General features: G+C 48.2%; 3 protein-coding genes across 3 annotated transcripts; 1 reads left to right on the top strand and 2 right to left on the bottom strand.

Moving 5' to 3' along the window:
- Positions 1-4,464: 4,464 nt before the first annotated feature.
- On the bottom strand, positions 4,465-21,227 carry LOC122704832 (pregnancy-associated glycoprotein 2-like). The gene is made up of 9 exons (XM_043919886.1): positions 21,169-21,227; positions 11,810-11,960; positions 10,833-10,950; positions 10,617-10,735; positions 8,819-9,018; positions 7,923-8,039; positions 6,245-6,389; positions 6,059-6,157; positions 4,465-4,617 (listed from the first exon to the last, which is right to left on the bottom strand). The coding sequence occupies exons 1-9, from the start codon at positions 21,219-21,221 to the stop codon at positions 4,465-4,467; spliced, it is 1,155 nt and encodes a 384-aa protein (XP_043775821.1). The 5' UTR covers positions 21,222-21,227.
- Positions 21,228-42,910: 21,683 nt separating this feature from the next.
- Positions 42,911-73,009, top strand: VPS37C (VPS37C subunit of ESCRT-I). Its single transcript, XM_043872695.1, has 5 exons — positions 42,911-43,188; positions 65,271-65,368; positions 68,744-68,915; positions 69,619-69,701; positions 70,671-73,009. Exons 2-5 carry the CDS (start codon positions 65,276-65,278, stop codon positions 71,376-71,378), a joined length of 1,056 nt encoding a protein of 351 aa, XP_043728630.1. The 5' UTR covers positions 42,911-43,188; positions 65,271-65,275; the 3' UTR covers positions 71,379-73,009.
- A 6,509-nt stretch (positions 73,010-79,518) lies between these two features.
- CD5 (CD5 molecule) lies at positions 79,519-100,779 on the bottom strand. The gene is made up of 11 exons (XM_043872707.1): positions 100,634-100,779; positions 89,340-89,378; positions 87,567-87,878; positions 87,066-87,128; positions 86,481-86,813; positions 83,933-84,226; positions 83,139-83,264; positions 82,384-82,437; positions 81,194-81,313; positions 80,569-80,660; positions 79,519-79,697 (listed from the first exon to the last, which is right to left on the bottom strand). Exons 1-10 carry the CDS (start codon positions 100,683-100,685, stop codon positions 80,572-80,574), a joined length of 1,482 nt encoding a protein of 493 aa, XP_043728642.1. The 5' UTR covers positions 100,686-100,779; the 3' UTR covers positions 79,519-79,697; positions 80,569-80,571.
- Positions 100,780-142,737: the final 41,958 nt, after the last annotated feature.

Raw genomic sequence — 142,737 nt, forward strand, 5'->3', positions numbered from 1 at the left:
CATAATACAGAGAATTCTACTGTAATCATTTCTTTGGAGCTTGGCTGAAAGCCAAACTGAACTGTACAGCCTACCTAAGCATAGGGAGACTCTTTCCAACTTGGAGAGAAAAAACAGCTAATAATATGATAAAAGTAGACGGTGGGGGCCATGCTAGACATTCCTAATCTCATGTGGTCTTCCTAGACACGTCACAAGATGTGCATTGCTGTCCTCCATTGGAGAGGAGATGACTAGGAGGAAAAGACAGCAAAAATAAAGTGAAGACTTCAAGAGCAATCTACTGACATTTGAGTGGCTTTAGGTAGTGGAACAGATGGTACAGATCAGAGGCCTCTATGATGTCAACCTGCATCAAAGATCTAGGCTAGAGCAGTATTATAATTGCACACTTTCAATACTGGAAGAAATGTGACGCTGTTAGGGAAGTTAAATTGGGGAGGTAGTCTTGTCTAGGTTTCAGAAGAAGTGGAGCTGCCTCTGACAGACCTAACTTTGCCTGAATCAGGCCTGGATTACATGCATGCCTACTTGCAGGTACACAAATTGCTACCAGTATGTCAAGTAGCACCTGAGCCCCTGGAGGCCCGGCCAGCCTCCCAGAGTCTGGAAAGCCTGAACTCACAAGGTGAAACAGTGTTGTAAAAGTTGAAGGAAAACCAGGGTTGCATTATTCCATACCACCTGATGATAATATCAGTTTGCAGGCTGAAATTATAAGCTGGACCCAAAAAACTGCAGTTTGAAGTCTCACTCATGGGGTGGACCCTTTACCAATTGGGACCCCAGATTGCTGTCCTTTGGGTCTTCCAAGTGCTATTCAGGTCTGGATCAGGTCTTTGGCCCAGTTCAGTGATGTGCATATTATTACTTCTCTCTATTGTTTCTATTTCTTTTCTTTTGAAGACTGTATATCAAAACAAGTCAAATAATTTTCTATAACAAGTTAAAACTGTTTATTTGTGTGTAACAACTGATTTCTTTTGTTGCTAGATTCTATCAACCTAAAATGGAAGAAAACTTTTGGGAAAATAGCAATTGATGCTGTGATCAGGATTCATGAAACCAAATGCCACTCTTTAAACAGAAAGAGGATAAGACTAATCAAGTTGTTATTCCCAGAGAGGAAGTCTTGCTTTAATGCTTGTTAGCTACTGAATGGTGTAGATCCACTGAATTGCCTGAGAATTGGGACCCCAAATTAATGCAGGCTGAACCTTTAGAAGTTATTGAATGTCTAACAAAGTTAGATCCTGCCAAATGAGAAAGAAAAAGAGTGTACCTTATTGGTTTGCAGAGGCTGGATTCTCCACTCTGCCTCCCATAAGGTGCATGAATCCAAATTAAAATTGGTTGAAGAGAAGACAAAATTAGAAAAAGAATTAAACAAGTTGCAAAGACGATTTTTCATGTTACAAAAGTGAAATTATATTTTAGCTAGCCAAGTCTCCACTTTCCAGATGATAACTGAAGTAGACACTGCAAAGTTTGCACAAACTAAATATCAAAAGTGCCTCAGTAAGGTAAACAAAAAGAAAGTTCATCTGTCAATAGCCAAAGTGGAAGTTGAGGGGAGATACCGGGAAGATTGTGATGGGAGATTAATCCATCCAAAAATCAGGGACCTGTCCAAACTGTAAAGTATTTGGGAATACGATGGGCTAAAGGACATAGAGAGATTCTACCTAAGGTTAAACAAAAGATAATGGAATTTCAAAATCCCAGGAAGAAAAGGGAGGCTTAAATATTTTTAGGGCTATTTGGTTTCTGGCAAGAGCATATTATACACTTGAGTCAAATATTGAGTTCACTGCACAAAGTAATTAGGGAAAAAAAGGTATGAATTTCATTGGGCTGACAATCAAGAATAGGCTTTCAATGTTGCTAATAGTGCAATACAGCCTGCTTTAGATTTATGGCCAGTACCACCTGGTGACACTGAATTACATTTGTCTACAAGTGAATTGTATGTTAATTGGAGCTGATGACAATAACTGCAAGGGAAAGAGTGTCTTTGGGCTTCTGAAGTAGAAAATTTCCAGAGGACAGGAAAATTTATTATTATGGTCCAGTGGCAAACACCCTAAAAGATGATGCTGTTAAAGTGCTGCACTCAATATGCCAGCAACTTTGGAAAACTCAGCAGTGGCCACAGGAGCAGGAAAGGTCAGTTTTCATTCCAACCCCAAAGAAGGGCAATGCCAAAGAATGTTCAATCAACCACACAATTGTACTCTTCACGGGCTAGCAAGGTAATGCTCAAAATCCTTCAAACTAGGCTTCAACAGTATGTGAACCGAGAACTTCCAGATGTACAAGCTGGATTTAGAAAAGACAAAGGAACCAGAGATCACATTGCCAACATTCGCTAAATCATTGAAAAAGCAAGGGAATTCCAGAAAAACATCTACTTCTGCTTCATTGACTATGCTAAAGCCTTTGCCTGTGTGGATCACAACTGTGGAAAATTCTTAAAGTGATGGGAATATCAGACCACCTTACCTGCCTCCTAAGAAATCTGTATGCAGGTCAAGAAGCAACAGTTAGAACTGGACATGGGAAAACAGACTGGTTCCAAATTGAGAAAGGAGTATGTTAAGACTATATATTGTCACCCTGCTTATTTAACTTATATTCAGAATACATCAGGTGAAATGTTGGGCTGGATGAATTTCAAGCTGGAATCAAGATTGCCAGGAGAAATATCAGTAACCTCAGATATGCAGATGACATCCTTATGGCAGAAAGTGAAGAGGAACTAAAAAGCCTCTTGATGAGGGTGAAAGAGGAGAATGAAAAAGCTGGCTTAAACTCAACATTCAAAAAAGCTAAAATGATAGCATCCAGTCCCATCTGATGCTGCTACTGCTAAGTCACTTCAGTCGTGTCCAACTCTGTGAGACCCCATAGATGGCAGCCCACCAGGCTCCCCCGTCCCTGGGATTCTCCAGGCAAGAACACTGGAGTGGGTTGCCATTTCCTTCTCCAATGCATGAAAGTGAAAAGCGAAAGTGAAGTCACGCAGTCGTGTCCAGCTCTTGGCGACACCATAGACTGCAGCTTACCAGGCTCCTCTGTCCATGGGATTTTCCAGGCAAGAGTACTGAAGTGGGTTGCCATTGCCTTCTCCTCCAGTCCCATCATTTCATGACAAATAGATGGCGGAAAAAATGGAAGCAGTGAAAGACTTTATTTTCTTGGGCTCCAAAATCGCTGCAGATAGTGACTGTAGCCATGGAATTAAAAGACGTTTGCTCCTTGGAAGAAAAGCCATGACGGAACTAGACAGCATATTAAAAATCAGAGACATCACTTAACTGATAAAAGTCCATATAGTCAAACCTACCGTTTTTCCAGGAGTCATGTATGGGTTTGAGAATTGAACCATAAAGAAGGCTGAGCACTGAACAATTGATGCTTTCAAACTGTGGTGTTGGAGAAGGCTCTTGAGAGTCCCTAGACAGCAAGGAGATCAAACCAGTCAATCCTAAAGGAAATCAACCCTGAATATTCATTGAAAGGACTGATGCTGAGGCTAAAGCTCCAATACAACGGCTCCCTGATGCAAACAGCTGACTCACTGGAAAGACCCTGATGCTGGGAAAGGTTGAAGGCAGGAGGAGAAGGGTATGACAGAGGATGAGATGGTTGGGTGGCATCACCCACTCAATAGACATGAGTTTAAACAAACTCCAGGAGATGGTGAAGGACAGGGAAGCCTGGCATGCTGCAGTCCATAGGGTCACAAAGAGTTGGACATGACTGAGTGACTGAACTACAACAAGCAGTAAAAAAGTCTGCCTTCAACATAGGAGATATATGAGTCGGGCTCCTCTCACTTGTGGTTCAGACTTGATCTTAGGCCCTGTCTGGCTATGGTGCACTGCCACCCCCGACCCAAAGAGAGGCCCCCATTCATACCAGCACCACTGAGACGAAATCTTTATTCTTTTTTTTTAAATAATTTTATTTATTTACTTAGTTTATTTTTTACTGTGCTGGGTATTCTCTGCTGTTCAGGCTTCTGTTTTCTCTAACTGTGGCTAGTAGGAGCTACTCTCTAGTTGCGGTGTGTGGACTTCTCACTGTGGTGGCTTCTCTTGTTGCAGGGCAGGCGCTAGAGCACCTTCGGGCCTCAGTGGCTGTGGTATGTGGGCGCAGTGATTGTGGCTCCCAGACTCAGGCTCCCAGAACAGACTCAGTGTTTGTGGTGCAGGGGCGTGGTTGCCCCACAGCACGTGGGAAATTCTCACATCAGGGATTGAACCCCTGTCTTCCACGCTGGCAAGCGGATTCCCTACCACTGAGCCATCAAGGAAATCCCAAGATCCTTTAATCTTTCCTGAGACTAGGGCTTTGCAGAGCACCAAGCACAGCTCACCAGCATCCCCGGGCCAGAGTGCCCTACGTGTGAGTGAGTGTGCGTGTGGTGTGAGCCTGATTGATTCCTGTAGGAGCCTGGATTTACACTGCAGGAGCCAGGCCAATCCTGTACTTTTCCCGATCATAAACTGAGAAGTACAGCCTCAGGAAGGTGTTACCCAGGACCCAGGTCTCTGCCTCGTTCTCATGCTGTTTGCCATTCCGAAAGGTGCTGTAGCAGAGGCCCTCAGAATTCTGGGGGAGAGGGAAATGCACACCAGTCAGTCTGAGCCCCTACCTGCCTCCCCCAATCAAGATCCAGAGCTGGAAGCTTCTTGGATTCATATCCCTCCATTGATAAGAATCAAGTGGGTCTCTTAGCCACTGCACGAGTTGGGGTTCACCCAAGAACAAGAAAGGCCAAGACCTATGGTTTCTATGAAGCCTGGGGGTGAGGGAGGGGAGAATTGGGCATTTGAGATTATCAAATGCAAACTGATATAGGGAGGATGGATAAACAACCGGGTCCTGCTGTATAGCGCAGGGAACTATATTCAATATCCCATGAGAAACTATAATGGAAAAATATAAAAAATACATAAATGTATATGTGTAACCACGTCTTTGCTGTACAGCAGAATTTAACACATTGTAAATGAACAATACTTCAGTGAATTAAAAAAAAAGAAGAAGAATGGCCCAAAGTTCCCTCACACTCTGCTGTTCCTTTCCTTCTGACCTCTGCTCACTCTTTTCTCTGCAGAGAATGCCTTTTCTTCTCCCTGTTCCCCACAACCCTTGTCTTTAAGACTTCACTCAGGCCCTCTAGGAAGTCTTCTTGGACACACCCTCACCCTCCCTGGCCACTCCAGGCTGGCTTGGGTGTATCACCCCTAATCTGCACCCGGTGCCCCTTTGCACAGACCCCAGGGGTGCCATTTGCATGGAATCCGGTATAGATTTGCCTCAACCCAAGCAGGCTTCCTCATTCCTCCATGAAGCTGAGGGTTTAGAATTACTGGAGCTTGCTTTCTTCCTCAAAGCCACCTTTGAGCCCATCAACCTGCTCTGAACTCCCACAGGGAGATGACATGAAGCCTCCACCCTGTGCCGGAGCTAAGTAGTCACTGTGTAGCCTTTATTCACCTTAACAACCCACCTCCCCACAGAGGGGCTGGTACCCCAACTCACCAAGGGGGCGCTGAGGCTTAGCAAGGGGAAGTTGCTCCTGAGGACTAGGGTTACCATGTAACATATCATCCCAACCTGGACACTTTCAAGATGGGAAGGGAAACTGTTAACCCCTATGGTGGCACAGCACGCTGGGACTGTCCCCAGCCAATCTTCTTGTCACTTGGTATATTTCAGGGATTGCTAGAGCTGACTTTCTGTGTTCATGCACCTGAGGTCTCTGGTTGAACTGAAACTGAGGCCCTTAGTGTTCCCCTCTCCTTGTGACTCCCACCAGGACAGCACGGAGTGGTGTCTCCACATTTATTTCAGGAGGATGGATGTCCCAGACTGCCCTTCACTCTCAAGTGGTTGGTTCTGTGGGAGGCACTGGCCTAGCAGCCGGGGCTCAGCAGCATCTGCAATGGTTTGACTTGGCCTGCAGAGGGCGCCCTCTTCTCAGCCACAGCCCAAGGGTTCCTGCAAGTCCCAGTTTGAGAGCCAGCCCTCAGGATTGACCCCTCACCTTGTGAATGTAGGCTTGAGCGGGCACTGGGTAGTCGATGCCCTTGATGGTGAAGATGAGAGGAGGCAGGGTGCTGGTGGTGTTACATGGAACCGTGTACTGTTAGAGAAAGAGGGAGAGAGGTCAGCTCAGCTGATCCTTGTTGTTTGGGGAGCCCGGGGGCAACCCTGTGGTATGACCCTTCACCTGCAGACTTTCAAAGGGCCTGACGCGGATAAGCCTGTGGATTTTGGCGATGCGTCTACTTGGGCCGAGCAGGAATATAGTCCCAGTATCCAAAATAGCCTGGCAGCCACGTTTACAAGCAATTACCTTCCCGTTCATGGAGATGCTGAGAGAAAGTGGGACAAAGCGGACACCACGGTCACTCTGAAGTCTCCCCCATGACTGCCCCCTCCCTGACCGTCTCCTGAACAGCCCTTCAGCTCTTGCCCTTCGCTGTTTTCCTTTGTATTCATGTCCCCTACTTTGACTTCCTTTCAGTTCTTGAATGCACCAGTCTCTTTCAGGTCTCAGGGCTTTGGCACCTGTTGGTTGCCCTTCCTAGAAGACCCCCAACCCCTTTGTCTAGCTAATTGCTCCACATCTTCCAGGTTCCTGCTTAATTGTCACTCTGTCAGGAAAGTCTTCACCCTAGACTAGATCAGGCCCCTGTCCTGCTCAGTCTCTGTAGACACTTCCTCCTGTCTAGCATGTACCAAAGCGGTAATTCACTATGTGTGTGACTCGTTTCATGTGCATCTGCCTCACTAGATGTGAGGGCAAGTTGTATCCTCAGTGCCTCCCCCAAGTGCCCAGCACACAAGGGATGCAAGTGTGTGTTTGTTGAATGAATGAATGAAGAACACCCAGAGACCTATATCTGGTGTCTGATCAATCAACGATGGGTCAACCCACACGGTGAAGATGGAGGTTCCCTGGGGCTCCAGATTCTTGGAGTGGTGGGGGAGACACAAGCTGCCCTGGGAGAGGTTGTCTCCCAGCACCAGCCCCTCATCCGGCTCAGACATTAAGGCCCCAGCCAGGGGATGCTCAAGCTAACCCAGAGGGCTCCAAAGGACAGGAAAGCTTTTGTCTGGGGGAATCACACAGAATGCCATCAATTACTGCCCCTTGTTCTCAGGCCACTCCCGGATCCCAGCTCCCTGATTCTCTCTGAAACAACCCCTGCCCCACTGTGTGTCCTAGAAAGTACGTAGGTACCTATGGATAGAGGGAGTGTCTCTGTAAGAGATGCTCTCAGGTCTCAAGACTGCAGCCAACCTCTCTCCACTGCTAGGTAGCTTCTCTCTATGGAGACGAGTTTTTCTTGTTTGTCCAGGACTTTCCCTATTTTTAAACTTGCAGTTCTGTGTATTAAGAACCTTCTCGATCCTGGGCAGCCCCGGACAGTTGGTCATCTGAACATAACCCTGTTCAGGCTGGTGAAATTCTCCCTGATTTTTCAACACACAGTCAGGTCCTCTAACCATGCTGCCCACCTCACAGTGAGGTGGGTACAGCCTTTCCCAAACTGCACAGGCCTCTCTGGACCCTTTCAAGACCCTGGCCACAGGGCCGGTCAGGAGGCCTAGGGTGATTATGGTCCCTTGGGTGGTGTGTGTATGTCTTCCTGTGTGTGTGCCTGTGTGTCTCTGTGATTGTGTCTGGCCATGTGTGTGTATATCTGTGTGCCTGTGCATGTTTATATGTGAGTCTGTGAGGGTGTTTCTATGTGTCTTGTGTGTGTGTATATGTGTGTCTTTGTGGGTGGACATGTCTGTGTGTGAGACTGTGTGTCTGTGTTAAATCTGTGTGTGTCTACATGTGTCAGTGCACACGTGTGGGAGCACTGCTAGAGTGGCCCTCGGAGGGTGAGGCTTACCGGCCCATGGTTATCTGCCAGTAGTGGGTTCGGGACACTGGTACCCAGTTGAGCTTTCCCGTGTGGTAAGAGTGGTCCACCCCACCAAACATCACCACACTGCCATTCTCCCTCCGGCTGTTGAGAGAAGTGAGAGAGGGGCTCGTTGGAGGAGAGTAACGCCAGCACGGTCTGCGGGCTGTGCTCCTCCACCCATCAGAGGCACCACAACCGTCCCCATTTTACAGATGTGGAGATTGAGGAACTGAGGGGTTGAGTACCTGACCCAGGTCTGTCACCGTCTAATCAGTGCCACGGAAGTGTGAAGCCTGGCCTGGCTCTGACCACCCAACCTTCTGAAGAGGGCCTGGTCCCCTCCCACAACCTGAGAGCTCAGAGATCCCCTCAGAGGACTCCGTGCTAGAGGAGTCTGGCATCCGCCTTGCCTAGCCTTTCATTTTTCAAAACTTCCAGGCCCAAGGGCACTAAGGGTGTGGATCCAGGGTCACCCAGGGTTGGCGTCACTGGCCTATGACCTGTGCCAACCACGAGGCCCCACACTCCGCAGGCCCCAAGCTCTGTTACCTTCTCTTGAAATTCCTAACACTTGTTGAACAAGGGGTCATGCATTTGCATTTTCAACTGGCTCCAGAAAACTGTGTAGCTGGTCCTGGGCTCCTGGTGCAATGTCAGTGAGAAAGGAAATATTCCCACCATTCCTCTCCTTCTTTCCATATCAAATCCACAGCAAATCCGGATGCCCTTCCTCCAACCCATACCCTGACACCTTCCATTGCTCTCCCCCTTTCCCCTACCCCCTGAACCAAGCCACTGCTCTCAAGAGGTCTATAATTTTTCATGCAAGTTAAAGCATGTTTCAGCTGATTTGAAGAGGGTGTTTGCCATCTCAGACTTACCAGCTCAAGTAGAAGGCAAAGAGAGGGTAAGGAATAAGTCCAAGGTTCTTCAGGTTGTCAAAGAGTGGGGTGGTTCCTTGGATGGCAAGGCTGGGGAAGCCCAGGCCCAAGATGCCATCAAAAGGTGCATTTTGAAAAAAATGTTTGGATTGCTTCTGGCTCAGGGCAAAGGTCTGGTTGAAGTGGAGAAGGTTCCCAATCTGTGAGAGCAGAGAGTAACTTTGATGCTCAGTCGTGTCTGACTCTTTGTGACCCCATGGACTATATGGTCCATGGAATTCTCCAGGCCAGAATCCTGGAGTGGGTAGGCTTTCCCTTCTCTAGGGGATCTTCCCAACCCAGGGATTGAACCCAGGTCTCCCACATTGCAGGCGGATTCTTTACCAGCTGAGTCACAAGGGAAGCCTGGGAGAAGAGAGTGTTCCCACATAAAGGACCTGAGGCCTGGCTGTGCCCTGCATTGGCCTCAAACAGTTAGATCAAGCTGGGAGAGGAATTCAGGTTCCATCTGTGTGGGGCTGTGGCTTTTAACAACACCTGCTTCCCCACAAACACCATCTCAGTGGATCAGGTTGGCCTCATGCCTTCTGTACAGGTGGGGCAACCAAGACTCAGGACAGGACAGAATGGTTCCCCCTTGTGGACAAAATGAGTAGAAAGCAGGGTAGTCTTCTCTTCAATATTACTATGATCTGAGGATAGAAACAGACTGAATTCATTGCAGTGTACTGTGATTCTGCATCTGCCCCGAAGACAGAAGCCCATTATACAATGTCACTGGCAGGGTTCTTATGAAAATTCTGCTGGGAAACTAACTTTTTGGGATATACGTGCATACATGTGTGTTGAGGGGGGGGAGGGTTGGGGAGTGTGGAATACTCAGACATTTTGGGGAAGGCACGCCATAGTTTTTATTAGACTCTCAAAGACCCTCGACTGTGAGAACCCATTTATCAGGCCCCTCCCACATCTGTGGCCTCCTGCTTTCCCTGTCTGGATACCTCAAGCCCTGGGCTGCCCCCAGGGTCCCAAGCAGTTTTATCCTCTCCCCAAATACCCCACACCTGCCTAAGTCCTGACTAGCCAGCCCAGCTCACCTGCTTAGCACGTGTGTGACCTTGGCAAGGCCTTTGTTCTTTGCATCTCAGTTCCCTCATCTATTTCATGAGTTAATCATAGTACCTGCTGTGTAGGGTTATTGCAGGATTAAACAAGTTTCTTATCATTCAGTGGCTAAGTCATATCTGACTCTTTGTGACCCCAGGAACTGCAGCACACAAAGCTTCCATGTCTTTCACTATTGCCCAGAGTTTGCTCAAACTCATGTCCATTGAGTCAGAGATGCCGTCCAACCTCTCATCCTCTATCACACCCTTCTCCTCTTGCCCTCAATCTTTCCCAGCATCAGGGTCTTTTCCAATAAGTGGCTCATTACAGCAGGTGACCAGAGTATGGGACCTTCATTAACACTTTCACTTTAAACAAGTTATTACCATGAAAATGCCTAGCACAGTCTGAGGATATAAAAGTAGGTGTTTTTTCCCCCATCTCTCTCAGCTCATACCAAAAGGAACCTTGGACTCCTCACAGGCAAAGAAGCTGCAAATCCACATGCCAAGCCACTCTCTGGGTTAGCCAAGGGGAATTTGCGTGTCAGCAGGGGCGTTGTCGCCCCAAGAACAAAGTCCTTACAGCCATTAGGGGACTTTCAGAAGGATAGACCCTCCCAGCTGGTCCTGCATCTGTTTTGTAAGCAGGAGTTGCTCCCAGGGCCAGCAGCTGCTGGTTTCCACATTACTTGAATGATGTCTTGGCCAAGGACTCCGTTTATCCTCCCAGAGGCATAGATGAGGTCGACGGGATTGTCCAGGAGCTTGAAGGTGGTAGACTTATGAGGGTTGAAGAGATTGTGCGTCACTGCAGACACAAGAGATGATTGTCCTTCAGGTGCCAAAGACAGAGAGCAGGGTGGGAGGGCAAGCACAGGATGTGGGGGTGGGGCGGGGGTACTCACAGCAGCTCAGACTGTGGCAGTGGGTGGAGGGCACCCACAGGTCAGAGGAGCCGGTGTCAAACATAACGGTGAACTCCTGAGGGGGCATTCCAATGGCGATGGTGCCAACATAGGCGAACTACAGGGGCCGGGAAGGGATGGTTAGGGCAGACCTGGCTGCCTGTTCCCCCCCTTTTCCACTCCCAATTCGAGTACTGCCTCCTGCTGGGTTTCCCAGTCTCCTGAAATCACTTTCCAAGCACCCAACCTCACACCCTCTACTTGGACTGGTGTCTTCATTTGAGAAGCTCTCCAGTCTCCCTTTTATGTCCAACATGAGCCCTTCCTTCTCCTAGATCACCCCAGGCCACTGACTCTAATCTCAGACCATGTCTGATCAACAGCACTCAGGTGGCCCTTTATTTAGACCTGTATTTAGCCTCTCCCCATCTCTCAGGATGGCCTGTGCATTATTGAAGAAGAGACTAAATATATATATAGCATATATATAACTATATATATATATAGCAATAAGTACACTATTAGATTTTTTTTTTTTTTTTCCTCACATGCCATAGAGACTCAGTAACTTTTTACCAGTATCACTCTTGGATCTGCTGAGACTGAACTTGCTCTGCCTGGGGATTCATACGTGATTTGCAGCTGTCTTTATCTTTTGATGAGAGATGGCTCACCCTTCATCTGTAACTGAGTGGTTCACTTAGTTCAGAAAGAACAATCTTCCTTAAACTAATGATACACCTTTGGCACAGAAATGGATGTTTATCTGCCCCCTGGTCATTGCTTGGTCCAGTCACCACAGACCAGGAGCTGAGGATGAGTGCCTTCTCCTCTGGGAATGGGTCCCTGTTCCCCCGTGTTTCTGACTCCTGCAGGAGCCCCAGCCCCAACAATCCCACTGGCATCTCCACTTGAGCCCAGTGCAAAGCCAGAGCACCAGGGGGCACTGTGGAGCACCATCCTCCTAACACACTCACATCCTTGTAGTTCCTCAGGGGATGATAAATTATGTTTTGGTCATTAGTGGCATTCTGGGACAGGCTGTAAGGGTGTTCCTCAGAGAAATCTGTCAGCAAATTTCTTTCCCTTAGGGTTTCTCTCATGGTCTTCATTTGCGTAACAGGAATTCTTTCACCGGCCATGAAAAAAGAAAACAAAGAAGGGGCAGCAATCAGCGGTCTGTGTTATAAAGACTGTCATACCTGACGTTGTAATGGCACTGTGTATTTTCCAAGCATTTTTATGAGTGTCACCTTATTATCAGGATTCCATGCAATGACCATGGCAAAGACCTAGGTCTGGGGGCGGTCCTAAGATGGCAGAGGAATAGGACGGGGAGACCAATTTCTCCCCCACAAATTCATCAAAAGAACATTTGAACGCTGAGCAAATACCACAGAACAACTTCTGAATGCTGGTAGAGGACACCAGGCATCCAGAAAGGCAGCCCATTCACTTCAAAAGGAGGTAGGACAAAATATAAAAGATAAAAAGAGAGACAAAAGAGGTAGGGATGGAGATCAGTCCCAGGAAGGGAGTCTTTAAAAAGAGAGAAGTTTCCAAACACCAGGAAACACTCTCTCCAGTGGGTCTGGGTGAGCCTTGGAATCTCAGAGGGCAAAATAACCGGGAAGAAAAATAAATAAATAATTAAACCCCACAGATTATGTGCTTAACAGCAACTCCCAGTGGAGCAGCAGCCCAGATGCTCGCATCCCCCACTAGCAAGCGGGGCGGGACAGGGAGGAGTGGGCTGCAATGCTTAGGGTAAGGTCCAGGCCTGAATCTGAGGGAGTTAGCTTGAGAAAGCAACCCAGACTGTGGGATAGCTATCCAGCGATCCTGTGAAAAACCCTAACCTAAGACACCGCCAGGCACGCTCACAAAACAAAGGACTGAGCAGAGCTAGCCGGCTTTGGACCAGCTCATCCCCCGCTGGAGACAGGCAGGCGAGGGCAGCCAGAGCCAGAAGGGGGCAATTGTGGCTGCAGAGAAGCATCCTATACCAACCTGCAAGCAGACTTCTTTGCTAACCAAGATTTCTTAGGATTCTGAACATCTGCCGGGAGGGTCACAGCCAGAGATCAGCTCCCCAGAAGAGACATACGGCACACCTGAGAAGGCCCGCCCATTGTATACCCAGAAAACTGAGTGGCTGGGAAGGGGGAAGGGATAAATCGCAGCCTTCACCTGGGGGCAACTTCGTGCGCCAAGCACCTGATCACCTGAGCTGCTGGGACCTGGAACAGGCGCAAAACGCAGGCCCAACCAAGTCTGAGCCTTTGTGAAGTAACCAAGAACCTGAACCTGAGCGGCTTAGACCTGGGAAGTGCATGTAAACCAGGGCCCACATCAGACAGTTCCCGGCAGAGCAACCTAGAGTCTGAGCAGTGTAGACTGGGAAAGCACACACGCCGTGAGCGGGGGCAAACCCAGTGTGACTGAATCACTGTGAGCACACACCAGTGATATTTGTTCGCAGTGTTCCTCCCTCCCCAAAGCCCAACTGGACAGCGAGCCTAAAAAAAAAAGTCACCACCACCGCGCCCCTTGTGTCAAGGTGGAAATTAGACACTGAAGAGACCAGAAAACAGAAGAAGCTAAAATAAACAGAGGAAACCGCTTTGGAAGTGACAGGTGCAATAGATTAAAACTCTGTAGTTAACACTGACTACATTAGAAGGGGCCTATAGACCTTGAGACGTACAAGCCAGACCAAGAAACTATCTGAAAATGAACTGTCCCCACACTGTACACAACAGCTCCAGAAGAAGTCTTAGATATATTTTTACTATTATCATTTTTTAAATTTAGAGAAAAAAATTTTTGTTATTTTTAAGTCCCCATTACTCCTTTAATTTTCATTTTTATAACCTACAATTACCTTGCAAAAAAAAAAATCAAGAAGCTATTTTTAAAGCAAGCTTCATATGTATAAATATATATATTATAATTTTTGTGACTTTTTTTTAATATTGTATTTTTGAGAATGTAAACTCTACTCAAGATTTTTAATCTTTGCTTTTTGGTATTTGTTATCAACTTTGTACTTTTAAGAACCCAATCTTCAGTACCCATTTTTACTTGGGAGTGAGATCACTGGCCTGACTGCTCTCTCCCCCTTTTGACTCTCCTTTTTCTCCACCAGGTCGCCTCTATCTCCTCCTTCCCCTGTTTCTTCTCTACCCAACTCTGTGAATCTCTTTCTGTGTTCCAGACTGTGGAGAACACTTAGGGAGATGATTACTGGCTGGATCTGTCTCTCCCCTTTTGAGTCCCCCTTTTATCCTCCTAGCCACCTCTGTCTCCTTCCTCCCTCTTCTCTTCTTTGTGTAACTCCGTGAACATCTCTGAGGGATCCAGACTGTGGAGGGGACATAAGGAAGTGATTACTGGCTAGCCTGCTCTCTCCCCTTTTGATTCCCCCTCTTCTCCTCCTGGTCACCTCTATCTCCCTCCTTTCTCTTCTCTTCTCCATGTAACTCTGTGTACCTCTCTGGGTGTCCCTCACTGTGGAGAAACTTTTCATCATTAACCTAGATGTTTTATCATTGGTGCTGTATAGATGGAGAAGTCTTGAGGCAACTGTAAGAATAAGGCTGAAAACCAGAGGCAGGAGGCTTAAGTCCAAATCCTGAGAACACCAGAGAACTCCTGACTCCAGGGAACATTAATCGATAGGAGCTCACCAAACACCTCCATACCTACACTGAGACCAAGCACCACCCAAGGGCCAACAAGCTCCAGAGCAAGACATACCATGCAAACTCTCTAGCAACACAGGAAAATAGCCCTGAGCTTCAATATACAGGCTGCCCAAAGTCACACCAAACCCACTGACATCTCAAAACTCATTACTGGACACTTCATTGCACTCCAGAGAGAAGAAATCCAGCTCCACCCACCAGAACACCAACACAAGCTTCCCTAACCAGAAAACCTTGACAAGCCACCCGTCCAACCCCACCCACAGTGAGGAACCTCCACAATAAAGAGGAACCACCAACTGCCAGAATACGGAAAGGCCACCCCAAACACAGCAATATAAACAAGATGAAAAGGTGGATAAATACCCAGCAGGCAGAGGAACAGGATAAATGCCCACCAAACCAAACAAAAGAGGAAGGGACAGGGAATCTACCTGATAAAAAAATTCCCAATAATGACAGTGAAAATGATCCAAAATCTTGAAAACAAATTGGAGTTACAGATAAAAAGCCTGGAGACAAGGATCGAGAAGATGCAAGAAAGGATTAACAAGGACCTAGAAGATATAAAAAAGAGTGAATATATAATGAATAATGCAATAAATGAGATCAAAAACACTCTGGAGGGAAACAACAGTAGAATAATGGAGGCAGAAGATATGATAAGTGAGGTAGAAGATAGAATGGTATAAATAAATGAAACAGTGAGGAAAAAAGAAAAAAGAATTAAAAGAAATGAGGACAACCTCAGAGATCTCTGGGACAATGTTAAATGCCCCAACGTTCAAACCATAGGAGTCCCAGAAGAAGAAGCCAAAAAGAAAGACCATGAGAAAATACTTGAGGAGGTAATAGTTGATAATTTCCCTAAAATGGGGAAGGAAATAATCACCCAAGTCCAAGAAACCCAGAGAGTCCCAAACAGGAAAAACCCAAGGCGAAACACCCCAAGACACATATTAATCAAATTAACAAAGATCAAAACAAAGAACAAGTATTAAAAGCAGCAAGGGAAAAACAACAAATAACACACAAGGGAACTCCCATAAGAATAACAGCTGATCTTTCAATAGAAACTCTTCAGGCCAGAAGGGAATGGCAGGACATACTTAAAGTGATGAAAGAAAATGACCTGCAGCCAGATTACTGTACCCACCAAGGATCTCATTCAAATATGAAGGAGAAATCAAAAGCTTTACAGACAAGCAAAAGCTGAGAGAATTCAGCACCACCAAACCAGCTCTCCAACAAATGCTAAAGGATCTTCTCTTTAGAGAAGAAACACAGAAAGGGTGTATAAACTCGAACCCAAAATAATAAAGTAAATGGCAATGGGATCATACCTATCAATAATTACCTTAAATGTAAATGGGTTGAATGTCCCAACCAAAAGACAAAGACTGACTGAATAGATACAAAAACAAGACCCCTATATATGTTGTCTACAAGAGACCCACCTCGAAGCAAGGGACACATACAGACTGAAAGTGAAGGGCTGGAAAAAGATATTCCATGCAAATAGAGACCAAAGGAAAGCAGGAATAGCAATACTCATATCAGATAAAATAGACTAAAATACAGGCTGTGAAAAGAGACAAAGATGGACACTACATAATAATCAAAGGATCAATCCAAGAAGAAGATATAACAATTATAAATATATATGCACCCAACATAGGAGCACTGCAACAAGTAAGACAAATGCTAACAAGTATGAAAGGGGAAATTAACAATAGCACAATAATAGTGGGAGACTTCAATACCCCACTCACACCTATGGATAGATCAACTAAATGGAAAATTGACAAGGAAACACAAACTTTAAATGATACAATAGACCAGTTAGACCTAATTGATACCTATAGGACATTTCACTACAAAACAATGAATTTCACCTTTTTCTCAAGCACACACGCAACCTTCTTCAGGATAGATCATATCCTGAGCCATAAATCCAGCGTTGGTAAATTCAAAAAAATTGAAATCATTCCAAGCATCTTTTCTGACCACAATACAATAAGACTAGATGTCAATTACAGGAGAAAAACTATTAAAAATTCCAACACATGGAGGCTGAACAACATGCTGCTGAATAATCAACAAATCACAGAAGAAATCAAAAAAGAAATCAAAATATTCATAGAAACGAATGAAAATGAAAACACAACAACCCAAAACCTATGGGAAACTGTAAAAGCAGTGCTAAGGGGAAGGTTCATAGCAATACAGGCTTACCTCAAAAAACAAGAAAAAAGTCAAACAAATAACCTCAGTCTGCACCTAAAGCAACTAGAAAAGGAAGAAATGAAGAACCCCAGGGTTAGTAGAAGGAAGTAAATCTTAAAAATTAGGGCAGAAGTAAATGCAAAAGAAGCAAAAGAGACCACATCAATAATCAACAAAGCCAAAAGCTGGTTCTTTGAGAAGATAAGTAAAATTGACAAACCATTATCCAGACTCATCAAGAAATAAAGGGAGAAAAATCAAATCAACAAAATTAGAAGTGAAAATGGAGAGATCACAACAGACAACACAGAAATACAAAGGATCATAAGAAACTATTATTAGCAACTATATGCCAATAAAATGGACAACTTGGAAGAAATGGACAAATTCTTAGAAAAGTACAACTTTCCAAAATTGGACCAGGAAGAAATAGAAAGTCTTAACAGAACCATCACAAGCATGGAAATTGAAACTGCAATCAGAAATCTTCCAACAAAAGCTCAGGACCAGACGGCTTCACAGCTGAATTCTAATGAAAATTTAGAGAAGAACTAACACTTATCCTACTCAAACTCTTCCAGAAAATTGCAGAAGAAGGTAAACTTCCAAACCCATTCTATGAGGCCACCAGCACCCTAATACCAAAACCTGACAAAGATGCCACAAATAAAGAAAACTACAGGCAGTATCACTGATGAACATAGATACAAAAATCCTTAACAAAATTCTGGCAAACAAAATCCAACAACATATTAAAAAGATCATACATCATGACCAAGTGGGCTTTATCCCAGGGATGCAAGGATTCTTCAATATCTGCAAATCAATCAATGTAACACACCACATTAACAAATTGAAAAATGAAAACCATATGATTATCTCAATAGATGCAGAGAAAGCCTTTGACAAAATTCCACATCCATTTATGATAAAAAAAAAAAAAAAAAAAAAAAAAAAAAAAAAAAAACCTCCGGAAAGCAGGAATAGAGGAAACATACCTCAACATAATAAAAGCTATATATGACAAACCCTCAGCAAACATTATCCTCAATGGTGAAAAATTGAAAGCATTTCCCCTAAAGTCAGGAACAAGACAAGGGTGCCCACTCTCACCACTACTATTCAACATAGTTTTGGAAGTTTTGGCCACAGCAATCAGAGCAGAAAAAGAAATAAAAGGAATCTAGATTGGAAAAGAAGAAGTAAATCTCTCACTGCTTGCAGATGACATGATCCTCTACGTAGAAAACCCCTAAGACTCCACCAGAAAATTATTAGAGCTAATCAATGAATGTAGTAAAGTTGCAGGATATAAAATTAACACACAGAAATCCCTTGCATTCTTATACACTAACAATGAGAAAACAGAAAGAGAAATTAAGGAAACAATTCCATTCATCATTGCAAAGAAAAGAATAAAATACTTAGGAATGTATCTACCTAAAGAAACAAAAGACCTATATATAGAAAACTATAAAACACTGGTGAAAGAAATCAAAGAGAACACAAATAGATGAAGAAATATACCGTGTTCATGGATCAGAAGAATCAATACAGTGAAAATGAGTATACTACCCCAAAGCAATCTATAGATTCAATGCAATCCCTATCAAGCTGCTGCTTCTGCTGCTGCTAAATCGCTTCAGTCATCTCCGACTCTGTGCGACCCCACAGACGGCAGCCCACCAGGCTCCCCGGTCCATGGGATTCTCGAGGCAAGAGTACTGGAGTGGGTTGCCATTGCCTTCTCTGCCCTATCAAGCTACCAACGTTTTTTTCAGAGAACTAGAACAAATAATTTCATAATTTGTATGGAAATACAAAAAACCTCGAAGAGCCAAAGCCATCTTGAGAAAGAAGAATGGAACTGGAGGAATCAACCTGCCTGACTTCAGTCTCTACTACAAAGCCACAGTCATCAAAACAGTATGGTACTGGCACAAAGACAGAAATATAGATCAATGGAACAAAATAGAAAGCCCACAGATAAATCCATGCACCTATGGACACCTTATCTTTGACAAACGAGGCAAGAATATACAATGGAGAAAAGACAATCTCTTTAACAAGTGATGCAGGGAAAACTGGTCAACCACTTGTAAAAGAACGAAACTAGAACACTTTCTAACACCATACACAAAAATAAACTCAAAATGGATTAAAGATCTAAACATAAGACCAGAAACTATAAAACTCCTAGAGGAAAACACAGGCAAAACACTCTCTGACATAAACCACAGCAGGATCCTCTATGACCCACCTCCCAGAATATTGGAAATAAAAGCAAAAATAAACAAATGGGACCTAATTAAAATTAAAAGTTTCTGCACAACAAAGGAAACTATAAGCAAGGTGAAAAGACAGCCTTCAGAATGGGAGAAAACAATAGCAAATAAAGCAATGGACAAAGAATTAACCTCAAAAATATACAAGCAACTCCTTCAGCTCAATTCCAGAAAAATAAAAGACCCTATCAAAAAGTGGGCCAAAGAACTAAACAGACATTTCTCCAAAAAAGACATACAGATGGCTAACAAACACATGAAAAGATGCTCAACATCACTCATTATCAGAAAATGCAAATCAAAACCACAATGAGGTACCATTTCACGCTGGTCAGAATGGCTGCTATCCAAAAGTCTACAAGCAGTAAATGCTGGAGAGGGTGTGGAGAAAAGGGAACCCTCTTACACTGTTGGTGGGAATGCAAACTAGTACAGCCACTATGGAGAACAGCGGGAGATTCCTGAACAAACTGGAACTAGAACTGCCATATGACCCAGCAATCTTGCTGCTGGGCATATACAATGAGGAAACCAGAACTGAAAGAGACACATGTACCCCAATGTTCATCGTAGCACTGTTTATAATAGCCAGGACATGGAATCAACCTAGATGTCTATCAGCATATGAATGGATAAGAAAAATGTTGTACATATACACAATGGAATATTATTTGGCCATTAAAAAGAATATATTTGAATCAGTTCTAATGAGGTGGATGAGGAATAATGAGCCTATTATACAGAGTGAAGTAAGCCAGAAAGAAAAATACCAATACAGTATACTAATGCATACATATGGAATTTAGAAACATGGTAATGATAACCCTGTATGCGAGACAGCAAAAGAGACACTGATGTATTGAACAGTCTTTCGGACTCTGGGAGAGGGCGAGGGCAGGATGATATGGGAGAATGGCATTGAAACATGTAAATTATCATATGTGAAACAAATCACCAGTCCAGGTTGGATGCATGATACAGTGTGCTCGGGTCTGGTGTACTGGGATGACCCAGAGGGATGGGATGGGGAGGGAGGTGGGAGGGGGGTTCAGGATGGGGAACACATGTACACCCATGGCGAATTCAAGTCAATGTATGGCAAAACCAATACAATATTGTAAAGTAAAATAAATAAATAAATAAAAAGACCTAGGTCTGAACACAGGTTCTGTTGCATAATCTTGAGTAAGGCATAGAACCGCTGAAGTCTCAATTTCCCAGTCGATAAACAGGTGGAATAAAACAATCCCCACCAACCCGCGCCCGCACATAGAATGGCTTGGATATTAAGTGAGATGATGGATATAACACACCTAATATATAGGCAGTCTCAGCAATGGCAGCCATTAGATTCGCTGTGGTCATCCCACTGTATCCTTCTCAAGGAAGCTTAGGATGGGAGGTAGAAGGGATTCATCATCCTTTTTAAACAGGGGAGGAATTTGAAATGCAGGGGGTTGGAGACTTGACTGTGGCCACACTGCTTGTTAGAGCTAAAAGAGCAGAGAAATAGTACTACTGATCTTTCTTCTGGGCTCAAGCAGGAGAGAGGAAGCCCGGAGATAGGGAATAAATTAAGGAGGCTAAGAGAAGCCAAGAAAAATGTTTTTAAAAAGGAAAAAAATCTAAGAGAGTTCTGCATGCACAGAGACATCCAAAGAGATAGATAAAATAGAGAGATACAGAGTTGACGACACAGACACATTCACACAGAAATGAAGAGAGACCAGAGAGGAGACCTAGAACCACTAGAGACACATTCACACAGAAATGAAGAGAGACCAGAGAGGAGACCTAGAACCACTAGAGAAATGTTGTTTCTTCAGACCACACCTACAGTTGCACAGGTTGTGCACTGAACAATTTCAAGGAATGCAATTTTACATAGGACATGATATGGCTGGACCCCAAGAGTTGTGCGATCCTACAGGTTTGCCTGGAGAGCCTAAGGCCTCACAGAGTCTGTGGCAAGGTACGTATCAACAAGTGAGAGTTGACTTTAGACTGTCAGGGAGTGATTACATTCCCTTCTAACCCTGACAGGTGGAAGAATAAGAGGATGAGAATAAAAAACAAACAAAAAAAAGGGACGATATCACTTATAGTCCCTGCACTTACATGACCATGCACTCTGAGAGAGCTACCAGACCAAGGAGTCCAAGCCACTTCATGCTTCCGTCCTCGATTGAAGTACTCAGGACAGACTGACTTTTGAGCATGCACTGGTGGTGAAGATTACCTAGCTGTATATGCTCTAACCTGCTCTAACGTTCTCCTTTAAGCCACCATGAGTCTGATGAGAAATATGAACCTTTAGATAAAATCTTTGCCTCCATTGGTATCTGTGAGGAGTGGAATTGGAAAACTCTCATAATACAGAAAATTCCACTGTAATCTCTTCCTTCGTTCTTGGGTGAAAAACCAAACTGAACCGCACAATCTAAGAGTGGGGAGACTCTTTCCAACCTGTAGACAAAACATTGCTAATAAAGTGATAAAAGTAAATGTTAAGGGCCGTGTTAGACATTTGTGATCTCATGTGGCCTTCCTAGCCAGTTCATGAGATGTGCATTGCTGTCCTCAGTTGGAGAGGAGACTGCTAGGAGGAAAAGAGGTCAAATGGCAGAGTCAGACGTGACTGAAACAACTTGCACAACACAACACAGCGCAGTGACATATGAGTGGCTTTAGGTAGTGGGACAGATGGCAGAGATCAGAGACACCATTGACACCAAACTGTATCAAAGTTCTAGGCAGTTTCAATATTGGAAGAAATGTAATGCTCTGTGTCTGACTCTGTGTGTGTGTGTGTGTGTGTGTGTCTGACTCTTTGTGATCCCATGGACCATAACCTGCCAGACTCCTTGGTCCATGGGATTCTCCAAGCAAGAATACTGGAGTGGGTTGCCATTTCCTTCTCCAATGCATGAAAGTAAAAAAGTGAAAGTGAAGTCGCTTAGTCATGTTCAACTCTTAGCAGCCCCATGGACTGTAGCCTACCAAGCTCTTCCATCCATGGGATTCTCCAGGCAAGGGTACTGGAGTGGGTTGCCATTGCCTTCTCTGAAAGCCAAACTAGAGCTGCACTTTTACAGGGAAACTGGTGATGATATCAGTTTGCAGCCTGAGATTATAAGCAAAGGGCCCCAAAACTGCAATCTGTACTCCCACCCATGATGTCCAAGGACCACCTAGGACTCTTTCCCAGTTGGGACTCCAGATTGCCTTCTTCTGGAACTTTCCAGGGCTCTTCCATTCTGGACAGGTTGTCAGCCCAAGTTGGTGGTGTACAAGCTGTTACTTCTCTCTGTTGCTCCTATTTCTTTTCTTTAAGGTCTGCATATTGAAATTAAGTCAAATAATTATCTTTAGAAATTGAAATTTTTTGTAAAGAGTTGTTTATTGTGTTATAAGATTCTTTGAACCTAAAATGAACTTTCAGCAAAACTTTCAGCAAAACATCATTTGCCCCATGAGCCCATTCATGAAAAATGCCACTCTTTAATCAAGCTTTTATTTCTGGATGGGAAGATTTGCCTTACTTCTTATTAGCTACTGAATGGGGCATATCCACTGGATTGTGTGAGAATTGGGACTCTAAATTAAAGCTGGTCAAAACTTTAGAAGTTACTGAGCTTTTATAGGTCATTTCAATTGAGAAAGGACAAGAATAAGTGGTGCTAGTCCCATAAGGTTCATGAAGCCAAATTAAGATTCATTGAAGAGAAATCAAAATTGGAGAAAGAATTAAGCAATTTGCAAGAACTATTGTCTGTGTTACAATGTCAAAATTATATTTTAGCTGGCCAAGTCTCCACTTTCCAATTCATAGCTAAAAATAGCTACAAATCTTCATCTGTTTTGTAAGCAGCAGTTGCTCCCAGGGCCAGCAGCTGCTGGGTTCCACATTACTTGAATGATGTTTTGGCCAAGGACTCCGTTTATCCTCCCAGAGGCATAGATGAGGTCAACGGGGCTGTTGGGGAGCTTGCAGGTGGTGGACTTGTGAGGGTTGAAGAGATTGTGTGTCACTGCAGACACAAGAGATGATTGCCCTTCAGGTGCCAAAGGCAGAGAGCAGGGTGGGAGGGCAAGCACAGGATGCGGGGGTGGGGAGGGGGTACTCACAGCAGCTCAGACTGTGGCAGTGGGTGGAGGGCACCCACAGGTCAGAGGAACCGGTGTCAAACATAACCATGAACTCCTGAGGGGGCGTTCCAATGGCGATGGTGCCAACATAGGCGAACTACAGGGGCCAGGAAGGGATGGTTAGGGCAGACCTGGCTGCCTATCCACCCCCTTTCCACCCCAAATTCGAGCACTGCCTCCTTCTGGGTTTCCCAGGTCTCCTGAAATCACTTTCCAAGCACCCAACCTCACAGACTCTACTCGGACTGGTGTCTTCATTTGAGAAGCTCTCCAGTCTCCCTTTTATGTCCAGCATGAGCCCCTCCTTCTCCTAGATCACCCCAGGCCACTGACTCTAATCTCAGACCATGTCTGATCAACAGCACTCAGGTGGCCCTTTATTTAGACATGTATTTACCCTCTCCCCATCTCTCAGGATGCCCTGTGCATTATTGAAGAAGAGACTAAATATATATATAGCATATATACTATATATATATATATATATAACTATATATATATATATAGCAATAAGTACACTATTAGATTTTTTTTTTTTTTTTTTTTTTGCCTCACATGCCATAGAGACTCAGTAACTTTTTACCAGTATCACTCTTGGATCTGCTGAGACTGAACTTGCTCTGCCTGGGGATTCATACGTGATTTGCAGCTGTCTTTATCTTTTGATGAGAGATGGCTCACCCTTCATCTGTAACTGAGTGGTTCACTTAGTTCAGAAAGAACAATCTCTCTCAAATTAATGACATCTTTGGCAGAGAAATGGATGTTTATCTACCCCCTGGTCATTGCTTGGCCCAGTCACCACAGACCAAGAGCTGAGGATGAGTCTGCCTTCTTCTCTGGGAATGGGGTCCCTGTTCCCCAGTGTTTCCACCTCCTTCAGGAGCCGCAGCTGCAACATCCCACCTGGCACCTCCAAATGAACCCCAGTGCTAGGCCAGAGCACCAGGGGGCGCTGTGGAGCACAATCCTCCCAACACACTCACATCCTTGTAGTTTCTTAGGGGATGAAAAGTCACCCTTGAGTCATGAGCAGAATTCTTGGACAGGCTGTAAGCTTCTTCCTCTGGGAAATTTTTCACCAAGTTTTTTTTTTTTTTTTCGAGGGTTTCTTGCATGGTCTTCATCTTCATTAGAGGGATTCTTTCCGCAAGCATGGGGAAAAGGAAACAATGAAAGGGCAGCAATCAGCCATATGTGTTATAGTACGACTGCCATAGCTGGCATTGTTATGGCACTGTGTATTTTTTTAAGCATTTTAATGAGGGTCATCTTATTATTAGAACGCTGTGCAAAGACCATGGCAAAGACCTAGGTCTGACTACAGGTTCTGTTGTGTAATCTTGGATAAGCCATTGGACCATTTGGAGTCTCCATTTTCCTGTCAATAAAAAGGTGGAATGTAATAATCAGTATCCCTCATATAGAATGTCTTGGGTATTAGGGGAGATGATGGATATAGTGCACCTGATACATAGGAAGTCTCAGCAATGATAGCCACTACCATTGCTGTGGTCATCCCACTGTATCTTTCTCAATGAAGCTCTGGGAGGGAGGTAGAAGGGGATTATCATCCTCTTTAAACAGGGGAGGAATTTGAAATGCAGGGAGTTGGAGACTTGACTGTGGTCACACTGTTAGAGCTAAAAGAGCGGAGAAATAGTACTACTGATCTTTCTTCTGGGCTCAAGCAGAAGAGAGGGTGAGAGAGAATGTCAGGAGACAAGAAATAAACTGGGGAAATTAAGAGGCTAGAGAAGCAAGAGAGAGCACAAATTGAAAAAAAAAAAAAAAAAACTGGGAGAATTTTGCATGCACCGAGATAGCCAAAGAGATGGAGAGATAAAAGAGAGAGATACAGTGATGAAGACACAGACCCATACACACAGAAGTGGAAAGAGAGCTAAGAGAAGATCTAGAAGAGAACGCAGGAGAAATGCAACAGGACCACACCAACAGTTGCACAAGTTGTGCACTGAACAATTCCAAGGAGTGTCATTTTCACTTAGGTCATGATGTGATTGGCACCCCTAGAGATGTGCAACCCTGCAAGCCTATTCCAAAACTTTGGGTCCCAAGGTGGCCATGGCAAGGTACTTATCAATAAGTGAAAGTTGAAGTGTAAGGCTGCCAGGGAATGATTACTTTCTCTTCCAACCCTCACAGATGGTAGAAGAGAGGACAACAAGAAAAATCCCAGAAAGACAGATGATGCCACTTATAGCCCCTGTACTTACATGACTATGCACTCTGAGAGGGCCACCAGGCCGAGGAGCCCAAGTCACTTCATGTTTTTTTCCTGGGTGCAAGTATTCACAGAACAGAGGGTTCTGAGCTTGCCCTGGTGACAAGAGCTCCCAGTTATATATGCTCTTATCTTATCCGCTTGAGGTCACTGATCTGGTTAAGATCTGGTAAGATCTGATAAGAAATGCATACCTATTGATTAAATGTTTACCTCTATCAGTGTCTTTTGGGAGTGGATTTAGAAAATTCTCAGAATACAGAGAATTTTACAGAGATTGTAGTCTTTTCCTTGCTACTGCTAAGTCGCTTCAGTCCTGTCCAACTCTGTGTGACCCCACCAGGCTCTGCCATCCCTGGGATTCTCCAGGCAAGAACACTGGAATGGGTTGCCATTTCCTTCTCCAATGCATGAAAGTGAAAGTGAAGTCACTCAGTCGTGTCCGACTCTTCGTGACCCCATGGACTGCAGCCTACCAGGCTCCTCCATCCACGGGATTCTCCGGGCAAGAATACTGGAGTGGGTTGCCATTGCCTTCTCCAATCTCTTCCAGGGGCTTGGCCAAAAAACAAACTGAAGAGCACAGACTATCTAAGGGTGGGGAGACTCTTTCCAACTTGGAGAAAAAACACTGCTATTAACATGATAAGAGTAGATGCTGGGGGCCATGCTAGACATTCATGACCTCATGAGGTCACAAGATGTGCCTGGCCTTCCAAGCAACTTCACGAGATGTGTATGGCGCTCCTAGTTGGGGAGGAGGTTGCTAGAAGAAAAAGAGCTCAAATGGCAAAGTGAAGAATTTAGGGACAGCCCAGTGACATATGAGTGACTTCAGGTATTGGGACAGATGGCATAGATCAGGGGCACCTTTGATGCCAGTCTGTGTCAAAGGTCTAGACTAGAGCAGTATTACAGTTACAGTTTCAGTATTGGAAGAAGTGTGATGTAGGCATCCACAAGATACTTCATATCAGCCAACAAACGTGAAAAGAGAACCCTGTGTGCTGGAGTATGGGTTCACTTCAGTTCAGTTCAGTTGCTCATTTGTGTCCGACTCTTTGCGACCCCATGAACCACAGCATGCCAGGCCTCCCTGTCCATCACCAACTCCCGGAGTCCGCCCAAATCCATGTCCATCAAGTCAATGATGCTATCCAACCATCTCATCCTCCGTCGTCCCTTTCTCCTCCTGCCCTCAATCTTTCCCAGCATCAGGGTCTTTTCAAATGAGTTAGCTCTTTGCATCAGGTGGCGAAAGTCCTGGAGTTTCAGCTTCAGCATCAGTCCTTCCAATGAACACTTAGGATTGATCTCCTTCAGGATGGACTGGTCGGATTTCCTTGCTGTTCAAGGGACTCTCAAGAGTCTTCTCCAACACCACAGTTCAAAAGCATCAATTCTTCAGCGCTCGGCTTTTTTTATAGTCCAACTCTCACATCCATACATGACCACTGAAAAAACCATAGCTTTGACTAGACGGACCTTTGTTGGCAAAGTAATGTCTCTGCTTTTTAATATGCTCTCTAGGTTGGTCATAACTTTCCTTCCAAGGAGTAAGCGTCTTTTAATTTCATTGCTGCAATCACCATCAGCAATGATTTTAGAGCCCAGAAAAATAAAGTCAGCCACTGTTTCCACTGTTTTCCCATCTATTTGCCATGAAGTGATGGGACTGGATGCCATGATCTTAGTTTTCTGAATGTTGAGCTTTAACCCAACTTTTTCACCGTCCTCTTTCACTTTCATCAAGAGGCTCTTTAATTCTTCTTCACTTCCTGCCATAAGGGTGGTGTCATCTGCATATCTGAGGTTATTGATATTTCTCCCGGCAATCTTGATTCCAGCTTGTGCTTCATCCAGCCCAGCATTTCTCATGATGTACTCTGCATATAAGTTAAATAAGCAGGGTGACAATATACAGCCTTGACTTACTCCTTTTCCTGTTTGGAACCAGTCTGTTGTTCCATGCCCAGTTCTAACTGTTGCTTCCTGACCTACATACATGTTTCTCAAGAGGCAGGTCAAGTGGTCTGGTATGCCCATCTATATCAGAATTTCCCACAGTTTATTGTGATCCACACAGTCAAAGGCTTTGGCATGGTCAAGAAAGCAGAAATAGATGTTTTTCTGGAACTCTCTTGCTTTTTTTATGATCCAGCAGATGTTGGCAATTTGATCCCTGGATCCTCTGCCTTTTCTAAAACCAGCTTGAACACCTGGAAGTTCACTGTTCAAGTATTGCTGAAGCCTGGCTTGGAGAATTTGGAGCATTACTTTACTAGTATGTGAGACGAGTGCAATTGTGCAGTAGTTCGAGCATTCTTTGATATTACCTTTGGGATTGGAATGAAAACTGACCTTTTCCAGCCCTGTGGCCACTGCTGAGTTTTCCAAATTTGCTGCCGTATTGAGTGCAGCACTTTCACAGCATCGTCTTTAAGGATTTGAAATAGCTCAACTGGAATTCCATTACATCCACTAGCTTTGTTCATAGTGATGCTTTCTAAGGCCCACTTGACTTCACATTCCAGGATGTCTGGCTCTAGGTGAATGATCACACCATCGTGATTATCTGGGTCATGAAGATCTTTTTTGTACAGTTCTGTGTATTCTTGCCACCTCTTCCTAATATCTCTGCTTCTGTTAGGTCCATACCATTTCTGTCCTTTATTGAGCCCATCTTTGCATGAAATGTTCCCTTGGTATCTCTAATTTTCTTGAAGAGATCTCTAGTCTTTCCCATTCTATTGTTTTCCTCTATTTCTTTGCATTGATCGCTGAGGAAGGCTCTCTTATCTCTCCTTGCTGTTCTTTGGAACTCTGCATTCAAATGGAAATATCTTTCCTTTTCTCCTTTGCTTTTCACTTCCCTTCTTTTCACAGCTATTTGTAAGGCCTCCTCAGACAGCCATTTTGCTTTTTTGCATTTCTTTTTCTTGGGGATGATCTTGATTCCTGTCTCCTGTACAGTGTCACAAACCTCCCTCCATAGTTCATCAGGCACTGTTTCTATCAGACCTAGTCCTTTAAATCTATTTCTCACTTCCACTTTATAGTCAAAAGGGATTTGATTTAGGTCATACCTGAATGGTCTAGTGGTTTTCCCTATTATCTTCAATTTAAGTCTGAATTTTGCATAAGGAGTTCATGATCCGAGCCACAGTCAGCTCCCGGTCTTGTTTTTGCTGACGGTATAGAGCTTCTCCATCTTTGGCTGCAAAGAATATAATCAATCTGATTTCAGTGTTGACCATCTGGTGATGTCCATGTGTAGAGTTTTCTCTTGTGTTGCTGGAAGAGAATGTTTGCTATGACCAGTGCGTTCTCTTGGCAAAACTCCATTAGCCTTTGCCCTGCTTCATTCTGTACTCCAAGGCCAAATTTGCCTGTTACTCCAGGTGTTTCTTGACTTCCTACTTTTGCATTCCAGTCCCCTATAATGAAAAGAACATCTTTTTGGGGTGTTAGTTCTAGAAGGTCTTGTAGGTCTTCATAGAACTGTTCAACTTCAGCTTCTTCAGCGTTACTGGTTGGGGGGTAGACTTGGATTACCGTGATATTAAATGGTTTGCCTTGGAAATGAACAGGGATCATTCTGTCATTTTTGAGACTGCATCCAAGTACTGCATTTTGGACTCTTTTGTTGACTATGATGGCTACTCCATTTCTTCTAAGGGATTCCTGCCTGCAGTAGTAGATATAATGGCCATCTGAGTTAAATTCACTCATTCCAGTCCATCTTAGTTCACTGACTCCTACAACATCGATGTTCACTCTTGTCATCTCCTGTTTGACCACTTCCAATTTGCCTTGATTGATGGACCTAACATTCCAGGTTCCTATGCAATATTGCTTTTTACAGCATCAAACCTTGCTTCTATCACCAGTCCCATTCACAACTGGGTGTTGTTTTTGCTTTGGCTCCATCCTTTCATTCTTTCTGGAGTTATTTCTCCACTCATCTCCAGTAGCATATTGGGCACCTACCGACGTGGGGAGTTCATCTCTCAGTGTCCTATCTTTTTGCCTTTTTGTACTGTTCATGGCGTTCCCAAGAATACTGAAGTGGTTTGCCATTCCCTTCTCCAGTGGGCCACATTCTGTCAGACCTCTCCACCATGACCCGTCCATCTTGGGTGGCCCCACATGGCATGGCTTAGTTTCACTGAGTTAGACAAGGTTGTGGTCCATGTGATCAGACTGGTTAGTTGTCTGTGATTGTAGTTTCAGTCTGTCTGCCCTCTGAGCCCCTCTCTCAGTGCCTACCATCTTACTTGGGTTTCACTTATCTTGGACATGGGAACTCTCTTCACGACTGCCCCAGCAAAGTGCAGCCGCTGCTCCTTACCTTGGATGTGGGGTAGCTTCTCTCGGCCACCGCCCCTGACCTTTAGTGCGGGGTAGCTCTTCTTGGCCGCCGCCCCTGAAGTCAAGTAACATACAGGTGGTCCTTATCTTCAGGGAGTTAGCAGTGGAGGGCAGTTCTCACAAACTCCCGGCCCAGGAGGCAAGAGAAATGAATGGAAGGGCTGGGCAGACATCCAGGACACTGGGCAGCACATGCCCTACTACTGGGGGCAGCCTCTCAGCTCCAAGCAGAGGCTGCCATGCTGGAAAGTGGGCTGATTGGCCCAGTTTTCAGGAGAAATCAGAATCTCAATATTTACAGAAAATGTCTGATTTTAAATGTTAGCAACTAATTTTCTTTTTTCAAAAAACATAGTGAAATCTAAACCTCCAACAACTGTGTGCTTGATTCAGCCTGCAAATTGTGTGGGTTTTTATGTCTAGCTTAGAGTGGGAGTCATTTCCCTGGTGGTTCAGTGGTGAAGCATCCACCTGCCAATGCAGGAGACATGGGTTCAATCCCTGGGTCAGAAAGATCCCCTGGAGGAAGAAACAGCAACCCACTCCAGTAATCTTGCCTGGGAATTCCCATGGAGAGAGGAGCCTGGCAGCTACAGTCCATGGGGTCTCAAAGAGTTAGACATGACTTAGAACTAAACAACAATAACAACAAAGAGGTAGGTGTAGAGATGAGACAGAGAGAGGATTCAGTTCACGTTAATAGACTGAATAAGAGGCTCAATGCATTTTAACCATGTTAATTTTTCTTCCATTTGTTAAAAAAAAAATTTACAAGGGTCATATAAACCAACAAGTTTATTAATGTCCATTTGCTCAGCAGCTGATGTAATTCCCCAATAGTGGGGTCATGCCTTGAAACACTTTGTCTGCCAAACCAAATATACAATGAACTAATTTTGAAGCTTCTTATCTATCAAAGAAGACAAAAAAGACCAATCAGAACTCCAGCTCAGCCTGAGATGAACAGGGCTACCTGTTAAACTGTTATTCCAGCCAAAATAAAGTCCTGGATTTTTATGTCTCCTTCCAGGACTCCCTGGTCCTGAGTGTTCCTGCCTGGTATCTATCCAGGCCTGTCCCTTTCATAAAACAACAGGAGGGTTTTAGTCACCAGGTCAGTGATAGTTGGGGTGATTTGTCTTAACCCTCAGTTTTTACAAATTGTTAAGTTTCAGTTTTTGTGACTCAATCGCTACAGAAGGAATTTGACAGCACCTAGCAAATGACACACACAAATACCATTTACCTCAGCAATTCTGCTACTAGGAAATTATCCCAAAGATTCACTGGCAAGAATACAAAAAATCCAGATGCACAAGCTACTCACTGCAACATTGTTTGTAAAAGCAGAAGATCAGAAACAGACCTGAAGTCACCATCCACCCGGGAGTGTGGATTAAGGCACAGGGCATCCCAACACCTGGGTGTGATGTGGATGGAGGGAGGCGGGGAATGGGTGAGATCTTCAGGGTGCACTGTTTAGTTTTTAAAACAGAGGGACCAGAAAAGTACTTATAGTTTGTTGCTTTTACATACACATGCATGTCTATATTCAATAAGAAAGAGTGGAAAACTAAACCAAAACCAATAAAAATCGTAATTTATGGAGGAGGGGCAGAGACAGAAGTCAGTTTTTTTTCTTGTTTTATAGTTTGACTTTGCAAACATATAGTATCAAAAATAGAAAAGTATATCTGTCAAAACTGAGAACAAACTAAGACAAATGAACCTAATTGTTTCAAGCTGGTGACACAGTTGCACAGAACAAAACATTATTTAAGAGGATTTTAAATGCAGGATTTTGACTCTGTGTTCAGAGTAGAGTACTTCTAAGGGCAAAGAGAAACAAAGAAAAGCACCCTCCCTCCAAAACAAATTCAAAAATCCAAAGAAATGTGAGGCTGTATCCAATACCTTATGGCTGGTGATAGTTCTACTGTTATTTTGAAAGTATCATGTTTTATGTTACAGGTTAAAGCAAATAAGTAATTAATGTTAATGTTGTTCTGAAGCAAGACTTTCAGTGGATAGGGAAAAGATGTTTAAGTATAAAACAAAAAGGTGTAAGTGGAAGCCTACAGTCTTTAAACTTGGAAAAATAAGTTTGTACCCATTAGTTCTTTTCCTTTTTTTTTTTTTCTTTACAGAATATCTGCACTTCTTCAGGCTGACCACTAAAAAGCCTCGAAGCAATGGCAATGTGCTAACTGTGACTATCCTGAGGCATAGCTTGTGGCCTCTAATTACCATTTCTCACTAGAACATGCAGAAATTTTTGAAGAAATGGTTGACTTCAGGGCTGGACCAAGAAATGCAGAAGATAAGCCTGGGAATCTTGAAGGACCAGAAAGTTGAGGACCTTCAAAGACCATAAGAGGTCAGACAAAGTTTACGAATCCATATGAAAAGATCAAAGGTGGGACAATTTTAGCATCACAGCAAATATATAAAAATCCAGTAGTTCCAAATGGTAATAGACAACAATCTAAATTGTCACTGTGACAGATCACAGTGGTACCAACTCATTATTTTGACCATTGAGAAAGGGAAATAATCATCAATATTTATGCTATTTTTGTTGCTGTGAAGCATATTTCATGTAACTACACATAGTTGAAGGAATACTCTTTTTAATTGAAGAATTCTAGGAATTAAATTCAGAAGGAGTGGTAGAAACAGCAAATCATTGTTTTGCAACATCCTCATGAAAGAGTAGATCTAGGCAAAGGTCATCAATGGACACTAAAACCATAGGATGAAAACTCAAAGGGGAAATTTATAAATGGGTGTACGAGTTTGACATCAGGACCCACAGCATCTCAGCATCTATCAAAGTGGATCAACTAGAAGTTATGAGCCTCTTGAAGTGGTGCCACAAGAAATATATGGAGCTCTGTATGAAATATTCCAATGAAAAATTTTCAACTCATGACTAGATCTAACTACCAGTTTGCGGGGAAATACACAGATAGAGGAACAGAGTGGCAATCCTCTAAATCAGCAGTCCCTAATCTTTTTGGCAACAGGGTCTGGTTTCCTGGAAGACAATTTTTCCAAGGACTGGTTGAGGCTGGGGTAGGGGGGCATGGGGTGGCAGCAGGAGGAGGAGGAGATGTGGGGATGGTTTGGGGATGATTCAAGGGCATTACATTTATTGTGCATTTTATTTCTATTATTATTACATTGTGATATATAATGAAATAATTATACAACTCACCATAATGCAATATCAGTGGGAGCCCTGAGCTTGTTTTCCTGGAACTAGACTGTTCCATCTGGGGGTGATGAGAGAGTGATGGGGAGCAGCTATAAACACAGATGAAGCCTCATTCACTGGCCTGCTGCTCACCTCCTGCTGTGGGTCTGGTTCCTAATAGACCAAGGACTGAAGGACCAGTACTGGTCTACAGCCAGGGGGTTGTGGGCCCCTGCTCTAAAGCCAGTACTTGGGACATTCTATAAGACAAATAACCTCACCTCCTCAAATATTTTAAACAAATAAATGACATAAAAGGAGGGGAGACTGTTACTTATTTAAAGTCTTTAAAGACAACAACCAAATGCAATACGTGTCCATTCTCTAGATTCTGATTTGAATTAACAAACTGAAAAGTCTTTTTTTTTTTTTTTTTTAGAGGATTGGACATGGACAGGATACTAGATGTTACTTTTGTTTGGAACAAAATAGCATTGTGGTTGTTTATACTTTGTGAAACAAAGATCTGTCTAGTCAAGGCTATGGTTTTTCCAGTAGTCATGTATGGATGTGAGAGTTGGACTCTGAAGAAAGCTGAGCACCGAAGAATTGATGCTTTTGAACTGTGGTGTTGGAGAAGACTCTTGAGAGTCCCCTTGGACTGCAAGGAGATCCAACCAGTCCATCCTAAAGGAGATCAGTCCTGGGTGTTCACTGGAAAAACTGATGCTGAAACTGAAACTCTAGTACTTTGGCCACCTCATGCGAAGAGTGGACTCATTGGAAAAGACCCCAATGCTGGGAGAGGTTGGGGGCAGGAGGAGAAGGGGACAACAGAGGATGAGATGGCTGGATGGCATCACCGACTCAATGGACATGAGTTTGAGTAAGCTCCAGGAGTTGGTGATGGACAGGGAGGCCTGGCGTGCTGCGATTCATGGGGTTGCAAAGAGTCGGACACGACTGAGTGACTGAACTGAACTGACTGATACTTTGTGAAATGGTAATCTCTTCCTCAAAATACTTCAGCAAAAATGTGTGCATGCGTACTGAGTCGCTCAGGTATGTCTGACTCTGTAGCCTGCCAGGCTCCTCTGTCCATGGGATTTTTCAGGCAAGAATACAGAAGTGGGTTGACATTTCCTCCTCCCGGGGATCTTCCCACCCAGGGATCAAATGCACATCTCCTGTGTCTCCTGCATTGCGGGCAGATTCTTTATGCACCAAGCCATCAGGAAAAGTTGCTGTAGACCAAGGGAGTTTAGTGACAAACTAAGGACTGGAACTCAGGCAGTTGGAGCCATGAGTCAGCCTCTGGAGAGCTGTGTGAATGCTGTGGAGAGCTGTCCAGCTGTGGAATGAATGGGCTACACTGTGGGCCTCCAGGCCTGAGCAAGGCGAGCAGAAGCTGTCTGACCTGCGGCTGCTCTCGGGGCTGCCTTGGGACTGCTGCCTGGAAGAGAGCTGTTTTTTCCTTCTTACATCCATCTGGCCTGAGTGGCTGGGGAGTTTTCTTTGTCCTTCTGGAGCCTTATCACAGCCAATGCCAAGGTCAATGGGGATGGAAATATGCAGGGCTGCAGTGTAACACCAAAGGGTACCCAAACTAGATACCGAGCCTCGAATGTCTTGGCTGAGCATTTTATCAATAATTACACCAGTTCATGCATCATGCTGTTAAAAAAGGTTTAAGTGTGTGTGTGTGTGTGCGCATGCAAGCTTTATGGGGGACTTAAATGCTAGGGTGAAATGCTTTCCATTGGGGTGAAGTGCACCCTTACTCCAGCTGATATATCATCCTGGTTCATCAGGAATGATTTCTTCAAAACAGAAATAGCCTTCAAAAACAAATTTATGGCAACCAAAGAGGAAAGGTGGAGGGGGTGAGGGATAAATTGAGAGTTTGGGGCTAATATATATAAAGTAATATATATTATATTTATATATTTATATAATATATTTTAATATGTTTATATATTATTATATGCATTATATATAATACATATGTATGAAGTAATATATATATATAAAGCACTAATATATGTAAAGTATGAAATCAAAAAAGAGCTATTCTATAGCACAGGAAAGTCTAGTCTACTCAATATTCTGTAGTAACTTATATGGGAAAAGAATCTTAAAAAGAATGGATATATAAAAATAACCAAATTGCTTTGCTGTATACCTGAAACTAACATAATATTGTAACTCATATATACCCCAATATAAAATAAAAGTTAAATTTTAAAAAGATAGGTTTCTTCTAAAGATTAGAATGGGCTCTTTTTCCTCATGGGATTCCTGATGTGATGCTGGAGCCGGCAGAGCAAATGCAGAGCAATTCAACATTATCTGAAGTTGCCTTTTCCCTGGCTTTGATGTTCTTTGGCTTCTAGTGGGCACCTTTGACTTTGGAGGATCTCATACAAGAGCCCATAGACAGTGGATGGTCATTAGTTGAAGGCTGAGAGATAGGAGCCAGTGGGAGTGTGAAAGCCCAGCTCCCGAGCGTTGGATCAGGGCATGTTTGAGGCACAACTTATGTTCCAGAGCTGCCTGTGGGAGCAGGCTACAGTTCCCCTCTCCAAGACTTCCATGATATCACACAAGGCTCGGTTTCATCCATTTTCCTGTCCTGCTTTCCCTGTGCCCTCACTGGTTTCTCGGGAAGATCTCTGAAATAAATCACTTGTACAGGAAACCTGGCATCATGGGCTACTCTAGGGCAAATGACCTAAGATGACCCCCTTCTTTAGGCAACCCCCCTGAAACCCCAAGTGATATAGGTTCCCCTTCCAAGTCTTCCTACAGCATCTTAATGCTGTCTCGGCTATGTAGCTTTGTCCTTGCTTGAGTTTCTGAAGTCCATGCTAGACCACAGGTTCCAGAATGCAGGGATCTTAGTTGACTCACTTGTAAGTCCATGTGAGATCTTGTCTGTATCCATCAGACTCTAATTGTCAAAGCAAAGTTAACACAGAGATTTGTTAATAGATCATGAGTGTTAGGTTACAGGCTCAACTGTTGTAATCAAAGCCTAAATAACATTGCCTTCAATAGAATACACTTCCATTTCTCTTTCATGCAGTAATAGTCCAGGTCACTCCACAGTGATGGGGACCCAGTTTTTTCTTGCTGCTTTGCCATCTTCCACATGTGATACTCACCTCTGGTCTAACATGGCTGCTCCAGCTCCTGTTATTACATCTGCATTCCAGCTAGGAGGACAGAAGGGAGATATGCCCCTTTCATTAAAGGCCACAACCAAAAGTTATAAACTCACTTCCACTCATTTTTCATTGGCCACAATCAAGTCATAGAGGCTAGGAAATGAACTTTTTAGCTGGGTGGCCCTAGTCTAGGGGTTTAGTTACCAAATGAAGAAGGAGACAATTAGGAGTGCCTGTTATACCCTCCTGTTTAAGTGGAGAGAAACTGAGTTACACTATGAAGACATAAAACCCCCAAACCTCAAAGTCTTGACATAACTGAGGTTTATTTCTCACTCACATCTGACTTTGTGGACAGGGAGCCCTGCTCATCACACTCTCTCAGGGAGGAAAGCGGGTGGAGGCTCCCTCTGGATATAGGGGAAGGGAGTGTGTGGCAAATTGGGCTCTGTTTCTTAAAGGGTTCCACTTGGAAGTGACATATCACTTCTACTCAAACTCCACTGGCTGAAGTAACTTCCATGGTCGTGGCAAACCTGGGGATGGTGGGTACACAGAAGGGCAGAGGCATGTGATCCTACTGCAGAACATTCACAACGAGCAACAAGGGCCGCCACCCTTCATTCATGTCCCTTTGCTTTGTCTGTCTTTGGTTCTCCCCACCCTGCTCTCAGCCTGTTTTGACCTGTAGATTCAGATTTAGATGAGAGGGATTTATATGGCAGGGCATATACAAGGCTCTTAATAAGTGGGGAAACCAAGCCAAAAAAAAGAAAGAAGTCCAAAATCTATTAGAAAACATGCTTGTAATTGCAACTCTGCATTTATATAGGATTAGGTATGTATGCAGTTTATAAATAAATGTAACAAAAAACATAAAGGAAAGAAATTTAAATATAAATTTATTGACCAAATTAGGAAAGGAATACATCAAGGCTGTACATTGTCAACCTGCTTATTTAACTTATATGCAGAGTACATCATGAGAAATGCCAGACTGGATGAAGCACAAGCTGGAATCAAGATTGTTGGGAGTAATATCAATAACCTCATATATGCAGATGACACTACCCTTATGGCAAAAAAAATGAAGAAGAACTAAAGAGCCTCTTAATGAAAGTGCAAGAATAAAATGAAAAAGTTGGCTTAAAACTCAACATTCAAAAAACCAAGATCATGGCATCCAGTCCCATCACTTCATGGCAAAAATGGGAAAACAATGGAAACAGTGAGAAACTTTATTTCTCTGGGCTCCAAAATAACCACAGATGGTGACTACAGCCATGAAATTAAAAGATGCTTGCTCCTTACAAGAAAAGTTATGACAAACCTACACAGCATATTAAAAAGCAGAGACATAACTTTGCCAACAAAGGTCTAGACAAAGCTATTGTTTTTCTAGTAGTTGTGAATGGATGTGAGAGTTGGACTATAAAGTAAGCTGAGTGCCAAAGAATTGATGCTTTTGAACTGTGGTGCTGGAGAAGACTCTTGAGAGTCCCTTGGACTGCAAGGAGATCAAATTAGTCAATCCTAAAGGAAACCAGTCCTGAATATTCTTTGGAAGGACTGATGCTGAACCTGAAGCTCCAATACTTTGGCCAAATGATGAGAAGAACTGATTCATTGGGAAAGCCCCTGATTCTGGGAAAGACTGAAGGCAGGAGGAGAACGGGACGACAGAGAATGAGATGGTTGGATGGCATCACCAACTCGATGGACATGAGTTTGAGCAAGCTCTGGGAGTTGGTGATGGACAGGGAAGCCTGGTGTGCTGCAGTCCATGGGGTTGCAAAGAGTCGGACAAGACTGAGCAACTGAACTGAACTTATTGATCAAATCCAACTAATAAATAATAATAAAGCCTTACAATATTAAGCACATATAGTGTCAGGTTTAAGTTTGGATGCACATTGCAAAAAACCCAAAACATCAGTATCTTTAAGAAGATAAAATTTTATTTTTTTTTCTCCCACAAAAAGAAGTCTGGATGTGGGCCATCCAGAGCTTGCCTAGTTTCCATCTCCAAGGTCACATGATGGGCCAGTACAACTGCAGGAGTTCCAACCATCATATCTGAAGTCCAGACAACAGTTAAGATGAAGGTGGGGAAGGAAAGAGACTCATCTCTCAACTGAATCAGCTCTTTGAAGGCAGTCTTCCAAGAAATCCTTCTTACAGGTCTGCTTATATCACAAAGTCACCAGTCATGACTAAGAGCAAAGGAGGGTGGGAAATGCAATCTTGTAGCTACTGGGCACATGGCTATACAACAGAAGGCATTCTGTTTTTAAAAATAACCTGAGAATGGCAATTTCATAAGTAGCTACACCCCCTGCCTCAAGAGACACAAAAGATCCATCCAAAAAGATGGATCAGGCCGAAATGCAAGGCACAGTGTGGGAGTCACTAGGGAGGAGCAAAATGAGAAACAGCTACGTGGATCTGACCTGAGATATCACGGGACAAATAGAAAAGACCAAGTCTTCACTGGAGATCTCCTGAGCACTGAATTGGGGATTAAATCTACCACACAGTCAAACTTCTTTTGGAAAACTGCTTTTCCAACTCAGGTTGCAAGTCTTTCTCAATATCTCAGCTTCTTAAGTATCTTGTCTTTGTTACCTCACATTCTGACCTGCCTGTCTCACCTTCCTTACTTCTGTTCACATCATATCTTCATCCAGTCCACCAGCATTTGTTGTTTTTCAGTCACTCAGTTATGCCCAACTCTTTGCAATCCCATGGACTGCAGCACGCCAGGCTTCCCTGTCCTTCACCATCTCCCGGAGCTTGCTCAAACTCATGTCCATTGAGATGCCATTCAACCGTCTTGTCCTCTATCATCCCCTTCTCCTCTTGCCTTCAGTCTTTCCCAGTATCAGGGTTCACCAGCATAACAAGATTCAGTATTGAGGAGATTCAGTATTGAGAAGCAGATAGAAACAGAATGACCACTTTAATATGTATTCTGTTCCTGATCAAGGTCATCTGAAGGACTGAGATGGCTAGAATAGGGAGATATCTTGTTTCCTCTAAAGTCCCAACCAAGAAGGTGACTTCCTTGAACCTGGGGATGGTGTGTTCACTTTTGCATCCACAGGTCTAACAGTACAGGTATTCAGTGTATGTATGTGGAGTGAATGAACAAGAGAAGATAGTAAGGAGCTGTCTTCACTTTCTCTTTCTCACTTTTTGCCTGTGTCAGGGTCAGTCTGAATAGGAAAACTAGAAATATTTGAGGACTGGTGTATGGGAACATGGGTGCAAGTGATAGGGGACCTGGGTCATAGAGAGTGGGGAGGCTGAAAAGAGCCAGAAGTGGAAAATAAGAAGAAACAAGCTAGGAAGAGCAGGCTTTTCTAATGCCATCTGCCTCAGATGACCTGAATTTTGTGCCAAGTTTGTCCCCTCCCTCCTTTGCCCTAATTCTCTATCTTTACTTATTCAGCAGGGCCAGCATTACTCTCCCCACCCCACCCTAAGATACTTGGCAGTGACCAAGTTGATTCAGAGAGCAGCCCTTGTCATTTCCTCTCAACACCCTCAGTGGGATCACTGTGTCTGTCACATTCACAGGATATTGCTGTCAGTCTCAGGAGTTCTCGGATCTGTGTGAAAAGATGTATAGAATAGTGTCTTCCTACCACAGAGAAGTTTCCATCTACAGAGAGTGAATGTTCAATTACAGAAAAATGCAGCAAATACTAAAAAGAAAAAAGGGGGGGGGGAGTGTGAAGAAATTGAAGAACATACAAGGGGGCACTTACCAAGTCTTGGGGGTACCAAAGGGGCTTTCCAAAAGTGGAGTATATGAATGACATTCTAAAGAACGTCAGTGATAGGAAAACCTAAAACAACAGTGGCTTACAAAGGTGGTTTACTTCCTTTCGTATAAAAATCCAGAGGTGGGCATCCAGCAGTGTCATGAGGCAAGGCGCTCCATGGTGCCAGGGCTCAGGCTCCCTCTTTTGTTGTGTGGTCAGGCATGGCCTCTAGTCTCACAGTTACCTCATGGTTCAAGATGACTACTCTAGCTCAGGCTACTGTGTCCATATTCATGTCCTACCATTGTACCAGTAAGTGAAAGGATTGCAGAACATAAACTCAAGCCATCAGTAGGATTTTCTAAAACAAATACCAAATGAAAAATTATACTGCAAAAAAATGTTGATAACAAAAGGTTAAGATTCACAGTCTTGACTCTCCCTGCCCCCAGAAACAATTTCAACCCAACCTTCTGGCATCTGCTGTCAATGGGAGCCAGGCTGACATTATGTTCAAAGTGAAATGTTTTCAAAACCAATCACAGCATCCCTCAAAAGTGCTACCTGTGTCCCAGAAGGGGCAGTAGCTGAGATGGCCTTCCTCACTGATCCCATCCCTGGCAGCCTATGAGGGACTCTTCATGAAAGTGAAAGTGTAGTCACTCAGTTGTGTCCAACTCTTTGTGATCCTATCGACTGTATGTAGCTGCCAGGCTCCTCTGTCCATGGGATTTCCCAGGCAAGACTACTGGAGCGGGTTGCCATTTCCTTCTCCAGGGGATCTTCTGGACCCAGGGATGGAACTCACACCTCCCGCATTGCGGGCAGGCTCTTTACCATCTGAGCCATGAGAGAATCTATGAGGCACTCATCATAGAAAGAGTAAACTCAGCTCAATAGCCAACAGTGATTATCTTAGCCAATCAGATCCACTCTCTCAAGAATTTGAAAAAGAAATTTGAGAGTATCCATTGAAAGGAAAGGTGTAACATGAAAAAAGAGTCAAATGAGGAGAATGAGGCCAAAAGTATTGCTGGTGACAGTGCCAGGTCTTAATTCAACATCGAATAAGATTTTCAATTTGGTTGGAAGATTTCCTTGGTCTAAGAAGCTCTCATCCTGGGGCCCCATTTTTACAAAGCTGCAGTTTTGGAGGCTGCTAAGAAGCAAACAGGGAACCGCTTCACCTCCAGGTCAGCTTATTGAGTACAAGCTGCCTAGATAAGGTGGCGCTAGCAGCAGGGCCTTGCTTCATGGGGCACCAGCCTAGAGATTCTGGGCAAGTGAGGATTTATTGTCTAAGGTTGCCTGTTATTTTTTAAGCACTACCCACACAGAATGGACTAAATGTAACCTAGGACCTTGGCAGAGGAAACAGATATCAAATTGCCAACATCTGTTGGATCATCAAAAAAGCAAGAGAATTCCAGAAAAACAACTACTTCTGCTTCACTGACTACACAAAAGCCTTTGACAGTGTAGATCACAACAAACTGTGGATAATTCTTAAAGAGAAGGGAATACCAGACCACCTGATCTGCCTCCTGAGAACTAGGTATGCAGGTCAAGAAGCAACAGTTAGAACCGGACAAGGAACAATGGACAGTTTCCAAATTGAGAAAGAAGTACTTCAAGGCTGTATATTGTTACCCTGCTTATTCAACTTATATGCAGAGCACATCATGCAAAATGCTGGACTGGGTAAGGCACAAGCTAGAATCAAGACTGCCAGGAGAAACATCAATAACCTCAAATATGCAGATGACGCCACCCTTATGGTAGAAAGCGAAGAAGAACTAAAGAGCCTCTTGATGAAAGTGAAAGAGGAGAGTGAAAAAGTTGGGATTAAAGCTCAACACTCAGAAAACTAAGATCATGGCATCTGATCCCATCACTTCATAGCAGATAAATGGGGAAAGAGTGGAAACAGTGACAGACTTTATTTTTGGGGGGGGCTCCAAAATCACTGCAGATGGTGACTGCAGCCATGAAATTAAAAGACGCTTGTTCCTTGGAAGAAAAGTTACGACCAACCTAGAAAGCATATTAAAAAGCAGAGACATTACTTTACCAACAAAGGTCCCTCTAGTCAAAGCTATGGTTTTTCCAGTAGTCATATATGGATGTGAGAGTTGGACTACAAAGAAAGCTGAGTGCTGAAGAATTGATGCTTTGGGGCTGTGGTGTTGGAGAAGACTCTTGAGGGTCCCCTGGACAACAAGTAGATCAAACCAGTCAATCATAAAGGAAATCAACTCTGAATGTTCATTGGAAGGACTGATGCTGAAGCTGAAGTTCCAATACTTTGGCCACCTGATGAGAACTGATTCATTGGAAAAGCCCCTGATGCTGGGAAAGATTGAAGGCAGGAGGAGAAAGGTAAGACAGAGGGTGAGATGGTTGGATGGCATCACCAACTCGATGGATTGAGTTTGAGCAAGGTCCGGGATTTGGTAATGGTCAGGGAAGCCTGGTGTGCTGCAGTCCACAGTGGTCGCAGAGTCAGACATGACTGAAGGACTGAACTGAATGAATGAGGGCCTTGGGAAACAGGTTACTTTTCAGGAAGCTACTCAGTTGTTTTAGGGGCCCGCCAGTCAGTTCCAGTTTGACAGCCACTGCTGTTTGCTTGGGGACATTTAGGACACTGATGACTTCAGTCCTGGCGTGGGGGTTCCCAAGTCTGAGCTCAGACCGTCGACGGAATCCCCTTGGTGCTGGAATCCCATTCGTTTCCTTTCGGGTCTCCTTTGGGCCACTTTGAGCCTCACCCTCAAGGTCAGGCACTGTTTGAAAAAAAAAAAAAACAAAACAAAAGGAGACCATCTCTCTCCTGTCACAGAAGCGTCAGATGCCTGCGCAGGCGCACTCGCCCAGGGCCTCCTGGGTTCCGCCCAATGGGCGGTGTCCCTTCTGGGGCGGGGCAATGGCCTGTGGGGGCGGGGCCAAGTTCCCATCTCACGGGAGGGGTCTCGTGGGCCCTCCCGTGGGTGTGGTCCCCCGGGTGGCGGCGAGTGTTCCCCGGGGTGCTGGGGGCCGGGGGGTACGCTATCGTGGTGACTCAGAGACCTGCGGCGCGCCCAACGTGCTGCGGAAAGAGTGACGTGGACTCGGCTCCCAGCTCCCGGACGTTGAAGGGGTCACTTCCGGCGGGAGGGGGCGGGCCTCGTCGATTCCGGAAATGTGGGTTTAGGCTGCGATTTAACGCCCCGACGGCTGTGGCGGCTGCGGAGGCGGCTTGGGGTACGTGAGTCGGACCTGGGGAGGGGCGAGGATGGGAATGGGGGCGGCGCTGGCCGTCGCTCCCGGCGCGTCCCCCGGCGTGCCCGCCTCACCTAACAGAAGCTGGTGATTGGGCGCGAGGGACTCGTGACTCCCGCCGGGACCGGTGCTCCTGCCCGGTGCCGTGGGACCGCGGGAGGGAGGCAGAGCCCGAGCTCCCCGCGCAGGTCCGGTGTCCAGCCGCGCTTCACCCGTCACTGTCCCCTTTTCACCCTCCACCCCGTACTTGAGCGTCTTGCCGGTCACACTAGAACCAGGTTGCCCATCGTCCAGGTGGGGAGAGAGGTTTAAGAGTGCGGTCTAACTTGCCAGCGGCTGTCTGGCTGCAGAGTGGGGTCCAAGTGACGCTCTGGTCTGTAACCCTTCGGGTTGTGCCCTTTCTCCAGGGCAGTGAGGATGGCCCTTTGCAGCTTGGATCTGTTCTTAGCCTATTCTTGTCCCTGCATCGCTGACCAATCCCTAGCTCTGGGCCGGCTGGGTACAAAGGTCATTGGTGCTTGTGTATCTCCAAGATGTGCCTGGTTCCTCCTGGGTTCCAAGAGGGTGGGTGAGAGAGAGAGTGTGTGTGTGTGAGTGTGTGTGTGTCTGTGTATGTTTGACTCTACACCTCAGGGTTTCAGCAAGTCATTGCTTTCTCAGCTGCCCAATATCTGGGTCACTCACCCTGAGAATGTCCACCCTTAGCTCTGAAAACTTCACAGACTTAACAGACTTTGGCAGTGTCCTAGTAATACTGTTTGTTGGTGACTGAGGCCTTTCGCACCCTCTTCATTGGCTACCTGCCTCTTACCCAGGAGTCCCATCTCCTACTGGTGCACCTAGGATGCTTCCACTTGACTGTCTGGTCTGTGACTGTTGGTCCTAGAGCTGGAGGTGGTGGTGACAGGGGACTTGGGAAGGAAAGACTTTTTATGGTTATTGTCCAAAGCTCTGACCCTGCACAGGCCTGAACTCTGATTCTGGATGGGAGTGAGGACTTGCAGTGAAGTTCTGAACCCTGGAGTGAGAAAGTTAGCATTCTTGGCAGTCATAGTGCCTAGAAAAGCTTTTCCCTCTAGATCATGCCAGAAATCTGGCTTGATGCCTTTGTAGTTTCCATTAGATTGAAAATTTTCTCAGTAGATTTCATTTGGACAGCTTCTATGGCTTTTTTGTTTTATTTCAAGGTAGCAATAGCTCTGATTTCTTACCTTGCTGCCATGTATGTGCTTTTGGCAGTGTTCTAGGGGCTTTGTGAACATATAAGGATTCTGGAAACAGTTCAGGGTAGGTGGTGAGCCCATTTTGCCAATAAAGTGAGAGAGACCCAGAGATGTTAGGTAGAGTGCTGCAGCCATTAAGTGACCACATTGGGATTTTTAACCCGTGAGCCTTACTTCCAAGCTAATGTATTTGCTGGCCGTCAAGAAGCATCTGTAATGCTTGTCAAAGATATAGAGCCCCACCTCCAGATATTCTTGCTTAGGTTCTCTAGGGCATGTGCTGTTCTGTGCTTAGTCGCTCAGTCATGTCCAGCTTTTTGCAATCCCATGGACTGTAGCCCGCCAGGCTCCTCTGTCTGTGGGGATTCTCCAGGCAAGAAGAATGGAGTGGATTGCCATGCCCTCCTCCAGGGGATCTTTCCAACCCAGGGATCAAACCCAGGTCTCCCATATTGCAGGCAGATTGTTTACCGACTGAGCCACCAGGGAAGCCCAGAAGGACATAGGAATTTGTATTTTTAACACTTCAACTCAGTGATTCTTACTGTAAGGCAAGTTTGGAAGCACTGCCTTACAAAAAAGGAGTTTGTAGATTTGTTGAGCTTGGAAGTGAAATTTTTTCTAAGGGTTCTTATTGTCTTTTTGCTTATTGGTATGTAATCTGCTGTGAAAAGGGCATCAGAGTAACCAGCTGTATGAATCATCTCTTGGACACTGTTGTCCAGTCCTGGTAGGGTTTTTCCAGACTGACCTAATCAGATCAGCAAAGACCTTGTTTTAATCTGATTGGATCTTTGTCCGGAAATTGTTTAGTTTCTCTTTAGAGTTTGGAGTTTTCCGAAGGCTCCAGTTTATTTCTGCGTAGTTGCCCCAGACAGAGAGATCTCTGTACAGGCAACAGTGTCTTTGAGGTTTGGGGACTATAAAGGAGGTTTATTTACCAGGTGTTTGCTTCACTGCATTTCTTTTCCTTTTCACTGGTTTATGTGAAATATTTGAGCAAACACCAAACAGCTTTGATTTTTGTGATTTAGCTGTGGCTTACAAGTGCAGTCCTTGGAGTTTAGGGTGGGGAGAAGAGGGAAGACTGAACCAAGAAAATGAAACAAATGACCCAGGTCAGGTATGCCTAGCATTGAAGACATGTAAGCCTTGCTAATTTATCTGCTCCTTCCTGGGCGGAATTACAAGTAGTAAAAGAGGAAAGTCAGCATGATACTATTACTTTATTCTTCTTCCTTCCAGTGAACATTGATTTCTAAGTTAATTTTGTTGTAAACGGAGGATGTACTTTATATGATTAGAATTTTTATAATTCACTGTTCCATATAAACATTTAAGAGTGTTAGGTTCTTTTGATGAATTGACCTCCTTTATCATGAAATGACCCTTTTAATCCCTGGTAATATTCTTTGTCCTGAAATCTACTTTGTGTTGTATTAATATAGCCAATCCAACTTAAAAACAATTAGTGCTAATGGATTGCTATCAGAATATTTGAAGAACTTCTACACTCAACAATGAAAAAACAACCAGGTTAAATTTGACAAAGGTCTTGAATAGACATTTCTCCAAGGATGATATACCAATGGCCAATAAGCACATGAAGATACTCAGTATCACTAGTCATTAGGGAAATGTGAATCAAATGACAAGGAGATACCACTTCTCACTCATTAGAATAAAAATTGTTAAAGAAAAAAGAAAACCATCTGAAGGCTTGGCAAGTGTTAGTGGCTCAGTCGTGTCCAACTCTTTGCGACTCCATGGACTGTAGCCTGCTAGGCTCCTCCATCCATGGAATTTTCCAGGCAAGAATATTGGAATGGGTTGCCATCTCCTTCTCCAGGGGATCTTCGTGACCCAGGGATTGAACCTGGGCCTCCTGCATTGCAGGCAGACTCTTTACCATCTGAGCCACCAGGGAAGCCCAGTGGCTCAGACGGATCCCTTTCTTGTATTGCTGGTGGAAATGTGTAAAGTGTACAGCTGCTGTGGAAAACAGTATGGCAATTCCTCAAAAAATTAAAGATAGAATTACCATGTGATCTAGCAATTTCAATTCTTTGAGTATATACCCTAACGAAGTGTAGACAGACTCAGATATTTGTACACCAGTGTTTCTGACAGCATCATTCACAATAACCAAAAGGTAGAAGCAACCTAAGTGTCCACTGACAGATGAATGCGTAAACTGAATGTGATACCTGCACACAACAGAACATCATTCAGCTTTATGAATGAAGGAAAGTTTTGACAACATGGATGAAAGTTGAAGCAATAATGCTAAGTGAAACAAGTCAGTCACTAAAGGATAAATGATCCTCCTAACAGTGCAGAAGATTCCGGTTCAACCCTGGGTCAGGAAGATCCCCTGGAAAAGGAAATGGCAACCCACTCCAGTATTCTTGCCTGGGAGATCCCATAGATAGAGGACCCTGGCGGTCTGCAGTCCATGGGGTTGCAAAGAGGTGGTCATGACTTAGTGACTGAACAACAACCTCTTACATAAGGTGCCAGGAGTAGTAAATTCATAGAATCAGAAAGAAGAATGATGGCTGGCAAGGGCACAGGAAAGGGAGGAATAGGAGTTAATGTTTCAGAAGTACACGTTTCAGTCTGAGATAATGAAAAAGTCCTGGAGGTAGATGGTGGTGATGCCTGTACAGCAGTGTGAATGTATTTAATAATTACAAAACTGTACACTTTAAATGTTTTAAATGGCAAGTTTTATGTATATTTTACCACAAATAAATGGATAGGTATTTTAAAATTTAGTGTTTGTGTGGTGTTATCTCTTTACATCCTTTTGATTTTGAATTGTTTGTGTCTTTACGTTTCAAGTGAATTTCTTGTGGGCAGCTTATAGATATGTTTTGCATTTTGTAAATTCAGCCTTACCATTTCTGCCTTTTAATTGGGATATTTAGGCCATTTACATTTAAAGTGATTATTAGTGTAGTTATGTTTAACTGTCAAAGTCTTTGTACTGCACCATCTTGCTTCAGATCATGCACTTTAATTTAACCTGAGCATGTCGCCTGGGATGTTTTCATTACAGTTCCCTCTGACAGGTGTGCTCTGAGTCCAGGATGAAGTGTGAGTCTACCCATCTGGAGAACATCCTGTCAGAGTCTCCTCAGTGGGGTGCAGTCACCTGAGGGACAGGCCTTAAGTGTGAGGCACATGGGGTGCTGGGTGCTGGGGCCTGGCGAGTTCTTTCTTCACTGGGTAGTGCTGTGCATGGGGGATCTGCTGGCATCTGGGGCCCAGACAGCTCTGTGCCAGGCTTACCTCTGATGGGTTAACTCTGGTTGGGTTTAACTCTTATCATCTTGCTGTTTGATTTCAATCTGTCCTATGTTTTTTTCTTCTTACATCCCTTTTTTTTTTCCTGAGTTATTTGGGATTGATTAGTTGTTGTTTTTTTTTTAATTCCACTTTATTTCCTTTGTCAGTTTATTAAGTTTTTTTTTTTAAGTGGTTGCTTTAAGATTCATGATACGCGTCATAACTTGTCATAGTCTATAAACAAATGATCTTGTATTATCTTACGTGTAGTATAAAAACCTTATCATAGTATATTCTCATTTCTTCCCTCCTGGCCTTTATACTCTTGTTGTCATACATGTCACTAAGTCAGTTATATTTTTCTCAGCATTTTAAGATGTCGTTTTGATGTCTTTTTGCTTACATTGTTTCACGTGAGTAATCTGCTGTCATTTTTATTTTATGAAGTTCATCTGTTCATATCTCTTTTTTTGTCCTTCTGGCCACTTTTCTTTTATGACTAGTTTTAAATGATTGAATTATTATATGCCTTGGGTAGTTTTGGTCTTCCCTAGTGGCTCAACTGGTAAAGAATCCACCTGCAATGTGGGAGACCTGGGTTTGATCCCTGGATTGGGAAGATCCCCTGGAGAAGGGAAAGGCTACCCACTCCAGTATTCTGGCCTGGAGAATTCCATGGACTGTAGAGTCCTATAGTCCATGGGGTCACAAAAGAGTCGGACACGACTGAGCGACTTTCACTTTCACTTTTGGGGTAGTTTTCATATTTCTTATGCTTGAGTTAATTGAGTTTTTGTATCTGTAATTTCAAAGCTTTGATCAAATTTGGAAAATTTTCAACTAGTCATTCTTTAGGGATTTTCTCTATTCTCTTCTCTCTCCCCATTTTGGAAAATGCAGTCACATGTATTTTAGTATTAAAGTTGTTCCACAGCTGTCTGATGCTCACTTTACTTTTCCCCCGTGTGTGTGTGTGTGTGTGTGTGGTTGTTTTTGCATAGTTTCTGTTTCTGTTTCTTCAAGTTCGTTGACCTTTTCTTCTGGAGTGCCTGATCTGCTATTATTTCCATATGGTTTGGTTTTTATATCAGACATTTGGAGTTTCCATTTCTAGAAGTTTGATTTGGGTCTTTTTTTTATATTTTCTTGTCGCTGCTTAACATGCTTAATCTTCTTTTGCTTTTTGAGTATATAGAAGATGGTTATAAGGAACCATTTTAATGTCCTTGTGTACTAGTTATATTATCTATATTTTTTAATCTGTTTCTACTGATTGGTTTCCCCCTCATTATGGATTATATTTTCTTCTTGGTATGTTTGGAAATTTTTGTTTAGATGTTGAATGTTGGGAATTTTGCCCTGTTGGGTTCTGCTTATTTTTGTATTTTTATAGATAGTCTTGAAATTGTTTGAGGACACTGTTAACTTACTTGAAAATAGTGTGATCTTTTGAAAGTTCACTATTCAACAGTGATAGCTGAGACCAGCCTTTATACCAGCACTAATTTTCACACTACCAAGCAATACCATGTTCAGTGCCCTGCTGATGTTCTATGAGTTAGGACGTAATTCCACTCTGGTGGGTGGGGGCACAAATTAGTCTTGGTTCAATGTGAGGCTCAAGGATTGTTCCCTCTAATCCTCAACAGGACTATCAACACTCAGCAGAAACCTGGAGAGGGATGTCCTGCAGATTTCCAGAGATCTCTCTGTGTGTATCTCTCTCCTGTGAACTCTGGCTGCCTAGAGAAGTTGTTTGAGGCAGGAGAGTAAGTCTGGTCCCTCTCCTCTAAGTCTGCCAAAAACAGAAGGTCCCCCTGCTGTCAGCACGCACTGAAGACCTAGTGCGCACCTAAGCCTTGACCTCGGTGCAGGCAGGCAGACGTGAATGAAACACATGCTGGGCCCTTGGTAATCTCCCAGTCTTGCTGGAGAATCGTGCTGAGTCCCACATAGTAATTGCTGCATGGTGTGTTGGTCTTTTCTGGTAGCTCAGACAGTAAAAAATCTGCCTGCAGTGTGGGAGACCTGGGTTCAATCCCTGGGTCAAGAAGATCCCCTGGCGAAGGAAATGGCTACCAACTCCAGTATTCTTGCCTGGAGGATTCCATAGATAGAGGAGCCTGGAAGGCTACAGTCCATGGGGTTGCAAAGAGTTGGATACCTGAGTGACTAATACTTTCACTTCACTTCATATAAAGAGCACCATGGGAGGGCAGGATGATGTCTTTGGGAAAAGATCAAGGAATACTTCCGAGAGAGCTGACAATAAAGGATCACCAGGCATTTTCAAGCTGGAGAAGGTATAGGGAAGAAATTCCAGGCTAAACGGACAGAATAGTAAGAGCAAAGACAGAGCGGCAAACCTAGGGGTTCCCAGAGAACTGGGTCCCTATCCTATTGATCTTTTTAGATGCGGAATATTTGCCAGGAGATTGGAAATATTTAGTTTGTTCTGGGAATAGGTAGAACAAAGAGTCAGGTGGAATCCACAGCCCGTGGAGGGGTGGAGGGAGAACTAGCTAGAAGAGGAGGCTCAGGCTCTGCTGTACAGGGCCTTGAATGCCAAGCTGACGAGCACAAGATTTTGAGCATGATACCAAACACTGGGTGTTTTAAAACCGGTTTTCAGCAGCCCTGATTGACAGTGTTCTGGATTTTCCTGGGGGATGTGGAAGAGTGCTAGAGAAGGCTGAGTCTGCTAAAACCAGGCGGGAAGCTGCCGGAGACCCTGGCTCCTGTGGACATTCTGCACTAGGAAGGAGAGGAGTCTCGAGCTCACTGTGGTGCTGATACAGCTCCACCCCATCTCACCTGTGTGCTGATGGCCTCTGTAGATTGCTGCCTGAGTCTTGAGTAAAGTTGAGGAGGCTCAGGCCTGGGTTCTCTTTTTCCGTGGCTACACTGTTGCTCCCCAGCACACCTACCTGCCTCTGCTGGACCCAGAAATTTGTAGGGTCAGACATGGCTGGCGGAGGTAGGGTCTGGAGCTGGCCTCACTCTATACCAGCCTAGGATGGCCCCAGGTCAGCCAGGAGAGCGAGGCTCCTCATCTTGGAGGTAAAACAGACACCCTAGCATGACCCTGTACAGATTCCTATTATTTGCCCTGAGTGTGTCTTTGGCTTAACCTTCATCTTGATCCTTAGGATGGTTGAACCTGTTTGCTCAGCCTCGTCTGCAGATGAGAAAGTGTGGGGTGGGGTGGAGGACTGCCAGCCGCAGAGCGAGATCCTTTCTGAGTCATCTCGGCAGTTGGGATGGAATAAAAAGAAATGAAAGTTCAGTGTGAAGTAACTTAGGATGTTTTTATTTTCACGTCAGAGCCACAGGGCAGACAAGCAGGAGGCTTCTCTTAAGTGGCTGGGCTGTGTTTTACCGTCGGGAAGTTTCCAGAATGGACTACTTGTTAGATGACCTATTTTTTTTTTTTTTTGGCCATCATATTGACTGAAGCTGAATACTATTGATCTGAGTTCCATCCAGCCATCTGGGTTCTGTCATTCTGTTGACTGATGTGGTCTCTGGAGGAATCTGAGGTTTTCTTTCCTTAGTGTCCATGTGAGAAGGGCTTGAGTTGCAAACATCAGAATGGACTGAATGTGGGAACTCAGCCATGGTAAGAATCATGACCCTTTATTGAACCTGGCCTCAGAACAGGGCATTAGTTTTCCCCAGGACCAACTCATTTGTCCTTGTAAAACTCCTGTGTTACAGATGAGACCGAGGTGTAGGGGGATGAAGTAAGCCTCCTCTGCCCCTCCTTACTCCTTCCCCCAAAGACCACTCCAGCTTTCCCATGTGCTCTGTGAGAACCATGTACCATTTACTGTGCAGAGCCCTCCCTCCCTCCCTCTGTGCCCTGCAGGTGAGGCATCCCAGCTGGAGGATGGAGGATAAGGCAGGTGGTGAGGGGATGGTGGGGATCAACAGGAGTGAGGGGTTAGGGGTATGCTTTTCCAACTGCCTTCCTGGAAGGTGCGTTGGGGACCCCCATGCTGTCAGTGGAAAGACCGAGCTGAGAGAGTGGGGCTCTTCCCCTTCCCCTTCACCCAGAGCGTGGCCTCTGTGATGTGTCCTGAGTGCTGAGGGGTTGATAAAGTTTTGGAAAGCATCAGGCGTGGGCTCAGGAGGCACATGGGGAAAGAGGATGGAGGCGCAGTTCCTGACAGCATGTCAGGCTGTGTTTAGACTTCCCAGCCAAGGTGTTGGGGAGATAAACAGAAGAGGGAAGGAGAAACCAAATAGATGGTGAGCTTCAAGGAAGGTTGGATGGAGTTAAAAGCAGTGTTTAAAAAACATTAATCCTTAGGTGCCTGGCAATTTGGAGGTAGGAAGTCCCATTTTGGAGTTTGTGGAAGGGTAGCAATGGATGCACGTAAACATTTGAACAACGACTAGATCAAACCTGGTGGTGGACCTCAGAGATGAGGGAATTAGCCTGGAGGGGAGAAGTGAAGATGGAAGGCTGCTGGAAGTGGAGGTCAGGAGGGGAATCTAGTTTGGGGAGAAAAAAGGTGATAAGGGTGCCTTCCTGCTCTTGGCACAATAAATGGCTCGTCATCCCTGGGTCTTCTCACTTGGAACCTGTCTCTGGGGAAAGAGGCATCAGATGGAGTTATTCAGGGACCTGAGGAGCATCTGGCCATGTAAATATTAATGTACTGGTGATAATGTCCTCCAAAAGCCTTGTCCTGAGAGACCATACATCCCCCATAGATGTATGGGCCCCCTTATGTTTGTGGACCTTTGTTCAGATTGGTCTGGAGTCTGTTTCAGAAAGCCATATCCTTTGCTGCCTTCTGGAGCCTGTTCTTTCAGAGTTCTCCCACATGGGCCCAGCTGGGAACCTGGCAGGGTTGTCAGAGAGCACTTTACAGCAATAAGTTTTGAAAAAGTGTGAGAGTGCGTGAGTTAATGCTACCTGGCGCTGGCTTGATGGTTTTCCTAGCACCTCCAGAAGTTTTCGTGTTTATTTCTTGCTAAACTCATAACCGCCTCATGAAGTTGGTAGAGTTACTCCTGTGTTACCAGTAAGAAACAGAATCAGGCTGAATAATTTGCCCAAGGTCCCATAACTAGTAAAAGGTCAAGTTGTTGTGTTAGTTGCTCAGTCATGTCTGAGTCTCTGCAGCCCCATGCACTATGTCCTGCCAGGCTCCTCTGCCAGTCCGTGGAATTCTCCAGACAAGAATACTGGAGTGGGGAGCCATTCCAGTCTTCTCCAGGGTATCTTCCCAACCCAGGGATCAAACCTGGGTCTCCTGCATTGCAGGCAGATTCTTTACTGTCTAAAGCACAGTAAAAGGTCAACCTGGGATTTAAATCCAGAATATTGGACTTTTAAGCCTTGAACTCTTTCCACTGCCTTTCACACTGTTTTAACTATTTAGCACGGGGAAGTATGGAGGGATCTCTGACCCCAATCCCAACTCCAGAAATTCCTTAGAAAGAAAGGAAACAAAAGAAGTCTCCCTTCTGGAAGACTTCTGGTACATATCACCTTTTCAGATTGTCAAGGCAGGTCAGTTCGACGGTGTTTGGGGCAAGTGAGAAGTGCATGATGGGTGGTTTGCTTTTGTCAAGTCCTGTGGGAAGTTAGGTGACTGAATGTCTGCTTACTTGATTTAACAGTTGAAATTGTCCTGGGAAAAGAAAACTTAATCAGGTCAGAACATATTTCCTCATTAAGCAGCAGGCTTAGAAAGGTTTCTAAGGCAGCCACAGGTGTTTTTGTCACAAGGGGAGAAATGGGGCCATTTCCAGATAACATGCGGAGATTGAACTATGCAGGTTGCCTTGGTAACAGCTTTTTGTGCTGCCCTAGGGAGATGTGAGAAAATGACAAGAAAAGCCAAGGCATTTACAAGTCTCCTTGCAGTGTGATTTCAGGCTTGAAGTAGTTGGCAAGGAAAGGTTGACTGGTAAGGGTGAGGAGGGGAGTAGTCAGAGCCAGTGCTTTAGCTCCTGGTGGAGCCAGGAAAACAGAAGCCCTGGATCAGTCAGAGTTATGGGTTATGGTTCAGAAATAGCTGTTATTTCCTTAACTCAGTATTGAGCCCTGGAGAGTCAGGAGTCACCTCGAATCATCGGATTGTGCCTCAGGAGGCAAAATAATTAATATTTATTCTGGACTCAGGAGATGACAAAGCGCTCTCAGGGCTGCTTGCTCATGCCAGGCACCCATGCAGCCCCCAAGGTGGGATTATCATCATGCTCCCCATTTTACAGATGAGGAAACTGAGGTTAAGGGACGTGTTCGAGGTCACACAGCTGAGGAGCCAAAGCGCAAACCTAGGACCTCCGTCCCCAGATTCTGTTTCTGTTCTGCACCCAGCAGGAAGAGACCTAGCTCTAATAGCTTATGCAGAAACAAGGGGTGAGGGGCACCGCCAGCCATCTCTCGGGCTGCACACCGTACTCTGATGTGAACACCCTCCTGCTTAGAAAATGCTGAGTTTTGCTTTCGGTCTTTCCTTCCTGTCCCCCGCCCTCCCCTCCGCCTGGCGAGTTTATCCTTTCACAGGATCTAATATCAGTTGAAAGTATTTGTTGTTGAACTGAACAGTCCCAGGATAGGTCCTCGTTGAGCGGGAGCCATCAGTACCTTGCTGTTTTCCCGCTTGAGGTCAGATCTGGAGGGCTGCCCCGAGCTGAGGCCTGGCAGGCGTCCCACCAGGACATTCTGCAGCCGCTGTCTAGGGGAGTAGTGACCAAGGGCAGCGCTCTGGCCTCCATCCACCGGGAGTTGTGTAGTCTCTTTGGGGCCTCATTATCTCCCACTCGATCATGTTTCCCGTGTTCAAGGTACGTGAGCTCGATTTCATGAAGATAGAGAGTAGCGGAAAGAAGATGAGGGCAAGACTGCAAGCAGCAGAACCAGTGGCCAGAGAGTTCATGACCCCTCCCCACGCTGTGAGGTTTAGCAAGGCCCAGGGGCGCACCTGGAAACTGCCTCCTTGTCTCTGGCTGGTGCTGCTCCGGCTCGGTCAGCCCCTACACCAGGGCAGAAGCTGGGCTCCAGGACGCCTGAGAAATGTCTGTCTCCCCACCCGTCTCACACGCGCCTTCCTTCTTCTGTGGATTCTGTCCTCCTTGCATGTGTCTCTCTTGGAGGGTACAGTGTTGATGTCAGGTGACAAACCACAGCACACCCCGTGGTCGTTTCAACTCTGAACTGGTTACTGAAATGTAAAAACAGGGAGATGTCACAGCGTTGTGGGTTTCTAGCCTCCCTTGGAGACCAGGCAGGTCTGCTCACGCTGGGCCCACCCTCCTCAGGCGGTGCCTGAGCTGGGATGGAGCTTTCAGGGGAGATGGTCTCAGACACACCTGCCTGGCTTGTGTAGGTATCTGGGTTTGTGAGCTATGTGGGGATGAAAGCTCAGAGGAGAAAAAAGAAAGACAGGAAGGAAGGAAAGGAAAAGAAAAGGGAAAGTTTCTTTCTCAGGTAGTGAGCAGTCGGTGATGCATTGTCTCTTACCCGTGGAGGGAACACAGGTCAGCACCTGTTCCTCTCCCGCCTCCGTCCCAGTCTGATCTCTGCCTCAGTCCCAATCTGATCTCCTTAGGGTGGGAGGTGGCACCCCCCAAAGCGCTGTCGTCTTGGTACCTGTGGATGCTGTGTGAGCGGCTCCCATGGCAGCCTTGCTGTTGCCTGCCCCCGACCCTCTGAGTCCTGCTCCAATACCAGCCTCCCCTACAGGGAGGCCCCCTGGGCTCCCAGCACCCCCACCCCTCAGAGCTGACCCTCTACCAGCTCCTCCCTCCACTCTCACCTGTGTTCACTATGCTACGCGGTGAAGGGTTTCTTTTTAAAAAACAAAAAATGGGCCAGAGAACTAAACAGACATTTCTCCAAAGAAGACATACAGATGGCTAACAAACACATGAAAAGATGCTCAACATCACTCATTATCAGAGAAATGCAAATCAAAACCACAATGAGGTACCATTACACGCCAGTCAGGATGGCTGCTATCCAAAAGTCTACAAGCAATAAATGCTGGAGAGGGTGTGGAGAAAAGGGAACCCTCTTACACTGTTGGTGGGAATGCAAACTAGTACAGCCACTATGGAAAACAGTGTGGAGATTCCTTAAAAAACTGGAAATAGAACTGCCATATGACCCAGCAATCCCACTTCTGGGCATACACACTGAGGAAACGAGATCTGAAAGAGACACGTGCACCCCAATGTTCATCGCAGCACTGTTTATAATAGCCAGGACATGGAAGCAACCTAGATGCCCATCAGCAGATGAATGGATAAGGAAGCTGTGGTACATATACACCATGGAATATTACTCAGCCATCAAAAAGAATTCATTCGAATCAGTCCTAATGAGATGGATGAAACTGGAGCCCATTATACAGAGTGAAGTAAGCCAGAAAGATAAAGAACATTACAGCATACTAACATATATATATGGAATTTAGAAAGATGGTAACGATAACCCTATATGCAAAACAGAAAAAGAGACACAGAAATACAGAACAGACTTTTGAACTCTGTGGGAGAAGGTGAGGGTGGGATGTTTCAAAAGAACAGCATGTATATTATCTATGGTGAAACAGATCACCAGCCCAGGTGGGATGCATGAGACAAGTGCTCGGGCCTGGTGCACTGGGAAGACCCAGAGGAATCGGGTGGAGAGGGAGGTGGGAGGGGGGATCGGGGTGGGGAATAAGTGTAAATCTATGGCTGATTCATATCAATATATGACAAAACCCACTGAAATGTTGTGAAGTAATTAGCCTCCAACTAATAAAAAAATTAAAAAAAAAAAAAAGAACCGAACCGAGTTCCTAGAGAGCATCAGTTTTAACCTAAGTCTGTGTCTGGTACGTAATCAGAAGTCAGTAAACATTTATTGCCCTCCCTCTGCTCCCACTTACCCTTCCTGCTTTCATCTGGAGCCCTGCTCTGTCCTTGCCTCATAGTAGCTGTTCCTTAAATGTTCATTCAGTGAAGCAGGAATAAATGAATGAGGCTGAAAATAGAAGAAGCCCCATCCTCATAGCCCCGTGTCCCGTGGGACTTGCCCGCCAGCCAGCTCCCTGCCGCTGGCTGTTTTTCTTAGCATTCCCTGCACTGTGTGTCAGCCTCTGCCGGGCCCCGGGGATACAGCGGCTGACGAGAACTCTCCTTGCCATCAGGGGGCTTGCCTCTCCTCACCTCTCCTCTTCTCTCTCAGCCCCTCCCCTGGGCAGTCCACAGGCACTGCCCGAGAAGTGCCCAGCCTCCTTCTGGGCACCGTGGTAAGTGGGGGGGGTCCAGTCCAGGGCCACAGTGCCAAGTGGTAAGGTCACTGGAGTTGTGAGGCCTCCAGAGGCAAAAGCAGATGGCCTGTGTATCCCCAAAGAGCTTCTCCGTAACCCTTTCCCCCACCCCGTCCTCTGCTTGATGGTTTCACTGGGGGTTGTGGCCACTTTGAGAAGCACTGGTCTGGATTCCTCTTCCACTTTTGATGATCCGGAGGCAGAACACTGATGGCAGCAGGTGGGTACCCCCAGACTTTGGGGGTACCTGCTTTGTGGGCCTGGGCAGAATACTGTCTGTTCTCCGCCCCCATCCCCAACCCCTTCCACAGATTATGAGAAATGCTTGTTGCTCTCAGCCTCCGTGGTGTCTTGGGATCAGGCAGTGTCTGTGGACTTCTGAAGCAAAGGCGTCAGAAGTTAACTTGCAGGGGTGGGCGATGCCTCAGTAAATCTTGTAAGATGGAACTTGCCCACTCCTCAGGTCAGTGGGCATCTTTGTGAGTCACCTTTACCAGGGAGGCAGGGACCGGGGAGGGCCAAGGTGATCAGCGGCTTGCCTGGGCTTGTAATCTCTGCAGCCTGATAATGTTACAACTAAGTGCTACCCTCATCTCTCCCCTGTGTCGTTTGTGAAGTCAGAATACCAGGATAGGACGGGCCTGTGGCCTGCGGTAACATTTTGTAGGAACTTGGGCAATACGGGACCTTGCGCAGTACCCTGTTTGTCTCTGGCTTTCATCTCTGAAATAGGGGAATTATGCCCTGAGTTTACTTTACTTACTAGACAGTTTATATAAATTAATGGGACAGTTTGCAAAGGGCTTTGATATCAGAAGAAGGGCGCCATGGAACCATTAGGGTCCCTTTGACAAGGAAGGAAAATTGAGTGGGACACATCTGGTGGTGGGATCCTGAGCAGACCTCTTCCAGAGGACATGGGGATATGTGGCTCTTACACCGGCCAGCGGTGCCTTGTGGGGCAGTGAGCAGAGGCGACTGGGAGGGCAGAGCCTGGTGCAAGGAGCAGCCAGCCAGGTCAGGGCTTCTAGGTCTGGCATCCTCTCTCTCGTCTCCAAAGGGCTTCCCTGGTGGCTCAGGCTGTAAATAATCCACCTGCAATACAGGAGACCTGGGTTTGATCCCCGGATCAAGAATATCCTCTGGAGGAGAAAATGGCTACCCACTCCAGTATTCTTGCCTGGAGAATTCCATGGACAGAGGAGCCAGATGGGCTACAGTGCATCAGGTCGCAAAGTTACATGCCATTCTGCCTCAGTTTCACCACCTGTGAAATGGGCATGATAGAATTGAGAGGGATGTTGAGTTAGAAACCAGAGAAGGTGGATTAAGAAGAAAAATACTGTAGCCCACATCCCAGTGTGGCCAAGTACATTTTACCTGAAAACTTGCTACATGAGAGAGATCTACTTCTGGTAGTATTGAGCACATCAGAATTGCAGGCTGACCTCGAGGGTTCATTCTCATGGCCTGCATGAAATGGAACTGTTTCATAGACCTGAAGTTCTTGAGGCATTTCAAACATGCATGCTTTGAAGTCTACGATGAAAGGGAATTGACACAAGAGAGGCTTTGTATGACCGTGGGACTGAGATGGTCTTTCTCCTGTCTTTGAGAGTAGCCATCTTTCCCTATCCTAAATATTCCTTGGAAGGACTGTTGCTGAAACTCCACCTGATGTGAAGAACTGATTCATTGGAAAAGACCCTGATATGCTGGGAAGGATTGAAGGCAAAAGGAGAAGGGGATGGCAGATGCTGAGATGGTTAGATAGCATCACTGACTCAGTGGATTTGAATTTGAGCAAACTCCGGGAGGTAGTGGAAGACAGGAGCCTGGCATGCTGCAGCTCATGGGGTCTAAAAGAGTCGGACACGACTTAGCTACTGAACAATAGCAACAATGACAAATCTTTCCCAATCAGGGAATGGCAGAGAGTCGTCACAGGAGGGTGGATGAATGCCAGGTTGAGCACACACCAGCATGTTCCCCATGCAGAATGGAATCCTTTTCCCCAGCCCGGGGGCCTGATCCAGGGAGAGATGATTTAATTAGGAGAGCTGTATGTTTCATTCCTTGCCCACTTTGGGGATGAGTTCTCACTGCCTAAAAGACATGTGATTGTCCAGGTCACCAAGTAGATAGATGTGTCAGGGGTTTTTGCCACAGGAGTTTAAAGCCATCAAACAGAGCCAGGTGTGGGACTTCAGACGGCAGAGGAAGGTCCTCGTTTGGAGGGCGGTTGGAGGGGGAGGCGACTCTGAGGAGGCTGTGTGTAGTGGCAAAGGGATACACCCTGTATTCCAGGGATACACCCTGGAATCCCCTGGGGTGCTCAGTTGTTTTTTTTCTAGATTAGCCACCATTCTTTTCTTTTTTTTTATGCTTTTATTTTTAAAAAAAATTTTTAATTGGAGGATAATTGCTTTACAATATTGTATTGGTTTCTTCCATACATAACATGAGTCAGCCATCAATATTCATACATCAAATAACTCCTCCCTCTTGAACCTCCCTCCCATTTCCCACCTTACCCCATCCCATCTCTCTAGGTCGTCACAGACCACCTGATTTGAGCTCCCTGCAGCATACAGCAAGTTTCCACTGGCTATCTATTTTACATATGGTAATTTGTATATTTTCATGCTACTCTCTGAGTTCGTCCCACCCTCTCCTTCCCTCCACTGTATCCACAAGTCTGTTCTCTATGTCTGCATCTCCATTGCTACCCTGCTAGTAGGTTCCATCTTTCTAGATTCCATATATATGCATTAATATATGATACTGGTTTTTCTGACTTACTTCACTCTGTGTAACATGCTTTAGGTTCATCCACCTCGTTAGGACTGACTCAAATGTGTTCTTTTGTATGACTGAGTAATATTCTATTATATATATGTACCATAATTTCTTTATCCATCCATCTGTCAGTGGATATCTAAGTTGCTTGCATGTCCTAGCTATTGTAAATAGTGCTGCAACAAACACTGGGGTACATATGTCTCTTTCAGTTATGGTTTTCTCAGGGTATATGCCCAGTAGTGGAATTGTTGGGTCATATGGGCTTCCAGGTGGCGCTGATTGTAAAGAACCACCACCCCTGGGTTGGGAAGCTCCCCTGGAGGAGGAAATGGCAACCCACTGCAGTATTCTTGCCTAGAGAATCCCATGGACAGAGGAGCCTGGCGGACTACAGTCCACAGGGTCACAAAGAGTCCAATATCACTGAAGTGACTTAGCTCAGCACAGCATGGTAATTCTATTCCTAGGATTATTTTTTCTTTATTTAACACAGGAAAGTCTCCTTTCTTGCTCAGTATCTGCAGTGACTTATTACCAAACTTTGATGACAAGTTACATCCTTGCCACTGTCCCTCTTCCTAGTGGAAGCAGCAGCCTCATACAGGTTTTAGCAATATCAGGCCCCCTTTGTGTGACCTTGGACTTTCAAGCCTAGGGGGAAGACTTGGCCACTTTGCTGTCACAGACTCACCCACGAACACCCACATACACTGAAATTCACAAAGGATGGACGTGCACACCTGATGCACAGAGGCGTCCGTACTACTCTTTGGGCAGCCCCAGGAGAAAAAGAGAGGAGAATGTTGTAAAATAACTTGAAAGCTTTAGAAAGATTTTGTTTTAGTGACTTTCTTCTAATCAAAACATTTCCCTTTTGGGGAGGAAGGTGGCGGAGGGAAGGTGGCTGGTGAAGGCCAGCCCATCAGGGAAGCCAGCCCTCTCGGGGGGCTGCGGGGTGTCCAGCGTCAGCGCCTCTTGCTCGTGATGAGCCCCCAGGGCCCCCTTCCTGACAGCCTGCCTGCATGCAGGGCGACGCTCCTGGCCTGCTCAAAGCCTGGTGGCGTGGCAGGTGTGCCCGTCGCATGGATCTCCCTGCGGCGGCCGTAGCACTGGGGCTGTCCTCTCCAGACCGTACACCAACATTCTGCTGGTTGGTCTGGACACTGCAGTGGCCTCACTCAGTGATGCTCGATGCCACGGGGCTGCACACCCAGAGTTAAATCCCGGAGGGAAAGACCCCTGTTCTCGTGTGCCAGACCCCCTGCCATGCCTGAATAAGCCAGGCCGTCATCACCTGGAGGGCAGTGCTTGTGGAAGCTTGATAGACACTCAGCAGAAACATCACAGGGAGATTGAGCCCCCTGAAAATGTCATTAAAATTAAATTAGTCGTTTATGCTAAGTGAAGGAAGTCAAGACTGGAAAACCAAATGCTCTATGATTTCACTTTTATGTAGAATCTAAAAAATAAATGAACAAGCATAGCATAACAGAAAGAGTCATAGATATAGAGAACAGACAGAGGCAGGGGTGCAGTGGGGTGAGGGAAATCCAAGAGGTACAAACTTGCAGCTGCAAAATAAATGAGTCACGCGTATCCGATGTACAGTGCGGGGAATACAGTCAATAACTAATATCTTTGTAGGGTGACTGAGCGTAACCAGATTTATCCTGGTGGTCATTTTGAAATGTATGGAAGCAAATCACTGTGTTGTATACTAGGAACTAACAAGGTTGTAGGTCAATCACACTTCAAAACAAACAAACAAATATACAAATAAACTCATAGTAAAAGAGATCAGGTTCATGGTTACTAGAGACAGGGGGTAGGGAAGGGAGTTTGAAAAGGACCATCAAAAGGTACAAACTTCCATTATAGGGTAATGGAATACCCAATCGATATAGGGATGATAAAGATACCATAATAAACATAATTTATAACTATTTATAAATTTTACTTAAAAAATGCAATATATAGAGACAACGTAAATGTAATTAATACCATATGTTATATTTGAAAGGCGTTAAGAAGGAAAATCCTGAGAGTTCTCATCACACACACAAAGGTTTTTTCCTGTTTCTTTAATTTTGTTACCTGTAGGAAATGATGGATGTTCCCTAAAATTATTGTCATCATTTCATGATGTGAGTCAAATCATTATGTTCTATACCTTAAACTTACACAGTGCTATATGTCAGTTATATCTCAGTAAAACTGGAAAGAAGGGAAAGAAGGAAGAGAGAGAAAGGAAGGAAGGGAGGAAGAAAGAAACAAAGAATGAATGAATAGTGGAGATCCTGAAGTTCTGGGTCTGCGGAACTTGGGACTCTGGCTTTCAGCAGGGACCCCTGGCGATGCTGCTGCAGATGGTGAGAAGAGTCCTGGACTGGTTCAGGCACTGCCCCCTCCGGGCCTGGTGACCCTGGACACCCCTCTGAGCCTCGTCTCTGAGGTTGGATAATAGCGAGACTCACTGTGTAATGAGGTTATGGGCATCATGGTGACAACAAAGACTTAGGCAGTGCTTATGGCATGCCAGGCACTGCTGTTTTACAGCTAGAGAAACTGAGGCACAGCGACATTAAATACCACACCTAGTAAGTGGCAGAAATGAGCTTCAAACCTAGGCAGTCTGGCTCCTGAGTCTATGCCCCTAACATCTAAGGCCAGGGGTTCTCAAAGTGTGTTCGGGGGATCTCTGAGAACCCTGTCAGGCTGTCCATGAGGTCAGAGTGATTTTGGTAACCTAGCATTTTTTTCCTTTTTCTTTTCTTTCTCAAATGAGTACACAGGGAAGTTTTCAGAGGGTTCACGACACAACATCCTTCTGATGGCAAGTGTGTGTGCGCTTTCGTGTTCTTGTGTTTTAAGAATCCCTCACTTTTAATTTTGGTATTTATCAATAGCTAAGATCCACGTAAATGAGAACTCTTTGAGGTCTCCATAGTGTTAGGGGTGACAGGTGTCCTGAGACCGAAAAGTGTGCCGTCAGCTCTTGAGGCTGTGGCGCCTTGAATGTGGTCTCACTGTGCGTGGTTGGGGCTGCCTCCCGTGGTAAGTGGTCGGGGGAGGGTGGGGGCCCATCCCGGGGCGGGTGCGTGGTGAGCGTGTCTGGACCTGCTGGGGCCCTCTTAGGTGGCACTGAGGAAACTGCACTTTTGTCTGCAGCCAGCCAGCTGCCCACACTGGAGCGTCCATCCTCAGTCTAGGGGTGTCTCTGTACCCAGCCCTAACTTTGAAAAGGAGCAGACACCCTCGTGTGGCAGGTCCCTCCCCTGGTGGGTGGAGCCAGGCCAGCTGCCACTGAGGCCCAGCAAGTCTGGGCTGTGTGGTGTTGGAGGTTTTAGTAACCAATAAGTAACTTCTGCAGCGTTGGAGCCTTCTGTCAGCATTTGTCTTAGGCCAGGCCTCACACTGAGCCAGCACTTTGCCTGTGTTGACCACTGCACTGACGCATTTTACAGATGAAGAGCCCAAGGCTCAGGGTGAGTTCACTGAGCCACTTATAGCAGTGACAAGTGGCAGGGCCTGGGACTCAGACATGGTCAGTCTGATGGAGCCCAGGCCCCTGACATTCCAGGTCTTCAGAATGTTGCTCAGTTCCCCTTGCTCGTCTCGCTCATGGCGAGTGCCTGGGAAATCCCATGGACAGAAGAGCCTGGCAGACTGCAGTGCGTGGGGTCATGAAAAAATCGGACACGACTTAGTGACTAAACAACAACAAGGGCGGGGGGCCTCCCCAGTTCTGCTCCTTCCCCAGACCCTCACCGTCAACCTTTAGACCAAGCTTGTCGGGAGTCTCAGAGTGAGGTGTAGACAGAGTGCAGAATTCTGACTCTGCCCCTGGTAACCTTTCTGGTCCCCACCCACCAGTGGGACAATTGCCCCCACCTCGCAGGAGTAGGAGAGGCAGTGCGTTGTAAAACACAGCGCGGTGCTCAGTCCCTAGTGGCCTCCATTGCACACGACCAGCAGTGAGCTGTTGTCTTTCTCGGAATCCGGCCTCAGACCAGCTGCGTCCGCATCTCCGGGAGATGTCTGGGCCCCACCCTGGCCTACGATGCAGGGCTCTGAGGGTGCGGCTATGGCTCCCACTTTCTCAGCAAGCGTCCCCCCAGGTTTCAGGTACTCAACAAAGCTTGGCATCCTTGTCGTGGAGGTTGGGGGTGACATTCAGCCCTCAGTAGGTAACAGAAAGTGGGGGTGGCCCTGTAGAGGTCTATCAGTCAGGTGACCATAGAATTGGTTATCTAAACCAGGACAGTTTGGAGCATGAAAAGGGGGGCACCTTAAATAAACACTGAAGCATGAAGGCTGAACCCAGGACTTCCTGGCAGAGGCATCACGTGGCCTCCGTTGATGGGTTTCTCCTTCGTCTTTCTGCTGCCCTGGAGATGCCTTCCCCTCCTGGTCCACATGAGGAAGCAAGTCTGGAGGTCACCTCTGGCCACACAGCTGTAACCCTGGGCCTGGACTACGTGGCGCCCCCTCAGCCCAGGCGTCATTCCCGCCGAGCCGTGGCACAGAGGGGCAATGGGGGGCTCCGGGCTTCTGTAGCATCAGGATCCTTGGAAAACTCGCAGAGCCTTTGTAGTGAAAAATCCGGGCTGTAAAACCCGTGTCTGGAAATGGGGAGAATGGATGAGAACGGAGGATGCCGTCAGCAGGAGGGAAGTGAGCCCTGAGCTTGTTAGTGCTTCCTCTTCTTCCTGGAGCTTCGTCCTCCTGGGCCTGGCTGTGGCCTCGTGTCATGCAGCCATCGATCCATGTCCCCCTGGGCAGAGTGACGGGGAGAGGGCCGCCGAAACCAGCTCTTCTGTCGAAGCAGGCGTCCTGTTCAGGTCGGTTGATTTCCTTTCCTTCTGGTACCCGCAGGGGCCAGTTTGGTGGCGATTTCTGGTTCTTTTCTGACGAGGACACACATGTGACAGTTCGTTTTTGTGCACACGAGGGTTTTGTGGCACGTGGAGCTGCAGAGAATGCTTGTGGCAAACCCAAGGTGGTTGGTGTGCTAAACATGACAGGAAGGGAGGCACCCGAACCCGGCAAAGCCCCATGTGAAGAGTAGATGTATTTCAGGTTCAGACAGAAATAGACTCCTCCTAGGGTGTGTGCTGGCATCAGGGCTCACAGGCGGCCTTGGGCCAAGTTTAGTCTCCATCCCAGGCTGTCCGCCTCCCTCCTCCTGCCTTTTCTGTCTGCTTCTTGGGGAGCTTCATCTAACACCTCCAGGAATCGTGGTTTTGCCTCTGGCTGCCTCATGGTTTGGGTAAAGAAGCAGCTTCTTGGTCTCCCTGGGAACAGGATGGGCAGGGTGGCCGGACTGTTCCCTCCCTGGGCCTCCCTGTGGACTGGCAGCACTGCTGGGAAACTCCAGTTGGTCTTTGACAGATTAATAATATGGACTCGGGGGTCCCTTCCACCTGAGCCGCCCCTCTCTCACTTCAGTGTCCTTCTGTGATCCCAGGAAAGATGGAAACGCTAAAAGACAAGACCCTGGAGGAGCTGGAGGAGATGCAGAACGACCCGGAGGCCATCGACCGACTGGCCCAGGACTCCCCGGAGGTAGGGGAGGCTGTCATGGGGCCAGAGATGGCGGATGGGACTGGGGCCCTCCTCAGGGATGCTGGCTTGTTGGGAGTTTGGGCCAGGTCTCTTTCCCTTTTCTGTGGCCTGCACCCTGGTTTGGACCCAGCCAGAGGAGCCCCTGGGGTCTCAGTCCAGTTCCTGGACCCTCTGGGAGTTCTGGGGAGGGAGGAAGGACAGGGCCAGGGAGTCCAGGGCCCCCAGCCAACTCTGGCTCCTGGTGTCTTCAGGGACCTGCGTGCCCCCGGAGCCCCTACCCTGTTGCTCCAGCCTGGGTTTGGAGGCGTTTCTAAAAGCACTGGTTCCATCGTGTAACCGCCTTTCGCCAACAGCCCTGAATCTCTAGGAGAGATTCTGGGACTGGGATTAGGCTCATCTCCTGTTTAATCCCTTTCAATTATAACTGACACCTAATCACCTACAGCTCCTAGTCACCATCCTCACGGGAATAAGCCACCTTCTGAAAGTACAGAGCTTTGCATTTTATAAAGGGCGCTCCCTGCCCTTCCCATCACCTTGACCCTGTGACTACCCTGCAAGGTCAAAGAGGTCAGTTGACCAGTTGTGGCTGCGGAGCTGGCCATGTCCCCGGCCATGCCTTGAGTGGCTGCAGCCTGTCCTCAGCTCTGCACGCTGCCGTCTCCTGCCCCTGGTGGGCGGGAGACACAGACACAAATAATGGCGAGGTCACTGATCGGCCTTTGGCATGTGCGTCTGTCTTTGCTGATGAAGAGTGCTGTTTGTCTCTTCTGTATATTCACAGTGTCTGACCCCAGAAAAGGGAAGCCTAGCCCCCCAACTTCTACCTCTGCCTCTGCAGACCTCTTTCCTCTCCGTGAGGGGCTGTGCAGCCGGACCTGGTCCTGGCTCCTTCCTTGCCGGTGCTCCGGCTGCCCCCACCACCCCGCTCCCTGCAGGAGCAGCCTTCGCCAGGGCTGGAGGGCACAGGGTGCGGGGCAGGGTGTGATGGGAGGCTCGGGGCCTAGATGTGGTGTGTCCTGCCACCGAGAATGAGGCTGGTCTTGGTTAAACTTCAGGGCTGCCTCCTAGAGTGAGTGAGGCTCTGAGCTCAGCCAGGACCCATCTCCAAGCTGACTCGATGCCAGCCTTCATCCCCTCGCCTTCACATGTTAAACACCAAGTGCTCCTCCAGTCTGCCGCGAGCAGTGTGATGGGAACACCAAGGCCTGTTCCCAAGGGCACAGAACTTTGTAGAAACACGCCAAATTACATAATTAGAATTCATTGACCTCTAAGCTCGGCAGGCCCATGGGAGGTGTGGCGAAGCACAGAATCATGGAAAATGTCAGCAGAAACAACCTCGTGGGCAAAAGGCAAGTTGAGTTTTGTGACATGCAGCTGTGCCTGACTAATTGATTTGAATTCTCGAAAGGGAAGAACACTCACGGGATTGCGGGGAAGTGAAGAATGAGTTCTGTAGACTCATGAGACCCTGTGGACAGGGTTCCTCCCATGGGCTAGGAGACATGATCATCGCTGTGGGATTCGAGGAGGGATGGGGGCTCACTGAGTTTGGGGTGTGGACGTTGCTCAGAGAAAAGAGCAGGGGACCACTCTCCCTGTGGAACTGTGTGCGCTCTGGGGTCTTCTGGGGGGAGTGCTTGAACTGTCTTATTGACCTCTTATAATGGGGGTCAAGGGCTTCATTGTGAATTCCTGATGGAGAAAGATTTGGGGGAGGCTCTGGGGAGAGGGGGCAGAAACAGGTAGGACCAGGTTTAGGGGAAGGTGTCTGGCATAGATTTACTGGCTAAAACCCAGGGAAAAGGCAGTGGAGATACAAAGAGGACATGTGCACTGGGGATCTGGGGCCCTTTAAGGGGCAGCTGAGTAGGGCACTTCAGGCGCCCCTCTGGGTCTGCCACATAAGAGAAGGAAAGCTATCACGGCCGATGAAAATGAGATTGGGACCCCACAGTGCAGGCGTCCCTGAGTCAGAGCCCTTGCTGAGCGGCTCCAGAGGGTGTTTGTGACAGCCAGGTATGGGGGCAGACCCGGGAGGTTGTGGCGAGGCCCCACAATTTCTGGTAACCATGGCAGTCCTCTTTCCAGTCTGGAGCCCGCAGGGCAGGCTCCCAGCCCACCCCACAGCACAGGGCTCCAGGCCCTCCGAAACCTCCTCCTCTAGGACGCCCATGGCTTCCTGTGTCTGCTCGGGGTCGAGCCAGTCAGGCGGGGCTCGCCATGTGCTCACCATGGTGAAGAAGCTGCTCAGTGGTTCCTGGCGGAAGCCGGTCTTGCGGAGCTGCACCCTGAGCCCAGCTTGGGGTGCTGGTGGCCCTGGTGACATGCTGGCGTGTAGTGCCCGCTCCCGCAGGGGTGTGGGTCTGTTTCTCTGCCCTCCTCTCCCTGATAAATGGACGGGGCTTCAGGTCAGAGCAAGTCTGGGCAGGGTTTCTGAGGCTGCCACCTCACGGGCTGGTGACCACGAAGGACCTCGCCGAGGGGAGGAGCACCGCTCAGCCTGGGGACATGGTCTCAGCCAGGCTTGTGCAGGGCCTCACCTGAGGACTCCCCCCAGCTCTCCAGGGGGCCCCCTGTCAGCTCATCTGCGTAGCTTCTCTGCAGGACACACACGTGGAGGAGGCAGCGCAGGTCCATCTGGAATCGGTGTCTCAGGCTGGCCCTGGCTTTCCCGCTCCTCAGGCTGACTTTATTTGGGGGCCTCCTGGCGTGTCCAGCCTGTGTTCTGGCCTTACATTAGTGCACCTTAGAGGAGGTCTCTTGCCTCTGAATTCTGGGGATGAGCAGTTGGTTCTTTTGGTCCCTGCCTTCCTAGGAAGCCTCTGACTCTCCCCGCTCCCTCCCGGAGCTCCACACAATCCACAGTGGGCTCTTCCCGCTCGTCACATGTCCCTTTAGTGCCAGCTCCCCACCTGCCTCCACCACAGAGGCTCTTGGGTTAAGGTTTCGTGAGGCATCTGGATCAGAGTGCTTTGCTCAGAGTTTGAACCTGGGTCCATCTGACTCTGGGCTTTCCAGGTGGCATTAGTTAGTGGTAAAGAATCTGCCTGCCAATGCAGGAGACTTAAGAGACACGGGTTCAATCCCTGGGTTGAGAAGATCCCCTGGAGAAGGGCATGGCAACCCACTTCAGTATTCTGGCCTGAGAATCCCATGGACAGAGGAGCCTGGCCAGCTACAGTCCATGGTGTCACACAGAGTGGGACATGACTGAAGCAACTTAGCAGGCACTTAACACGCCATCTGACTCTGATTGGGGGCTGAGTGTTGCCTGGCTTCCCCTCGGTAAGCAACAGGTTCCAGGAGCCCCTGGCCCAGCCCACCGGGAGCTGAGTGGCGGGTCTCATGGTCAGGTGTCTTGCCCTGTAGGTCCAGGATCTGCAGCTGGAGCGGGAGATGGCACTGGCCACCAACCGGAGCCTGGCTGAGCGGAACCTGGAGTTCCAGGGTCCCCTGGAGATCAGCCGCTCAAACCTCTCAGACAAGTACCAGGAGCTCCGGACGCTGGTGGAGCGGTGCCAGGAGCAGAAGGCGAAGCTGGGTAGGCGGCCAGCCTCGGGAATGTGCACGGGGGGTGCCTCTCTTCACTCAGGGTTCCCCATGGGACTGGGGGAGCTGCTGGACTCTCCTGGAAGAACAGAGTCCCTCTCCCTCCCCAGGACAAGAAGGGGCCAGCAGTTACGGCAGGTCACCACATCCCCAGCCTGGCTAAGTGCTTTAGCAGCCATCTCAGTGTAGGTCCTGTAGTAGTTCTTGTGTCGTAGATGAGAGGAGTGAGGCTCAGAGAGACGCGGGAGCTTGGCCAGGGCTCCTTGGCTACATAGAGGCAGAGTTGGGATTTGCATCTGGAGAGCCTGGTCTGGGCTTTCTGTGTCCCATCCTGCTGTCTGAGGAGGTGAGGGGCATCTGGTCCTCAAGGTGGAGAACTTGACACTCAGACAGAGGAAGTAACCCCATGGACAGCAGAACCAGATTAGGGTGGGTGGGCAGAGCCTAAGGCCTCCTGCTTTCCCAGCCAACATGGGGAGCCGGGGAGCCAGGGAGCCAGGGTCTGTTCACTGAGCTCCTGTCAGCTCAGAAAGCTGACCAGAGGGAACTGACCGAAGGGGGTTCTGCTGAGACCCCAGGGCAATTGCAGGGCCCCTGGCACATAGGACTCTTCAGGACCCTTGCAGAAACCTCAGCCTCTACCACAGCATCAAGAGGCACTTTTGAAATGTCAACCTTTCTACCCTCCCTTCCAGAGAAGTTCTCCTCAGCACTGCAGCTAGGGACCTTGTTGGACCTTCTGCAGATTGAAAGCATGAAGATTGAAGAAGAGTCCGAGGTGAGACAGCAGTTGACACCTGGTCTTCCTTGCAGAGTCAGCCCCTGGAGCAGATGAACACTGACCAGGTGACCACTGGCTCCACGGTCACTAGCACGGCCCAGCCCAGGGGCTGTGGGGCCTGGCAGCGTCTTCCACCCAGAGCCTGTCTGCGCACAGAGAGTGAAAAGAGGCCAGAGGGCAGCAGAAGAGACCAGGCAGCCCCAGGAGAGGGGAGAAGCCAGGGGTCCGGCTCACCGGGAGCAGGAGCTCTTATCCTGAGTACCCGCGTCTGCAGGGCGCAGGACCCAGGCTCTGTTAGATGGCAGAGGTGAATGGTCACTCCACCTGTAGTCCCCGTGGAGGCCCTTTTGGAGGCAGGGAACAGAAACCCAGTCTAACTAGTTGAAGCGGAAATGAACGATGGATGGCAGAGCTGTGGGGCAGCTGCAGGCCTTGGGGGAGGGCAGTGAGCAGGTACCTTCGAGGGCTGAAGCCAGGCTGCCAACCCCTCCCTCTCCTGGCAGCTCTCTCCTGCTTCCCTCTGGGCCCATCTTTATTCTCCGTGGGCAGACTGGCTCTCTCCACATCTCACTGCTCTCTGCCAGGCCCCTCAGCCCCTGGGCTGGGCTGTGCTAGTGACCAGGGAGCCAGTGTTCATCTGGTCAATCGACACCCAGTTCAACATCTGCCATGAGCCTGGCTTGATGCCGGGGTGGGGAACAGTGGTGGCCGTGACAGGTGGTCCCCACCATCCGGAAGCTGACATCCTGGTGGGGGAGACAGGATAAATTAAACGCGTGCTTGTGTAATAATATATCACCAGTAAGAAGAGCTGTAGAGAGAAATTCCCAAAGCGGGGGACGAAGAAGGCAGCTCCTGCAGCCTGGCTGGGGTGGGGGTGGGGGCTGCAGCTGACCTCTGACCCGGCGGTATTCAGGTGGCCTCCATCCCGGCAGACCCAATGCCACTGGAGCTTGTGTCTTCCAGGCCATGGCTGAGAAGTTCCTGGAGGGCGAGGTGCCCCTGGACACGTTCCTGGAGAATTTCTCCTCCATGAGAACACTGTCCCATCTGCGCCGGGTTCGCGTGGAGAAGCTCCAGGATGTGATGAGAAAGCCCAGGGCCTCCCTGGAGCCGGCCGGGGACGCCCCACCTCCCCGCCCGCCCCCGCCACTGCGCCCCGACCCCCAGGCGACGCCCCCGCCAGCCGAAGACGCTCAGCCACAGCCGCCGCCGCAGCCTCCAGTGGTCCCGCCCTACCCTTTGCCCTACAGCCCCTCTCCAGGCATGCCCGTGGGCCCTCCCGCCCAAGGAGCGCTCCAGCCGGCCCCCTTCCCCGTGGTGTCCCAGCCCTCCTTTTCCTACAGTGGGCCTTTGGGGCCCCCCTACCCCACAGCCCAGCCGGGAGCGAGGGCCCCTTCAGGCTACTCCTGGTCCCCACAGAGGAGCATGCCGCCCCGGCCGGGCTATGCCGTGGCCCCCGCTGGTGCCTCTGGGCCTGGGTACCCTGTGATGGGGGGCCGGGCCCCCAGTCCTGGTTATCCGCAGCAGCCCCCCTACCTCTCAACAGGAGGAAAACCTCCGTATCCCACACAGCCCCAGCCCTCAGGCCCCCTCCAGCCCCCCTACCCCCCCGGGCCCGCTCCTCCCTATGGGTTCCCCCCGCCTCAGGGCCCCACCTGGCCTGGCTATTAGGCACAGTCCCGGCCCTCGGCCCTTGCCTGCTCCCACCTGTACCACAACCTTCAGCCCACCCCTTGCTGAGACTCGAGGCTAATGGGAAGTGGAGTTGGCTGCCTGCAGACGTGGGTCGCGCCAGGGAGCCTGAGGGGCCCGGCTGGGAGCGCACAGGCCTGGGAGGGCTGGCCGGCAGTGTGACTGACTCGGCTGCACCGGCGGTCCCGGGGCCCGCGGGCCTTCCAGGGGAAGAAGCGCCCGGCTCCCGTGGCTGGCTGTCGCTTTCCTGGTGCGCGCCAAGCAGGGCGTTCAGTCCTCCCCGTGGGTGCCCGCGCCTGTGGACGTCTCCTCGTGACTGCACTCACTCACGGACTCACGGACGCCCGAACCCAGTGAGGAGTTATCTCAGCGAGGGGCTGGCCAGCCCCTGCTCACCCCCTCCCTCTTCTCTTGGATTTAGCAAGTGCAACCACGGTGCCCACGCCAAGAGAGGCAGCTCCCTGTGTCTCTTGGTGCGTTCAAGGATGGCCCACCACACGCTCCATGGCAGAGTTGGATCAGGGGAAGAGAACAGAGTTAGGCAAAACAATGAGTGATTTTTACATCACATAAAGCCATAACAGGACCCTGACAGACTGATGTCAGGTCAGCTTGTCCTGTGTGCTGCCGTTTGAACAACAGCAGCAGTGCCCGTGCAGGGAGCAGGCCGAGGATTGTGGAGGCGAATCCCAGACCTTGCTGGCTCTGGTTGGAGAATCCAGGGGCTGCCTTGGACCCTCTGGCTGGAGGAGAGGAGGCAGTTCTGGTCCAGAAGACTGTGGTCACATCAGGGGCTCATTTAGGAGCAGAAGACCAGGTTGCCTCCCCGGCCACCTCTCTTGTCTGGGGTCTCCCTGCTTCTAGTTGACTTCTGTGGCTCACCCCCATCCTGTCCACTCCTTTAGTGCCTTGAATCTCATCCACGGCAGCCCCCTCCCTTCCTTTGACTCCCTCCTGTAACTCTTCACGAGCCCCTAAAACCCTCCTAAGAGACATCAAAATATGCCCTAACAGTTACTTCCCCTGTGGTGCTTTGTAAAACACCATCACTATGTCGGAGTCATTTCTTTGCATCTCTCTTATCTTCAGAATGTAAAGGGCAGAGACTGTGACTCTGAGCCACACACAGCCCCCACCACGCTGGGGGCTTTCAGCACCCAGTTCAGTAATAAAAATGACAATAGACCAAAGGGGGTTGTGGTGAATGGAGCATTACCTTGGTTGTTATCAGATGTGAACCAGGTCTCAAGGGCAGACTCTGGAGCTGCTATCTGTTAGGAAGTCATATGTGCCTTGAATTGTCCATTACCCGAGTACCCAGCACCTGGTGGGCCTGGGGTGCTGGGGGCCAAAGAGGAAACTCGACCTTCTGGTGCCTGCCCCTCCCGCCCTGCCCCGCCCCACCTGGCCCGCGTGCCATCAGTGGGTGTGTGCGATGAGATGCTCAGTCAGCCCCATTGGTCTCTGACCGGTTGTGCTTGCTTCTCATAAGTTATTTATACAGAGAAATCACTAATGGACTCTACTGGTCCGAGTACTCCTGTACTGGACGAGCGATCGCTGGTATGTTTGTACAATTAATTGCCATAATAAACTTTGATGAGTTACGAATAGTGCGGCTAGTGTCAGTCGCTCAGTCGTGTCCGGCTCTTTGCAACCCCATGGACTGTAGCCCGCCAGGCTCTTCTGTCCATGAAGCTGCAGTGAATTTAAGAAGTGGCTGCCTGTGGGAGACATCGATTTTGTCAACTGAAAGGAAAACGCACAGCGTAAGACTTGTGGATTTCAGTTTTACTTGGAGACCTTATGGCAGATTATAGCCTGAGGAACAAACCCTCAGTACCTCTGAAAAGCTGCCCCAAAGAGGTAGGCCAGAAGCCAGTACATGTACTTTGACTCGAGAATAGGTGCTAGCAAGCACCTCTAGGTGTCACCCTACGGTCGTTTTAGCTCCTTTATGTGTCTCCGTCTCTCCCTCTAGCAATCTAAAACCACTGTGGGCATGCAGATCCCTGGATGGCCAGTCTTCATGTGAGGGTCCCTGGACTAGCTAGTTTTTAAAAGGAACAAGTGGATTTCCCTATGGGACTGCTGGATATTATGAGGATTCGCCTTCACCAGTTCTGTTCATTTCTCAGTTGCCTGAGAAAGTCATGACTAGGTGGTGAGAGCTATGTCCCTTATCTTTGGAGCTGAAAGCCCTTGTATGGTATCTTCACTTTTGTCCTGACAAACCCCATTAAGCTGCCAATTTGATGAAAGATGGCAGGCCAACTGCCTGCCTAATCACCCCATCCAAACCTCAGTGTCTCTCAACTGGACAATTTTCTCAGTGTTTTCAGCTGAGCCCTTTCTTTGTATCTTTCAACTGAGAAATCAGGTAACTTTTTATCTGCTACCAAATTGAACACAGGATTGTCAGCCAAGATGAGAGCTCTGAGACTCAGGAGAGAGTCACCCAGTATTCTGGACTAGTGAGGCAGACAGGCTCAAAGGGCCCTTGGTGGTACCAGGGCTGCAGATCCTTGGAGAATATCAGGTGAAGGAGACAAGTCTGCTGTGGGTCCCTTTGTGGTTACCAAAACTGTTAACTGAAAGAAAAATGCACAGTGTAAGAGCTGTGGGTTTGTTTTATTGAGGCACCTTACTATAGGACTGTTACTCAGGAAACAGCCTCTCAGTGGCTCAGAGAAGCCAGTATGGTTTTGGCTTGGGAATGCATGCAGTCGGGCACATATCTTGGTTAAAAAGAAAAAAATGTGACTGTTAGTTGTGATGATCAGATGGCTCAGTTAATGATTTTAGTGTTTTTCTATACATAAAAAGTGAAAGTGAAAGTCACTCAGTCGTGTCTGACTCTTTGCAACCTCATGGACTGTACTGTCCATGGAATTCTCCAGGCCAGAATACTGGAGTGAGTGTAGCCTTTCCCTTCTCCAGGGGATCTTGCCAACCCAGGGATCAAACCCAGGTCTCCTGCATTGCAGGGGGATTCTTTTTTTTTTTTAATTTATTTTAATTGGAGGCTAATTACTTTACAATATTGTAGTGGTTTTGTCATTCATTGACATGAATCAGCTATGGGTGTACATGTTCCCCATCCTGAACCTCCCTCCCACCTCCCTCCCCATCCCGTCCCTCAGGGTCATCCCAGTGCACCAGCCCTGAGCACCCTGTCTCATGCATCGAACCTGGACTGGCGATCTGTTTCACATATGATAATATACATGTTTCAATGCTATTCTCTCAAATCATCCCACCCTCGGCTTCTCCCACAGAGTCCAAAAGACTGTTCTCTACATCTGTCTTTTTTGCTGTCTCACATATAGGGTTATCGTTACCATCTTTCTAAATTCCATATATATGCATTAGTATACTGTATTGGTGTTTTTCTTTCTGGCTTACTTCACTCTATAATAGGCTCCAGTTTCATCCACCTCATTAGAACTGATTCAAATGTATTCTTTTTAATGGCTGAGTAATAGTCCATTGTGTATATGTACCACAGCTTTCTTATCCATTTGTCTGCTGATGGACATCTTGCAGGGGGATTCTTTACTGCCTGAGCCACCAGGGAAGCCCAAGAATACTGGAGTGGGTAGCCTTTCCCTTCTCCAGCAGATCTTCCTGACCCAGGAATCGAACTGGGGTCTCCTGCATTGCAGGCAGATTCTTTACCAACTGAGCTAAGGTGCAAGAATCTGGGTTCATTAAAATTTTTTTCTGGGACTTCGTGGTGGTCCAGAGGTTAACAGTCTGCCTGCCAATGCCGGGGACACAGGTTAGATCCTAGGTCCAGGAATTAAGATCCCACATGCCTCAGGGCAACTAAGCCCACTTACCACAACTACCGAGCCCTCACACCCTAGAGTCCAAGCTGCACAAGAGAGGCCACTGCAATGAGAAGCATGGATACTGCAACTAAAGAGGAGCCCCCACTCGCCAAAAATAAAGAAAGCCTGCACCAGCAATGAAGAGCCTGTGTGCCGCAATGAAGACCCAGTACGGCCAAAAATGAATGGACAAACGAAGCTATGATTTGAAAAGAAAAAACCTCAGCGTGTTTTTCCAAAGTATGGAGTACCTTATCCTGTTTTTCATCCTGAATGCCTTTCAGGGCGCACTGGCTAATGACTTAATCCTTGTAGAACTGGGCAGTGTTCTTTGTTTTGCGATTTCTTCTACAGCCTTCAGGGTCATGCTCTGCTGAAAGGCCTGTTTGATTCACAGAGCCCCATCTTTCTGCATATCGTCTCTTGAGCCGCTGCCCTCCTCTATTCCTTCACTCCCGGAGTGGGGGGAGGGGGGGGCTGGCTCTTCCAGTGTTTCCCTTTCCGGCTTTTGCACTCTGGCTTTGTTTCCTTCCATCCGAGGCATTTTCACGCTGGAGCCTGCACGCTTGCGGTGTCCTGGGTGCAGAGCTTGGGCGGTGCAAGGCCACAGATGCCCACTAGGTGGCGCGAGAGCCTCATTGGCGCACAGGAGGGGCCTCATTACTGCCACCTGCTGGGCTGACCAGGACTGTCAGCCTGTCCGCCTGTCTAGGATCCCCAGCAGGGGTGAGAGTCTTCGCATCCCATTTCTAAACGGGGATCGAGGGGCAGCAGGCTGCTAAACTGGCTATGGAGCCAAGCTGTCTTCTGCCACCACCTAGCCTGCCTCCCTCTCCAGCTGACCCTGAGCTCAGCTCAGTCATCGTGAGCCCTGGGAAGGCATTTCTGCCTTTCAGCCAGAAGAGCAGCTTTGGTGGAGTCAGGAGACCAGGCTTCTGATGGACCCTTGAATCATCCCTTCTGTTTTTCCTTCCCTGCAAAGTGTTCTCATCAGGACAGGCTGCCTGTGGATGATGCCCAGAGATGCTGAGAGTCATCAGTCTTGAATATTCAACAGGGCCACACCTTGTATTAACCTTTGATGTGCAGTTATCTCAAGGGCTCCTCTCAGCAGCCCTTTGGCCCCCCAAGTTTAAACAAAGGGAGGAGACTGCAGGGTGGGTGGTTCAGTGACCTGGGGGCGTCAGGATGAGACTTGCACCCAGCTCTGATCTGGCTGCTGAGATACCTTTGTGGTTCCAGAAGTCATCAGGCCTCCTCGAGACACCACAGTCCTGAGAAAAGCCTGGGGAGCCTAAGCTGCGAACCCACCTACACTCTGGTCAGAGGCTTACTGTCCCTTCGCCCCCTCCTGAACTCTGACCTTGCCTTGAAAGTGTGTTGGGGCCTGGGGATGTCAGAGCACCAGGGAGAGCTAGGAGACCCCTGGGCTGTGTAGGAAGAAGCTGAGAATCTCACAGGGTGGGGTGGGGGCACAATCAAGTTAGGGCCTTGGGTTGGTCCCAAAGTGGTGGCCAGGGGCACCCAGGGGCTGGAGAGAGGAAGCGCCACTTTCTAAGTGGCTTGATGGAGAGTGAGGCTGGTCACTCGGGGCGGGCTGCCCCTGCTGCTCTTCACTCTGGCTCTCAGGCCCTCCCCCCGCCCCCACCTCCGCCCTGCATCCACCACATGAAATCACTGGGCATCCTCTGCCAGACCGCAGTGGGCCTCTCACTGTGTGTGGGCTGCACGGGGCCAGACCCCAAGTGTCAAGTTCAGAGCTTCACAGAGATTCCTCGCTTGGTGAGAAGGACGCTTAGCTCTGTTAGCTGCCACGAGGCCATCTGAAATGTCCTTTTAGGGTAGTCCCACCCAGCACTCCCAGACCCTAGAGGCATGACCGGTTTGGGCCTAGACCTGGCTCTTGCTTGTTGGAGTGAGCTGGTCTTTTAGGGTCCCCAGTGTCCTGGACGTAGCACGAGGAGAATGTGCTAGAATCTGGTTGCCCATGAGAGTCAGGTGGATGATATGATTCAGGGGAGTGGGCCGGGGTCGGGGGGTTACACAGGTGGGTGCCACCCTCTCTGGCCGATGTAGAATGGTGAGGGATGGGGGTGGGGGCTGCAGTGTGGACCCAGGGTTGGGCCCGGGTCACATCAGGGCATCCTCCAAGTCTGAGGGAGACCCCGTGAGCTTCTCATCACAGGAACAGCACTGACCAGCAGCCTGTGGGCTGTGTCTGCCCACCACAGCTGGACCTGGACAGAAGCACCTCCAAGGCTCGGATAGCTCCCACTCAGTTGCTTAACCAAATGTTCCTTCTGGAGATGTATCACCCGACCCCCTTTCTGCTCAAAGGCAGTTTTTTGGGGGGAAGTGTGTTTTTAAAGTAGGCCGAGATAGCTATGAGGCCAGTGAATGGGGGCCAAGCTAGAGATGCAAGAGCTTTTGCCCAGAAAGGGACTGGTAAGAGACATTTGGTGCCCCAGGCCCTTTGCACCCCAGTTCCCTTTGGAGGATCCTCCCTTCTGAGGAGGGTCTACAGGACTGGAGTCTCTGCAGGTGACTTGTAGCCCCCAGGTGACTGGGTGTCCCTGTTTCCGAATTCCTGGCATGGGCAGAGGTAGAGCCATGCCCTGGGCTCTCCCATGATGAAGTCCTCAGTAGGGGGTGGGCGGGAGGTCTGCTCGGAGGGTGTCGGTGGGGACAGGGGGCTGGCCTGGCTCTCTGGCATGCTCATGCCAGAGCTCATGCCAGAGCCCCTCATTCTGTGAGCACACCCCTCACCCCCGCCATGTCCTTCTAGAAACTTCCTTTTGCTCTTCCAGAGTTGGCTTTTGCGACTTGGACCATTGATATCTGTTGCTCCCAGTGGACATGGGGCCAAATCATGTGGAGAAAGGCCCCAGGCCCAAAATGTCTTCTCAGGTCACTGTCTGATTCCCAGGGGGGGCAAAGAAACCTGAGCCAGCCTCTCCCTTCACTAGACCCTTAAGTTCCAGGTCAGATATTCTCCTCTGGCATGTCATTAAGAAAACCTGGGCACTGCAGGGTTAAGTATGTCTAGGCTCTTTGGGCCCATATAGTCAAAGCTATGGTTTTTCTAGTAGTCATTTATGGATGTGAGAGTTGGATCATAAAGAAGGCTGAGTGCCGAAGAATTGATGCTTTCGAATTGTGGTGCTAGAGAAGACTCCTGAGAGTCCCTTGGACAGCAAGAAGATCAAACCAGTCAAATCTTAAAGAAAATCAATCCTGAATATTCATTGGAAGGACTGATGCTGAAGCTGAAGCTCCAGTACTTTGGCCACCTGACACAAACAGCCAACTCATTGGAAAAGAGACCCTGATGCTGGGAAAGATTGAAGGCAGGAGGAGAACGGACTGCAGGGGATGAGATGGTTGGAAGGCATCATCGACTCAATGGACGTGAGTTTCAGCAAGCTCCGGGAGATAGTGAAGGACAGGGAAGCCTGGTGTGCTGCAGTCTGTGGGGTCACAAAGAGTTGGACACAACTGAGCAACTGAACAACAAAGGCTCTCTGCAGGGTAGAGGGGACCATTTAAGCTAAGGGAATGATTTAGCCCAAGGAAATGTTCAGTCCTGGTCTCTGACTCTCAGGTTAGAAGGTTACCTAATTGGCAGAAACTACTTTGCACTTTTAATAACTGTGTGAACCCAAACCCCACACTGGCTAGAATTTACTAGGTGCCCGCTCTGTGCAGGGCCCTGAGGTGGGCCTGGTGCCCTTCAGGATTGACAGCCAGTGTCCCTGCTCTCTGTCAAGCGAGGGCCCAGACGGAGGGCTGGTGACAGGCTCTGGGTCAGGCGGCCACAGGCAGCCAGGGCGCCAACACACGTGCTGGCCGGCAGCTGCTGTGCCCTGCTAGGTGGTCCTGTCTCAGGAATGAAGCCCTCCAACCACGAGGCTGCAGAGCCCCCTGCCCCCGGTAGGTGCCCCTTCCCACTGGCACCCCCAGAGGGATCCACAGGGGTAGATTGAGCAGGCTGGGCAGGCTTTTCCAGGAAGCAGAAAAAAGCATTATTTACAAAAAACATATTAAAAATACATGAGAGAAATCAGCCCTCCCTCCCACCACCCCCCTCCAGGTGCAGGCTTCCTGTGGGTCCTCATGGGGTCAGAGTCTGAAGAGAGAGCCGATGTCCACAGACGAGGGAGGGGGCTGCCCAGGTCTGGACCCCGTGTGTCTCTGCTTGGGAAGGCTGCTTGCTTCCAGACTCTGCCCTTTCACAGCTTCCACCCGTGGAAGGGCCAGCTGAGCCATGCTGGGGTCTTCCCGGGGGCTGGTGAAGATGTGAGGAGATGTCAGAGCGGACCTGCCTCTGCAGGGCAGTGGGATGTGTTGGGAAGTCCCGTCCGTGGTCCTGCCGGGCATGAAGTGGGACGTGACATCCAAGTGGTGACTGCAGAGGATTCTCGGGATGAAAAGTCTGGCCCTTAATATTTGTTCCCGGGTCCCAGATCTGTGGGGTGAGAAGGAAGTGTGTTGGTGGAGGGCACCTCATGCTCTGGGGATGGTTCAAGGAGTTGGGGGACAGGCCCAGAACCCTCAACCCAACATCAGGGACAGTGGCTTTGCCCTCCTTCTGGGGTGAGTCAAGCAGGACATTTTCAGAGGTGCTTTTTTAAAACCTCAGGTATATTGATTTACAACATTACATTTGCTTCAGGTGTACAACATCGTGATTCAGAAAGTTTATAGATTTTAAGGAAATCAACCCTGAATAGTCATTGGAACAACTGGCTGCTGAAGCTGAAGCTCCAACACTTTGGCCACCTGATGCAAAAAGCCGACTCATTGGAAAAGACCCTCATGCTGGGAAAGATTGAGGGCAGGAGGAGAAGGGGACAACAGAGGATGAGATGGTTGGATGGCATCACCAGCTCGATGGACATGAGTTTGAGCAAGCTCCGTGAGTTGGTGATGGACAGGGAAGCCTGGCGTGCTATAGTCATGGGGTCACAAAGAGTCGGACACAACTTAGCGACTGAACAGCAACATGATTATTATAAAATATTGGCTCTCTTGCTGTGCTGTACAATACACCCTCGTAGCTTATTTCTTTTATGCATAGTAGCTTGTGCCTCTTAACATTCCTCTACCCTCAGGGGCTCTTTCGTGTGGTCTTCCCAGATAGAGTTTAAGGTTCATGACCCCGCTGGCTCAGAGGGTCAAATCGGCTCCCACCACCTGAATTGCTGATGCTTACGTTTCCTTTACAATAGCCCTGGGGCTCAGTGCTTGTCGCCCCACCCCGTTCCTGGATGGGCAGGGTGAGCAGACCCAGGGGGACTTGCGCTTATGCCCAGGGCTCTGCCGGGGGCCAGGCTCACCTCTTACAGCCTCTGAGCCCCGTGTAGATCATAGTCACTGTCGGAGGAGTTATCAGGCTGGGTGGAGATGCGGTGCAGGGCCCCTTCCAGAGCTGCGGAAAGAAAGCAGCCCGCGTGAGCAGGCTTATCCCTTCAGGACACACAAAGACAGCCCCTCAGAGCCGAGGGCCTTTCAGGGCTGGGAAGATCACAGAGGCTTCCTGAGCTGGTGGCTCAACAGTCCGGCAGGTGTTGTGATCAAATCGGCTAGTGTCCCCTAACGATGCCGAGCGCCAGGCTCCCTGCGGGTTAATTGTCAGTGCCAGCCGGGAAGCATTCAATACAGGGCTCTGCGGGCCGCTGGTGGATGGCTCTGTTCTGCCTCGAAGAATCCGAGGGGCCTCATTTATTGAGAAACAGGTCCTTTGGGTCACAGCGGAGCTGGGCTTTAATGACATCCCGGCACGTTCTTCTCTCCAGCTGAGGGGCCCGTTAAGGCTGTTTGCCTTCCATTACCTGCCGTGACCAGCCGTCAAAGGGGCAGTTTGATCCTCCGCCCCGCTCGGCCTCCCTTCTCCCTCTGGGCAACCATGTGGCCCTCTGTTCGGCCCTGGCGTCATTCCGAGGAGCGCCAGCCGGTGCTTACCTGGATAAGCTGAGATCTGGGAGTTCCTGGGAGGCTGACTGTATTCGTTCTCCACGTGGGAGGCCGTGGCGTTCTCAACCTGGGACCGGACAGTCACCGTGTGGTTGCGATGGAAAGACACTGAGTAGGTGCAGGAGACGGTGTGGTTAGATGTGTTGTTCTGTTCTCCTCCTCCCCGACTGGGGCCTAGAACTCCAGTTTCCTCTTCCCATTGTGTAACGTGGGGACAGGGAGAGGAGGAAAGGACACCCAGAAATCCTTCGGCACATACTTTTTTTTCCTTTCTTCCTGGGGATGCTCATTCTAGCAGGGCTCAAACTTTCATTTCTATTATTTTTTTATGAAATTTTTGGCCACACCCCATGGCATGTGGGCCCTTAGTTCCCCAACCAGGGATGGAACACATGTCGGAAGGCGGAGTCTTAACCGCTGGACCAACGGGGATGTCCCAGCACTCAGACTTTCAGAGCAGCTTTGGGTTGGCCAGCAAGCTGATTGGTGGGCAGGCCTTCAGTCGGTCAGTCCTCAATCATTGATCAAGCAGGGATTTGGGACATGAGTGATAGGGCAAATACGGTCCCTGCCCTCCTGGAGCTGAGCGTTTTTACCTTGTAAGAAAGACTTGACAACACAGTTGAAGGATTTGGCCTTCGACGTGTGAAAGGGGAGGATGTGGGGTGGAGACAGGAGGAAGGCTGTGGTTCTACCCACAAAAGTGCTCTGACTGTGGCCAGAAAGAAAGACGATGGGGACCAGGGGTGGGGGTTGGGTTGGCTGCATCCTAATGTCTTAAAACTGGCCTTGTAAAGTCTGCCCTTGATAAAGACACTCCATGAAAAATCTAGCTTGGACCACCCTTCTTCACATATGCCCGTTTTGGAAAGATGAACCATCCAAAAATGCCTGTGAAGGTTCTCTGACAGTTCTGAAGTTAAGATCTATGTCTAGCTTTGCTTAATTCACTGATTCCCAAGTCTCTTTGATCATGGCTTCCTCTTTTCTGAGTACCACCTGCTAGCCCGCGGCCACAGGCACATCTTAGACGAACACAGTGGAGTCAGAGGCCACAGGCAGCCTCTGGCTCCATCCGTGGTCAGCAGTGACCCATGGCCCTGCTCCACCCCCTCCTTCCTGAGCCCCGAGGATGCTGGCCGCGGCCGGGGAGGATCCTGCCTCCGGGGGATACTTACTGTTCTGGTTCATTCCCGTCGGGCCAATCCACTGGCGCTGCTTCTTCTGGCGGACTGGGTGACAGATGGCAAAAGGCACATCAGTATTCGGGTGGAGGAGTTGAGGAGAGGCATAGGGGAGCGGGACAGGGAAGGAGGGAGGTGGCAGCAGGTGCGTGCTAAGCGGCTGATTTTCCAGGAGAAACAGCGCAAGGTGGGTAGAACTAGAATTCAGACCTGGGAGGGCCGCCAGGGACCCAGCCAACACTGCCCACCTCTGGGCTTTCTCCCACCCGCCTCTCTAATCTCACAGCCTCGTCTCCAAGCGATTGTCTCCCGAGCTCTGCAAGGCCAAGATGACGCCTACTGCATTTCCCGGGTCTGCCCTTGCCCATTCGTTGGATGGGGAAACATGCAGAGCTCAGACAGGAAGTGGCTCCATCAGCTGCAAAGTGGTGGAGCCGACCTGGGACACCTGTCTTCTGAGGTCAGACCCTCTGTACCCATCACAGTCTAAAGAATACCCACACCCTCCCTTGGGCCTGGAGTGGGGTCCCTCTCTGGGCCCCAGGTGTGGGCGAATCAGTGATTTTCCTGCTTGTTGCTTGGAGTAGAGAAGGGCCAGTGGGCAGGAGACGGAGGGGCGGGGCTGGGCCGTGAAGAGGAGGGGCGCCCAGCCGGCTCTCCGGAGGCGGGGACCCTCCCCTGCGGGGCTGACGTGCAGCCCTCCCCGGCAGGGGCTTCAGAGGGAAGCGGCTCAGGGCACCGTCACCTACATTTCTTCACGACCTTCTTGTAGGCCAGGGGGCCACACACGACCAGAAGCACCGCCAGAAGCACGAGGGCCAGGATAATGCTCATCACGGTGCCGGCGCCCAGGCCCGCTCGGCTGGAGTTCTGGCCTGCAGGGGGCAGAGTGGGGTCAGTCCTGGCCCAGGGGCGGGCGGAGGGGGGTACCTCAAAGCTATCCATTCGAGGGAAGCTCCTGGCTGGCTGACTGGAGTCCCCTAGGAATTGGCCAGCATGTGCAGGAGGCGGTTTTCTCTCTGGCTGGCTGTCCATCCATCTCTGAAATCCTCTGCTCCCTGTTCATTTAGCCACCATTTACTATCTCACAACTGATCATCCAGCTCTCATTTACCACTAATGCTATCAACTTTCCACCATTTTCCAGTTACTTATGAGTGATCGCCTTGCCTTCATCTACCAATAGCCATCCACCCATCCATTTCTCTCTTTTGTATATTAGTCCATTACCATTAGTATATAGCAAAGGTGTACCCCATCCTTTGCTTTCCTAACATCCATCTGAAAGAGCAGAAGACGGAATAAGAGCCCTATTATTCACTAGCCTCCTGACAATTACAGCCAGTCTCCTCCTGATGGTTCCTGCTCATTGCCGTCTGAGCACGCTGTCCCCTCTCCCCCAACTTGTCATCTCTCCATCCTGTCCTAGGGCCCTCTCTCTTTAGTCCCTGGACCTGTTCTCCAGAAATAATGCTCATTGACTGAGTCTTAAAACAAAAATCCAGAACCGCCCTCTACCCACCACGGACCATGGCCAACTCACATGTGACAAACACCCTCTTGCAGTGTGACCTTTTCTCCAGAAGCTGGTGGCACTGGGACAGTATCCCCAGGGGACAGTAGAAGCCCCCCAAGGTCTTCTCGCTGGGGTCCAGCCCCTGGTAGAAGCTGACGTTGCCGCACTGCTGCTCCCGGCACACCTCCTCCCACCGTGCCGTGCCCTTGGCCCAGGAACTGTCGCAGAGCGTGCCCCACTGCTGGCCCTGGCGCACTTCCACGGAGCCTTCGCACGTGTCACTGCCCCCCACCAGGCGGCTCTGCACCTTGGGCTGGAAATCTGGGGGGAAAGCAATGGGAGGTGAGGTGGTGGGCTCGGCCGGAGCTCCCTGGGCCCCGAGCCTGCATACCGGGCCACTGGGACCCCGTGACATTGGCCAAGTGTGGGCCCTAACAGGGCCCAGATCTCGGCGGGGGGGGGCTTGGGTACCACGTGGGACTGCCTTCCTTTCTGCCTTTCCCTTCTTCTGGCATCCTCTTTGGCATTTTCTCCATCAAGTTCGGTCCCTGGCACCTCTGGGCAGCTGCAACAGCTTGGGCACTTTCAGTGAAAAGGCCAGCAGGGGGGCAGTGTCCGTTGGCAGTGCCCCCCAGCTGCCATCGTCCCCCACCCAGGTGGCAGTAAGAGAAGTGAGAAGTGAGAAATATGCTCCATCTGGGTCTGCTTCCCTCTCTGAAACATCCTCTCATTCTCTTGCTGCTCCCTGGGAGGTGGGAGGGCTTTTCAGAGAGGGGAAACTGAGGCCTGGGGATGAGAAATACCATCTGCTTTGAGTCCCGGAGATTCAGAGCTGGGAACCATACCCAGGAATCCTGCTGCCCAGGCCTCAAGCCTGGAGGGACTGGCTTTCATAAAAGGGCCTGGTGCAACAGAAAATCATTGATGTCTGCTTGTCCGTTTGGCCTGGAAGCCCATGTATGCTCAGGTCTGAGCACTTTGTGATCTTACCAGCTGTGGCCAGTTGCTATAGCAACATCTATCTTCAAAGCTCCAGTAAATCTTCTACTCAGAAAAAAAAAAAAATCAAAGGCAAGCCCTCTGGGTATGGCTTTGCAGGTTGTAGCCTGCAAGAGGGCTCAGAGCAGAGTGGTGGGTGAACCTGTGAGCCAGCCAGGTTTTTTCCCCTCTTCTGGCCGAGAGATCCTTGGGGACTACTTCTGCCTGGAGGGGGCAGCATTTCACTAATTCACACCATGAATCCAGTGTTTTGGGGATATTCCTGCTTGCAGGATGGGCCCAGTGTTCCAGAGCAATGCTTCCCAGGTTAGTGCACATGAACCCCTGAGACTTTGCTGAAATGCAAATCTTGATTAGTAGATGGAAGGTGGGGCCTGGGAGTCTGCGTTTCTAACCAGTCAGATGAAGCTGCTAGTCCAGGACCACATTTGGAGTGTATGCATGCTTGGGTGCACACATATGTGCTCAGTCGCTCAGTTGTATCCAACTCTTTGAGACCCTATAGACAGTATTCTGCCAGGCTCTTCTGTCCTTGGGATTTCCCAGGCAAGAATACCGGAGTGGGTTGCCATTTCCTCCTTTGGAGGATCTTTCCAAACCAGGGATCGAACTCACATCTCCTGCATTGGCAGGCAGATTCTTTCCCACTGAGCTACCTGGGAAGCCCTCCACACTTGGAGTAACCGAGGTTTATACTACAGACTCTGGAGTGATGCTACTTGAATGGAAACCCCAGCTAGTGTTCTGTGATGCTGAATAAGAAATTTAATCTCTCAGAGCCTCAACTTTCCTATCTGTAAAGTGGGGATAACAATAGCATCCACCTCCTAAGCCTGTTGTGAAAAGGATGGAATGCCCTGGATGGTCCCCAGTGTGATATAAGTGCTCAGTAAGTGTGACTTCTTAAAGTCTGGACTTTACTAGAACATTTGTGATAGGAGCTACTACCTGCTGAGGTCTGCTGTGCTTACCCTTAATTTGACCTCTGGTCCTTTATCCTGTTTCTCTACTGATCCTGGTTTAGGAATCCCCCAGCCCGGCCTCTGGGCTCCTGCCTCAGCCACAGCGGCATCGCTAGTTTCTTCAGGGTGGCAGTGTATGACTCAGCAGCCTCTGCAGGAAGCCCCTGGGGGCTCCACTCTGCCCTCTCTCTACCTCCTATGAGTTACCATTGCTCCAACCTCATCTGTCGCAGTCGCGTAAACTCCCCTCCTGCAAGGCTGGTCTCCTCCAAGTGCTCCATCCTTCTTGGGCCCTTGACACAAGCCACGATCCATCAAAACCACCAAAAGACCCTGCCTCCTCCTGAAAGTCCTGCCCCTCCCCAAGTGGCAGCTGAGGCGGCGGCACATTCGGGCCTGTTCTGCTTTACTTTGTGGAGATTCCCAGGGCCTCGGATGTGCCACCTCTCCACCCCGCGACCACCCTGCCTCTCAGAGGCCAACGATCAGCTCTCCATTTCCCTGGGTTCTCCATGGCACTAGTGCCCTGCGCTGCATGCTGGGGTTTCAGGGACGTGCGGTAAGTGACGTGACCACGTGGGGACGCCCGTGGGTCTCAGTCGGCTCCCACTCACCAGAACAGATGAGGCCAAGAGCTTGGCCACCCTCCCGGGGCTGCACTTTTCGGAAGCACTGCTCCAGGGAGGCGCATCTCGGGTTCTGGATCTCCCAGCGGATTGGCAAGGGCCTGTGGTCTCCTGGCTCTGGTGTCCAGGCTGCCTCGGTCGCTGGCAGGGGCTTCAGGAAGGAGCCACACTGGAGGGCTGCACAGATGAGTTGCCCCAGGTCCCTGATCTCATCCTGCGGCTCGATGCCAATGGTGCCGCCCAGGCCACCGCTGTAGAACTCCACCAGGCCAGCACACCGCAGGCCCCCGGGCTCTGCCACCAGCTGAAACCTGGGAGGTGCTAGGGGAGAGAAGGGAGGGGGCAGGGACTGAGCGCTGATGACCAGCAGCCAGACCTTCCTTGCTCTGTGGTTCTAACACACAGAGGAACGAGTGACTGGCTGATGACCGTAGGAGGTGGTGAGGTCCCAAATATTGCATGGAACATACGCTACAATTTTTCATGCTTACTTGAAACTCAAGCATAAACATCCTGTGTTTTTATTTGCTAACATCCAGCACCCTACCCCCAGAGCCCTCAGAATCCTTTTACCTGTGGGCTCCGGAGTGGTTGTGGGTGGGGAGGTCGTGGGAGGAGCTGTTGTCCTCGGTGGCTCTGCAAAAAGATGCTCTGGTTAGGGAGAGGCCGGGGCCCCTGGAAGAAGAGAGGGTGTGGGGAGAGCTGGGGGCAACTGTCAGAGTTGAGAAAGGACTGGAAGTCGTGATATAAGTACCACAGGCGCCATTAAACCCACTTGACCCATACGTTGGCCTCCTGCGAGTGCCAGCCCATTTTACAGTTGGGAAAATAGAGGTTAAGAGTAGACAATGAAGTTAGCCATTGGCAGAACCAGTTCCTCTACCCTTTCCATCCCCAGACAGGGGCCAGCACCCTCTCTGCTCTCCCCTTCCTGTTCCCCACAAGTGCATGTTTCTGAGGGGGTGGTTGTAAATCGGTGACCCCTTCCACCTGCTTGCTCAGGCTGCAGGTCACAGGCATGGGCAGGGAGGCTGCCCAGGCCTAGGGAACCCACTGGGCCGGCTAGTCACCCACCTAAGCAGATCAGGGCCAGAGAGTCCACCCAGCCTTCCTTGCTGCGACTGCAGTTGGAGAAGGACCCCAGCTGTCCATGGCAGGTCACGAAGTTCCGTAATTGCTTCTCTGTGAAGTGACGCAGGGGAGAGAGGATGAAAGGGTCCCCGCACTGCAGCTCCTGGCACAGCTTCGAGAACTCCTTGGGATTCACCAGATGGGGTGAACGCTGGCCCCAGCTCTGGCTGTGCACCGCGCGCCACTGTCTCTCTTGGTAGACCTCCAGACGGCCCTGACACCGTGAGCCAGAGCTGCTTAGTCTCACAGGGAGCCCTAGGAGTCAGAGAGATGGCAAGTGGGAGGTCAGGCTGGACAGGGTCCTCCACAGGGGCCCCTCCCTGTACCCTCCCCACCTGGGACCCCAAGTCAGCCAGGCTGCCTCTACCCACGGGATCCTCCTGCCAGCTTTGCTCCTCCCGTGAGTTTCGTCCTTGGGGTCCCTTCAGGGACTTTCCAGAAACTCTTGCTGGTGCTGCTCTGGTTCCAAGTGGTCCCTTAAAAACCAGGTCCAGGAGGATGGGGCTCAAGACCCCAGGGGAACTTGGAGCAGTGAGCAAGGAGTTTTCAGCACCCACTGCCCAGCAGAATCACTCCCCACCCCCCACCTTGAAATTCTCTTTCGATAGACCCCAGATAGGGCCCAGCACCTGATTTTTTTCCCTCTATCCAACTTTTAAAATTAGTTTTATTGAGGCATGATCTATCTACAGGGGCAGGCACACATTTTAAAGGCACTGTTCAATGAAATTTGACAAATGTATACACGCTTGCAGCCCCACCGAGCTCCAGTCAAAGAATTTTCCCATCACCCAGAAGTTCCCTTGTGCCCCTTCATAGATTTCCCCGAATCCAGCCTCAGGCTGCCAGTGATCTGCTTTCTGTCACTAGAGATGAGTTCTGCCTGCTCTCAAATGTGATATAAGTGGAATCATGTGGCAGGTCCCATCTGGCTAGCATTTGGAGTTAGCATGTCATCGCAGGCTTCCAGGTCCCAGTCCAGGGACTGCCAAGGACCCCACAGCCCCTTCTGACTACCCGGTAGCTTCAGGAGACCCTATTGCTACATTTATCTCTAAATACATTCAGCCTGATATTATCTTAGGACATGTGAAAAAGAGAGGTCTGTGGTGAAGGGAGCCTGGGGACTGCTGGATTTGAAAATGCTTAACAGAGTTCCTCATTGCAGGACTTCTCAGAGCCTTTACCAGGCCATTGTCCCCTGTCAGGCTCTAAGGTGGGATGTAGTGTGGCCTATGCTTTGTCCAACGAGTTCCATGGAACCCTGTTTGGGAAACACTCACCTCTAGGATTAAAGTCCAAGACATTTAACACACATCACAATCTGAGGCAGCCTCTCTGCAGCCTCTGCTGCAAATGTCTCCAGCCAGGGAGCATCTGGCAGGACTGGGTAGGAAATAGGACTTTGCAAAATGCATTTATGGGCCAGTATACTTTCTGTACCCGATGAGTAGACTGTAATAATAGTTAGCATGAGAACTAGCATTTGCATGGTACTTTATGGCTGTCTAGGGCAGCTCTCTGCAAATGGGCCTCTTTAGGGTGCGTGAGTGTGTGTGCGTGCACACACGCGTCTGCATGCGTGTGTTTGGGGTGTACTCTTTCTCTCTCCCTGTAAGGCGGGATTCACTCTGATGAAAAGATGGTAGGTCCCCCTACAGCCTGGTGGAGTTGCAGCCCTGCTCCCTGACCCCTCTCCGCGTGGCTCTTCCTTACCTTGGTCCTCCACCTTGAGCCCTCCGAGGCAGGAAGTGACTGCGGAAAGGAGAGAGGAGGGTCAGGAAGTGAGGTCTCTCCCCTGCTCCCGTCTCCCCACCTCACCTCTACCCGCAGCCTGATCAACGGCCTATTCTGCCCCATGCCGCCGTCATGGGGTTTGGGGACCGGGGTTTTCACATTGAAGGTTGTAACCCTTAGGTGGGTCATGAAATCAATGTTGTGCATTGCAAGCATCAGTTTTCTTTCTTGCTTTAAAACTTGACTTTTTCAATGAACATGTGACATTGATTTTCTTTTAGTGCACAGTTCTAGGACTATAAACATACACATAGATCTGCATGATCACTGTCACCATCAAGGTGTACAGTTCTGCACACCCCTCAAAGATTTCCTCCTGCTATTCCTCTGTAGTAATATGCAGCATGGCAACCATCGACTTTTTAAAAATTGTTTAGCAATGCAATCATCAGCTTAAAAAATATTTTTCAAACTTTTGACAGCACCCCATCTTAGTTCCCTAACCAGGGATTGAACCCATGCCTCCTGCATTGGAAGGCAGAGTCTTAACCACTGGACCCACCAGAGAAGTCCCTACAACCCTCAGTTTTTTAAAAAATGAAATGGACAAGAATAGAGAATGTCAGAATGCATCATGTTTTGTGAAGATAAGGCTCAGTTTTTGTGCACTGGGTGTCAATATAAAAATGTCCTGAGTGTCACTTTCAATCAAAAAAAAAAAAAAATCGAACATCTTAGTTCTAGAGAGCTGAGAAACGAGCCAGCATGGGAACCTAGGACATTTTGGTACTTTGTAGAATTCCCAAGGCAGGATAGAAACGAAGCAATTTCTCTTCAACTGCTCCCAGTTTAGGAGGAGGAAATCGGAGCTCAAAGAGGCAGTGGGACTTGCCCAAGATCAAGCAGTCGGTTGGTGAAGGAGCCCAGTGGACATGTGTTTGGGGAGAACTGGTCTACCCTTTGGCCAGGCTCCTGCCTGGGCTCCTTCAATAGGAATGTGGGCCCCTAGGAAGTCCCACTTCCTCCCAGCCTCGTCTGGAAGGAGCAAGTGGTCAAAGCAGCTAATCGTCAGCCTCTTGGCAGAGCAGTTCATGGCTGACTCAAGGGTAGCTGGGAAAGGTTTGATATGGGTGGGTACGAGTGGGATGGCACACTTGTGCAGCCTCCAAGCCCACCCTCCACATTTACTGCTGGGCATCATCAGTCGTGGAACAAGTGGTTTGGTTTCTGTCTGCCCCCAGGGGCTTGCTTCTCAACTAGGAACTGGGGACACTATTGGGCCAGGGTGGGTACTTTATATAGTAAAGGGCTGTGTTTAAGTTGCTTTTGAGAGATTGTTGCTGGCTGTAAAAAAGCCTAGTTTTGCCTGAGTGTTCTGAAGCTGATGGTAGAATTTTAAAGGAAGTCATGCCCCACCAGCCCGCCCTCTCTTCCAACCAAGATTCCTTGCAATGACTTGGCAACCTGTGGTAAGTTTCATCCATCCCGGCAAGAGCCCACCATAGTTGTCCTGAGAGTCCTGGGCCTCGGAAAGGGAGGGTATTTCTAATGCAGAGACTGTGTCAGGCCCAGAGCTCTGCTCTCAGCTGGGAGAGGGTTGACCAGCTATCAATCATCCAATCCACTGCAATGGGCAGGATGGCCTCAGGAGGACATGGTGAAGACACTTGGCTCACTTGGTGACAAGGAGGCAGGAGGCCCTTTGTTTTGCCCTCACCTTTTACCCCTGACCTCTTACCTCCCTTGGTGCCAATTCCCAGTGGGAATGGGGCTGTCTACTTTTAGGGAGTCATTTCTTTGGCTAAACCCTGAGAGTTGAGGCAGCTTGAAGTGGCATTCATGAGAAGAGGGGACCTAAAGATCCACCCTTTGGTGCTCAATGCTGCAGGAAAGTTTCTCAGGCAGTGAGGCCCTTCGCGGGGTCTGAGTAAGACCTCTGCCACATCCTTGGCCCCTCTGAGCCTCAGTTTCCTTGTCTGTGGCATGGGAGCAAGAAAGGGACCAGCTTTATAGCAATGTCATGAGGATGAGATGAAGCAATCTATGTGGAAGCCTTGGCCCAGGGCCTTCCTGGCCAGCATTTTCCATCCGGCATTCCGTGCTCAGATCTGGTGTTGCTGGCTGTGGAGCTGGCTGGGCCTGTGGCCCAGGTGGGTGGACTGCAGGACTGCCTGGGGTTTTCCCAGGGGGAGGGGTCCATGTCTGGATGCTTGGAGAGCTGGATCACAGGGCTCGCTGCCCCCCTTTCCCACCTGGGAACTTCGTATTCCCAAAGTCACCACAGCCAACCTTTGTTAACAGCAGCTATCAACTACTGAACACCTACTGTATACTCAGCCCTCGGGAGGGTAGTTCCTTACAGATGTGGTTGTTCATCTTTCACACGGCCCCACAATGTGAGCTGAATATGTGTTCGATATAGATGTCTGTTCAGGGTGACACCACTAGATCCTAGATTCGGACCACAAGTCTGCCTTCCAAACCCACCTCTCTGCTTTCTGCCACCGATCTGGGCCTCCAAAGTGCCAAGTCCTCAGAACGGACAAACGAGCAGAAATGGACATGACTTAGACCCTGACTCTGCTGCTGGAGCCTCTAGACCCAGAAGCCCCTGAGGGCAGGGACTGGGCCTGACCATCCTTGCCGATCTCACGTGGAACAGCCAGAGAACATCCTCAGGAAAGACTGCACAACCTGAGAACCAAGGACAAATCTAAAAGAGAAAACGCCCGGTGGAGACAAGGCATCTATGTGATCCGGAGCTTCACCTTCCTTCTGTGAGCCTGACTGGCCTCAGGGGAGCAGCATTGCTTGTCACCATCACTGTCACCATCACTGTCACCATCATCACCATTGCCATCACCACTATCACCCTCACAACACAGTCACCATCACCATTGCTGCCACCATCACCGTCAACATAATCACCACCACTGTTGCCATCACCCCCACCTCTACCATCACCGTAAACACTTCTATAGTTCGTACTTTCTCCCAGACATTTTTATACATGATCTCTCTCAAACCTCACCGCAGCTCTGTGAAGCTGGCACTGTTATTTTGACCTTCTCATTTGATAGATGAGGGCATGGAGAGATTAAATAACCTGTTAAGCAACTGGTGAGCACTGGGGCCAGGCCTCCAAGCCAGGCCACCTGGCACAGTGTCTGTGCTTCTGACGCTGGGCTGAGCTGCCTCCCTTCCCTTCAGTGGAAGCCTGTGCTGGCCTGCTCTGTGTCTCACTGATTCCTGCGTATTCCTGGCATGCACACCTGATGAAAAGGAGTGAATTTTTAATCCCCTTCAGTCAGCGAAACAGCCTATGGGAAGACTTTCCCTGCTGTGTGATCTTGGCAAATCACTCAACCTCCCTGGGTTTGATTTCCTTGTTTATAAAGCGAAGACCTTAGATTCCACCCTCCCTCACCTTCCTTTCAGTTCCAACTTCCAGGATCTATAATCTCTGGTTCCTGATGTATCTCAGGCACAGGCAGGCAGGCGTGGGCAGGTGAGATGCACGACTGACTAGGAGGCTTCCTGGGTGCTGCTTCTTCCTGTCTGTCCAGGGATCTGCCAGCTTTTGATTTGTCCACAACTTATTTTCATTCTTTCTTTCAACTGCTTCTCACAGGGGCTGGACCAGCATCCTCCTTCCCTGAACCCTGCAGACTGTGCTCAGACCCCCTCCCTGGCTACACCTTAGCCTGGCCCCTGCTTGCAACCAGAGGTCCAAGGCTTTGCTGCTGCAGCAGCAGAAGCCTGGGGACCCTGCAGACCATAAGGGACACTAGTCATGGAAGCATCACGCCATTCCCCAATCCATCATCTACCACCACAATCCGAGCAGCCAGGGCCAGGCCCCTTCCTTCCCGTGCCAGCCTCTCCTCGGGGCCCCCACTATTTCAGGCTTAGATTGGCTGAGCCAGGGAAAGCTTGGGGCTGAAAAAGCCAGAGAGGCAGTAGGAAGGTTTTTTCATGCTCCCCGAGCTCCTCTCCTCATCTCTGCCTTTCCAGAGATTTAGCTGTTTAGACCCTGCTGCCCTAAGGAGGTCTCGGGTGGGGAGTCAATGAATTTCTGAAAGCAACTCTGAGGCTTTTATGCACTCATCCCCTCCCTTGCTTCTCCTCTTGCACCCGTCCCCTCCCCCAGCCCCCCATTCTGGATGGTTCTCTCCTTGGCTCCCTGTACTACAACACTTTGAGCTGCATCAGACCACAGATGAGTTTTATTTTCTCAGCAAAGTATTAAAAAAAATGGGGGAGGGGAGCCTGTTATTTTTAAAGGTTTCTTTTTGTTTTCTTTTTCCTCTTCTTATTTATTTTTCGGCCTCATACATAGCATGCAAGATCTTAGTTCCCTGACCAGGAATCAAATTTGTGTCCCCTGAAGTGGAAGCAGTCCAGTCTTAACCACTGGACCACCAGGAAAGTCCCTTGCTTTTCTTTTTTATAATAAATCCCAAGATCGAGATATTTTTGAAAAACAAGTTTTCTGTGGCTCAGGCGATAGAGAATCTGCCTGTAATGCAGGAGACCCGAGTTCAGTCCCTGTATCAGGAAGATCCCCTGGAGAAGGGAATAGCTACCCACTCCAGTATTCTTGCCTAGAGAATTCTATGGACAGAGGGGCCTGACAGGCTATAGTCCATGGGGTAGCAGAGTCAGACACGACCAATTGACTTAACTCTGTTTCTGGTCATCCGGGGCTGCATTGCCGTGAGCCTAAGGGCAGTCAGTTCTATCCAGGTTTGCTAGCGTCCTTGGGGCACCCTACTGTCCCCCTGCATCTGGAGAGCCTCAGCTGCAAACATATGATGGTTTCTGCAGCGAAACATGAATTTTCACACCAAGTGGGATGCGTGAAGGTTATAAATAGTCTCCTATTCATTCAGGTCAGGATTTGCAGTGTATGCATTTGCTGGAAATTTACAAATACTTTTTGGAATTGCAGATGCAAGCTGGTGGGCCTGTATTATTGGTTCCACTTTACAGCAGAGCCTGAACTTGGCTCAGGCTGCTGGCTTCAGAGACTGTACCCTTGATGCCGGCCTCAGACCCACCCGTGGGCCCTCCTAGACCCGCGAGCATCTCTGCTCACAGCCCCTATATACTGAGAAATGGAGGCAAGAGTGAGGCCCGCCTTGGGGAGCCCTGCCTTGCGAGGGTCCAGTGGGCACGGGGATCCCAGGGAGGCGCTGGGACTTCACTGGTGATAAAAACAGGGACAGCCACCTCTTATCCCATGTAGACCCCCGGACCAGGGTTTTACACGGGAGACCCCATTTCTTCCCTACATCCTCAATCATGGGGTCTTATCTTCACTCTGTTTTCCAGATAAGGAAACTTACAGACCAATTTAGTATGGTTAGGAAGCCAGATGTTCCCTTTTTTCCATTAACAGTGATTCCCTTTAATGGTCCCTAACATTCTGATCAATTTACAGCAAACAGTATGTCCACTGCCTTTGGGGCGCTTTCTGTATTTTCCTTCCCTCGGCCTCTGATGAGAGGCTGGGTCAGGAGGCCAGGAATCCTGGTTTTCTGACACGACACTTGTCACTGGAGCCCTGTTAATCTGAATCTGTATCAGGGCTTCAGGGAAACAAAGATCACAAAGGGCCAAAATTCTGTTTCTCTGGTGCAGCACCAGATGAAGGGTTGGTTTTTGGTTAGAGGACTTTTTATGTGCAAAACGCTCAGAGAATCACACAGGGCTCATGCCAGGAGAAGCCTGGAGGCTGGAGCCCACAGAAGGAGCAGCGGATTCGGGTCTCTAATCTCACCCACCCAGAGCCTGCGCCAACGAGTGACAGCGAGCAGCTCCTGGGCAGAAACGGCCTTCGTATCTGAACTGCGATTCCACGTTCTCCCTGGTGGTCTTGTGTGTCTGATTGAATTTGCATGAGTTTCACACTTGCCGTATGTGGTTCCACTGTCACACGGACCAGCCCTCCTTTCTTTTCAGAGCCTCACTTACTCCAAAGCCTGCACAAGGGCTCGTCCTTTCCATCCACAGCCCTGTGAAGAAGGGACGGAGCCCATCTCTACTTTCAGATCAAGAAACTGATGGTCAGAGAGGCTGAGCGACTAGCCCAAGGTGGTAGGGTCAGGACAGAAACCCCCATCACCATCATTTGACAGAGCCCTATGGGGCTCTACCACTGGGAGACCCCAGAGCCTGCTGGCCCCGAAGTACAGATGGGGAAACTGAGGCCAGAGAGAAGGAGGGCTTCACCCCACAGGGGTGTCTGTTGCCTTTGCCGACCGTCACCGATTTCCCGTTTTGTTCCCACCACACATCTCCCAGTTGTGCCAGGGAGAAGGGAGTACCAGGGTTCCTGTGGGAACGTGAGGGTCAAGCTCCCCAGGGGCACACAGCAATGGCAGGGCAGGAGTGGTAAAAGCGGTGGTTAGAGGAAGTAACACTGGGCCACGGCCCCCACTCTGTCTGCAATTCAAAGCCAAGACGAAGTCTTTTCTGACACATTTGGTGGGAAGGTATTTATGCTTTTAGTGCGCAAATGTAGTTGCACTGCAGAAATGGGAATGTGTTTGATTACAGCGTGTCGTCCAGACCTCCTTGTGTGTTGTGAGCACACAGCACATACACAACAGTACCTTCCACCGCCTGGAAAATTCTGAGTTTCCAAACGCATCCGGCCAGAGGTTCAAGATAACGGCTTGTGGACCTCGAGAGGTCCCGTTTCTCTCCAGGGTGCTCAGCACCCTCTTTCCTTGGCTTGGCCCCAGGTGCCTCAAGTTTGTTGGAGAAAATGCCCCGTCCTCATGGAGGCCGTCATGGCTGCCCTGCCACCAGCCTACATGTGACTGCCACCTTCCTTCCTGGGCCTGTATGGTGCAGTGGAATCACTCACTTCCTATGTGTATTTTCTCAAATGTGATCTTCTTATGAGACCCTCTGCACCCTCTCTGGGTACAGCACAGCCCCCAGAGCCCCTAACCCCCTACACCAAATCACTCCTGACCTCCTAACACCAATATAATCCTTGACTTATCTTGTCTCTTGTCTATCTCCCCATCACACCTCCGACTACGATGTCAGCTCCAGCTGGACAGGAATTTTGAGTGTTCACTGCTGTATCCCTGGCACTTAGAATAACAGGTGCTTGATAAATACTTGCTGTCTGAATGAATGAATGAACCAGATTTAAGGATAACAATTATCCTTTGAGATGGGCGCAGTGGTTATCCCCATTTTATAGGTGAGAAGGCTGAGTCTCAGAGGCATGCTCCTGTCATTTGTGAGTGATCTCAAAGACATCAAACCCGGTTCTGCATTGCTTCAAAGCCCCACTGGCCTTAGAACGTGTGCTCGCACAACACAGGTACACATATAGTGCACACACACACACACAAGCTCACAAGGTACCCACATGCATGCACATAGAACAGGCTTTCAATCCATTTTGTAGGATGGCGAAGTCCCTCCGTGGTCCCCTGGTTGCTGCAGGGAAACCCCTCTGAGCTGTTGGCACAGGACTGAGTGACCAGAGGGGTCAGTGGGGGCCCTGAGCTCCCAGGTCCCCTGCTCCCCGCTGGAGGTGGGGAGCTCGGGGCTTCTGGGGGCCTGATTCTTTGCACTCAGAGCCTCTTGAGGCCTTGCACAATGGCCTCAGCTCTGCAGCCTGAGACTTCAGACCAGGTGGCTGGCTCTCAGTGGGCACCCCCTCTCCCCACCTCCACTGTGGACATCCAGCCCCTCTAGGCCTGTCCTGCTTGTTGCCTTCACCCTCCACGTGCCCTCTGCCTGGATCACTCCTCCCACTTTTCCCTGCCTGACTGGATGCTTCCATCATTCGGGTCTCAGATGAGATATCGTCTCATCAGAGAGCAGCCCCTCAGACTGGGGGCCCCGTCAAATGTGAACCTGGTCCCAGAGGTTCAGCGGTTACTGTTTCCTTCATCACACTAATGACAAAATTCAGAAATTTGTAAAATTTTGGGTGCTCCCTCCATAAGGGGGGCTCTTGTCCGGTTCACTGCTGTATCCCCAGAGTTTTACACAGAACTGGACACATAGTAGATGCTCAATAAATATATGGAGATGAAGAAATGAACGAATCATCAGCCAGAACAGGAGGACTGGAGGACAGAAAGCCTGATCGCTAGGCTCAAGTCTTCCCCACTGGGTCCTGCCTCACCTGGTTTCTTGTTGACTCTGATAATAATGATAATAATAAATTCACATAATAAACAATAAATAATCTTTATGATAAATTATATAATAAATTTATATATTTATTATGTATTATGTATACATAGGCTTTCCTGGTGGCTCAGATGGTAAAGAATCTGCCTGCAATGCAGGAGACCTGAGTTCAATCCCTGGGCTGGGAAGATCCCCTGGAGAAGGAAATAGCAACCCGCTTCAGTATTCTTGCCTGGAGAATTTATTATGTATAAATAATACATAAGTTATATAATTATGTTACTATATAAATTAATTAGTTATTATTATTAATGCTTACTGAGCACTTACTATACAAGCTAATGTTCCTACTGAAATCTACATTCATTGATTCATTTAATCCTTACAAATCGCTATAAGACAGGTGCTATTATCATTCGAGTTTTGCATAGGAGGACACTGAAGCTTACAGAACGAGTCCATAGTCACCTAACTGGCAAGGGAGGAGACCAGAATTCAGACTGCTGAGTCCGTGAGTTTACCGCGCCTTGGTGTCAGTTTCTGGAACCCTGGTGGCTAGACCTGAGTGGCTGGGTCGTGATCAGAGCTGCCTCCACGCCCCACCTGCAGCAGGTGAGCCCCCGGCAGGTTGAAGCTAAGAGCAGCTGTGGAGGAAAGCAGGCCATGGTATCTCCATGTACCAAAGGTCCCCAAGCCACGGGCACAACTTTGGTGGCCAGACAGGAGGCCGAAGCATCCCCAGGGCTCTGGCGTTGGGTCATCTCTGCTTAGAACAGCTTGAAGGGTGCCTGTGCTGCTTGCCTCCAGCCCAGCCCAACCCGGGCCTAGGTGTCCCCAGCCCTTGGTGGCTGCCTGTCTGCTGGAGGCGGTCGTGTCCTGCGGCCATTTTCCTAGTCGTGGGAGTGGCTTTGGTGTGTCTTTGCTCTTGGCCGGGGCCACGGAGGGGCTCCAGGGGAGCAGGAGCGCTGGGCTGGGGGGGCTCTGCAGCTCAGCAGCTGCTCCTCCTGGACTTCAGTTTTCCATACTGTAAAATGGGGCAATGGGCCCTGCTTACTAGGCGTTTACTAGGCTACCTGCTTACTAGGCTGTTGTGACGCTTTCAGAAGAAAATGGCTTTCAAAGTATTTCTTAAGCTGTGGCCCACTGAAGAGTGGAAATGTTTATTATCCATCAGTTATACCCACACACATACACACTGGGAACCCTGTGCTCCTGGACTTCCGGATGGTTCTTATACTCTGGTGAGGGCCCTGCCTTTTGGACTCTGGGCTCCGCTGGGCCTGATCCTGCCAAGAGCCTTGCCCCTGATGGGATTCAGGGGGAGGCCTACAGAGAAGGATCCCACCCCCACCTTCAGCTGGGAATTTGGCCAGACCCTTGACCCAGTGGGGTCAGAGGCCACAGGTAAGGAATAGGTTGGGGAGGAGGTGGGGATTGTGTACTTAGTCGCTCAGTTGTGTCTGACTCTTTGCCACCCCATGGACTGTAGCCTGCCAGGCTCCTCTGCCCCTGGGGATTCTCCAGGCAAGAGTACTGGAGTGGGTTGCCATGCCCTCCTCCAGGGGATCTCCCCAACTCAGGGATCGAACCCAGGTCTCCTGCACTGCAGGCAGATTCTTTACCGCCTTTACCTCCCCCTTCCCTGAGCCACCAGGGAAGGGGGAGGCTTAGGACCCTGGTTTTTTGAATCTCCAGGGCCAAGAAGGCCACAGCAGCTGCTCAGGAGGGTACTGGAAAGTAACCAGGGCCCATCCCTCAGCCTCCACCCTGGGGACAGAAAGCATTTTGCATCTCCTGCAGATCCATGGAAGAACAGTCATGAGAACATGTGTGCACATGAGCCATCACCACATGCCGGGGGGGGAAGGCAAGTTACATGCAGAAGCCATGTTTTGCTATGAAAACACACACATGTACTCACACACTTCTCACACACATATTCACACATACACACCCTTTTCTAGAAGGGACTGAGGTGCCCCGCTAAGCAGGCTATGTCCCCTGAGTCCTTTCCTCCTAAACTGGGAAGCTTCAAGCTGCCATCTGTTCTCACCTGTTCCTGTCCTGAGTCAATCACCTCTCTCAACTGCCACACCTTCCAAACCCTTGAGAAGTGGTCAGATCTCACCCAGTTCACCCCCTGCATTTTATAAATAAGGAGGTAGAAGCCTGGAGAGGCTCGAGTCCTATTTGGGCCGTACAGGGCCAAACTTAAACCCCAGAGTTCAGACCACAAAGTACACTGCTCTCCCCCGTCTCCCGCTTGCTCAGGATCCTCCCCATTGGCCATTGTCGGTGATGCCCCAGCAGCAGCCCTCCAGTCCCGAGCTAGTGTCCCAAGACCTCAGGGATGGAGGGCTGCCTCTTCCACCATCTCCCCTCCGGCAGACAGGAGGCCCCAGGCTCACCCACCCCAAATCTTATCCCCGGCCAGCTTCTCCAGAGGCCCCAGGTCATTTCCACAGTCACCCTTGGGTAAGAGTTAGGAAGTCCCTCATCCAGGTCTGGAGTGACAGCAGACCCAGTGTGAGCTCACCTCTGGCTGGGAGGCCTGGCTGAGGCCCCTAGGATGAAAACAGAGCGACTAGGAACTAAGACTTATGTTTTTGACATCTGCTCAACTGCAATCCGGTCCCCACCCGGCCTCGGCCCGCCCTGTCCAAAGCATCACCAGAATTGCCCAGGAGACGGTGAGTTTTCCCGTCCCTGGAGGCCCCCAAGTAAAGCTGGACACTCATAAGGCAGGGGTGAGGGTGGGTAGCTGCAGAGGGAAGCCGGCATTGAATGAGAGCTAGACAACTTGAATTCTAGGCTCAGAGCCTGATCTGAGGATGGATTCCACCTGGAAGGGGACAGTAAGGTCCCCAACCCTCCAAAAGCGCAAGAGAGAAGGAGAGGTAGGGCCCTTGTGGTGGAACAAGCAGGGCCCAGAACCAAGCTGGGGCTGGGCGATAAGACAGGGATCCTGTGGCCCCAACCCTCCGTGATACTCCAGAGAGGTGACATGCGGGCCTGAGTCAGACCGAGGGATCGGATGCTGACATCTTCTCCCTTGTACCCCGAGCCCAGGTACCCCCGGCAGACGCCCCAGAAGGGGTACTCACCCAGCAACTCCAGCAGGTACAGGGCGGCCAGTGGCGGATGCTGAGACCCCATGGGCACGGCCTCCTCCCGCCTCAGCCTCCGCAAGCTCAGCGCCCAAGTTGAGGTTGTCTGGCCCTGTGTCTCCCTCTCTGGGAGGAGGGGGCGGAGCGGACAGGGCTCAGGCAGGGGTGGGACAGGGGAGCAGGCAGTGCGGGGCCTGCGTCACCCCTGTTTGAAGTTGAAACTGTCAACTTCCTCCTCGGTAAAAAACCATCTGCCCCAGTTCGATTAGCAGTCCTGGTCTCTGCCAGCTTCCTGCCCAGGATGCCTGGGCCTGGGGCAGTGCCTATGGCCTGGGGATGGGGTGGGGGGGATGGGGCGGTCCTACACCAGGCTGAAGGGAGGGAGGCCTGGGGGGATTGAGGGGGAAAGGGGACACAGCTCACCAAGTGAGCTCTTAGCTGTGCTGGAGTGATGAAAGGAAGGTGGTGGACACTGCCCCAGTCCTTGCAGCAGACTCAGTGATGAAAAACCTCAGCCAACCCTCCCTCTCTGTTGTGGGGATGAGGTGGGAATTGGAGGTGAATCCCCACAGGTAGCATTTTATGAGAAAGTACAGGAGAGGGGTCCTCCGTGGACGCCAGACTTGCATCAGGCTGTGTGTGGATGGTTCAGTCTCTGTGTCAGCGTTGTTAAAATAACCCACTGGCTGTTGAGGAAAAGGCAGGCTGGCTGGCATTCTGCAAAACAGATGCAGGGAAGGGCTCAGCCTCTCCAGGGCCTGGGCTCAGGTCCCTCACTCCAGGATGGGTAGATGGCGCCCAGACCTGGGCTCCTTGGGGCTTCTCACAATCTGGGCCATGCCAGGCAGGGGCAAAGCGGTTCGGGGACGTGACAGTAGCTGAGTGTGAAGAGTTGGAGGGTAAGAGTTGGAGATTGGCCCCCCAGCATCCGCCCCCTCTGGCCCCCACCCAGCACCCGGCTGCAGGGTAGGGCCTCTCCCTCCCTGGGTTCTGAAGTTTTCTCAGCTCCAGCATCCAACACTCTTGCCGTCTCTGCTAACATGGGACCGGGAGGGTGTTGGGAAGCTTTAATCCATTCCCCACAGGGAAGGATCGAGGTCTGGGATCAAGTCCTGTTATAAGTGAGATTGGGGGGCACACTCATCTCCTCAGGTAGGATTTGGAGGTGCCTCCACACCTCCCCAGAGGTGACACGGAGGCATAAGCCAGCCCTTATCCGGCGCTGCAACCCTTTCCTCCCTATTGCACCCCCTCCTCCCCAGCCTTGCCATCCATCCTTCCTGTCCTATAACTGGAAATCCCAGACTTTTCATCCTTCCTTCAGTTGGGTTTGTTTATCCAACAAATCATTCCCCCAGGCTAAGCACTGGAAGGGCTTCCTCGGTGGCTCAGATGGTAAAGAATCTGCCCGCAATGCAGGAGACCTGGGTTTGATCCCTGGGTTGGGAAGACCCCCTGGAGAAGGGAATGGCTACCCACTTTAGTATTCTTTCCTGGAGAAGCACCAGAGACACAGACCTCACTCTGCTTACATTCCAAGGACCCACCCTCTGGATAATTTTTATCTTAAAAACGATGCTGGGAATTCCCTGGCAGTCCAGCCGTTAGTACTCCACGCTCTCCCTTACAAGGACTCCAGTTCGATCCCTGGTGAGGGAAGTAAGATTCCCACTGTGGCTTAAAAAAAATACAAAATCACTCCATGTTTAAGAAGCTTTTATTGGTCACACTAGTGGTGTGCATTAAGTGGCCCTTCATGGTCCCTATTACCACACTCAGTTGACACAACTGCAGCCCAAAAGGGAGAAAGAGGGTTTTTTTTTGAGCACCTCCCCAAGTCGGGGGCGTGACCTCTTTTAATCTTCCCAAGCACTATGGGGAGTGGGTGGAGCTTTCCATTTCACAGAGGAGGTAACTGGGGCTCAGAAGGTAAGCTACTTGGCCTCAGGAGGTTAAAACTAAGATTTGAACCCTCGTGTATTTCACTCCACAACCTTTGCCACTACCCTCCACCCGCATATACCCAAAGAAAGCAAACAAAAAATTTGGCTTTTTATTTGATCTCAGAGTCTTCATTACAGACAAAGTTGTGGTTTTTACTCTTTTCTGTTAGTCTTTGGAAAATTGAAAGCAGCGCAGTACCTCGGGTAGCTGCCTGACCCTGTCCCAGTGGAAGCGATCCTCACACCCCAAAAGCGTCCATCCCCTCCCCAGCCGCCCGTCTACAGACGCCCCCCTCAGTCTCCTCCAGCCCCTCCCTCCGGCCGCCCACCCCCTCGCTCAGCCCCCCTTCCACCCCTCCCAGGCCTCCAGACCCGCTGTCCCGGCTCAGACCCCAGGTCCCTGGCGGGAGTTTCCTGTCCCCAGCGCCCGTACTTTCCATGACACAAGAGGAAGTCGGCTGAGCCGGGGCTGGGTTTTCCAGGCCGCCCGGCCCTGGGTGGAGGCCGAAGGTGGGGGTGAGGAGGGGGTTATCACCCCCCACCCCCACCCCAGGGCCGTGTCAGTACCTCGTCGGCCTCCGCGGGAGAAGCGCCTGCCTGCGCTGCCCGGGCCCACACCAGGTAACCTCTGGGGCTGCGGGTGTCTGCCCCTCAGTCACCCAGCGCCGCCTCAAGCCCCTCCGAGCTCCCGAGCTCCCCAGCGCCCCCCCAGGATTTGCCCCTCTTCGCCAGGGCAAAGGGCCAAGGGGACTTGGAGGAGAAGGGGGAGGAGCGGAGGGCTGGGAGGGGGAGGGGCAGCGGGAGGAGACGCAGGATAAGTGAAATGTGACTGGTGCATAGTAGGACTTCAGCGCTTGTGGAATGAATGGATGAATCTATGGGGTGGTACCCAAGGACCCGGGGATGGCCCGGTGGCCAGAGGAGGCGCCTCTGCTCTGCGCGGTGGGCGGGAAGAACCCCCGCACGTATTTGTTTGTTGAATGACTCAGTGACCTAAATCCTTGAAAACCTGTAATTGGCAGCCTGGAGGGCAGTTGGGGCCCGGGAGTGGAGGCGGGAGGGTGGGAGTGGAGACAGTCTTCACAGCAGCTCTCCTTCCCCACCACCTCAGAATGTGCACCACCTCCCCCCACCACCCCACCCCGCAGCTTTGTTCCAGTTCAATCAGATCTTTATTAGGGGAGGAGGCGGGGGAAGAAGGAGGGGCATAAGGTCTGATTCTGAATCTGGGTGGGTAACTGAGGCGGGGGGGGGGGGGGGGGGGGGGTCCCACCTCTGCTTCACAGGGTCACTTAGCGTCTCTGTTGACTTATCTGCAAACCAGGGATTTGAATGATGCCGAGGCCCCAACCTCCGGTTCTAGGACCCCTGCCCCGTGGCTGCACCGCTGAGGGAGCTGGAGGTGGGGGATTTGTCTGATCTGGGACCTGGACGGTTTGACTCTTTCTCTCTAGTGGGAAGGTGTCGTCGGGTGCCGGGGCTTTACAAGAGGAGCAGAGTGCAGAGAACCCAAGTTTGCCATGGACAGGGGTGTGCTGGCCCCATAAGGCGGCTCAGTGTGTGTACTTTCCTGGAGTCCTGGGTAGCCATGCAACCTGCAGGGACAGGTCAGGGCACCCTCCCTCCCACCTTTCCCAGCCGCATCTGGGACCTGGGTTTTGCCATCTGATGACACTGGTCTCACATCCCTGTGGTGAAACCTTGAGTCAAGGACTCAAGTCAGTTGCCTAAACTCTTCATCTGTAAAATGGGACGGTTTGAAGATGAAGCGTGTAATGTATATAAAGAGCATAGCACAGTCCTGGCTCCTGGTAAGGGCTCCAGAAACCAGAGTTCTTATGATGGTCATTTCTGGGTGGAGAGTCTAGGGTTTAGGGGGCTCTGATGCCAACTTTCCATTTTGACTTGATGTGTGACCTTGGGCAAGTCATTTCCCCTTTCTGAGACTGATCATCTTGTCTAAGATGATTACAGGGTTTCTGGAAGTTTTCATCATTTAATGACATGTGTGTGCGTACATACTAAGTCGCTTCATTCATGTCTGACTCTTTGCGACCCCATGGACCGTAGCTCACCGGGTTCTTCTGTCCATGGGATTCTCCAGGCAAGAATAGTTGAAGAGCTTATAAATCCTAGCACACTTGCTCCTCTAGGTGTGTGTGAGGCTGGTCAGCTCAGGCCCGGTCCACCCCAGCCTCTTGGGACCTATTCATGTTTCCTCATGGGGGCTATGTGCCTGGAGGCTCAGCTGATGCCCTTGGATGAACTGACCTGCCTTTTTTATTCCCATCCCACTAGACTTGCTGCAGGCCTCCCCATGGTGGGTGTGCAAGAAATGTCCCACAGCCCATGGCTCGTGTGCAAATCACACATCTGGAGGACTCAGCATTCACGGTTTCTCTTTTGTTGCTCCTGTAAGATTAGACTTGTTCAACTAGAAGGCCTAGGTTTAGATTGAGAAAATAAGGCCACCTAGTAGACAGAGCAAGACAGGTGTTAACTGAGCCCGTTTTTCAGCTGAAGCAACTGAGGATCAGAGCGGTTAGGTGAATTTCCCAAGGCACACAGCTAACCAACAGTGAGATCTGGACTGAGCCCCCACGTCTCCTCATCAGCACAGCGCTCTCTTTTCTCAGGCAGCTGCTTCCTCTGCCCTTTGAGGACTTTTGCTGTGTTATAATAGATGGGGAACCTAGGAGGTGGAGAGACCCTGCTCTGTGTCCTTGGCTGTGTCCTTGGCTGTCCTTGGCTCTCTTGGAACCTCAGATCCCATCTTGAAAATGGGCAGAGCAGAACCTCTCTGGATGGGTGTTGTGAGGTTGGCTGAGTGCCCTGTGGGAAAGGTGCAAAGTGGGTTGTCAGCACAGTCGGCTTCACGGCACCAGGGTGTCCAGCTTGATAGGGCAACATTCAGCATTTCTTAAGTCCTGGTACTTGTTGGAAGCATTTCTGTTTCTTTCTTTTGTTCTCCAACCCACCCTTTCTCTCCCAGCACTGGCACACAGCTCTTTATTGAATGAATGAATGACAGGGAGGCTTTGCTCATGGGCACAGGAAAGAGACTGACCAGCACACCATTTCCTATCTCCAAGCACTGAGTTTCCAGTCTAGTGGGGAGACCATCCAACAGGCAGCTGGGACTATGCGTGAGCCTAATCTCTGGGAAAGTCAAGGAAGGCTTCCTGGAGGAAGTGACATCCAAGCTGACACCTGAAAAATGAACAGGAGTTTGCTGCTTTGGTGGTGAGATTGGTTTTCCACGCTGAGGGCAAAGGCTTCCGGGTCCTTTTAGCACAATAACCATGTACTACAGGTGAGAAGGGTCTAGAAGTTGGGGGAGTTGGGTGTCAGTCCTGACTCAGCCTTTTATAGGCTCTGTGTCTGGGGATGTCTCCCCCTACCCCAGGATGGTCCCTTAGATTCCTCAATCTGGATTGGGATCTTATTTAAAGAATACCATCGAAAACAACCTGAAAAATCAATATAGCCTTTTTTGGAAGGATAAAATGGCAAAAGTCACATTTTTAAAAAAACGCTCTTACACAGTGTTATTTTTAGAGAGCTCTCATGTGTTCCCCAGTGTGCAAATCAATATACGCAAGGGTGTTAGGCCACTGAGGGATAATGAAAAATAGGACAAAAGGCAAATAGGTTTCACTACAACTCTATTCTGGAATATGATACAGTCAAGAGAGAGGACACAGATCACAATATACCAACTTGGAGAGACAGCCGTTCTGCTTAGTAACATTTTAGAACAATCTGTGTATTGCCATCTTATTTTCATAACATAAAAATATGAGTGAATTGAATAGCCAGATATGTTTCTACATTCACAGAAAAAGGTTTTGCTGAATATTCATCAAAATAATAATGATGGAGATGAATTATGGGGGACAAGACTTGGTAGAAATGGAAAAGTGAGGTTGGGTTGAGTTTTTGTTTTTATTACACACCTCTGTATTGTTTAGTTTTATTTTTCAAAGAATGTGTATTATGATTTTATGATAAATTTAATAATAACATAAAAGGGATCTGCAGAAAACCTTTTTGAAAAGTTCCATGTGTTTGTTTGTATAATTATATATGACATATAACTTTTTTATTATATGATTTTCCTTAATAATAAAAATAATGCGTGTTTATTGAGAACAACCAAGCAGAGTATAAAAAAAATAAAGCCACCCACAATCTTATCATATAGTATGACCACTGTTAACATATTAAGGAATATATTTTTATTTATAATTATAAATAAAGAAATTATAAAGAAAATATTTATAATTATAATTTATAAAAATTATAAATCAGTATCAGTATCATGTATGATATATATTTTATATATATAAAAGACATGTGTATGTATTTATATAACATATAGAAAGATACATACACACAAATGTATGTATATATACACGTATTTGTAAGCTGCTTTTTCTCTTAACATATATCTTGAGTGTCTACCTATGTCGTAGACTTATATAACATGGTTTTTGAATGGCTGTGCAGTAGCTAATATATAAAAGTCCTGATGTTTATTTAATTCCTATTACTGGACATTTGTATTGTTTACTTTCTCATTTTTTTGTTATTAAATCTGTGATAAGTATTTTTTCAGAAATACTTTTTTTCATACCTTTATTTCCTTTAAGTAAAATTATTTGAATCAATAGTTATGGCCATTCTAAATACCAAAAGCCTTTTTAGAAAATGGAATAACCCCTACCCCAATCTAGTTCCAATAAATCTGATTGTTGACTAGCTGAATTTACTTAAAAAGGGCACCCGAATGGTTTATTACCACTTTCAGGTTCAGAGTTTTTTTTGTTGTTGACCGCACCGTTCAGCCTGCAGGATCTTAGTTCCCTGATCTGGGGGAAAAAACCTGTACCACTGCCCTGGGAGTGCCGCGTCTTAACCACTGGACCACCAGGAAAGTCCCAGGATCGGGGTTATCTTTTATTCTGGAATGGACACTCCAGGTCAGTGAGGGAGGGGCCCAGGCAATCTCAGAGGACAAATTTGAGATAACACTGCAACACACTTTTCTTGATTTATTGAGTGTCCAGAGCTCTCCTAGGATGACTTGTTTGTCTAGTGATCTAGACCCGTTGGTGGGAGGTTCTGAAGAGCCGCGGCCACTGGCCCTGTTTTAGTGATGAGGAACCTGAAGTTGTGTGAAATGTGGGGATGGGCCCAGGAGTGGTTAGCCTCGGCCTGGCAGAAGAGGCAGGTTAGCAGAGGCAACTTGCAGGGATCAGCCCTGGCTTGGGGTGGAGGGTGGGTGTAGCCCGGCGCCCCCAACCCAGTCCAGACCCGTGTGGAGCCCTCACCTAGGTGTGCATTCTAGCAGATCCCCAAGTTTCAGAATGGGTTCCACATCCTTAATTCTTTAAGCTCTGCTGAGAGCAGGGCATGTTGGTTTGACCCTCTGAGATGAACTGGAAGTAGTTACTGGACCTGTATGTGGTGGTGATGGTGATAGCGATGGTGATGGTGTTAAAGGTTTCTACTTACCCAGGGTCTGCACAGCACCAGGTGTTCTGAGTACTCATTACCATTTTTTTTTTAATTTGAGTATGCCATTATCACTGATATGGAAGATGATTTGAGGTGACTTACAGATGAACATCTTTATCTCAATAACTATGTGTTTGTTTTAATTTATATTAATTTAATACTCTAGAAAACAGATGATTAGCACACCAAACTCATAATTTGTGAGAATTTTATAAAATATTATTTTTTAAATTTTTTAAACTGTTGAATTGATTTAAAGGAAAAATATTAATACTTGACACTTGTACTAAGTAAATATCAGGAAGGTGGAATTTAATGTGCTTATTATTATTATTATTATTACCAGCTGCATTGCACAGCATGTGGGATCTTAGTTCCCCGACCGGGACCGGGGATCAAAACCATGTCCCCTGAGGTGGAAGTGTAGCCTCTTAATCACTGGACCACTAGGGAAGCCCCAGGAAGGTGGAATTTAAACAGTTGACATTTGGGACCATTAGAGACAGGTACCATTATTATTCCTATCTTTCAGTGGAGAGAGGAGAGAGGAGAAATTGGAAGCCAAGAGTTTCATTAACGGCAGAGCTAAGACTTGAACTCAGACGCTTAATTTACAAACTGTTCTATTTAAATATAGGACACACCCAGAAAAGTGCAGATACACACGCACAGCTTCACAAACTGAACACGCCCATGTCACCAGCACCCAGATCAAGAAACACAACCTGACCGGTACCCAGAGGCCCCCCTCTTATACTTCATTGTCACCCACCCCTCCCCACCCAGGTGTCCACCATCCTGACTTCTATCATCATAGTTTGGTTTTGTGTGTTCTTGGACTTTATCTCAATGGTATCACACAGTCTGGACTTTTTTGTGTCTGGCTTTTTTCACTCGTCATTATGCTTGGGAGATCCATCGGTGTTACTATGTTATGGCGGAAGTTTGCTCTTTGTTGCTGTTTGAGGAGGGTTCCATTGTGTGATGGGAACACAGTCTATTCATCCATTCTGCAGTGATGGGCATTTGGGTCATCCTACAAAGTCCACTTTATTTTTACTCTTGAAGCTCTGCTGCCACCCACAGATACCTGCACATAAAAGAGTAGACAGGACTTTCTCTAAAGAGCTAGAGACCAAGGCAGGGTGTGAAACACACAAACCCACAATTACAGAGGCAGGTGCTTTCCTAATTGCAGAGCAGCCTTGAGGTGGCCTGGGTGGTCAGTGGTTTGGACAACTGTAGTGCTTCTCTTGCGGCATGGCACTTTATAAAGCACTTTTCCCAGCAGCATCTCACAGCCCCTTCAGATGTGGAGGTTGGGGGTAGGAGGGGCTGCCCCCATGCTATAAACCAGGAAACCAAGGCTAAGGGAAGTGACTTCAACACCCCAGGGGGAAAAAGCAACAACCAGGATCTGAACTCATATCTCCAGATACTAAGCTCTTGGCTATTTGTACCTCCTTCTGGCTGCCTAGTGAATCCAGGGGGCCTAGCCAGGCCATGGAGACCCTCAAGAGCCTGGGGATTCCAGCTGCCTTCTGAGAAAGAGTTCAAGCCAAAACCAGTTCCTGACATTTTGGAGTGAAAGCTGCTGTCCTTTGAGTCTCAATTTTTTTCATTTGCAAAACAGGGGGAGGGTTCCTACTCCACCCCCACCCCCCACCCCCCCACCCCCCCACCCCACCCCCTGCATCCAGGGGAGGGTTGTGGTGGCTATGCATGATCAATAACAACTTCTGACTGTTAATCCCCCCAGAGCTGAACTTTCACATTCATTGCTGTAGCTGATCTCTAACCACCATGGGGAGGAAGGCAGCACAGATAACATTGGCCCCATTTTTAGTGACACACCCCTAGTCGCTTGGCAGGTTAAAGAACCAACAGGAATCCAGGGTTCCTGACTATCAGCCCAGCAGGATACCCCTACCCTTGCTACACTGGGCCTGTCCACTGGAGGAGGCCTGCTTATGGATGAACCGACACACTGCCCCCTCCCCAATATTCCAGAAGGGAAGGTGTTTTTGAGACTCTGGATCCCCCTGTCAGGACCAGCATGCAAACTGTGATGTTCCCTTGATTATGTGCCAGGATTGCTCTGCTAGGTTGTTAGAAGCTGGAAAGTGAAACGTGTCCCCGCGGCCTGTAAGCCATAACCCACTGGCACTCGCTCAGGGGAAGCGGGGTGCAGGGAAGCCGCTGGCCTGGGCTGTTCGTCTATGGAGGCGGGGACCTGCCTGGGAGGGGGGCAAGCTCAGGGCCTTGGTGTCCCTCTGAGGTTGGTCTGCTCAGCGGGCAGGGCTGGCCCTGGTCCTTGATAAGACAGGCAGGGTGGGGAAGAAGGTGCTGGCATGACGCTGGGCCCGTGCACCCAGGGTGAGGGCTGGGCGGGGCGTGGGAAGGAGTTGGGGGGGTGGCGGAAGGAAGTTGGAGCTGGTCCTGCCCCCGCTCTCACCCTCAGCCAGGCCCTGGCCCAAGGCTTCCTCCCCCAGGAAGCCCTCCTTGGTTTCCACTCTGCAGTGAGGTATGGGCTGCCCCATCTCCCTCCATGTTCTTCTCTCTTCTGAGCTCCCTTCCGACTTCCCTTCTCTGATGAGGAGCTAGGGCAGAAAAGCTAAAAGTCTAAAATTCAGTAATCCTGAGGCTCTGCTAAAGGTAGAGCCACCGTGGCCACAGGTTGAACTGTGAGGTTCCAGGTCAAGTCCTGCTAGTAGATTGGTGGAAGGAAGAGGAGATTGAAAACATGCTTGAGGATTTCTCAAGAGGGCTCCCCTGGTCAACCGGCGTCATTCCAGTACCTGGGTCCCTCAAGAGCACGGCTGCATGCTGGGGCTGGAGACTGATGCTGGGGCCGGGGTGTCAGGGAGCTGAGGGACATGGGACTGTCATCTCTGAAGGTGGGATCTTTCAGCCCAAGGACCCTCCCCAGCACTCAAAGAGCTGCTTTTTGGGAACCCTGTTATCCACCGACCCCAGATCATGAGTGAATCTAAAAGGGGCACTTTTAGGGCCTGAGGACCTTTCTTTGTTCTGCCCACGGTTAAGGGGGCCCTGGGAGAGGAGATGAGCCACCTCAGAGGCAGCCAGAACGACACCAGTCAGGATGGAGGCCCTGCCTAGTAACTCACCGAGGCTGCTAGGCCTCCAGCCGGGTTTCTGCTTCCTCTGTGGCTGCCCATGGTGGGGGCCACTGTCTAGGTTCACCCTGAGCCCCATGTGGGGCCTGGCCTGACTCTGGGGTCCAGTTTGTGCTTCAGGGTTCCATGAGCTACCTGATGTCATGTGTGTTCACTTGTGCATTTGTTTGGGGAGAAGGCATATACCTTCAGTCTGAGTCTCCGTGCCTCACTTGGCGCCTCAGAAGGCCCTAGAACCTCAGAGACTGGACGAGGCCATGCAACATGGAAGTGTGGTCTCTTGTTTGGGTGGTTTGCTGGGCCTTGCTGCAGAGAATGCACCTTCTCCCCCTCGGAGGAAACCGCTGCATGGGGACCCGGGCTTTGTGCTATTTGTCTGGGTTCTGCAAGTGATCAACTGTTCTGCCAGAGGCTACAGCTCACCTGCACTTCCCTTGGCTCCCGAGTCCTGCCATGAGGAGCCTCTGGCCTGGTGCTGGCTGCTGGGGCTGGAGGTGATGTGAACCCCTTTGTACAGAGAAGGAGACTGAGGCCCCCAGGTCAAGTGACCCGCACAGACCACAAGGCCAGTGTGGAAAGACGTCTGGGACTTCCACTCTGGGTCCCAGGCCTTTTCATCCCCTTGTTTTCCAAGCTCTTGGGCCTTCTCTGTTGCCATGGCAACAGCAGAACAAAAGCTGGTGGGAGTTCCTATTTACTAGCACTTTCGTTGCATCATCGGCCATTTCACTGACTGCTCTGCAACGCTACAAGCCCAGCATATTTTTTTTTTAATTGAAGTACAGTTAATTTACAATGTTGTGTTAATTTCTGCTGTACTGCAAAGTGATTCAGTTACACACACACATATATTATTTTTCATATTCTTTTCCATTATAGTTTATTAAAAGATATTAATATTAATAGAGTTCTCTGTGCTATACAGTAGGTCCCTGTTGTTTATTTTAAATACAGTACTATGTATCTGTTGTTAATTCCAAACTCCCTAAACTGATCCTCACTTTCCTCTTTGCTAATCATAACTTTGTTTTCTATGTCTGAGTCTGTTTCTGTTTTGTAGATAAGCTCACTTATATCATATTTTAGATCCCACATATAAGTGATGTCATGTAATATCTGTCTGTATCTGTCTGACCTTACTTCACTTGGTATGATCATGTTGAGGTCCTTCCATGCTGCTACAAACAGCAAGCCGAGGATCTTGCCCCTCCCCCCCCATGGCCACTGCCTGTGGACGGATAAGCTGGCTCAGGTCCTGTGGTCGGACCCCCGAACCCCTCCATTTTCTCCGCCTCTCTGTGCATCACCAGTGGCTTCTCACACGCCAGTCGACAGCCCACTCATTTCAAGCAACAGTCTAAATTCAGCGCCTCAGAAGTGTGCTGGGCTGAGCAGATCTCACTCTGAGCCCCAGCGGTCCCTTCCTTTTGATTGAAAAAGAGACTTCTCAGGCTTTGTCTGAGGCCCTGGGGAGTTGGAGCAGCTTGGAAATCAGAAGAGGGAATCAGACAGAGCAGAGAGGAGTGGCCCCGCCCCAGCTGGGAGAAGGTGTTTGTTCCCTGTTACATCCTGAACTTTTTGAAGTTAAAAGTTTCTCTTTTGTTCCCCAGGGGTGTGGCCTGGGGCCTGGGGCTTTAGGAAGGCTTGCAATGAGGAGGCGCCCCTTTGGGGGTGGGGATGGCCATTCCCTGGTCCTCAGAGGAAATAAATCTCTTTGTGACAGAAATGAGATGGATTTGTTGTCAGCGATGTGAACGGGTGAAGCTCAAGTTCCTCTCCTATCTCCTCTGAGTGTGAAAAACTTCTCTTATGTTTTATGGGAAGCTTAGAAAACAAAAAGGGACGGCTTTCCAGTCCAGGTAACCTGCCACCATTACCCCAGAGCGTTCGCAGCGGTCCCGTGGGGCGAGGGGAAAGGAGGCAGTGAGGGCTGCTTCCTCCAAACCCCCAATTGCAGGCCCAGCAAAGTGAGCCCCTCTCAGGGTCTCCGTGGTTGCTGTACTGCCCCCCCCCCAACCCTCAGCCCCTACCCCTTAGTACTTGTCTCTGTCTGACCCACTTTCCCTCCCCAACCCAGGATCAGAGAGCTTAGTTTTCTTTTCTGAACTACCCTTTTCTGGATTAGAAAAGAATAATTAATACTCGATCATAACCCCTTGTGTGAAAATCAGAAGATACCTAAAATATATTTTAAAAAAATGTAAACACCCCAGAATCTCATCACCCAGAGATCCTCATGGTCCCCCCGGGCTCTGGCCATCCTGCAAATGCTTCACTTACGTGTCCCTGGCCACCTGGCTTAAACCTGATCTCTATAGCACAGCCAGTTAAGCTTATTTCAGCTTTGCTTTTTGTTTTTAAAGCATATGTATTATTCTAAAGATTGCATGCTCACTTGAAAAACTTTGGAAAGCACAGAAGGGTATTTTCATGCTTCTGTCAACAGAGAAAGGAAACACATAATCGCATCTCCCCAAAGTTTAGTTTGGAATAACTTCTTCTTGTCTTTTTGGAGTTTTGAAAACAGCATATGTTTAAAGTCTATCTTTCCACAGTTGAGAGCATATTCGATAGAGGATTCTAGGTCTTGGTCTGACCTGCAATAGTGTGAATAAACATTGCCTGTGTTGATAAAAGCAGTAGCTCCTGTGTATGGTCTGCGTGTGCTCAGACTTTGGCTAGCTCTTTGCAAGGCGACATCTCGCTTAATTTTCTCACCACCTTACGAGGCAGGGCTGGTGTTAGTTTCACAGGTGAGGACACTGAGGTGACCTTGTCTGAAGTCGAAGAGCTAGCCCTGCTTTGACTCTGAGGTCCGTGCTCTTAATCACGGGGTTAGGTCTCTTCCTCTAAATTTTTCAATAACTTTTCTAGTTCCGTGTGAAAGCCACAAACGACCATTGTTAGTGCTTCAGAAGTTGCCGAACAGCATAAAGAATATTAAGAATCCCATCACCCCGTGATATTTATTTCCAATATATGACAGCATTTTATGCATATATAGGTCCTGTTTTTTTAATTAACTCATGTATTTTTTATTGCACTGGGCCTTCATTGCTGCACTAGGGTTTTCTCTAGTTGTGGCGAGCAGGGGCAACTCTGCGTTGTGGTACATGGGCTTTGGTAGTTGCAGCCTGCGGGCTCAGCAGTTGTGGCACACAGGTTTAGTTGCTCCTTGGCATCTTCCTGGACCAAGGACAGAACCCATGTCCCCTGCTTTGGCAGGCGGATTCTTATTCACTGTGCCACCTGGGAAGTCTTAGGCCCTCTATTTTTATAGTTATGTCATCCTCACAGGTTAGTTTTGAAAAAAAATTTTTTAAACAACCTAATCTTATCTCATAGGTAGTTCCCAAGTAGACCTTTTTGTAAAAAAAATAATTTTTATTAATGATTTATGAGTTAGAGTGAATGTAATCACTTCCCGGAGACTGGGTTCTCTTTCTGAATGTAAAATCACTCAGGGATATGTAAGCTTCTGCGTAAGACTGTTTCTGTATTTCTGTTTTTTTCTCTTTTATTTAAAAATTCTTTCGGCTGCACCTTGATGCATGTGGTATCTTAGTTCCCTGACCCGTGCCCCCTACAGTGGAAGCACAGAGTCCTAACCACTGGACTGCCAGGGAAATCCTTGCTTCTGTGTTTATGATGATTTCTTTAGAATATGTCCCCAGAAATTGAATTACTGAGCCAAGAGTTTTTACAGCCCTAAATTCCTGTTGCCAAATTATTTTACAGATGGCCAGTCACTCTGCATTCTTCAATTAGCAGCATCTGATTTACTTCTAATTAGATGAGCACAAAATGCTACCTTGGTTTAATTTGCATTCTTTTTTAAAGAATGAAGTTTTTAAAATGTGTTTGTTAGTCATTTGTATGTCTTCTTTTGTAGAAAGTATGAGCACTTTCCAATCAGAATTTTTGTGATGATCGAAATGCTCTGTATCTACACTGTTTAAGGGGTTTCCAACCAGCCAAATGTAGCTCTTGAGTCTTTGAAATGTGACTAGTTTGAGTGAGAAACAATTTTTAGCTTGGCTTAAATTTAGATTGAATTAATTTACTTAACTCTTTAATTTATTGTTATTGTTTGTTGTTCAGTTGCTAAGTTAGGTCCAGCTCTTTGCAACCCCATGGACTGCTGCATGCCAGGCTTTTCTGTCCTTCACTATCTCCCAGAGTTTGCTCCAATTCTCGTCCATTGAGTCGGTGATGCCATCTAGCCAACTCATCCTCTGTGGCCCCCTTCTCCTCCCACCCTCAATCTTTCCCAGCATCGGGGTCTTTAATTTACATTAAATTCATTCAATTCTAAAATTCAATAGCCACATGTAGTTGATGACTACCATATTGGATAACCCGGGTCTAAGTCTTTCCCTGATTATGTTTTGGGTGTGTTATATTGATTTACATGAGCTCTTTATATATTATGGCTATTGATCTTTTGTCATATTTGTTGCAGATATTTTCCCCAGGTTGCAATTTGACCTTTACTTTTTTGTTCTCACTGTTTATAGGGTATCAAGATATTCAGTTGCCTGATCTCGTGATCTTTTCTTTTGTGGTTTCTCCCATAGCTTTAGGCTTAGAAAGTCCTCCCCCTCACCAAGGTTTGATAAATATGCTCATCAACTTTATTCAAGTCTTTCTGTGATTTTTTTTTTCTTTAGCTCTTTAATCCACCCAGAATTAATTTTGCTGTGTGGTATGAGATACGGCATGTCTTAGTCATCTCTATGCCCGCCGTAGAATGTGTACTCAATACATTTTATCTCAGATGAGACACTTTAGTGCCTGCAGGTTAGGTGGGTGGGTGGGGAGGAGTGGGTAAGCAGGATGAAATGAAATAGAGGATAAAATACCACTACTTAAAACAATGATATGTTTTTAAGTTGTGATATTTATTAAGATTTTAATAATGGAAGAAGAGGACTCTGATACAATGTTATTTTCAAGGAAAGATAGAAAATCATATGGACAATATAATACCAACTATGTTTTGAAAATGCAGTGAAAATATTGGAAGAAGTATGTCAAAATATTAGTAATAATTGTCTCTGGGTGGTTGGCATTTTTTTTCCTGCTTCTTAACCTATCTATACTTCCCCCGTTGCCTAGAATACTTTGTTGATCAGAAACGTTAAGTACAGCACTTGAAGAAATAATGCCTGATCCCTTGATACTTCTAACTTCCCAAGCCATCATCAACCAAGCCAGCAATTCACATGGCCAAGCTCTGGGTTGAGGGCTGGTGGGCCATGGTAAGGAAGGGTCCCACCTGGCTTTCAGTTCAGGCAAGCTGTGGCTAGACTTCCGTCTCAGCTCACAGCATTTGAGTGTCTCAAGTGATATAAACTGGGGCGGTTTCCTCATCTCTAAAATAAAAAATAATAATGTCTTTGTGTGGGGTCCTGTGTGGTTATATTGTTTTGCTGTTAATTACACAGACAAACACAGTATACATATGTAATATTATATGTAACATAAAAACATATTCAAAGATGCTAACATAAACATTTTAAAAAGGAACCTTTCTTCATCTCCACCATTCTTCACTAAGCCTACCCTACAGATATTACCATGACTTAAAGTTTGGTTCAAACCTGTTTTTTTTTTTTAAGAGAAGCTGACATTTATTGAGTGCTTGTGGTGTGCCTGGTACAATTTTAAACCTTTATAGACATTAACTCACTTACTAATGCTTGTATCAGTCATATGAAGTTTAGGCACTATGAGTGCCTGCATTTTACAGATCAGGAAGTGCAAAACACAGAGAGGTTAGTGACTTGACTACGGTCTCATGGCTGTTGGGTTGCAGAGCCAGGATGTATACCTGGATGTTGAGACCAGTACCTCCTGTAATCTGGGCCGTTCTGGAACTGCTCCAATAGAAGACATCCCAGAACTTACGATGGGTCACCCATTGGATGTCCCTCTCCAGAACTGGTCTGAATCTATATTTACTTACTTACAAAATGCGATATTATACTTATATACATTTATACTGTATAATTTCTTCCCCTTTTCACCTCCCAATAAATTGTGAGTGATTTTCTATGATGGTATGCATGGATTATGTCATTCTCTTTAATGTCTGCCCAATCATCTAAAATATAAGTGTGCCAGGATTTATTTTATCGTTTTCTTCATCAGCATTTAATCTGCTCCCCCTGTTGCAAGGAGAAAACAGCAAACATAGGCATGTATGTTTAGTGTCTTTTAGGGTGGCTTTCCCAGGTGGTGTTGCTTTGTGTGTACGAACATTTAAAAATTTGAAAGATAGTGCTGATACTGAAGTAATTTTTTAAAGAAATTTGAACCAGTGGACATGATTAGCATCGTGGTAGGAACTCTTTGAATGTCCCCCACGTCCCCAAAGCTGGATGTTACCGACAGTCTTAACTTTTACCAATATAATAGGTGTAAAATATCTCATTGTGCTTTAAATTTTTATTTCTTTAATGTCAGGGAAGCTGACATTTTTTTTTTTTTTTCTTATGTTTGGTGGATATTTCTCTTTCTTTACTGGTTAATTATCTCTTCGTATTTTTTTGCCTGTTTTTCTTTCGGGTTGTCTATCTTTCCTGGTTGACTTATAGAAACTCTTTATATATCATGGATATTAATTCTTTGTTACATGTGTTGCAAATGTTTTTGCCTCCACTTGCCATTTTATTTTTATTATTCACTATTCATAAGTTTAAAATTTTTATGTGGTCAACATTATTTTTCTTTCTCCTTATGAATGCTAGCTTTTTTTTTTTTTTTGGTAGATCTTTCTGATGTGGACCATTTTTAAAGTCTTCATTAAATTTGTTGCAGTACTGCTTCTGTTTTATGTTTTGATTTTTTGGCCTCTAGGCATGTGAGATCTTCGCTCCCCAACCAGGGATCAAACCCAGGCCCTCCGCATTGAAAAGTGAAGTCTTAACCACTGGACCATCAGAGAAGTCCCTATGGATGCTGGTTTTATGTCATACTTAGAAATTTTCCACATTGAGGTTACAGACATCTTGCCCTGTATTTTCTTCTAGAATTTTTGTTGTTTTATTTTATAACATACATCTTTAATTCAAGTCTGGTGTGAGATGTGACTTGTTTCAGTTATTTAAAATCGTCTTTTAAGTTTTTATTTTTTAACTTTTTTCTCGAAAAAGAGAGAACTTGTTTCAAAACCACTATCTGAAAACTCCTCATTCCCCTGACTGATTAGAAACACGACATTATTGAATTTGTTAAAAATCTGGGTCTTCCTCTGGATTTTCTCTTCTTTTCCCTTAGCTAGTCTAGTCCCAAAATGGTATAACCAGTTTTAATTTCTATAAATCTGTAGGCTTAACTATGTTCTCAATATGTAGAAGGACATTATTTTTCTTTCTCAAACATTTCTTAGTTATTCTCCCTCATTTTCAAGTAATCTTGTCAAATCTTCCACCCTGAAAAATCCCATTCAATTTAAATTTCAGTGACTTATGTGGATTGATTTGAAGTAAAATGAACAAGATTACAAATTTGTTCTGGACTAAGTAAAATTTTATGCTTTGCCCCTCAGGTTCCCAGTTGTAAAGAGAGGAGGTTGGATTCGATATGAAGTTCCCATGAGGTTCTCTGATTAAAAATTACGGGAACTTCCCTGGTGGTCCAGTGGCTAAGACTCCATACTCCAAATACAGGGGGTCCAGGTTTCATCCCTGGTCAGGGAGCTAGATCCCACATACCACAACTAATATAGAAGAAAAAAGTCCCCATCAGCCAGGAGCTTCTCATCTAAGGGGAGTTTCAGCATGCTTAAGACATTGTGGCCAAAATGCCCAGCTAATGTTCCAGATTCATTGGCAAAAATAGATAAGAGTAAAAAAAATAAATAAAAAGAGTAAAAAATAAAGGGAGTTCCCTGGTGGCCTAGTGGTTAGGATTCCAGGTTTTCACTGCCCTGGCCTGGGTTTAATCTCTGGTCGGGTAATAGAGATTCTACGAAGATAAATAAATAAAAATTTTTAAATTAAAAAATTAATTAAAAATTAATTAATTTGTGATCCCATGTACTGTAACCTGCCAGGCTCCTCTGTCCAAGGGAATTCTTCAAGCAAGATTACTAGAGTGGGTTTCCATGCCCTCCTCCAGGGATCTTCTCAACCCAGGGATCAAACCCAGGTCTCCCACGTGGCAGGTGGATTCTTTACCATCTGAGTCACCAGGGAAGCCCAAATAAAATTTTTTAAATAAAAAAAAAAATAATAGATGGAGGCAGCTGCAGCTGTCAACCAGTCAACATCATCTTTGGGCATGCTTTGCGGGTGGCACATGAAATTTCAGGTGAAATTTCATGAAATTTCACGTGAAAAAAAAAAAAATGACCATTGGTACCTGGATCTAAATTCTTAGACAACAGGCCACCTTTTGGGGAGTACTTTCTGTTTTTAGTAACCAGCTAGATTTTGATGGGCTGAATCCCTCAGACACCGTAAGATTAAGTCCAGGCTTGGACATTCACAGCCTCTTCGGGTCGGATGGAACCTCAGAGATCAAACTCTTTCTCCTGTAGACCAGGAAAATGAGTCCCAGAGAGGCAAAGAGACTCGCCTAAAGTCACACAGCAAATTGGAGCCAAGAGAACTCCAGATGGCTCTGCCGGTGCCTTTTGATTTATCCTATTTCCCTTGGGTTTCTGGAGAGAAAACTCTTCAGTGGGGGGCAGTTGTGACCCTGCTCACCCCAACTCCAGGCTGGGTAGTCAGAGGGTCTATAGAGCAGTGGGGAGTGGGGATTGCCCCCTATGGGGCAAGCAGATACCACATCCTGCTGATTCAGGCCTCTTGGGAAGCCCTGATTTTATCTAGAAAATTCCCCATGGTGCAGTACACAGGGCGTCTGAGGCCCTGGCTTCTGATCCCAGATTGGATCCTGACTTGAGCTGGGCCTCCATCCTCTTGGCCTGCGGAAACGGTAAGCCAAGCAGATGGTTTCTAAGTCCCCCAATGGGACTGGAGCCGTCAGGGCTGGCTTCTCTGTGTTCTTAGCATCTCAGCACAGTTTGGATCCACGGCTTTGTGTGTTCATCCCGCCAACCTGAGTGTGACCACAGTTGGGGTGTGTGTGCTGGGGGGCAACAGTGGGCCGTGACCGCATCAGGTCCCAGTATAGTGGCCAAAGATTAGGATGGGGAAGCTGGAAACGGCCTCACACTCACTGGAAAGCCACTTAGATTCACTGAGTGATCCGTCTCCCGGCCAGCACCACACCCTGGAATCTGCCTCTTTGATTTCCCAGTGCTGGGTGAAACCAGCTATGATCAATCCACGCCTGCTTCCACCCCAGGCAAAAGCTCCAGCTTGAAACGACCCCCCCAACCCCTGGCAGGTCACTTAGTCTAGGCACAGGAGCCCCCCATGCATGCATTCTCCTTAGAGAATGAGACTTGGGCCTCATTATCCCGAACCCGTGTGGCCTGACCCTTAGCCTCTAAAGGCAGGAAACTGAGGCCGGGCCCCATCACTGTCACCTCCCTCCTCTGGGACTGCCCCAGGTGAGGCCCCACGTCTTCCCAGAAGCCGACTCCCCCTCCCCCTGCCCGGCGGGTGGGTGGGGTTCTCTCACCCATTCCTGTAACCTGTTGGCCCCTGCTCTCCAGGTCTGGGTGCTTCCTTCTCTCTCTTTAAAAGCAACTTCCATACCCACTCCAGTATTCTTGGGCTTTCCTTGTGGCTCAGCTGATAAAGAATCCGCCTGCAATGCAGGAGACCTGGGTTTGATCCCTGGGTTGCTAAGATCCCCTGGAGAAGGGAAAGGCTACCCACTCCAGTATTCTGGCCTGGAGAATTCCATGGATTATGCAGTCCATGGGGTCACATAGAGTCGGACACGACTGAGAGACTTTCACTTCCATGTGAATGGACCCAGAGGCTGTCATACAGAGTGAAGTAAGTCAGAAAGAGAAAAATAAATATCATATATTAATGCATACATGTGGAATCTGAAAAAAAAAATGGTAGGGCTATCTTATTTACAAAGCAGAAATAGAGACATAGACGCAGACAACAAATGTAAGGATACCAAGCGGGTAAAGTGCGTGGGATGAATTGGGAGATTGGAATTGACATATAAACAGGCTCATATGTCAATTTTTTACCGATGGCTCCGCAGTAAAGAATCTGCCTACAATCAGGAGATAGGTGTGATCCCTAGGTCAGGAAGATCTCCTGGAAAATGGAATGGCTACCCACTCCAGTATTCTTGCCTAGAGAATTCCATGGACAGAGGAACCTGGTGTGCCCCATTCCATGGGGCCACAGAGAGTCTGACACAACTTAGCAACTAAACAACAACACTATTGATGCTATGTATAAAATATTAATAGATAACTAGTGAGAACCTACTGGATAGTACAGGAAACTCTACTCAGTGCTCTGTGGTGGCCTAAATGGGAAGGAAATCCAAAATGAGGGGATATGTTAGTCGCTCAGTCGTGTCTGACTCTTCGTGACCCCATGGACTGGAGCATGCCAGGCTCCTCTGTCCATGGGATTTTCCAGGCAAGAATACTGGAGTGTGTTTCCATTTCCTTCTCCAAAATGGAAAGGAAATCCAAAATGAGCGGATATATGTGTAAGTATATCTGATTCACTTCACTGTACAGGAGAAATTAATACAACATTGTAAAGCAAATATATGCCAATAAAAATTTTACAAAGAATAAAAAATAAAAATAGCTTCTGTCTTCACGTCATAGATGCCCTTCCAACTCCTTAGATGTTCCTAATTGAGATATTTATTTTCAAAGCAGTGATGTGGGTCATCTTTGTGGATGGCCTGTTCATTCATTCATTCATACTTTCCTGGATTAAGAATGCACAAAGCACCTGGCCTACGCTGGGCACCCTGCATACAAAGATGGATAGAAGGCAGTCAGTTTGGAGATTCCTATCCTACCTGGATGAATGGGGGCAGTGAAGGGTTTGTTAAGCTCCCCACAGGTTGCTGGGGAGGAGTCCACATGTTCCTTGGGGAGAGATGTGGTTCCATTGGACACTCTGAAACCAGGTGGTTCTGGAGGCCAACGTGGGGTTCCATTGCCTATGGCCTTGTGCTCAATCTTGCTGCAGACTATATTCCCATATTCAGACCAAGCAGAGGATGGTTCAGAGTCCCTACAGGACCCAGAGTGGCAATGGGCATGTCTCTCCTATAGCCCGATCAGCCTGTGGTCAACCAAGGCCATATTGAGGGCCCCGCTGGTCCGTGAATCCGGGCAGCCCCCAGAGCTGCATTCAGTGTTCTCATGTTGGATGGGCACCTCTCCTATCACCGAGCTGCCACCACCACCACCAACTCTGCAGGAAGTGGTTCTTTTCTCTTTGTTTCCCCCTCTTCAGTCACACATATACGCTTGGTGCCAAGGGAAGGAGAGGCCAGGTGGGAGGGCCAGGGCCTCAACATAAACAGCTCCTGACAGGTGGTGCCAAGGTCTGGCTATAGAGACTGCCCTGCAGGCTGGACCTGCCCTTGGGGAAGCCTTGGGAGTGTTTAGTATGTTTTTCTAAAATGAATGAACCCTTCTGTTTGATTAACTAAGAATACTGATATATGCTAATTGTCAAATTACTTGCAGAAGACAGAAAAGAATAAAAAAGAGAGTTTTCCTCTAGGTTCACTAACCAGTGACAACCACTGTTGATGTTTCTGATATGCATTGTTCCAGACACTTTCCTATGCAATCATACACACCTTAAAAAAAAAAAAAAAGCAAGAACTGGCTGATGCAACACATGCTTTTGTGTTTCATATTATAGTTGTCTCTTCAAAGTAGGAGTTGCAGGTTCCATTCTCCCTCTTTCTTTTTTGTATCTGTTTTCTTGTTTGTTTGCTTGTTTTTTATTTTTTGGTTGCTCCGAAACATGTAGGATCTCATTTCCCCAACTAGGGATCAAACCCGCACACCCTATGTTGGAAGCATAGTCTCAGCCGCTGGACCGCCAGGGAAGTCCCAGGTCCCATTCATTCTTCTCGAGGAAGTCACGATTATTCAGCCCAGTCCCCTGATAGCGGGCACTCAGATGGTTTCCGTTTTTTCCCCTTGCCAGCACTCCTTGGGTGGACATCCCTGTACTCAAATGATGGTGGTGAAGGCTAAGTGGCTGCCGGGGAGGTGGTGGACGTGGTCAGAGTCTGGCTACATGTTGAAGGTGAAACCAGCAGGATTTTCCTCAGATGGATTGCAAGAAAGAGGAGTCAGGGGATATTGGCCAGAGTACCTGGCAGAATGGGGGGCCCTGTCCTGAGATGGAGCCAATTAGCTGTTTGCTTTTGGCCCACATTCTGCTTGAAATGCCATCAAACATTCCAGTAGGTGTGCTGAGAGCACTGTGGGGAGTGGGAGATGTGAGTCTGGGCCCAGGAGAGAGGTCCAGGCTGCGCACATACTGGCGTCATCACTGTGGACGTGGGCGGGACGGTGGGCGGTGGTGGCAGAGACCCATGAAGTCACTACCCCGCCTTTCTCTGCCCCGCGGTTGTGCCCCAGAGAAGAGCCAGACAGTGCCATCCGGAGCCCACCCTCCTTCACCTGGCAGCCATTCCCCTCCCCCCCCACCTTCCTTTTCCAGCCACCTGTTGTCTCTGTGTGGGTGGAGGGAGGGGGTTGCTATTTTGGGCTCCCTTCATCCCACAATGAACAGAGGAAAGAGCTTCCGAGGCATCGGCGCCAGCCCCAGCTTGCTTGAAACTAGGTCAGTCTGGAGCCCGGGGCCTCCACACCCGGCTCTGGTCTGTCATCAATCTGAGACCCGCGTGTCCCTGCTTCTGGCCGGCGCCATCTGGGCCCCCCCAAGGCTCTGACCACCACCCTGGTCCTCTGTTCAGGCTCAGATTGTGAACCGGCCAACTCTTGTTCAGGCTCCAAGCACGGGCAGTGGGAAGGGGCATTTCTGCCGACACTGTCCGGCAGGCTGACTGGAAGGGCTGCCTACCATGATCCCCAGGAAATACAAATGTGTTTGCAGAATTCCCCGTCTGATACTTCACAGGAAGGATTCAGGCTCAGGCAGAACTGTCTTTGAGTCTTTTCCTTGGTTGGCTGTAAAACAGATGTGTATTAAATAGACACTGTCAATGACTTAAAAAACACACAAATTTCACTGAGTTACAACACACACACACACACAAAACCACTGCACACTTTGATATATAGAACATTTCTGCCCCCTAGAAGGCTCCCTAGTGTCTCTACCCATCCGTAGCTCCGTCCTCCCATCACGAGCTAAGCCCTGTTCTGACTCCATCATGGTCGATTCGTTTCACCTCTTCTTGGGCTTCATGTAAATGGAATCACAGAGAAATTGCTCTTCGGTGTCTGGCTTCTACCACTGAAAATTATGCCTGTGAAATTCAGCCTTGTTTTTTAGTATAGCAGTGGTCTGTGCTTTTTAATTGCTGTGTTGGATCCCATTGTATGCATACCGCATCTATTCAGTGTTCATGACATTTCTCTAAGTAACATGAAGAAGTGTGTCTTTTCCAGCATTGTATTCCCAGAGCTTGGCATGAGCTTGCTGTACAGTTTGTCTGATAAATGAATGAATCATTGTTCGAATTCCCCTGGGCTGTATTCAAGCCATTGTGTGCCCACCCAATTTGTGGACTGCCTCTCAGTCATTCTGGGATTGTCTATCAAGGACCAAGTAGTTACTCATGAAAACCTCTGGTGAGGACCTGGAGTCCACAGTCCTTATCCCTGCTCCCTGCTCTCTGGAGGGTGCATCTCTTCCTCCATCAGCCCCATAGCAGACCACTACCTTATTACAGTCCAGTTCTGGGGTTGCTTGAGCCCCTGGTCTGACCCCTCATCCCCACCTTGGGGAAATGAGTGGCGACATCTGTACACCAAGTGGCCTGAAGCAGTGTAGGCTGCAAAGGTGAAGTGCTCAAGCCAGAATGAGGACATTGGATGTTAGAGCCTTGCTGTGTGACTACGGCCATACCACTACCCTCTCTGGGCCCTGCTTCCCTCATCTGTGCAGAGGTTCAGCTTTGTCTCATTTGTGGGTTTCTCTTGGGGCTTCTGTCTGCTGACTGTGGGACCCACAGGATGGGGTGTGCCTCCTCTATTGGCTTCTGGAATGGGCTGATGGGGTTCCAAGCTGCCATCCTGGAATTATACTTCTCCAGGTGGGAAGCTGTTGCTCAGCCAGGTACGTTGCTGAATGATCACGCCCCCAGCCCTGCCCCGGTCCTCGTCTTTGATGGTGAAATGTGAAATCAGGAAGCGGCTAGCTCTTGAGTGAAGTCGTATCGAAATGAATCCATCAAGGCAAACGGGATCTTGATTTTTTTTTTTTTCTGTTCCGTGGTTGCTGTTTCCTGAGTGGAAACATAAAAGATGACAGGGTGCTTTCAATAGAAAACAAAGCAAGAGGGGTGATGGAGTGCATGTTAGGTGGGGATATTAAAACCAGACTGTGGGAAGAAAGGCTCCTCCAAAACACTCTGAGTCTTCTGCCTTCACACAGAGGCTGCATCTATACAGTCTAAACATCTGATGAATCCAAATGAGAAGAGGCTAGATGTTTTGTCTACACTGGTAGCAGACGTACAACACATATAACCATTCCATTCCTGTGATCACTAATCAATTACAGTATTCATTTCTGCCTAGTTCAAATGCAGCTTAGATTCATTCCTAATATAAGTAGCATTTCATACCATTAGATCTGGTGTGTGAATTGAAATCTGTTAACTCTGGTCTATACATAAGTCATTGGAAAGACTGATGCTAAAGCTGAAGCTCCAATACTTTGGCCACCTGACACAAAGAGCTGACTCACTGGAAAAAAAGAAAGAAAAAAACCCTGATGCTGGGGATATTGAAGGCAACAGGAAAAGATAGCAGCAGAGGATTAGATGGTTAGATAGCATCACAGACTCAATGGACATGAACTTGAGAAATACCCAGGAGATAGTGGAGGATAGGGAAGCCTGGCATGCTGCAGTCCATAGGGTCGCAAAGAGTCAGACATGACTTAGTGACAGAACAACAGCAATACATAACCAAGTAGTATGAAAACTTGAAAACTTTTGCATGTTGACTGAGTTTTTCTTTTTAATCCAGGTTTTGGGCTCCATTTAATCTAGATGCTCGCTGGATAAAATCTGAGAGCTCTAGAAAGAGCCACCTGAAACCACTGTTAGAGCATCCTTCCTTGACGTACCCTTTAAAAGTAGGAAGTGGGAGAATCTTTCTGAACCTTTAGCGTAGGTTTTCTCGTCTGAGAAAGGGTCTTGGGACAGCATCAGAGCTGGGGACTTTGAGGGAAAGGAGAAAAAGGAAAATGGCAGGCTTGACCCTCTTATCTGACTCCTCCTTTAAGGTTTGAGTCAGTCCTGGATTGAAAATGAGATGACTAACAACAGTGACAATAACATAACATCAAGATGTCTCTTGGGTCTGTAGGTCACGTTACAGTTTTGTTTTGTTTTTTAATATTTATTTTATTTATTTAATTGGCTGTGCTGGATCCTAGTCGAGTCACTTGGGATTTTCAGTCTTCCTTGAGGCATGTGGGATCTAGTTCCCCAACCAGGAATTGAACCTGGGGTCCCCTGCACTGGGGGAGCAGTGTCTTAGCCAGCAAATCACCAGGGAAGTTCCCACGTTGCAGTTTACAACGTGCTTTCCCAGACCCTGAGAAGTGTCATTATCCTCATTTTTAAGTTTTTATTTCTGGATTTATTTCTCTGGTTAGGGCTGAGTTATTCCTCATTTCTGGGGAAACAGACACAGAGAAGTTCAGTGATATATGCAATGACACACAGCCAAGAGTGGCCCGAATCGTTCTGTGTGACCTCAGCTCCCCCTCACTCACTGCTGAGTGAGGTGTCCCTCACGGATCTACTTCTTAGCTGACCTCTCTGTCACTGTCTTTGCCTGCTGCCCTGGCTGCTGACTGTCCCCGAACTGAATGAGTTCACCGCACATGTAAAGTGGAGACATTTTTCTCCACTATCTCCCTGGCAGTTCCACGGGCTTAGCCCCATCTCTTCCCCTAGTGGGGAGATGACTTGGGTTCTTGCCTCCAGTCACCCCTCAGCCTTGCTCACGGTGCTTCTGTGTGCTGCTTCACGTAGAGAACATAGCAGGTAGTGAAGGTCTGGAGGCTTGAGAGGGAACTTAGGTTTGGAGCGATATGGACCTGGTCTCTGCAGCTGGCTAGCTTCAGCCCCGATGTGGAATCAACTTATTAAAAGCTGCAGTCCCCAAAATGCCCAAGAACCTCTTCCTGGTTTCTCCACTTGACTCTAAGTTACTTAGGAGTTTCTCTATGGACCTCACCCCCCCGCCCCGCCCCGAAAACCTGCTGCTTCATAAGTGACACTTACATTCTGATCCCCCAGGGAGAAAATAGAGAAGAGAATCCTTGCAAAACCAGCCCACAGTTTGGATCCGGCCTGGACAGTACTGTATTTCCTAGTCAGCTTCCCACCTGCAAGCTGGTACTCCATCCAGTCCTTCTTTCAGACAGCTACCAGAGTGATCTCTGTAAAACAGAAATCTGAAAACTTTCCTCCAAGCTCTTCAGCCCCTCCCGCATCACACACAGCAGACAGATACTATCAGACCAGACTAGGGGGACCCTGAGGTGGTGGGGGTTGCCCTGAACCAGGAAGGGGGCAGCACGGATGGCTACTCCCTGTCTAAAGAGAACCAACCCAACCCTGATTGTTGCCATAGAAGAATACTGCTGAGGTCCCAGATCTCGATTTTCCAATACAACTTGAGTAATCTGGATTTTTACAGGAAATCTCCCAATTTTCAAATGTTGGTTTATATTTTTAAAAAATCACCATGTGGGTGAAATGCACAAACAAAGCATTTCCCACAATAAAACGTACGGAAGCATTGTGACCTCTGCTCAGGAGATGCTGGCAGTTCTCTGTAAACGCCATGCTCTTGTGTCTGTGGCTTCCCACGTCTTGATCTGTATGCTATCTTCGCAGATCAGCTTGTCCACCAGCTAGCTGTGTGGCTTTGGGCCAAATGAGGGAACATCTTGGTGACTCCTGCGTAGGGTGAAAAAAATATTATCACCTACCTTGTAGAATAATGGGGAAGGTAATATAAGTGAATGGATGTGTAAGGCATGAGAAAGTTCTTGGCATATCGTAGGTGCTCAGCCAGTGTTAATTAACATTGTCGTTATTATCATTATCGTCCTTCTACTCTTGGTTGACACCTTCTCTGAGAAGCCTTCCTAGAATCCTTGAGGGCAGCCCATCTGCCCCTCCCCCTTGATCCTGTAGCACAGGTGCTCTCCCATCCTAGCATCCATCTCTCTATACTTGTGTTAGGATCTCAGTGTCCCCATGGCAGTGAGCATAGGGAGAAGAGGAACTATGTCTTTCTTTCCAGGCACAGCTCCTAGCAACACCCGGCCCAGAAGAGGCCTCCGTAGAGGCTGGATGAATAGATGTCCCTCGAATGAATGGAGGGCTTCCCAGGTGGGGCTAGTGGTAAAGAGTCCACCTGCAATGCAGGAAACACAAGAGACAAGGATTCAATCCCTGAGTCGAGAAGATCTCCTGGAGTAGGAAATGGCAACCCATTCTGGTATTCTTGCCTGGAAGAGGAGTCTGGCAGACTACAGTCCATGGGGCTACAAAGAGTCAGACAGGACTGAGCACACAATACTAATCAATGAATGAGTGAATGGGAGGCTGGAAGCCTGGTCAGCTGGATATTTCAAGCCTGCTGTAGGGCAGTGCTCCTTCTAGAGGCACATCAGGTGGGCCTGTCTGGTCCCCACTGCCGTGTAACATCCATTGTTTCCAGCAGCTAGGCTGGCTGAGGGAAGCAAAGAAACAAGAAGCAAAATTGACAGACACTGACCAACTCCTTTTCACTTCCGGTGTGAATGAAAGAAACTGAGCCCCTTGAGAGCCGGGTGGGGGGGTGTGGGGTGCGTGAGTCATGGTGTGTCATAGAGATTTTTTGGATGCATCTTTCAGTTTCAAAAGCACGAAACACTCTTACTACGGGTTGAGAAACCGGAACGCCAAATGACTTGTCCCAAACAGGACGCTGCTTTCTGTGTCTGGTAAAGTACCTGGGAGTTTTTTTTTTGTTTTGCTCCATCTCAGTTGTTGGCTGAGCTGTGGGGCCTTACAGTGATGTTATGGTCCGATACAGTAGCGTTCCTGAACCTCTGAGCCCTGACTAATTCTTCTGTCCTTGAGCTGGTGTTAAAAAAAAAAACACAAAAACCCTCTGTGGTCACAACCGAGATGTGACTGATGATAGACTCTGAGTCCCGAGAGTCTCACCAGCCTACTCTGGCACGTTTTGGGGATGCTGTGAAACTCGACAGAGCTGCCTGTCATCATAAGAGAACCAAATGAGTGGGGGTAAGAACTTCAGATCAGCGCACGAGTTCTCTTTCTTGCTGGTGGTACAAACAGACACTTGCCGGAAGCTGCCTCAGTGGAAGCAAGGTCGAGCTTTGCAAGGGTACTGTCGAGTCTTTGCTGGGAATGATGGAGGTTTTTTCCGCTTTCTCATTTTCCATGACTCAAATACTGTTATGACCTGGGACTTTTCGTGTGTGGGATCCTGGCTGAATGTTTGTGATTTTCAGGAGTTCTGGTGGGAGTCAGGTATGGTGTGGCTGGGGTGAATTTGAAACTCACCTCAAATTTACATTCCATTCATCATGATCGGTGACCCACATGTTTAATAAGGCTTTGGTGAGATCAAATCAGTGGGACCGGGCAGGCAGAACATGATTGCTTTCATTGGTCCCTCCTGCACTCACCCCTCAACCTCCAGGCAAATTGACCTTGAAGCCGGACAGTCAACCTCTCAAGGATGCCTACTTTCATGGCCCTAATTTTGTGTTCAGTTGGATTTTTTTTTTTAAAGAGGGCCCCTAAACTGTATAAGCTTCAGGTCCCCAAACCCGGATCCATCCCCAATCATGTATTATGAATAATTAACTGACTCGATTGACTTAAGAGCTGGAATCTTGGCTTCATCTAGGATCCAGCAATTGACAGATTTGTTTATCTTGTTTGTAGCTGTTATGGAAAGTATTTACTTCATACCCCAGATACGAGTCATACGCTTGTGACCAGTCAACCTAAGTAAATAATAACTATGGGTAGCCCTTGCTAGAAAATAAAAGGCCCAACATAATATGCATTTGAATTAGCTTGGATGGCAGAGAGGGTTGTAAGTGTGAAGAAGTTTCTCAGTTGACCCTGACAGCTGACACATGGTCCTCTACAAGATTTCACAGGTGGGGTTTCGAGGGGCTGACAACTACCTGGGAGGTGGCAGGACAGGGGTCATTATCATCCCTTGCAACAGGTACACAGACAGATCTAGAGGTCAAGGAACTCATTCAGGGTCACAGTGCCACTAAGAGGAACAGCCAGGATTCAAATCCAAGTCGCTGAAACTCCAAATTCAGTTAAAACTGCCACCATGTTGCTTTTCTAAGAGGCTGCATGTGAGAAAGGCCAAAATATGTTTGCTGATAAATATTTACTCCTTGGGCTTCCCTGGTAACTCAGCTGGTAAAGAATTTGCCAGCAATGGAGAAGAGACCCCAGTTCAATTCCTGGGTCTGGAAGATCCCCTGGAGAAGGGATAGCTACCCACTCCAGTATTCATGGGCTTCCCTGGTGGCTTAGATGGTAAAGAATCCACCTGCAATGTGGGAGACCTGGGTTTGATCCTTGGGTTGGGAAGATCCCCTGGAGGAGGGCATGGCAACCCTCTCCAGTATTCTTGCCTGGAGAATCCCGTGGATAGAGGAGCCTGGTGGGCTTACAGTCCATGGGGTCGCCAGGAGTCAGACACGACTGAAGCGACTTAGCCCCTTTGCTCCTTATGGAGAGTGACCGCACTTGAACTCTACCTGGATGGGTCAGCAAGAGTGAAAGTGACTGAGAGGGGTCTGTGTGCTGGGCTCTGTGCCCAGCAGGGTCACCAAGGCTCTCAGTCCTACCACGTGCATGTTATTCTCTGGGGTTTGCAGAAGAAGAAGCTGGGGCTCACACAGAAGGTGGACTCGCTCCCTCTCCCCCACCTCCTTTCCTTGATTGTCAGGTTCAAGGTTAACCCACAGAGTGGTTCACCAGGTGAAAAACCAAAATGCCCACTTGAGATGTGATGACCCTTTGATTTTGTGACTCTTTTTCCCAGTTGACTATTGACTTGAATGTTTGGTGCAGTGTGAGGGGAGATGGTCTGGTGTTTTAACTGTTGCTACATATTACCTAACAGATTAATACTGGACAGCTAACCTACCTGTTTAGCTGCAGTGGGGGTACACAGCATTGTCAGGCTACGAGGACTCTAGAACACGGCAGGACTAAATGTACTACTGCGTGTGTCTAGGCCTACCTAGGGTTACAAACTCAGGTACCCAAGGTGCTGGGCAGTGGCCATACCATGGGAACCAAGCCAAGGATAAGCTGAGAGTGAGCAGCAGGGCTATGGCATTCAAATTCAGAAACTTCAAAACTCTGTGCTGAGCAAACAAAATCTATCATTCCAGGTAGATTTAGCCCCGTACCACTCCAGTGTGGTCAGATATTCATTGTACCAGCAGGAGAACTGATGCCCTAGGAGGCAGAGTATTAATGAATTAATTCAGAAGTTTGTTCTTAGAAATTTTTTTAAAAGCCCTTCATTTGTGCATAAGGTTTCAGTATTTATTAAGTGTGTGATCACACAAATTATTTCAGTGAGTCCTCATAATATCCTCATTTTAAGTAGGAGGAGATCAAGGTTTCAAAAGCTTAGCCAGCTACAACTTTGTGTTGTGTTAGTTGCGTCAGTCATGTCCTACTATTTGTGAGCCCATGGACTGTAGCCCACCAGGCTTCTCTATCCGCGGGATTCTCCAGAAAAGAATACTGGAGTGGGTTGCCATTTCCTTCTCCAGGAGATCTTCTCCACCCAGGGATCGAACCTGGATCTCCTACATTGCAGGCAGATTCTTTATTCTCTGAGCCATCAGGGGAATCCTTTGTGTTGTGTTGACTTGGTGTTGGGTCCTGCTCATCCAGAATGGTCCCAACTTACACCGACTGTCCCACTGTTGGTATTAATAGCTCCCTTTGGAGAAGGAAATGGCAACCCACTCCAGTATTCTTTCCTGGAAAATCCCATGGATGGAGGAGCCTGGTAGACTACAGTCCATGGGGTCACAAAGAGTTGGACCTGACTTTTGCTCCCCAAAGTGTCCCAGCTCAAGGAATAAATCACCGGCCACCCTAGCTGGAAGGTCCCTGGGGCATCTGGACTTCGCCCTTTGCCCTGACCTTCTGAGGCATCACATTCACACTTGGCCAAGCAGCTCTGGTTCCTCATCTAGTCTTTCTTCTGCCTTGTGAGAAGGACAGCAATGAGGATGCTTAAGTGACCCCTGGGAGAGGTGGGGCAGTGTGTCTGTTAGGGAGAGCACAGGCTCTGGTTTCTGTCTAACCCCAGTTCCAATGCAGACCCTGCCACTTACCCACATAAACTACTTCACCTCCCTGAGCCTCTGTTTCCTCATCTGTGAAATGGGAGTAGTAATAACAGCAACTTCACAGCCAGGGTTTGAGGATTAATGGAGAGGATTCAGGGAAAACCACTTAGCATACAGCTGGCATTGACACTGGCAGTTACCATGGTGCATGTGAGGAGTGTTTGGAATTAATTAACCTTGGAATTAACCTGTGGGGAACTGTCATGGTCTGAGACATTTGAGGCAATTTGAAGCCAAAATCATTGGTCGGTGGTGATGTCATGGCCCGACGAGTTTGAAGGCATGAAACCCGGGACTGGCCTCGTGCTCAGTCCTGGTGCTGGGTCCTGGTGCTGTACCCAGGCTGCGTGGGAGCTCGGGTGAGATGTGATGGGGGTAGGGAGACCCGCTGTAATTTTTGTGACTCTGCACTTATCTCACTGAGGAGGTGGATTTGGAGTTGAGTTGCTAGAGTGGGAGGTGGCGGGTTGTTTGGGGTGCACTTTGGGATTTGACTAAGATGTGTTTTACCAGAACTGCATGCTGTCGGGGTAGAGACAAGGCCCAAGGGCAAGGAGAGGAAAGCAGGAGGCAGGTGAGCTTCCCAGGACACTTGGGACATGTGGGTTTGTGGGCACTGTTCAGGCCACCCAGGGAAAGCACTCAGAATGCAGCCATGCTGTGGGCGGTGGTTTAGAGGCACCAGGAATTGAAAACTAGCCGGGTCTCTTTAGGACCCAGCAGCTCTCCACCTTGGCTGCACTTCAGAATTCCCCAAGGAGCTTAAAAGAGGCCCTCAGTCCAGACTGCACCCCTGGACCAATTAAGTCAGGATTCCTGGAGTGGCTGCAGCCATCAGAACTCAATTATCTCTGAGCTCAGCCCTCATTCTGAAAATTAGGATCAGACCCATTTGTGACTGTGAGTACTCATTCTTCTTATGAGCAAATGCAGATAATGCTGGAAAAGCACTTTGGAAGTCATCAGGGGCCATGTAGTTATAAGGTCATAACCATCAATCCATCCATCCCACAGTACTGCATCCCGCTGACAAATGGGTCTCCTTGGACAACCGCCCTCACCCCCCGACATCTACTCTTTGGATAGGTAGAACCCCATGACAGGTCATACATGGATGTAATGGAGCAGAGGCTGGATGAGAAACAGCACCCTGGGGTCTTCAGGATGCGGACCTAGAGTCTGAACTGATTGAAGCTTGCAGGCAGCAGTGTGGTGACAGCCTTCTTGTGGTCCACAGCTCTGGGTTGGCGGGCCAGCTCTGTCACCGCCGGCCACATGACTTCCCCAGTCCGGGCCTCAGTTTCCTCCTTCGTCCTCGGGGCTCTGTGTGCCTGCGGGCGCAGGTTCCCTTGAGAAGTCAGGGCAAGGCTTCTACTTGACCACACACTTTTCAGCCACACTCCTTGGAAGCCCTTGAGTTGAACTGGGGGCTCCTCTTCTTTTTTACTTTTGACACAGCAAACTAATGATCTGCTCTGATCTCTGGATCTTTCTCTATTTGCATTTCTATTTCCCTGCATTACTGGGGGTTGATGGTTCTCAAACTTCTTAAGAATTACTGGCCAAGCTTTTTTAAATGTTCTTTCCCTGTTGCAGTAGGTAGGAGGTGGCAGGCCTAGGAATCTGCATTTTCTTGTGTCCTTGCGGCAAGTGTGATGTAGGTGATTTGCCCAACCCAGAGCTTGGTTCCCATCCTGCCTCATTCCACCCTCTCTCATTCATCCTGACGCCCTCACTTAGCACATCACCTGGGGGCCCCTGGACTTGGACTTTGGGGTAAATGACCAGTTTGCACCTACCTTCTGCCACTTACCTTTTTATACAGTTCTTGAGGTTCTCACAGCAAGTATACTGGGGTGGTTTGCCATTCCCTTCTCCAGTGGATCACGTTTTGTCAGAACTCTCCTCTATGACCCGTCCGTCTTGGGTGGCCCTGCACGGTATGGCTCATAGCTTCACTGAGTTACACAAGCCCTTTTGCCACGACAAGGCAGCAATCCATGAAGGGAGATTCAATGCTCTGGCCACCTGTTGTGAATGGCAGATTCATTGGGAAAGACCCTTGTGCTGGGAAAGGTTAAAGGCAGAAGGAGAAGAGGGTGACAAAGGATGAGATGGTTGAATGGCATCACCCACTCAGTGGACATGAACTTGGGCAAACTCTGGGAGATAGTGAAGGACAGGGAGGCCTGGCGTGCTGCAGTCCATGGGGTCGCAAAGAGTCAGACAACTTGGTGACTGAACAACAACTCGCCACTTATGGCTGTGAGACACAGGACAAGCGTTCTGCCCCCTTTAGCCTCAGTGTCCTTGACTGTGAAGTGGGGAGACAGCTCAAGGCTCAGTATGTGTCGGCCAGGGTTACATTTCCCTGTGCCTGCCTGGGTTCTGTGACTGCACGGTCCGTGTCTTCCTCTGATCCCAGTGCTGGCTGGCCCCCAGCCCCTGCCCCTCACCCCGGCTCAGACACTGCCCCCCATCCTTGTGTGGGTTTTCAAGCTGACCCTCCATCATGGCTGATACTTGGAGAACAGGGAGCAGCCTTGTGTTGGGTAGAGCAAAGCTCAGGCTGGTGTGGAAGGTGAGAGGATGTTCAGGTTGAATGACCATGTCTAAACCTAAACCCAAGGGATTCTGACTCATGGCCATGAGCTGCAGAAGGGACACTGGGATGAACAGGACATGTCTCCAGCCCTGTTGGTCTTGGGGCCCTGCTCTGAGCTGTTAGGATAGCAATAGACAGGATGACGGTGATACTGTAAGATGCGGTTGCTGAGCCTATGGCCGTTTGCAAGGCTAATGCTAAGCGACTTGCATCTTTAACTTATTTAATCTTCACATCAGCCCCGTGAAACTGTTACTGTCTCCATTCTAGAGATGAAGGAGCTGGGCCCAGGTAGATAGGACTAGACTTGATTCCAGGTCTGTTGCTGTGGTTACACCCACTCTCCTCTATTGCCTTATTGAGCATTAGGACTGGCAGGGCTGGCAGCTCATAGCACATTACAATTTTCAAAACACTTTGTATACAAAGTATGTGAATTGGTTCTTAGAACTAACACTCTTCACTGGGTACTTCTTATGAATAACTTTATTGTAGTACTATTTACATAGCACAAAACTCACTTGTTTTCACTGTACAATTGAATACTCTTTAGTAAATTTACAAAGCTGTGCAACGCAAGACCTTTGTCACCAGAGTCCAATTTTATGACATTCCCATCAACAGGAAAATCAACTGTGCCCACTTGCCGTCGCTAACCATTTTTATCCCAGCTCCAGACAACCACCATCTACTTTCTGTCTCTAGAGATTTGCCTTTTGTGGGTATTTAATATAAATGGAATCATATGACACATGATCTTCTGTGCCTGGCTTCTTACACTTGGCAGAATGTTGTTGAGGTTCATCCGTGTTGTTACAGGTGTAGTACTTTATTCTTTTCTTTTTTTTCCCCCACTGTGGGGTTGTATTCCATTGTATGCATTTACCACTTTGGGTTTATCCATTTGCCAGTTGACAGGTCTGGCTTATTTTCAGTCTTGCCACCAGGCTCTTGTGACATCTTATAACTGAGTGCTAAGAGTTATCACCGTCCTCACGTTACAGCTGAAATGTCTTGCAGTTAACCTGCTAGGATGTGTCAAAGGCAGACTTGAACCCCATCGGCCCAATTCCAAATGCACTTTATGGTTCCTGAAAACAACCTCTGGCTTCAGCTACAAGCCCGGGCAGTCGCTTTCCCATTCATCTGTGAAGATCCCTTCTCCATGTACTCCTCAGGGATTCCCAGGGAAGGGAAGACACCTCCCGCCAGCCCGCTGCTGCCAGCCCAGCAGCAAGAACATCCCGAGGCTCCAGAGGCCTGGAAATCAATTTCAATTGAGCAGAAGCTCTGTCTGTCCTAAGAGACAGGGGCTAATTTCCTGAAGTGAGGAGGAGGACAGTGATGTGTGGTTTGGGCTTGACCCAGCTCCCCAGGGTAGGAGAGCTAGCACACTAAAAACACTGCCCGTGTCTCTTTGATGTTAATTTAAAAAGCTCTCAATTGCTGAGGAGCTAGACCCAGATACAAGCGGCTTCAGGACACACAGAGAGCGTTTTCTGGTCTGTTTCTCCTTCCACAGAGTTAGGGAGACAGTGCTGGCTGTTCTGGGGACTGATTGTTCATAGCATCACCTGGGACACCCACTTACTCAGGTTTCTGGACGCCCCCCCCAGCAGGACCCCTCCAAGGTCCGGGGATCAGGCCATGGCTGGGGAGAAGGGAGCAAGGTGGGGGTCCCCATCTGTGTGCCCCCTGCCCAGCCCAGCTCTCTGTGGTCATGGCATGGGGCAAAAGCTGAGCTCACCTTGTCCCCCCAGGTTTAGAAGGCCTGCCACAGGGAGGCAGGGTTGAGTGGAAACAAGGGCCTGCCTAGAGCCATCCCAGGGTGATGTGTGGTCCTGTGTGGGGTTCACATTGGCCTATGCGAATACAGTCTTCAACGTCATGGGAGGACCCTGGTTAGAAATGGAAGTGTGGGTGTGATGGGGGTTCCCATACCCCTCACCTCCATGCCTCAGCTGTACTGAAATCCTGTCTCAAAGCAGCTGCCTTGGGAGGACACCTATCTCTTCAGGCAGACAGCATGGGTGGGGGGTGGGCATGGACAGGGACTCCTGCCAGACCTGGTGGGACCCTGGCTCTGTTACAACCATGTGACCCTGGTCTAGGTGCTTCACCTTTCTGAGCCTCAGCGTTCACACCTGTAAAATGGGGCTGGATGCCTGCCCTGCCTCCCACTGGCTGTGTTCCCAGCATCCTTAGGGGAAGAGAAAGCACCTGTGCCTCGTGCCTAAGAGGTGCACTGTGGTCAGCTCAGGCTGCTCATTTTCTGGGCTTCTTCCCAGGCCCCAGGAAATGGCAATTGTGGGCACCTGCAGGGCCCAGAAAGGGAGAGGAACAGTTCTGTCTAAGCCCTTGGAGTTGAAATGCTCACTATTTTGTTTCCTCCAGAGATGATATATTCATTTTATCTGGTGATTATAAATCAAAGGCCCAAATATGCAGAAAACCATTTTCATAGAGATTTTAATGAAGTCAAAGGGAGCCAGGGTGAAAAATGGACATTTTAGGGGCTGGAATGAGGAATCACAAGGATTCTCCTCTCCTGGCTGTGCCTTTATGACACTGAGAGGAGCTGTTAAAGACACCACGAAGTGAGTCTTATGCAGCCTTTAAAACTCATATAAGAGGCCTTCCCTGGTGGCCCAGTGGTTGAGAGTCCACCTTCCAATGCGGGGGACGCAGGTTCCATCCCTGGTTGGGGAACTAAGATCCCACATGCCGTGGGGCAATGAAGCCCACCCACTACAACTAGAGAAAGCCTGGATACCTCAACGAAGACCCAGTGCCACCAAAATAGGGAAAAAAGGACAAAAAACTCATTGAACAGTTTATAGTGATGGGAAATACTATCAATATGATGTGATGTGGCACTCAAGCTAGACATGTGGCTTTACAGTCTAATCACAGCCCCTTCATATATTTTGAGTGATAATGTACAACTTTGCATCTTTAACTTATAAACATAGTAAATATATAATGTATAAAAATAATTTCAATTTTAAAATATTGGTTACTAACATCTATTTACTAAAATAAATGTTTATCCTTAATTAGTCCCCGCTTTCTTGGGCCCTCACTGTGCTCCAGGTTCTGTGAACAACCAACCCTTGCTGTGTCTCATCTTAGGGAACCCTCCCAACAACCTTGTAAGGCAGATTGTCTTCTTCTCCCCATTTCACAGATGAGGAAATGAAGCTGAGGAAGTTTCAATGACAGGACTAAGGTTGCATGGATAGGAGGTGAAGTGGTCAGAGCAGTACCAGCATCTCTGCATCTTTTGCCATCCCATGGGGTTGTAGAATCTTAGTTTCCTCAACCAGGGATCAAACCTGGGCTCACATCACTGAAACCACTGAGTTTTAACCACTGGGACTGCCAGGGGATTCCCTGGTCTTTAAATGTTTTATTGACCACACTTCTCTGTGCTATGGGCTTGCTTGGTGGCTCAGACAGTAAGGAATCTGCCTGCAATGCAGGAGACTCAGCTTCCATCCCTGGATCGGGAAGATTCCCCTGGAGAAGGCGATCGGCTAACCGCTCTAGTATTCTGGCCTGGAGAAGCCTATGGACAGAGTAGCCTGGCGGGCCACAGTCCATGAGGTCACCAAGAGTCGGACAAGACTGAGCGAATAACACTTTCACTTTCACTTTTCTGCCCTGTACTATAGATAATGCACCTCGCATGTGTCGATACAGAAGGGGGATGGAGAGACTTGAAAGTCCTGGGATGTGATACGAGGTGACACGAGGCAGAACCCGGCAAGGCCACACGGAGACACAGAATCACATGGAGCAAGACCACAGGGGCCGGGCTCAGGGCACAGCGGTCTGTGGGTGACACGGAGTGGGGCCGCAGCTGCCTTCTCTCTGCCTGGGACCCCTGTAGTGGATGTTTCATTTGTGCCATTTTAAAACTTGGAGGAACCCAGGGGAAGAAAAAAAAATCAGTCAATTCATTTTTAAAAGGACAGCACAGAAAATCAAACTAAACGAATGATTTTTCCATCACAAAGCATTGTGTCATTACAAAATAAAAAAAGATTAGAAAAGGCCTTCTTCCCACAGTGATGAAACTGCGGTGGTTGGTTTTACAAAGAAAACAGAATTCAGCTGAACGTGCTGTGAGAGTGTGTGAAAAATAGATGTCAAGGCTTTTGAAAAGCTTGAAGCAGTAATAACCACAGAGCATCAGCGGCTAGGATTTATTAAGCACTTACTATATGCTGGCACTGAGCTGGGAGTACCCTCTCAGAGATCCCTGTGGTCACAATGATTTCATGGGGACGGGGGTAATGACCGGATCTTTATTGGATCTTTATTGGGCGTCTGTAGTGGGCAAGCACTGCTGTAAGTGCCTTTCATGCCTTTGCTCAGTTAGAATCACAACGACTCCGGGGAGATGAGGAAACAGACACAGAGAAGCAAAATAAACAGCTGCTTCAAGGTGTGGGATGGGCACCATGGTTATCTCTATTTCACCAGATGAGACGTGAGCGGCTGAGGCAGGTGAAGTAACTAGCTCAAGGTTCAGAGGTACATGCTCAGTAGACACCAGTGAAATGAGAAAATAAATATTTTTCTCGTGCACGTGGTATTTAGGAGCGTTTCTTTACAAGCCTTGGTTTTTGCTGTTTGGCCTGGGCACTGGAGTTCGTCTCGACTTGAACCACATGGACACTTAGTGTGGGGAGTTTACCATCACACTCTTTGCCAAGACCAAGTCTTTTTTTTTTTTTTTTTGAGCTTAGTAGCTTTGCAATGTTGTGTTAGTTTCTGCTGTACAGCAAAATGAATCAACTATATCCACTCTTTGGGGAGGCTTCCCTGATGGCTCAGATCGTAAAGAATCTGCCTGCAATGCAAGAGAGTTGGGTTTAATCCCTGGATTGGGAAGATCCACTGGAGAAGAGAATGGCTACCCACTCCAGTATTCTTGCCTGGAGAATTCCATGGACAGAGGAACCTGGCGGGCTACAGTCCATGGGGTTGCAGAGTCAAGACATGACTGAGCGACTAACCCATTGCCATTTAGGTCACCACAGAGCATTGAGTAGAGTTCCCTGTGCTATAGAATAGGTTCTCATTAGTTATCTGTTTTATACATAGTACCAATAATGTCAATGTGTCCATCTCAGTTTCCCAATTCATCCCATCCACCTCCTTTCCTCTTTGTAGTCCATACATTTGTTCTCTATGACTGTGTCTCTATTTCTGCTTTGCAAATAAGATCATCTATACCATTTTTCTAGATTCCACATATATGCGTTAATGTATGATTTTTTTTTTTCTCTTTCTGACTTACTTCACTCTGATGATAGTCTCTAGGTCCTTAATGACAGCTTCAGCTGAAACTTAAGAGGAAAGGGTGCGTGCAGACAAGCAGGTAGCTTTATGTGAAGATTGTTGAAACCAGGCTAGTGGTTGAAGAGCAGGCAGCTCACTCAGCTCCTCTTGAGGCTGGGCCTGCAGGTGGGGGTTGGGGGACTGGGAGCAAGTACCTACCCAACTGTGCTGAGCCTGCAAGAGAGTGGCCCCCAGGGCCTGGCTGGGTCAGGAAGGTGTGGTGGGCTCCCTGGGACCTTACCTGGGATAGAGGCTGGGGGAATAGGGTGCCAGGTGGAGAGAGAGCAAGTGCAAAAGTTTGATGACCAGAGGAAATCGGATGTTTTACAGGGTCTGGTGAATTTCTGGCTCCTGCCTGGCCATGAGTGTGGGAACTATAGATGGGGGAGGGTTTTGTATCTTTTGCTTTTTAACTCAGATTTTCTCTCTCTCTCTTTGGGCCCTGATAGGCTGCTCATTTAGAGTTCTGATTCCAGGAGACAGCATGTCAAAGACAATTTTAGTTTAGTTTAGTTTCAGGTGCTTGATGTTTTATTAAAGTATACTTGGTGTACATTCTTGTGTTAGTTTCACATGTTCAGCAAAGTGATTCACTCATGTATTTTTTTTCAGATTATTTTTCATTATAAGCTATTACCAGATGTTGAATATAGTTTCCTGTGCTGTACAGTAGGTCCTTGTTTATGTTCTACAGTGGTGTGTATCTGTTAATCCCAAACCCCTAATTTCTCCCTCCCTCTTTCCCCCTTGGTAACCATAAATTTGTTTTCAATGTCCGTTCATCTGTTTCTGTTTTGTAAATAAGTTGATTTGCATCATTTTCTAGAATTCCACATGTAAGTGATATGGTATATATTTGTCTTTCTCTGTCTGACTTACTTCACTTTACATGATAATCTCTAGGTCTATCCACACTGCTGCAAATAACATTATTTCATTCTTTTTTTTTTTGGCTGAGTAATATTCCATTGTATAAATGGACCACATCTTTATCCATTCATCTCTCAGTGGACGTTTGAGTTGCTTCCATGTCTGTGCTATTGCAAATAGTGCTGCTCCTGTGAACACTGGGGTGCATATATCTTTCTGAATTAGAGTTTTCATTCAAGGACAATTTAATTTACTGACACTGTCCCCTTTACCTGGGCGGGGGCACAGCAGGGAATATGAGTTTGCTTTGATGATTAAGAACACAGTGTGGAACAGTTGAAGAAGAAATGGAAAGGGTCAAATGAGGCACTTCGCTCTGCAGTGGCAAGGATGGGATGACTCAGATCAGCTCATCAGGGTGACCACCCCCTCAGGTGACCTTAATCATTAAATGTGGGGAAGGGGCTCAGAGTCTGGGGACCAGTCCTCTTCCTGTTTCTGACTTCCACCATTTATTTATTCCTCTTCTCATTCCACCAAGGGTATGAAGCAGCAATGCATTAAAGGGAACAGGATAAAAAATAATAAGAGAAATCTGGATGATAGGAAAATACGAATAGAAAATGAGCTGAACTTGGTGTGAAAGTCGTCCACAGGATGCACTGTACCAAAAGGTCTGTCCATTTCACAGGTGGTGGGGCACTGGTTTGCTTCTGAAAGAGGTAAAGGCAGCCACCTGAGGACTCTCTCTGCTGTCTTGAAGGGCATTCTTATCATCAGTATGAGCAATCAGCGGCAAGTTTCATGGAGATTTTCTTATGAAATCCCTCAAGGCTGGAAGATTTCCCCAAAGCACAGTTCAGGGAAAGCAGTTCTTCGGGATTCAAAGTAAATTAATGCCTGTGAGAGATATTTATAAATGGCTGGATATAAATATTGTTTCAGCAAGGATTTATGTATCAGAGGATTAGGTCTTGCTAAGCCTGGTTTCTAAAGTCAGAAATACTGTTAAAAGCTGGGTTTCTTGACAAAGATTTCCCCTAGCTGCCTTCAGGAACTGCCTAGTCCTCTAAAATGAAGCAATGAGGGAAATGTGCTTAGAACAGTGTCTGGCACATGGTAGGTGCTCAGTTAAGTTTGTTTGTTTTAA

The sequence above is a fragment of the Cervus elaphus genome, chromosome 2 (assembly GCF_910594005.1).
Source record: "Cervus elaphus chromosome 2, mCerEla1.1, whole genome shotgun sequence".
Classification (NCBI taxonomy): Eukaryota; Metazoa; Chordata; class Mammalia; order Artiodactyla; family Cervidae; genus Cervus; species Cervus elaphus.

Coding starts and splice junctions, on each gene's coding strand:
- CD5 (XM_043872707.1), bottom strand. CDS start 100,685: ATGGGGTCTCAGCATCCGCCACTGGCCGCCCTGTACCTGCTGGAGTTG. Junction 83,265..83,932: donor CAAGAGGGTGTTTGTCACAT/GTGAGTTGGCCA, acceptor TGCCCCCTGCAG/GCCAGAACTCCAGCCGAGCG. Junction 81,314..82,383: donor GACGGGAATGAACCAGAACA/GTAAGTATCCCC, acceptor GCACCTACTCAG/TGTCTTTCCATCGCAACCAC.
- LOC122704832 (XM_043919886.1), bottom strand. CDS start 21,221: ATGAAGTGGCTTGGACTCCTTGGTCTGGTAGCTCTCTCAGAGTGCATG. Junction 11,961..21,168: donor CTCTCAGAGTGCATGGTCAT/GTAAGTGCAGGG, acceptor GGCCGGTGAAAG/AATTCCTGTTACGCAAATGA. Junction 10,951..11,809: donor CCCTGAGGAACTACAAGGAT/GTGAGTGTGTTA, acceptor CGGCCCCTGTAG/TTCGCCTATGTTGGCACCAT.
- VPS37C (XM_043872695.1), top strand. CDS start 65,276: ATGGAAACGCTAAAAGACAAGACCCTGGAGGAGCTGGAGGAGATGCAG. Junction 65,369..68,743: donor TGGCCCAGGACTCCCCGGAG/GTAGGGGAGGCT, acceptor CTTGCCCTGTAG/GTCCAGGATCTGCAGCTGGA. Junction 69,702..70,670: donor AGATTGAAGAAGAGTCCGAG/GTGAGACAGCAG, acceptor TGTGTCTTCCAG/GCCATGGCTGAGAAGTTCCT.